The sequence below is a fragment of the Silene latifolia genome, chromosome 5 (assembly GCF_048544455.1).
Source record: "Silene latifolia isolate original U9 population chromosome 5, ASM4854445v1, whole genome shotgun sequence".
NCBI lineage: Eukaryota > Viridiplantae > Streptophyta > Magnoliopsida > Caryophyllales > Caryophyllaceae > Silene > Silene latifolia.
The window spans coordinates 17,805,434-17,945,327 of NC_133530.1; the positions used below are offsets into that span (position 1 = coordinate 17,805,434).

Below are 139,894 nucleotides of genomic sequence, written 5' to 3' on the forward strand. Positions count from 1 at the left end.
TGGTTTTTCAGGCAAATAGTAATCATACGATGTTTAATTTGGATTTGAGGGCGACGCCTTCAACTACCAGGTATATCTCTTCAAGGTTGCATTTAGGAGATAGACGCCTGGCTACTGACAACCCAGGACCAAATACAAGAGAAAGAGCGGTTGACTTTGATTTGGGGACGACGCCTGGTGGTAGAGTTTTTCCAGGTATGAGTTTTGCAGTCACGGCCCAGCCTTTTGCTGGTCCCGTGGTGTTTCAGGTGGGTGTTGGGGCTGTTCATATGGGGGAGGAGGGGGGAGTCCATAATCAGGGGGGTTCTGTTCCTCATGTGGGTCAATCAAATTCACAAGGGCAGACTCAAGATGTGGTCATGGGTGAAGGAGGTGCTGGGGGTGAGGGTGGTGTGAGGAATATGAATGAGGGGGTTGAGGAGACACCTAATGCTGGTTTGAATGGGACTAATAGAGATGAGAGAGCTGGGGGGCAGGGTCAACAGGGGAGGAGGTTAGGTGCTGGTGGTTGGCTTGTTGGGGAGGGGAGTAATCCAAACCAAGAAATGTATTTTAGTGCGGGAGAAGACTTTGAGGGACCTGGGGATCAGGCTGCTAATGTGCCTGCTTCTGGTGTGCCTGTTTTGTTGCATCAGGTGCAAGCCAGTGATCCCTATGTTATTTATGCTGGGAATAGTCAACATAGGAGGACATTGGATCGTGACTTAAGGCTACAGGAGGCTATCTTGAACCGTGTGGAGAGTGACTTTGAATGGACAAGGGTGCTTGATGATGATCGTGGATACAATCAGACCTTTGATCCACCACCTGAGGGAATACCCATAACATATCATTACCCGGAGGTTGTTTTGGGTGAAAATAATGTACATGTGGGGGGAAATCTGGATCCAATGAATCATGATGTGGCTGGTGCTAGCCCAAGTAATGCTATTGTCATAAGTTCTGACAGTGAAGAGGAGTTTTTGGGAGGGGAAGGAGAGTCAGACTCCTACCCTAGTAGCTGGATGATACAACCTGGTGATGGGAGATCTCCCTCTAATCAATCCTCGCCCTTTCATCATAGCTCAGCCATTAACCTTTTGACAAGCTCTGAATTTATGGAGGATGTCACTGGTGAAGAGGTAAATACTGAATTGTGTCTAAATGGTCTCCCTCAATCTGTGGAGGGGGGTGTGGAAGCTGTTGAGCAAGGTGAAGCAACAGTGGCGGATCTTTCAGTTACTCCAGCAGCAATCATCAAGAAGGATAAAGAATTGGAAGCCCAGCAAGCTGCTATTAAGCCATTGAAGGAGATTTGGAAGAATGTGCAAGGTGGTCATCTGTCTGTTTTGGATGCTGGTGAGGGTTCAGTTATGAAAAAACTAAAGTTGTTTGATTTTCCATCTTATGGAACGCCCTCTGCCAAGTTAATTGCTCAGATGGATGATGGCAAGAAGGCTGCTGGTATATCTGATAGCTTTATGGGTTTAGCTGACTGCTATGCTAAGACTGATGTGGATGGGGATCATAAGGAAGCAATTGTTGCTGCGAGGAAGAGAAAATGTTGTTCAGAGGTAAATGATGGACTGGTTCCTGAAGAGGCAGTTGAGACATTAGGTAGTGCTAAGAAATACCTATATCAGTTGGCAAAAAAGAGATGTTTGGGGGAAGCATTGCAGGCTATGGAGGACGTGGGTGTTGGGGGTTTCAGGCTGGCTATCACTGACATGGAAATTGAAGTTTCGACTGATTCATCGCATGCTAGTAACACTGGTGGTTTTGCGGAGGTTGGACCAAGTCAACCTCCTGATTCGATATGAATGGACTCATTTGGAATTGTCGGGGTCTAAATAATGCGCTCGCCCCGACAATTCCTAAATTAAGGGCGCTGATAACTAATAAGTATTATGATTTTATTTTTCTAGTTGAAACTAAATGTAATGTTGGTTGTATTTCACCTTTGTTTAGGCATTTTGGTTTCCATAATAATGTAGGCTTAGATGCCAATGGAAACTCGGGGGGGGCTGTGGGTAGGATGGAGAAAAGAGGCGAAGATGCGCCACATTTTGACTTGTAATAATTTTATCGTGCTCTTAGTTGAAAAATGTAATGGTCGATTATGGTACTTGGTGCTTTTCTATGGTGCTCCTTCCTTTCATTTGAGACGACCGGTCTTTGAGGAATTGGAGGAACACTTACATGCTCTTAGTCATCCGTTCCTTATTGTGGGAGATTTTAATCAAGTCGAGTTTGGAAGCGATAAACAAAGTTTAAACACAAGGCCGATTAGTGGGGCTGTGGAGTTCAATCATTGGAAAATTAATAATCAGTTGGTGGATATTCCCTTTAAAGGGCCTCGCTTCACTTGGTGCAACAATCGTAAAGGTTCGAAGCGAGTTTATGAAAGGCTTGATAGAGCACTTGGTTCTAAGGATTGGCTTATGTTGTTCCCGGACACGGGAATTAAACATTACCCTATACAAATATCAGATCACGCACCGATTGAAGTGGATTTGAACCTCACACGTAATACAAGTAATAAACCTTACAAAATGGATGCTTGGGTCTTAGAGTATGATGAATGTATTCGTATCATTCAAGATGTTTGGAAGCGCTATATACGGGGATCACCGGCTTTCAAAGTAGCAAGAAAATTAGCTATGGTACGAGAAGAAGTACGTCACTGGGCTCTTGACAAGCGGCTAGAGTGGCATCAAAAGTGGGACAATTTTGATATTGAGCTGGAAAAGGGTATGAATGACGCAATTAATAATGGTGATGATACATTGTATATAAAGACTAATGATAATGTTCGCGAATTCGCAAAGGCTGCCGCGGTTTTTTGGCGACAAAGGGCTAAATTAAAATGGATGATTGAAGGGGATACTTGTACGAAGTATTTCTTCAATTGGGTCAAAGGGCGAGCGGGTCGGAATTTTATTCTCGGGGTAAAGAATGATAATGGCAGCTGGATATATGAGTCGGCTAGTGTTGGGGATATGTTCCATGACTCGTTCTATAATTTATTTAATCCGGTAATTGAGGATGATGAGGCCTACAGGGGACGGTTGATGGAGGACGTTTTATCGGGGGTGGGTAAGAGAATATATAGTGATGATTGTGATGGGTTAAGCCGGCCTTTTACGGCTCAAGAAGTAAGAACTGCAGTGTTCCAAATGGGTGCGCTAAAATCACCAGGGCCAGATGGAATACCTGCAATCTTTTATCAAAAATGTTGGTTCAATATTAAACAGGATGTCACAATGGCGGTTCTGTCAGTTCTTAATTCGGGGATGGTTCTCAAGGAACTTAATAGGACTTTCATTACTTTAATTCCTAAAAGTGATAACCCGGAGAAGGTGGGTGATTATCGGCCAATAAGTTTGTGTAATGTGTTCATGCGGATTGTCTCTAAGTGTATTACAAACAGAATGGCAAAGGTGATGGGTTATTTAGTTGGGGAATTTCAGAATGCGTTTATTCCGGGAAGACAAATTTCGGATAACATTCTGTTGGCTAATGAAGCTCTTCATAAAATCAATTCACATAAGAAAGGAAAGTCAGGTAAGTTCGCTTTTAAGGCGGATATGAGTAAGGCCTATGATCGAGTAAGTTGGGATTTTTTGCGGGCTGTGCTTCATAAGTTTGGGGTGCCGGAAAGTTTGATTTTATTAATCATGAATTGTGTTACAACTGTTTCGTACCAAGTTCTTTTCAATGGAGCGCCTTTGAAGCTGTTTCGACCGAAATGTGGTTTAAGACAAGGAGATCCGCTTTCTCCTTACCTTTTCGTGCTGTGCATGGAGGTCCTATCATGTAATGTGCTCAAAGCACAAGAGAGTGGTCTACTAAAAGGAATTACTTTGTGCCGAGGGGAGGAAGCTTTGTCACATTTGTTTTTCGCCGATGATGCGGTTTTCTTTCTAAATGATAGAAATAATTCGACGAAAAATCTGCGGCTTATTCTGAAGAAATTTTGCAAGGTGTCTGGCCAAGTGATGAATGAAGATAAATCGGGAATCCTATTTAGTCCTAGTACTACACTGACTCAGGCACGTTGTGGGATGAGGAATCTCCGAGTGAAAGGAAATAAAAGTTTAGGAAAGTATCTTGGTTTACCAACGGACTTGCATGGATCGAAGAGGGAACTTTTCAAAGGACTCATTGACATGGTTATGAGGCGTATTTCCTCATGGAATGGGATTTTTTTGACTGCAGCAGGAAGGTTAACTTTAATTTCATCTGTCCTATCAAATCTCTCTATTTACTTTCTATCGGTATTTAAAATACCGGTATGTGTGACTAATAAGATCAATTCTTTATTATCACATTTTTGGTGGGCGGGTGGTAGATTGGGGAGAACAATCCATTGGTGTAGTCAGAAATTTCTTAGTTTACCGAAAAGGGAGGGTGGCCTTGGCATTCGAAATATTGAGTGTCTTAATCAAGCGATGTTAGGGAAGCATGCGTGGCGAATTGTCTCTGGTGATCAATCTTTTTTCGCACGCATTTTCCGGAAAAAACTGTTGGGGGATGGAATTTTAAAAGATAAATGGGTGGTTCAATATGGTGGAAACTTATCTTGGGGCGCACGAAGTATTCTTTATGGTCTTGATTTTGTGCGTGACCAAATTGGATGGAAACCAGGTTTGGATTCTGATCTGAATGTATGGACGAACAAATGGGTTAATGGAGATTATCCGGAACCTAAGGATGACTGCTTGGGAATTGATCATGTGGGCCTTCAAAGTTTGATGATAAGGGACTTACAGATTAATGGTTATGATGGTGCGGAGAAAAGATGGAATGAAGCTTTTCTTCGCACTTTTTTGGTGGATGAAAGTGTTCATGCTATTCTCGCAAAACCAATTTGTCGAACACAAAGGACGGATGAAATTTATTGGTTGCATAATAGTGATGGACAATATAGTGTAAAGAGTGGTTATGGGATCCTCTTTCAAGATTTTATGGTAAGGAGGGGATCGCTGAAGGATAAGGAGCGTTTAAGCCATGTTGGGTTGAGTTTTTGTAAAAGAAAATTATGGAAGCTGCCGGGTCCACCGACTTGGAAGATTCTCATTTGGAGGATGCTTACTAATACTCTTTCTGTGGGTATTAATTTTGTGAAACGGAATATTGGGATTGATACAAGTTGTAAGTTTTGTCAGGAGGGAGGGATGGCTTTGGAAACAATGGAGCACCTTTTTAGGGACTGTCCTGTGTCCCGAAGATTATGGGCTTGTTCTGAGCTTGGTATTCGGACGAATCAGGCGTCTTTTTTGCAAATTGACGCCTGGATTATTGATTGGTTGACATATTTGGAACGGACCGAGTGTCGCGAGGAACAACAGATCCGTTTTCTTGCCACACTTTGGTGCATTTGGAGTACTCGCAATCAAATTCTTTTTCAAGGGGCGGTTTTTCATCCACGGATGTTCTATAACCATTGGTCACAAATTGTAGGTACTGGGTTTCAAGCTCTTGCTGAGTTGAAAAAGGATGCTTGTGCCATTGATGAAACTCCACCACCATTTGCGAGGGATACTGCTAACTGGATTCATAATAGTAATCCTTTTTGTGTTGTGGGAAGGATTGGTGATTGTGGTTATGTGCGGGCGATGGTTGATGCGGGTTGGAAAGGTTTTGACAGGGCAGGTGTTGGGTGGATTGTTATGTCTGAAAACGGCCAAATCTTCCATCGCATGGAAAGGAAAATTAAGGCGGAATCTGCTTTGCAAGCCGAAGGTCTTGGTGTGCTCTTGCTGCTCCTATGGGCTCGTGAAAGGGGATTGCGTCACTTGGAGATTTCATCCGATTGTTTATCACTGATTTTGCAGGTTGCAGGAATGGAGCGACGCCATCATCTTCTAAAGGCTATCTTAGACGAGATTAGTGATTGTTTTTCTTCTTTCCATTGTTTAGCTTTAAGTTTTGTTCCTAGGCGTTTTAATCATGTTGCCCATAGTCTCGCATGTAAGGCTATGGATAGTTAGGTAAAACTCTTTTTACAGCTGCCAAAAAAAAAAAAAAAAAAAAATATCTTGGTGACTTGGTGCTCCTACGACTGAGGAACACTTCGTCCTTAATTTGTTGCTAACTTAGTACTTTATCGATTGTAATATTATCCTATGGAATAACTAGTGTTACGTCTTAAACTATACTCCGTACTGGTAATATTATATCGAATTATAGATCACACATAATGACATAAGTAGTATTAATTCACAAATTTGAACGTACTTGTTTCAGCACAAGACTGTATAAAGCGAAACGAGTTTTTATTGAGAAAGTATGTATAAAAATGAACAGTTTTTACTGAGTAAATATGTATAAAAATGAACTGTTTAGTGAATTGTTCGATGTGGACTATTTTTTGGTTTTCTACTTTCTAGGCACACATAGTTCGAGGAAATATTGCATTAAATGTTTCTTTTAATGAAAAATTACAAATAACCACCACGTATTTACGTTTTTTTACAAATTACCACCACGTATTTGCGTTTTTACAAATAACCCCCAAACTTCAATGTATATTCCCCAATTACCACCGTATTTTTCCACCGAGCATCGTTTTTCTTATTTCCCGACTTGTTAAGTGACGATTTACGCGAAATTACAAGACTACCCTCACTGACTTACCTTGACTGCTTCATTCATTAAATTACATCAACCTAACCCTAAATCCCAGATTTCCTATCTCTTTTCCCCAAATTCATTCAATCAATTATCTGTTGTATCACTCTCTAAATTGCTCAATCCGTCAATCTCTAACCTTAATACAGAAAAGTGTAATCAAGACGGAACAACATATATTTCATTTCGGGCCGTGGGTGTGTTTTCTAAACTCGGCTTGCTGTCTTGGGCAAACTCTTTGATCACTGCAAGCTTTATAAAATACAGGAGTTTTAAGATGATAACACCTGTGCATTTAATCGCTTTATAGCACATTCTCTTTTGGTGTAGTTAATGATAAAGAGGAACTTATTTCCTGAAACGATATTAAGCTGAAAATTAAAGCTTCTCCCTATTTGATTTATTGTTTGTCTAATATTCTCGATTGTTTGTCGGTGGTAGATTAATTCACTGAATTAAGGTTAGAGATTGATCTGACGGATAGAGTGATTTAGGGAGTGATACAATAGTTAATTGATTGAATGAATTGGTGAAGAGGGATAGGAAATTTGGGATTTAGGGTTAGGTGATGTAATCGAATGAATCGATTAGTTATTTGGATAATGAATCAGTCAAGGTAAGTCAATGGGGGTAGTTTTGTAATTTCGCGTAAATCGTCACTTAACCAGTCGGGAAATAAGAAGAACGATGCACGGTGGAAAAATACGGTGGTAATTGGGGAATATACATTAAAGTTTGGGGGTTATTTGTAAAAACTCAAATACGTGGTGGTAATTTGTAAAAAAACGCAAATACGTGGTGGTTATTTGTAATTTTTCCTTCTTTTAAATTTAGAACTTGTTTTAAGGTTCTGTTTGTCAAAACTACCTGAAAAGGTAGTTAAAACCTGAAAAGTTAACTGAAAAGGTAATTGATAAGGTAATTGATAAGGTAGCTGAAAATTAGGAGTTGATAAGGTAACTGATTACATAAAAATGTGTTTGGCAAACTAGCTGAAAAGGTAGCTGATTTTTGATAAAATGACGTAAAAGGATATGAAAATTATTTAATATTATAGAATAAAGGGGTACAAAATGGAAAATAAGTCATTTCAGATACCTGATTTCTCAAATGCTACCCGATGTAGCATTTCATTTCAGGTACCTTATTTGACCAAATAAGCTACTTGCCAAACACTTGCAAAAAAATCAGGTAGTTGAAATTTTGGTCAAATAAGCTACCTGAAGTGTCGTGCCAAACAGAGCCTAAATGATTTCTTCTTTGTAGAATAATTTCCGTTCTTTTGATAATTAGAACCACAATATTTCACTGTCTGGTCTTTCGCGAATTGAGGGGTCGGAATTATTTGAAAGATGATACCCTTACACCAAGCGTAGATATTTCTCATACACCACCAACTATGTCATGTGGATTTTAATTTTCGGAAAATTCACGTAGTATCTTTGAACTTTGTCATTTTACATGTGATACCTAACTTTTTAAGTTTGTGCGCGTGATATCCTTGAGATTTGATTTTCAAGCACAACGTGCCTTTTTTATCGTTCTTAAAATTTTCAATTGAGCATAAATCATAAACCAGAAATTGGAATTGACTATTTTTTTTTCCAATTTGATTACCTCTTCGAGATCTATAAACTGATAAAACGAAAATGTTCATTCAGAAATTTAAGATGGAAGATATGGTTGATTTGAAATTTTCGTTAAAAAAAACCCTTTAAAATGCCAGTCGACAATTTTTTTTCTTCTCAAATTGTAGTTATGACGAGATATTCATTTTAGGAAAAAAATTTGTTGATTCTGAATTCCGATCTAGGAGTTACGCGCTATTAAGTTTTTTTATAGCGACAAAAAGGGCATGTCGTGCATGAAAATAAAACATGAAGGGTATCATGTACACAAACTTAAAAAAATTGGGTACCACGTGCAAAATGACAAAGTTTGAGAGTACCGCGTGAATTTTCCGTTTAGTTTTTCCATTTAATTTGTTTGAGTAAAAGTAATTTAGTAATTAGATTAATGCTGATTGATAGATGAACCATTTCAACCTAAACATTAAGGTGATGGTTGAGGCCCAACCATTATATGAATAAAGGTCACGGGTTCAAATTCAGCGAGCCACCAATAACTCACGAAGTTGAATTTGAGCACATGTTTTGGGGGTGTCTGTGCACTAACCACTATTCAAACACAATGGGCATTTGAGTGAGGGGGCATATATGAATAAATATAATAGTTAGCGATCAACCATCACCTTAAAGTTTTGGTTGAGATGATTCATCTATCATGGTGTCAGAGTCAGCGTGACCAAAAGTCACGAGTTCGAATCCTGACAACTTAATAACTCACGAAGTGAATTTCAGCACATGGTACGGAAGAGCCTGTGCACTAACCACTCTTCAAACCCAATGAGCATTCGAGTGAGAGAGCGTAATATGATATAAATATAACAGTTGAGCCTCAATCGTCAACTTAAAGTTTTGATTGAGATGATTCATCTATCCGTGATTACTAATTTCCCCAATTCAAGTAGCTCTTTTTAAAGAATTTTTTTACTTGTTTAATTAATCACTTGCTCGTGATATTTTTATTTAGTTTTGTTTTTAGTTTTTATAATTCTTTTGTTAGTTTGTTTTTGACTCAAAATCTCCATCAAATTTTGACCAACTTCACAAACAAAATGGAGAGAAAAATGAGGAGTTTTTTTTTAAAAAATAAATTAAAAAATAAATTTAGTTGAAAATGTTGCATGTGTTTTGAACTTTTGATTAGTGGGAGGCTTGTTGATGCACTTGTCTATATGCATGTTTCACTAATACATGCATGGGGTTAAGTGTTCCATGGTAGCTCATGACCCACATGATGATTTTTGGGTCGGATTTTAACTCGGTTTGTATAAATGCGTTTGAAAATAACAGTTTTAAAATGGGTTAAATTCAATACATAAAATTATTTTAAATCGTTTAAAATTTTAAGAAGGTATAGAAAATAAATTTTTATTTTACAAATGTTTGGTGTTTGAAAATTTACTATTAACGGGCCCACTAAAATAAAATACTCTAAGCTCAGATTTCAAATAATCGAATTTCATTTACGTAATATTATCGCATTGTTAACGAAAATATTACTCTATATTAAAAATTGTGAGGTGTTACATAAATTTTACTATTTTATTATTTAATATATTATTAATTAGTGTTTACATAATAAGTTACTTATGGAACTCAATATTAATCAATTTAATATTATTATTAATTAATGTTTAAATAATAATTTTCTTATATTATTTATTTTATTATAAGGAAAAATAAGACTACTTTTAAGTAAACATTTCGCCAAAATGATTTTTCTTTATAAAAAGGGAAAATTTCACCAGTTTTTTTTTATATAGAATATAATCTTGTTTCGTAAACAACGAGTTAGTATTGACAGAAGAAGGTTGTGAAAGTAGATTATAATTGACAAATTTTATTAGCCTGTTTGACTAAAAAGTATTAAATATTTAGCAGAGTTTGTACAGTTAATGGCGTTGGGTAATTAGCAGATTGATTAGTTTTTTTTTTTGTAAAATGACTAATATGGACATAAAACGTTATTGATAAGATATGTTTTCAAGAGTAGAAATGCCAATTTTTATATTTTATATACCAATTGGATATGTCGGGGAGCAACATATTTTAAAATAGTAGATTGCACTCAATAATATACTCTTCTATGTAGCCTAATTTTCCCATTTCTCTAAAATATGTGAGAAGTATTATAATAAAAGGGGATCATTAGGCTGAATATAGATAATACCCTCTACCAAATGGCCCAAGCAACATATTAATGAATCAAACACGTTAACGTCCTTAATATGCCAAAAAAGTTATCAATCCGTCGTCTATCAAACCCCCCAATAAATTCATGCAATTAGTTAGCTTAAATGTAGGAAATATGAAAAGATTCCAATTGATATGTTTAACCAGATTCAGATTTCTATAATAAAAAAGGAACAAATCATTTCAAGACATTATTAAATACTATTTTTGTGATTGTTAGGTGACATGTTTATGATATTTTATGAAAATATTACACCCATATTACTTAATATAAAAAACAAATCATATTTGAGAATTTAAATATAGAAGTCAAATCACATTTGAGATCCTCCAATTTTTCATATAAATTGACACAAATGATACACATTTAGATTCACCTCATTTTTCAACACTAAAGATTACAAAATAATGGAGATAAATATAAGCAATGTTGTAACTTTTTTTATTACTATTGTGATAATGGGATGGTTATGGAGAATAATAAATTGGTTATGGTTAAGGCCAAAAAGACTAGAACATTATCTTAGGAAACAAGGATTTCAAGGCAATCCTTATAAGTTTTTTCATGGGAATACCAAAGATATATCTTCCATGATTAAGGAAAACAACTCTAAGTCTATAGAGTGTTTATCTAATGATTATATTCATCGGATAACTCCTTTTCAATGCAAAACCATTCAAAAATATGGTATGTTTATTCATTTATTTATTTTCTTATTTTGTTCAACTAGTGTAGAGCACGATATTTTTAAGATGAAATTTATAAAGAGGAACTTTTAATAAAATTATTTACATAAATTAAAGCTACTTTTAATTTAATGTTATAATATACTAAATATAATAATAGTAAGTAGATAGAAAAGAAAACTTACTATTAATAATAACACTATAATGTTAAATCGATAAGGGGAACTAATTTATGAAATTAAGTTAGATGTAAAATCTAGTTAAAAAACCTATTAGCCTTATTAAGAAAATTGGTAAAAATAATATACTACGCGTCTAAAAAGACAATTTACAAATTATTAAAACTAACATTTTCACTTTCTATTTCCTATAAGAAAATACATAAAAATTGTTATACATTATTTAAAAAATACTCCATACTCCATATACTCTATATTACTAAAATAAAGATTTCATAATTCGAGAGTGCAATTGATATGTTGTAAAATTGCATAATATATTAGGGGGTAATTGATTGTGATTGCATATTTTCGGGATAATATTGTAAAGATTGCATAATTTGAGAGGTTGTTTCCATGTATAGGATTGCATTTATTCGAAAAGTCAAAGCATACATTTGTTTCCATTTATAGGTTTTCAATTGATTCAAATCATACGTTAGACTTGACGCAAAAGCAAATTTGATTTATTAAAAGTCGACGGCCCAACTTAGATTGACCCATCAAAGAGTAGTGTAAGTTAGGCGGGAAAACTACTTGAGAATTTTATTCTCTTAACAGTAGGGGAGATGCTATTGGCTAGATGGAACAAAAATTTCACGCATTGAGTTCATTTGTGACTAAAATGTCTTCTTATTAGTAGGTATGTCTAGACCCGAAAAATTAACTAACCTGATGACCCAATCGAATCACTTGATCTATTCTCGACTCGATACTTGAACTCAAGATCGGTGCTTGTCCGAAATCCCAAATTTACTCGACGACCTAAATATTTTTTTGTTGCACATGAATTATACTCCATAAATAGGGGTGTAACCGAGCCGATTTGAGCTCGGGTCAGTTTGGAATCGGCTCAAAAACTTTGCTTGAGTTCGAAATCGGCTAGGAATTTTTCGTGGTCAAAAAATTAAAGCTCGGAATAGGCTCATATTAGGCTTGAGCTCAACTCGAGCTCGGTTAAATCATTCTTTTATTACTTTATTTAACTTTTAAACAAAAATTAAAAAATATATATTTAAAAAAATGTTAATATAAAATACTTATCAATAAATGCTAAAATAACATTTTATTAAGACAAAAAACAATAGTAAAATGCCAAAATTAAATAATAATAAAAATAAAATGAGCCTAAGCGAGTTTCCGATCCAAGCTCTACTAAGCTTGAAATCGGCTAAGATTTGGTATACCTCGCTTGAAATCAGGTTTGACCGATTTCGAGCAGAGCTTTGACAGAGCTGATTCCGAGGGCTCTGCGAGTCGACTTAGATCATTTACAGCGCTATCCATAAATAACTTGATAGCAACTGACCTGAAAATGACCCGAACTTCAGAATGTTTCGACCCGAATTAACCCGACCTAGTTGGTCGTTTACCAAGTCTAGGTATGTCCATACAATAACCCGTTTTGTCCGATCCCGACCTTCATTTCAAGATGATGACCCAAACGATAGATGGAAATATATTTTAATATTCTAAGGTTTGATTTGGATATGTTAAGCAAGACTAAGGTGGAACACAAAGACGGTCTCTCATTAACGTTAGTGTGAAAATGAATGCAGGTGAAAATCCATTTATGTGGGAAGGATCAAATCCAACAATAGTTGTAACGAAGGCGGAACTAATACGTAAAATATTCAATAGAGTGTTTGATTTTCAGAAAACTACACCAAATCATTATATTGAGGAGGTGACCAAAGGACTAGCAAGGCTCGAAGGTCACAAATGGGCTCAAGAACGCAAATTAATCAATCCCGTTTTCCATTTGGAAAAACTCAAGGTTTGATCCTCTTATCGTTCATAACTAAACAGGTCATATACAAATATACAATATGAGTGTACAACCCGTTCATAACTAATGTGTTGTTATTTGTCTTATGACCAACTCATATTCATTTTTTTATCGAATAGATCATTTCATTAATAAACAAATCATACGATATCTACAGAATATGTCAAACTTGACTCGATATAAATCTATGAAAATCAAATAAAATGATAACTTTTTAACGTAAGACGGTTACACACAATAATTTTTAAAGCAAGAATTAGTGTTTGTCGATGTAAAACATTGCACAACTGATTAATATTTGTGTTTTATTTGAACTACTAGCATCTGGTACCAGAATTTTATTCGTCTTTTAAAGATATGATTCAAGAATGGGAGAAAAAAACATCTATAACTGGATCACAAGAAATTGAAATGTGGTCGGATCTACAAAAAGTGACCGCCGACGCCATCTCACGGACGGCATTTGGAAGCACTTTTCAAGAAGGTCGGAGAGTATTTGAGCTGTTACAAGAATACATAGTGATCATTGCTCGCTCCCTACATTCGGTTTATATTCCAGGATCGAGGTATTATTTATTTAATCCGTTCCCACCCTATATATCCTACATTTTACAGGTTCCGGTAAAATACGATCGGTGTATTTTAAATCGGGTAAAACAAGGGTCAAGTCTATACTGGTTTTGGATCGAGGTAGGGTTGCGTCATTTTTAAAAAAACTCATATTTTGCTAACTAGGAATATTTAGGCGATTTTTTTTGTATAAAGATATGATTCCAATATTCGGGGACAAGGGGCGGAACGACCTCTCGGACCGGGCATTGCACTGGATCGACGACTTCTAACTTTAAATTTGTGTGCGTTGTGATTAGAGTCTAAGAAAATTAACAAGTACAACTTTCCTTTTATAAATTCCTGATAATGAAGAATTGATGTCAAAGTCAATGATCAAGTAATACAATGTAATTATGTTAATTTGCCAATTGTAAATTTTGGAGGCACAAAGGACAACTACAGTGAATTTTGTCGGTAACATAGACGATGTAAAAGTCAATTTACAAATAATGTGAAGAAACACATAAACTGATTGATCTAACACAAATCTCCTTTAGAGAATAAAAATTCTCAATAGTTTTTCCTCCAAAAGGAATCTCACTAAGGCTCTGTTTGGTAAATGGCATATTGGCCAAATTTCAGCATATTGGAAAGGTTTAGCATGTTTGACTTACGAATATGCTATTTAGAGCGTTTGGTTAATGGCATATTGAAATAGCATATTGGGGTCCAATATGCTATTTTGCAATATCTTTGCTCCTACTAAAGCATATTAGGTTAGCGGATTGGAATGAAAAAATATTGTCATATTTACCCCCTTAAAAAATATTACCTTTCCTTTTATATATTTAATAAATAATTTATTCATATCCCTATTTGTCATTTTACAAAGAATCTAAACAATCTGCTAATCTAAAACTGTCAATTGCCAAACACCTCTAAAACAATTCTGCTAAATAAATCTGCTAGTCAAATCTGCTAAATCATTATGCTAGTCAAATCTGCTTTCTAAATCTGCTTCTGCTAATATTAATCCGCTGTTTACCAAACAGGGCCTAAATAAGGAAACATGACTTTTTTTTTAATTAAATTATTACCTTTTAATTAAGATATAATCTTTAATCTTTATAATCTTTTTTTAACTAAATTAGAATCTTTTAATTGAAATAAAATTAAACTGGTATAAATCTAAAATTCGTATACGAAAAACTGATAAATTGATATTATTAGTTTCGAATAAAAAAAATTATCACGTACTTAATTCGTAAAAAAAATTATGAATTGATATTATTAATTCCGTGGCGAAATAATATTTAAAATTATTTGAGAAAATTTATAAATTAAAATCATTAGTTTTGTGGTAAATTTTTTTTATTAAAATACGCATTTTATTACTTTACTCAATTCTTTTAATTAGGTTTCCATTTTTATCCTCATATTAAAATATGGAAAAACTAATAGTATGTCAATTTTAAATCTATAAATAATACATCTCTTATTTACTAAATGAATAGGTGATCTCTATCATTTTCCCGCCAAAATGCATATTCTCAAAAAAGGAAACTAATGATAATTATATCATTCACTAAATAAGGAAACTAACAATTACAATTTAATTCATCTATATATTTTATTAAAATTAATCTTTTTATCAAATTATATTATTTTCACTAAACTCTAAGCTATAATATTTTAATTAAAATAAAATAAAATGGATATAAAACTATAAATTGTTAAACCTTTTACTGATGTTATTATTAGACGATGAATTAACTCATATTCCGTATAAAACCAAAATTAGAAATCGTTATTATTACTTTCGTGGCAAAAAAAATTGAAAAAAAAAATTGAAACTCATTAGCTTTATACTATAAAATTATTTTCATTAAAATATATTTTAACTCATTACTCAAATCTGTTAACTAATTTTCAGTTATAGCTTTTATTTATCAAAGAAAAATATAATGGTGGGAAATTTAAAAAATTATAAGGTACCAGTATTATATAAGTAATTTTATAAAAAAAAAATATTAAGCTTTAAGTACCGTGCATATAATGCACGGGGTCTAAACTAGTTATAAACTAAAAGATCTATAAATACCGCGCATGAGTGAGATCTATAATAGTAATAATATAATTCTCTTAATACAAGATTTATTAAATTTAAAATGACTTAATTATAGCAAGTTAATTACAAGTTTCTTTAACACAACTTTCTACAAATACCGTGCTATGGCACGGGAGTTATACTAGTGTTAAATTAATGTAATAAAATACAAATTATGCCAATAAAAATGAATGTTATTACATTTATGATTTATATAACATATTCAATATCACGTAGGCGGGAAAAATAAGAGTTTCGCCTATTCATTTAGTAAATAGAGAATGTGATGGTTCTATGTTTTTAACAAATCTAAACATATTTTATGTAATTTTTTTAAAAGTGCATACCCATTACATATTGTATATTTTGAGTGATAAAGATTGTCGCGACTCTTGACCCGGCGGGTTGACCCAGTGTTAGTAATACTCTACTGAATCGAAAACGTTATTTGGGTGGGTACTCCCTTGAAGAGGTTCACTGATAGACTTAAAATCTGACTAGTGCGTAAAAGATTGAAAACATTATTCATATCAACAAAGTGTACTTTCTTTTCGGGTTATCCGTGCAAAAGAACTCCACAATTGCTTGGCTGAGAGTAGTCTTAGGATGTGTGACCTCCTGAGAAGGTTCCCGGGATGCGTATGAGTGAGGACTAAATGCAAAGGAAATGAACCGTGTTGATTTGTGGGTTGTGTACACAACCTGACGAACTAGCGTGAGTGACCGCTCCCGACCCAGGGTTTGGGCTGGGGTGTTACACTGTTTACGAGTCATTTAAGGTTTGAGTCAAGTTTGGGTTCATGTTGAAAATTGGGGTTATTTCGGGTCAGTTACAGTCGGTTACAATATATTGGCTAAAATTGATCAATACAAATTTTTATATGAGACGGTTATATATCAGGACTCGTGATCAAGTATATGCATTGATTGTAGTTTTTTCATTTTCAGGTATTTACCTACTAAAACAAACAAGAGGGCCAAAAATATTATAAAGGAAATGGAAACCATACTAGAAGACTTGATTTTAAAAAGACAAAAGTCAATGAGTGCAGGAGAAAAAGTCAAAGATGACTTACTAGGTCATTTACTAACATCTAGTATCGAAGGAATACAAGGCAATGGTAAACAACTGAACATAAAGTTGAGTTTAAAACAGGTAATTGAAGAATGCAAAGTATTTTATATTGCTGGACAAGAAACCACCTCAGCTCTATTAGCATGGACTCTTATTTTATTGAGTAAACATAAAAACTGGCAAGAACAAGCACGAGAAGAGATTCTTAGCACATTTGGTAATAATACACCCGATTATGATGGGTTAAACCGTCTTAAAAAGGTACGTCAATACTTCATACTTCACTAATAACTCCTTTTTAGAATAGATCTTGTGCGGCACGATTTTTTATAATTACTCTAAACATGAAACCAAAGTAACTTTTATTCAATCATTCTGAAAGAGTAACTTTTACAATGGTTACTATTCTAACCTTTTAGTACGGTAACATTGTCTATTTGTCTACCATGATCGAGCAATACAAAGTCTTTTTTTACGCTAGTAATTATCTTTCAAACGAAAGGCAACCACCTATTATTTTGGAATTAAGACTTTAATGATGACACTAGAAAGCCATTTATTATGACTGTTAAAATATTTATTTAGTTTTTGTATATCAACAAATCGTTCTATTAAGTTAAAATCATTATCATCCTTAACTGCTTTTTGGTTATTTTTCAAACTATTTGTTGTTTTAGTGCCCATTTGAAACTATTTTCCGCAAATGAGTCTATGTCATCAATTTTCGTTTTCTTTTAAAAATTTGAGGAAAAACCGCTGCTTAAAATAGCGACTTAACAAACTTTTGTCCTAGGTAAAATCTTGAAAAAAGAAATTACACATCCGTGTCTTGCACATGATTGTAATGGCAAAGGGTTCGAACCCCTGACATCTCCAATGGATGTGCAACGACTTATCCACTTGACCAAATGCCTTCTTAAGGAATAAAGTCACACTAAATGGTATTTCTTCCGTTTCAATGAGTTCTTTACGTTTATTTTTTGCCCAAATTTTAAGAAAGTGCAAATAAGTAGGGTATCTAATCTTTTCACATGTTGGATCATCAAAATTCCCTCATGTATGACCCACAACTTTGTGTCACTAATTCGACCCGGGACTAAAGCCGTTACTTCACTAATTAGTAGTCCATGGTATTTTTGTCGTCACTATTTCAAGTAGCGCTTTTGGTACTTGTTAATTTCCCTTTTTTTTTATCAAATTTTACCTGGGTCTAAAATCGCTACTTCAAGTAGCGTTTTTCCTCAAATGTAATAAAAATAAAGAATTGATGACGTGAACCCATTTACGGAAAATAGTTTTAAATGGACACTAAACTACCAAAGTAAACAAATAGTTTGAAAAATAACCTAGCCGTTTGACGTTTAATTAATGATATTTTTCCTCTCCAGGTACATATGGTATTACAAGAAGTTTTACGGTTGTATCCCGCCGCACCTATACTTAATCGAAAAGTTAGCCATGATATCATAATTGATGGAAAAGTATTACCGGCTGGTGTACAACTTCAAGCACAAATCTTGCTTGTTCAGCAAGACGAGAGATTTTGGGGTTCCGATGCGAAAGAATTTAATCCCGGGAGGTTTTCTGAAGGGATTCTAAAAGCCGCCGGGGGAAATATTTGTTTTTTCTCATTTGGATGGGGCCCTCGTGTTTGTATCGGGTCGAATTTTGCCTTCGTGGAAGCTAAATTGGGATTGTCGATGATACTACAACGCTTTCGTTTGGATCTCTCACCATCGTATGCTCATGCTCCTACGACTAGTCATGGCACACTTCGTCCTGAGTTTGGAGTTAATTTAGTACTTCATCGTTTGTAAAATTATCCTATACAATAATTAGTGTTGCGTCTTAAAAATATTATCCGATAAGAGAAAATAACTACGAGTAAGTTTTTTACTAAATAAGCGAATGAACAGTTTAATGAATTGTTCGATATGGACCGATTCCAATAGTTCTACTGTTCTAGACACATGTTATACAGTTCAATTGAATTTTATGAAATGTTTCGGTTATGTTTAAAGCTTGTTCTAAAAGATTTTAAAATTTCCTGTTTAATAGAAAAAATCCGATTTTTTTTATAGTACAACATTACTCCAGTGTCTTTAGGACTTCAACGAATTGAGGGTCAGAATTATTTGTTTATCTATGATTAAAATACCCGTCACAAAGAATAAAAAATAAAAAATAATGTTTGGGACGGAGGGAGTATTCTCTACATGTTCTTGCATGCTTCAGCATCTTCAGGGCGGATTTTACTGTTGAGTTAGAAATTCCCTGCCTCCACCTTGTTAGTTGAATTTTCGTTTGCCTTGAAAAGCTCAAGTCATGTTCTTGGCATTCTTTCTTGATTAAATGACAATTACAATAGTAAATTAATTATTAATCCTCGTAAAACAGTAAGATTTAGGCATGAAAAGAATGAAGTCCAACAACCAACATTACTGATATAATACAGTACAAGTTTTGGTTGATTGCAGTTCACTTAGAATATTATTGATCATATAACTATTAGTGTTTTAGACTTAAATCAATTTGTTCATTAATTTATAATGGAGATTAGTCGAGATCAGAATGATATCGAGGATATATCGCCAGTAAAAATGGGCTCAATGCATATTGCAGGAAGTAATGGTTTTGGTCATAATATCGAGTTTATGTCTCAAGCCTACCTTAGGAATAGGAGTTCTGAAATCAATATTGTCGATGATACATCGCCTTCAATTGAACGCCCGCTTCCCATATTTCTTAAAGTATTAATCCCATTTATAAATTTATTTGTTTCTATTTAGTTTATAATAATTCATCATTAATGTATCTGTACATTTGTTTCTGTTTAGTTTGAAGATGTTCAGTATAAGGTGAGAAACAGTCAGGATTCGACAGTGAAGGCGGTAGTGTCAAAGGTGGCCTCTCAGCTCAACACCGAGAATAATGGTCATTATAAGCACATATTGAAGGGTATAACAGGAAGCGTTAGCCCTGGTGAAATCCTCGCGCTTATGGGTCCTTCTGGTAGCGGAAAAACAACCTTACTTAAGATCATTGGTGGAAGACTGCAGGATAATGTCACAGGAACTGTTACTTATAATAACATTCCTTACTGTGCTGCTCTTAAGAGAAGGTTCGATCACGACCCTACAAATTACGATCAGAAACATTAGTATTATTCCTTACAGAACAATTTTCTTTTAACAGGATTGGGTTTGTGACTCAAGATGATGTGCTATTTCCGCAACTGACAGTTGAAGAAACGCTGGTTTTCGCTGCATACTTAAGGCTTCCGAACAGTATAAGCATGAAACAGAAATACCAGCGGGTTGTAATGATTATTGAAGAGCTAGGACTCGAAAGGTTTTCCTGTTTTAAGTTTAATAACAAATCTGATATATATAAGTTCAATTCAGAAAATAAATAATGATTTTTTTACTGATATGTTCTGCGCAATTTATGACAGATGCCGTCACACAAGAGTTGGAGGAGGGCTGATACGAGGAATATCCGGTGGAGAAAGAAAAAGAACTAGCATTGGTAATGAGATCTTGGTTGAACCTTCTCTATTGTTACTCGACGAACCTACTTCCGGCTTAGATTCAACTTCCGCCAATCGCCTTGTTCAAATTCTTCAAGGTCTTGCTAAGGTTCTATTTCTTACCAACCAAATAATGCTACATTTTTTTTTCTGAAAATTAATCTGTCCAGTACTGATAATTATTAGGAATAAATATAATAGTTGGACCTCAACCATCACGGTAATGGTTGATGCCCAACTATTATTATATTTATTCCTATTAATTAAATAGGAATAAATATAATGGTGGAACCTCCCCCATTATATTTATTCCTATTAATAATTAAATTTTTACTAAATTTTACATGTCATTGATGAAATTATACAGGCAGGAAGAACGATAATCACGACAATTCACCAACCTTCAAGCAGAATGTTTCACATGTTCGACAAAATCCTGCTGATATCAGAAGGGATACCAGTATACTATGGCAAAGCTAGGGAGGCAATGACTTACTTCTCGTCATTAAGGTTTAATCCTGAGATACCAATGAATCCAGCCGAGTTCTTACTAGATTTGGCAACCGGACAGATCAATGACATTAGTATCCCTGACGACTGCAGTAGAAGCAACGGCTCCCCTGCTTCCGAAAAGGACATTCTTAAGGTATGAACCCGATACTCAAACTTTATGTCGAATATTGAAATCCATTTACATTCTAGTTCGTAAAATGATTCGCTCTTTTTGTGTCGTTGTTGGGATAGTACATACAATTGAAGTACAAAATTCAGCTGGAGCCTAAAGAAAAGGAGCTTCATCGATGCACGAACGTACCTGAGCGTTTACAGTTAGCCATTCAAGTTAAAAAGGATTGGTCTATGACTTGGGGCGATCAATTCTGTATCTTGTTCAAACGGACATTTAAAGAACGATGGAGGGATTATTTCGACAAGCTCCGGTTACTTCAGTCTCTAGGAGTCGCGTTGTTATTAGGCCTTCTTTGGTGGAAATCCAAGAATGGAACCGAGGCTCAGCTCCGAGATCAGGTATATATTGCATCTACAGTTTTTTTTCCTTTCATTCATTGCTATGCAGTATGCAAAGGGAGTTACTAGGGCGATTTTAACAATAGTAGTTAACTAGTTATCTTGACAACTCATTTTGGGTACTCAAACTGTACACATGCAGTCGAGACTGAGTAACATATCCAAAAACTATTTTTTTTTTTGCTTAAATGGGGTCAAAACCCAAACTAATTAACAAAATGGAGCTAATATCAAACTATTTACCAAAAATGGGTCAACGTTACAGACTCACAGCGAATTTCCAAAAATAGTAAGGAAGCCGTTGACTTGCTATAAATAGTAAAAAAAAGTTTGCTCAGAATAGGAATGTTTCACCTTAAAATGAACTGTTTACCAAAAATGGGTAAACGTCACACTCACAGCGAATTTCCAAAAATCGTAAGGAAGTCGTCGTACCAGACAGTGACTTACTATAAATAGTAAAAAAAAAGGTTTGCTAGAATACGAACATTTCACCTTAAAATGAACTGTTTCTGATTTGCAGATAGGATTGATGTTCTACATTTGCATATTTTGGACATCCTCGTCGATCTTTGGAGCAGTATATGTATTCCCATTCGAGAAGATATACTTGGTGAAGGAACGGAAAGCCGACATGTACAGACTAAGTGTTTACTATGTATGTAGCACATTATGTGACATGTTAGCTCATATTCTGTACCCTACTCTCTTCATGGCTATCATATATTTCATGGCCGACTTTAAAAGAACCGTCGAGTGCTTCTTCCTAACTCTTTTCGCCACCCTAATCATCGCCATTACAAGCCAAGTAAGCTCGCTCCTTAGCTTCACCCCTTATACGACAAAGAACTAATCCGATCTTTTTGTGTTTTGTAATTAATTAATTCATGTATTCTTCTTAATTAGGGAGCTGGAGAGTTATTTGGAGCTGCTGTTTTGAGTATTAAGAGGTCGGGAATGTTTGCCTCGCTAATACTCATGTTGTTTCTTCTAACCGGAGGATATTATGTTCAGGTAACGTAACTTACTAATAGGAATATTTATAATAGTTGGGCCTCAACCATCACCTTAAGGTTTTGGTTGAGTTGGTTCATCTATCATGGTATCAGAGCCAAACTCCTCAAAAACTCGAAGTGGTCTGTGACGGAACTAGGGGCTAACAAGGGCGGTTGCAACCTCGACATATCAATTGTCCCAATACATTCTACTTGACTAACTTCTAAAGTTAGAGTTAGTCTTTCTTAAGACGATTTTAACTTTAGACGAGAGAAAGTCATCATTTTATATTAAAAAGTGGCCATTTAATTACAAAAAAAAAAAAAAAAAAAAAAAAAAGTGGTCATTTAGTTACAAAAGTCATAACTAGAATTCTCACTTTCTAATAATAAACTGATGGTAATTTTTTATTAAAAAATGTTCACATTTTATCGTACTGGTCACATTTTATCCATCTTAATTTCAGATGGATTTAGCTATCTGAAATGAGAATTTGCGTTAAACTATATTTGTTTATTTTGTAAACAGCATATACCAAAGTTCATGAGATGGTTGAAGTACATATCCTTCATGTACTATGGATTCAGATTACTTCTAAAGGTGCAGTACTCGGGAGACCAATTATACGACTGCGAAAGCAAAGGAGGGTGTCGGCCTTTGCAGAGCTCACCCTCGTTCGACACTGTGAACTTGGACGGTGGCTTGCAAGAAGTTTGGATACTTCTAGCCATGGCTGTTGGCTACCGGTTGTGTGCCTATGCTTGCCTACGAAAAAGGATCAACAATTGCCATCTTTGATTATATTTGATCTTATTACTTATATTTTTTTTTTTGTTAGGTCTATAATTTGGGCACACTTCTTTTCTTTTGTGGTTACGAGTGGCATGTTGCGTGCTAGCGTGAATACTAAAAGGATAATATAATTGGGATGAAGAGAGTACGACTATATGAGTACTATATACTCGATTTATTCCCCATGAGTGAAACTTTTTAGGTCATGACAAATAGTAAAATCTAAGTGATCTTGTATTGGTATGTTGTCATTCTTAAACCAAAGGACAAAACATTCCTGCATGACAATTGCTGTTTTTCTATGAAAAGTTCTTTCTGGATGAAGCTCTCGGAATTATCTAATTCCGAGGACATATTCGTCTTAGGTGATTGGTCTCGACTTTTTTGGACTGAATAATGTTTTGGTATGTTCGTAAAAAATCATAAATGTTATTCCGTAAGTACTATTTTTGAAAAAGAAGTAAATGTTAAATACTGAGTAAGTACAGAGGAAAAACTTATTGAAAGACGGTTTCTTATAAAATTTGTATAAACACAAACTACCTGCTCTGACATAAGATTATCATATACTACATATAAATTCCAACAAAGGAAATGATGTAAATTTTACCAATCTAGTGACAGAAATTTGTCACATTCTAGTTGGAACATACTTTGTCTGATGTCGATATTTATTTTTTGTAAGCGGTATTTTAATCAAAGGTAAACAAATGAGTGGGACGCAGGAGTACAATATAACATGCTACAAATTTCAGCACACCTCACAGAAAAGCCTAAAAATGTGTTCAGTTAGTTGCTCTTTAAATGATGAGTGTAACACTAAGTCCCCAAGTAGTCTACCTTGGAAAGAGATGTTTCGGTCTGCGTCTTTTCGGATGCCTAAGTCTGATCCTTTCTCAGTGACAGAAGATTATAGTCTGGCTGAAGAGCCACAAGCAGCATGGCAGAGTACATCCTCTGAGGTACAGTCACTTATGGTTGTTACATTATTGATTGATTTTTTTTTTTTTTTTTTGACAGTTGGATAATTATTGATTGATTATGTAGAGTTTCTTTTCATTTGATTTTTTTTGTTTGAAAATGGAGTCGCGGAAGTTGTTTTACTATTTGTAGGTTTTGTTACTGAAGGGTTTTGAACTCAGGTCATGAGTCTCGTAAGAATTTAATTAATCATGACCTTGCTTTGAAGTTTAACAATGTTATATTTAGTCTCATGATAGAATTCTGTGTGCTGTGTAATAATCCAAAAATAATTTGGAGTCGACTAACAGTTACTTTCGATAACAATGCCTTGCAGACAAGAGGAGGATTCCGCTCTTTATCACCAGACCATGATCCTCACTTCAATATCAACCTTGGTTCAGCCACTTCCCCTACTCGTCTGTCGCAAAAAACGTTTCAAACTGCTTCTGACGATGCCAAAAACATAACAGAATGCTCGGAAATTGGAAAAATTGACTCTAACGAGAAACTTTCTCCTAGTCACAACACTTGGATGTTGATAGCAGCCTATGTTACCTTAGCTCAAGCATTGCTAGCAGTTGTCATAGTGTTACTCCATGGAGTTTGGCAATTACTTGACGAATATCTTCATGCGATTCTATGGGCAGTCTTATGTTCAATCCCTCTAAGAGGAATCCAAGACGCACTTGTCGAGTTCTGGTCTGAGCCACTTAGACAAGGACTGACTAGTACATTCTTGGCCGTTCCTGTGGCTATTTTAAGGGCATTTGCTGATACAATCATAGATGCCCGCGATGTTTTTTCTTGGGTTGTATATGGGGAGAAGTTGGAAGAAACTGTCGTAAGGCCTGAGAAAAACGGGTTCTTAAGATTGGTTCGAAGACTTGTTTCCTTTAGTCTCTTTGTGTTTGCTTATGAACAGATTGGAAGATTTGGAGCTGTAACTCTGTTAGGGTTTGGGTTCGGGTTCATGTTTATCTCAAACCTGTCCCCTTCAACTATATCAGCTGTTTCGACATTGAGAAGCGACAGTTTCCGGCTAAAGAGAAGGAACAATAGATTAACTCTTAATAAGATTGGTGAAATTATAAGTCAGTGGATACTATCCAGGCTTAAAACCATCCTGGCAATCGGGTTAATTGTCGGAATGATCATAGGAAGTCTTTCTGGTCTAGTTTTCTTCTCTTACCATATCGGTTCTGAGGGAAAAGACGCGATAGTATCCTTAAAATCTCGCATTCAGTACAATGATTTAACAGAAAAGGTCGGAATCAAAAGATGGATCAGTGAAGATGAAGCTATGGAACTGATGGATTGGTATACAACCGAATGCTACGAGACATTATTACAACAAATTGACATTTTCGCAGACAAGTACAACTTATCCGAACTCATTGAAATAGTCAAGCAATTTGTGATCACGAATACTTCAGAAACAAAATACACCTTTCGACTAAAAAATCTAATGGAAAAACCGGTTCTTGATAAAGCAAAATGCTTCGCGACTCAAGGAATGATCCTGTCATTCCGAGTATTGGCAAGTAGCAAGCTCATATTAGATATCATGGTCTCAGGAATTGCAGGAGTAATGCAATTTTTCCTGCAATTAACTGTTTTTTTCGGGGTTTTATACTACCTTCTTACATCAGACTTCCGTGAGGTGACCGAGAAAGTCATGAAGGCTCTCCCAGTCAAAAACCCGGTCAAGAAACGATGTGTCGAGGCTCTGAACAATGCAATTTCAGGGGTGCTTTTAACCACAGTGGAAATAGCATTCTTTCAGGGGTGTTTTACTTGGTTACACTGCAGGCTTTTTTCGGTGCACTTTGTTTATATGTCAACTATGCTGTCCTTCATCAGTCCTTTGTTTCCTATATTCCCGGCTTGGTTTCCGTCTTTGCCAGGAGCTGTGGAGTTAGTATTGAATGGGAAATATGTGTTGGGGATTTGCTTTTTTGTAACTCATGTTGTGGTAATGGATTATGGAGCTTCTGAAATTGCAGAGTTTGTTCCGGGATATAGTGCTTATCTTACTGGTGTTAGCATCATTGGAGGAATGACATTATTTCCTTCAGCACTGGAGGTAATTCTACGCGCTTCATGATTTATTTTAACGGAAATTCTTAAATAAGATCGTTTTATAGAAAATTTTGTTAAATGTTCGCGTTTAATACCTTAGGGAATAATGTAATTTCTTTTCTGTCGTCCAGGGAGCAATAATGGGGCCTCTGATTACTACAGTCGTGATCGCCCTAAAAGATTTGTATACCGAGTTTGTTTTAAATGAATCAAAGGAACATAACGCGTAAGAACTGCCTTGCTTTGGTCCTGATATCGGAATCACCATAAAAAATGCTTCTAGTTATCAATTTTCCGGTTAACAAGCAAGGACTTCAACCGCGGGTGCTAATGGTGAATCTTAATTGCAATTAGTCTTCTGTAAGGCGGTTTTATGCTAATATAATGCAAACCAGATCAGGTTACCTAGAAATCTAGAATATGACACATGGATGTTAAAAAGTACCCGTAGTTATCAAATGATCTGTTTCACAATATACTTGTATAAAACCGCTTTTATATATTTGTGTTTTAGTTTCACTTACTATAATGATTGATCCATTCAACCAAATCAAAACCCAAATACTAACTACTTTCTTAACCTCAATTTCTTCCATACTTACTATGCACTTAGTTATGTAGTTGTTGGAAGAACAAAACCAATAGCTTTCTAGTCTTAATCTCTTAAATTAATATTAATATTTGTCAGGCCAACAATTGTTTATTTTATTATTATGCATTATTTATTTATTTATTTATTTATTTATTTATGTCAATTTTCTGATGAAATCTTACCAATTCCTCTAATAAGTAGTGGTAGAACATAACTTCTAAACTTGTCTTCATGTCAAAGTAAAGAGGTGTTGGGTTGTTGGTCACCATCTAAAACCCAACTTCACCTTCCTATCTTATACCTCAAACATCGTTCCCCCTTCAACTTACGTTCAAAAACTCGATATATAAAATACAACATACAAATTGTCATCAACTCAATCCTTGAAAAGTCTCATTTTTTTTTTTTAATATAAATAATGACTTTGTGTTTGTCGAACGATGTATCATTCTCGACAATAAGGCAATTTCACAGTGATGTTCGACATGAAGATGAAGAAGAAAGACGGGCATTTACGAGTAATACGACAAGTGATCGACGACAAGCTGAGCAAGGGTCAATGTTGGTAAGAATGGCAATGAGGGTGTCAAGGGCAAAATGGTTTACATTCCTTAGAAGAATATTTCATTATCAAAACGGGTCGAATTCTCCTCTTGGACCAAACCCGTTTAACTCGAGTAGTTGGATGATTATGGAATTTTTAACACTTGTGTCACAAATTTGTGTAACGTTGATCGTTCTTTCCGTCTCTAAGGCGGAAAGACCCGTTTGGCCTATGAGGTTATGGGTTATCGGGTACGATTTAGGTTGTGTTATGAGCCTTCTTATGCTTTATTGGAGATATGTACATTACCATATTAGGCAAAGAGAAAATGGAATTAGCCTTAATAATTTGGAACAACAATGCACCACCGACGACTCGAGGTAATATTCATACTAATAATTATACTACATTTTCGTAAGTACTTAATTTTATCGACTCAAGAATATAAGTCGTTAATTCCTTATTATATATGTACGTATTTGCATGTAAACAATGTTACCACCAGGTGACAGTATCTTAATATTCATAATTATACTACATTTTCGTAAGTACTTAATTTGATTGACTCGAGAATATAAGTCGTTAAGTCCTATTACATGTACGTATTTACATATAAACAATATTACCACCAGGTGACAGTATCTCATAATCTCGGGTTTAATTTGGATGCATGTTTGTTTTGAGCAGGAATTTGGAGTTGGTGAGCAAATGCAAGGCATCATTAGACTTATTTTTCGCAATGTGGTTTGTGGTGGGCAATGTATGGGTATTCGACACTCGATTCGGATCCTTTAATGGAGCTCCAAAGTTGAACATCCTATGCATTTTAATCTTAGTTTGGAATGCCATAACTTATTCATTCCCTTTTTTGCTTTTTATACTACTTTGCATTTTTGTGCCATTAATTAGTGGATTAATTGGATATAATATGAGTTTGGGTTCAGCTGAAAAAGGAGCATCACATGATCAAATCTCTAAGTTAATTTGTTGGAGGTTTAAAGATGTTGATGGTGGTTTAGAGGGTGGTAATTCCTCCTTTGCTATTGACAATCCGGTATGTCATTTCTTTCCCGGCGGTTAGTCTCTTGTAAAACCGTTTACAAAAAAAAAAAAAAAAAAAAAAAAAAAAAAAAAGATCATATTAGTTTAGATGAGAAATCGAAACCTAAATGGCTAAGTAACAACTTCGCGGTATATTTTCCATTTTTAAATATCACAATGGTTTTTCTAAAATTTCTTTTATAAAAAACGTACTTGTTGATTTGACTTATTAAAAGAAAAAACCCGTCGTTGCATGCAAAATTACAGCAAGAGGATTATACATCTGATGTATTACCTCTAATTCTATAGTTTCTGAGCATTATAATAAAGTTTTTGAGTTTTGTTTTAAAGTTTCTGAGTTTCACTATGAAGTTTCTGAATTTTTCACTTAAACATTAAGCTCTAAAAAATTACAATAAAACTCAAAAATATTACACATAAGTTTAGTTAAATTTTAGTTTTGACGGAAAAATATTAAAATCTAGTAACTTATAAACTTTAATATGCTCAAAAAAATACACATATGCTCAAAAACAAATAAAATTTGAGATAATAAGCTCAAAAAAAATACATATATGCTCAAAAAACAAAAAAGTTGGAGGTAGTTTATCCGATGTATGTTCCTTTTTCTCGCAAAATTAGCTTATAAGATAAGTACATTTTAATCGGGAATTTAAAATAGGGTTATTTCATAACAATAATCCATCTTATTGGTGGTCTTCAATAATCACTCTATCCTATCAATAATGCCAATTAAATCCAACCTAAGCACCGTACATTCTAATAACGAACCAGCTGATATTTTTTGAAGTTTATGTTGGAATATTTGATAGTTTTTGGACAACCTAGCTGGTATATGTGAAGTTTATGTGTAATATTTTCAAATGATGAATCAAGAACTTGGTTTATTTGATACACATAAACATCACAAAATATCAGCTAGTTCGTTATTAGAAGGTATGGTATTTAGGTTGGATTTAATTGAGATTATTGATAAGATGGAGTGATTATTGCAGACCACCAATAGAATGGATTATTGTTATAAAATAACCCTATAATTTGAGTTGTATGATTTATTATATGGTTTCGAACAAATGTTATTGTATTACTATTAGTAATAGACATATTTGAAATAAACATAATTACAAACAAAGCTTGAACTTAATTTTGCAGGATTGTTGCATATGCCTAACCAAATACAAGGAAAAGGAAGAGATTAGACAATTACCATGTTCTCATATTTTTCACAAAAATTGTGTGGATCAATGGCTTGGGATGATATCATGTTGTCCTTTATGTAAGCAAGGGTTAGAAAGATGAAAGATTATTAATGTCTTTTTTTTTATACCTTTCAAGTTAATTCGGATCCGAGCTGAGTAGAATCTTTGGTTATCGATCTCCATTTTGACACCCTAATTTTTCTAAGGGTAACATATTTGCAAAATATATATGTATATGTACAGTCAAAGAATACCAATGTAGTTTATAGTAATATATGTTTCGTGCCCGGTTAAGTATTTTTATGTTCCTAATTGTGGAATTGTAATCCAAATATTCTGTATCGTTTATCAACGACAATAGAAGTTAAACTCTAAACTGTAAGAATTATGAGAAAGGTTTGAATATCATTAGAATTGCATGAGTTACATGGATGAATAATAATACATATATATAGTGATCTACAAACAATAGAAAACTAACCTAATACAACTTGATGGGGCATATTCTGCACCGCTGACCAAGTCAACACATTGAGCAAGGTCAAAGATATCCACAGCAAAGTCAACGACTTAGACAGTCTAGCCGATGCAACCCATCGGCCTGTCACCTGGGTCTCGGCTAGGCAATTAGCCAGCCGGGATACATATCCGCGAACTCATATCCAAGACCCCTCGGCGGTGAGTCAACAGGGCCCGCCGGCCTGCCATGGGTCCCTCGGCCAAGGGGTAGATCAGTCTTTCCACCTGCTAGCCACTTGGCCACTACGTGACAAAAGGTGAAAGTCTATAAATACTCCTCAACCTTCATTGAGGAAAGGATCCACAATTTAGCCTAAGAATCACTATTCATCTGGTAATATCTTTCTTATCTCTCTACAATACATCCTTAGCCAAGTAACAACAACTTACCTCTCTAAGTTTACTGACTTGAGCGTCGGAGTGAGTACGCTCGGCCAAAGCCGAGCCCTCAGTTTGTTCATCGTTTCAGGAGACCGCAAGGAGGATTCAAGCAAAGACGTCATTCTACAAGCCACGGGTGGTAACAATACTTGCTCTGGAATTACACCCGGAACACAACTAACTAGCCGTAATACAAAAGATATGGGTATACAAATATTTAGGAAAATATAATCAATGAGAATAACAAATGATCCTGAGTATATTAACAATATAAGGTGGAGATTACGTAAGATATGAGTCAATCCTTGAATATTCTTATCATGCCCCCGCAAGATGGACGTACTGAAGGTGAGGCCGATCTTGGACACGAGTGAGGAGAATTGAGCATGTGGAGGGTGATTATTTATGGGATATTGGGCAGGAGATGCGGGGATGCCACGGCGTGGGTTTGGTGGTGAAAGGAGATGCTTGGGTGTGTGACTGGGAACGACTACCAAGACTGGTAGATGAGGTACGAGTATGATGCGAACAAGGAAAGGCAAAGGAGAAGTGGCGGTGATCGTCTAAGGTATAGGGCTTCGCCGATGGTGTCGTAAAGTGGTGAAGCAATGGTGGTTCATTGGCGGTCAGACTACCAAAGTCATGTGCCAAAGTGGGTGAATGGGGCCATTGGCCATGTTTAAGTATGCCCTAACCCCTAAGGCGTAGGGTAGGATTGGTAGTGAATAATCTTTTTTTTTTTTTTGTTGTTGTAAACACTGCAAAGAGAAATAGTTTCATTGGAGTAAGGTTAATTTAAAAGTGGGGTTATGCATGCATAGAGAAGAGTTGTAGAGGGAAAACGGTGAAGATTGTTATTAGGAGTGTGATTTTTTTTTTTTTTTTTTTTTTTTTTTTTTTTTTTGGATAAAAATGAAAAAGCTTGAGAAATTTTCATAGAAATAGTGAAGTTTAGGAGTTTGTACCGGTTTTTACGGTGGTTAAAATATGAGATGTGGGGTTTAGTTGCCATGGTCAAAATATAATGGTAGGTGTATGTGATTTGAAGAAATCAGAAGGAATTGGTGATCCGCACAAAGGGTTGGTAATCATCGTTAATTGTTGGGACAAACAGAGATGACTAGATTTGAGCGTGTGGCTGAGAGAGTTGTGGCCAGGTTTAAAGGGGTGTTCGAGAGGACAATAAGGTTAAAGGTGGTCGTGTGAATGACTAAGTTTGTAAAAGGGCGGACTTGTGAGTAGTGGCCAAAATTATAAGGGGTGGCCAAATTGGCGACAAAGTTTTTGAGGGGTGGTCAAACAGTTGACCAAGTCGGTGATGCCAGGTAGCCGGAGGTGTCGTGTTGATCGTGTAGACAGTCGGAGGAGGAGGTGTCGAAATATGCTCAAGTTAAGACGGTTTTTCGAAAAATAAAGTGTGTTTTGCGACGGTCTTTGCTGAGGTCGTTGGAGGGTCAAACGGTAACGAAAATCCGAGGTTTTGGATGTTTTGGAATCGTGAGATTACAAATTTTGTGAATATGGGAAGAGTCGGGGTCTTTGATAGCCTTAAAAGGTGCGAAAAAGGGCGATAACAGGCCTAGTCAAAAACTCTGTTTTCGAAAACAGAGCAGTTTCTGTTCGTTTTGGCCAGGACTTTGGGTACGATTTTCGAGGGTTTTAAGCTCGGGTGATAATGGGAGGTGTCAATGTGGGTTGTAGCAAGGTGGTCGAATGATGGTACCACGGTGGTTGTGAATGGTGACGATTGATGACGGGTTGGAATTTTTTTTTTTTTAATGGAGGTGTGATGTATGGTTTGTTTCGATTCCGGTTATGCGTTTGATGCAGGTGGGACTCGTGGTTGCGTGACTAAGGAGTATGGTCTGTTTATGAGGTGGAGTGACGATGGTGGTGGTGAGACGGTCGATTTTGGTGATCACGGTGGTGAATTGTGGTGATGCGTAGAAGGTGTAGGTTTGATGCAATTCTTGGGGTAAGAGTGGTGGGTAGCGGAAGAGGATCAACTCTTAAGGCGTTAACCTTTATCAAGAGCACGAGGCTCTGATACCATGTGAGAATTATGAGAAAGGTTTGAATATCATTAGAATTGCATGAGTTACATGGATGAATAATAATACATATATATAGTGATCTACAAATAATAGAAAACTAACCTAATACAACTAACTAGCCGTAATACAAAAGATATGGGTATACAAATATTTAGGAAAATATAATCAATGAGAATAACAAATGATCCTGAGTATATTAACAATATAAGGTGGAGATTACGTAAGATATGAGTCAATCCTTGAATATTCTTATCATAAACTGCTAAAGGTTTATTAGAATTCTCATGTAAGAGTTATATAAAATATATCGGTTTCTAAACTTTGGAAATTTTGAAGATTTTTGTGTTAATAACGTGATGTAATAGAACTCGGAAATCATTTTTTCATAGATTGACGAATTGTTCACCTTGAATCAATTTTTTTCTCGATCATACATTAGAAAAAGTGAACCTATTCAAAGTTTCATACCAACTTAAATCATATTCTTTTGAACTTAAAATCACACATTTAAATTTAGTTCACCAAAATTATTTGTTGATGTTAGGGTGCAAACCCTTGTCCCACATCGGTAGAATAAAGATGGAAGATCATCTTTATAAGTGTCTACAAAATATAATAGTACGAGGCCTTTTGGGAAGGAGCCCAAGAGTAAATCCGTGAGGGCTTGGCCCAAAGCGGACAATATCGTACTATTATGGACAGTGGATACAGATGCAGCAGAGGCCCAACACGGGATATTCACGCTTCCGCACAACAAGTGGTATCAGAGCCCAAGGTTCGACTTGGGCTAGACACGAGGATTCATCAGCAGGCCCAAGACTTGAAGTTGTACACTGTAAGGCATGGAACTCCTAGCTCGAGGGTGAGTCCTTGAGCAGGCCCGATTCAGGGTTAAATGGATGAAAGGCGTTATAGGTCTTCCGGGACAAAGACCATTTGTGTACTAGAACTGTTGATCATGTGGACCCTTATCAGATTGGGTGCCACAGGTCTGGTGGGTCCTTTCCAGGTTGGATGCCAGAGACCGTTTGTGTTCTAGGACTTCTGAAGTGACGGACCCGGTCCAGGGTATATTGGATGCAGAGGATGTTCGATATGCATGTGTAGCAAATCCCCAAGAAGGGCACATGGACGGCTCGTGGTAGCATGGTGTGTCGGCTAAGGGGAGGTTATCAAGACTTGTGATGTTTCGGGTGTCTAGAAGTTGGGGCTGTAGAGTGGGAGAGTCTTCCATGGAGGTCAAGGTCCGAGTCAAGATGATGGTCCTTGGTTTGAGGAGAGGATTGTTAGGGTGCAAACCCTTGTCCCACATCGGTAGAATAAAGATGGAAGATCATCTTTATAAGTGTCTACAAAATATAATAGTACGAGGCCTTTTGGGAAGGAGCCCAAGAGTAAATCCGTGAGGGCTTGGCCCAAAGCGGACAATATCGTACTATTATGGACAGTGGATACAGATGCAGCAGAGGCCCAACACGAGATATTCACGCTTCCGCACAACAGTTGAAGCTTTGAAGGAGTTGGAGCTCATGGTACTAAAAGTAACAAAATCATCCTAAATGGATTACAATTATTCACAAATAGAAAGGATCAATATCAACGATAATATGGTTATGGTCGCTAAAAGACGAACTAAATAAAATATTTGATGTCAACGATACGGTTATCAAATATACATAAACAAACACGAGAAAATTGATCTTACATACAATGATTCGGTCTTATTTAATCACAATAAATCTTTGTTAAGATTGTTAAAATTAGAAGCTAGATGAAAAAAATACATCTTTAGAACTATTAATATTCTCGAAAGTAAATGAGTACAACCAAATACAATTCACACTTTTACAATAAGTCCATAATCTCAAACGACAATTTATGATTCATGGGCACTGCGGCCCAGCCCGTACTCGTGGTACTCGTGGGCCGTTATTTTCCAACCCGGCTAGCTCGTGTGTCAGCCCAACCCAGCCCGCCTCTTCACCCGGGCCGGGCTAGTGCCAGAGATTTTCGGCCCAGCTGCGGTTTGGCCCGGTAAAATATTGAAAAAACACAAAAAAAAAAAAACACTATATGGCCGGGCTCGAGTCAGAGAATATGGAACGCAGTCCGGCTCGGCACAACCCGGCCTCTATTTAGTGTCAGGCTTGGGCCATGAACCGCCAGCCCAGCCCACCCCCAGCCCGGCTCGGTTCACCGCACAACCCAACTCGTACCTACACCTGGCAAAATCGATCGACCTGACATCTGAACTGAAGATTCGAACTTAACCCGATCCTGAATTGACTCGTACTTATATGACCAGATGCAGTTGGTCTCCCTTCAAGTGGGCCATTTTGGTCTTTTCCATAAAAACAAAATTTTGATACCATTTTACCGCCAAATTTAATTACTTTTGAAAAACAAGTTATCATAGGCTGTAAAACTATATATGCTAACTAGCTTGATCATTGTGGTTACATTTGACCATAAAATGATCATAAAAATTTTTAATAGACGAAAATGGTCCGTCTAAAACAAGAATACGTGGATGGATGAGCCCACCTGAATATTTATTGTTGCATATTGATTGATAGACAGTGATAGGGCGTCACCGGGTGACGCCCAAATTGGGTATCACCCTCTCACATGCATTCTTAATTAAAGGGTTTCCACTCACCCCATGTAAGAGGGTGGCGCCCAAATTGAGTATCACCCGGTGACGCCTTTTCATTTTCCTTGATTATTATCCATAAATAGTTTGATAATAATTAACCTGAATCTAAGTAACCTTATGCAATCCGAATTCTTTCAAACCCGAGTGACCTGACCCGAACTGATTCGACCCCAACCCCAAATTGACCCGTTCGTTTGTCATGTCTACTCGTGTACCCCTCTACTTACTTAGCCTTGTGTCCTCTGATATTTTCTTCATTCTCCCTCTTTCCTGCATGAGATCGTGATCCTCTACTTTCTTTCAATGGCAAGTTTTCCCCTTTTTTCCTCTCTCTTCATTGTTCAATTATCCCTTTTCTACTATTATTAATTGTTAATTCTTGAATGTTTGATCAAAGTTCTTAGCTTTTTGTCAGATTAAACTGTTGTTGCTTCATTCTCTTAAATAATCTGATTAAATTAGAAATTAATTTCATGTTTTGACTTTGTGAAACCCATCAAAATTGAATCTTTGCCGTCAAAATTTGATCTTTGATGTTGTTTATGGATTTTTTGATTGTTATTTGATTGATGTATGAATGGTATTGTTGCTGTTTTCATGATTTAAGCATTGATTGAGCCACAGGAGGTAGAAATTTATTTTATGGATAAAAGGGTTGGTGGTTTTTATGAATTATGAGACCGTCTCATATAAGAATTAGTGAATGTCGAGAATGATAGGCATGAACTACCCTTTGAATTAGAATAGGAAGAATTTTGTTATGAGTGATGTTTGATTTTTATTTGTGAGATGAGAATCGAGTTTGCATAATGATTAAGGACGGTTTGATGGAGTGAGGGGTGAGTTTATATTAGGTTGGTAATTTGTAATTCATATAGTGGGTTTGATAGAGGTACATTGGTTGGTAATGCGTAATTTGTCAAACATGTTGGATATGAAGCATAAGTATGGGAAGGAATATGAATTATCATAGACATCGGAGAGGGGTTGAGGTTTGGGTTGGACCAATAGCAAAAAAAGAAGCTGCTAAGATTGTGGCGTACAAGATGTTCAAATATGTAGTTAAGGGTAAAATTAGATCGATTCCTCCTCTATGGCCAATACTTGTTATTACTGAAAAAACTAGCTGTTGTCATGTGTTGAGAATGAAGGAAAAATTCAGATAGTGTTTCGTGTGTTAATTGCATGAGAAATGATGTTTTCTTTGCTTGGTATCGACCTCAAGAGAGATGGAGAGAACCTTTGTTGATTTGTTGGTGTGACCTCTAAAGGGATGGAGAGATCCTTTGTTGATCTTTTTTTTTTTATTTTGTGTGTGTGTGTGTGTGTGCGTGTCCCTTTTCTATTTAGCTTGACTCTATTACAGTACTTTTATCAGTGGACTGAGAGGTTTAAATTATGTGGCTGTAGCCATTATGGATGAGGAAGGTTTTGTTTGGATACAATTACGGGAGAGGATGGGGGTGGAGGGGAAGTGAGGAGGGGTGGAGGGGGAAGGTAACAACTGAGCAAGTTATGTTCCTTCCACACATAAAATCAAGTTGGAACGTTTCTACGGAGTAATTCACTAATTTGCCTTTTAGTTGGGGAAATGAATCCCATTATTTCTGTCCCTTCCATTTCCCTCCAACCCAACTCACTTTCTAAATTAGGGATTTTGAAGCCCTCCCTTTTACCCCAATTCCCTTCATCTAAACAAAAGGTAGTTGTTGGAATGTGAGAAACCCGCGTGTGAATTGTGAAGTCCCGCATTAGTGATGGAGTAGAGAGTCGCTCACTTCATAAGGCCTAGGGTTCTCCTTCTATTGCCAATTAGTTTTAGGAAAGATAAAAAGTTTTCTTGGACTTGTGAAGTGGGCACTTTCTCTCCTTTTCCGGTACCCATTTCGAATTCTAGCAGTAAAGTTGGTGAAAACTATACTGCTTAACAAGAAGCTGAGATTATCTGCTGAAACTGTCATTGATGGTGACATTCACTCCTGACAAATGGGAACTATAGATATATAACTACTCGAAATGGAAGCGCCATAGGAGCAAAAGATTAATTGAAATATCTAGCAAGTTTTTGCCCATGTAGCTGTCATTAATTTATAATTAGAGTTATAACAAGATTCTAAAATTGTCGGTAAAAGTAATTTTTTAGCCAATCTGTTGACGATGGTGTACTTTATGTGGATGTTCTTCAAATGCCATTGAAGTTGTAAGATGAATTTCAAAGTTGCATTAAGCAGAACACATATTTTGTTGATCTTATCGGTGATAGTTTTACTTAATATGGTTCACGAGCGAGTAACACTATTTTGTTGATGCTTGAAACAGATGAGGTTGAATGCTTAACCGTGTAATCATATAAACAACCTAAAATCGTCGTTAAATCAGAAATGCTCAACAGGTTTGTCACACTATTCACCCTAACTTGATTCGCCTTTTCTGAAGAATGTGATATCGCTTGATACTGGTATTGAACTGGTTGCCTTTTCCCAGAATTTTATATAGGCATCGAGATTTCTGATCTGTGAGAAATATCATGGTGCAGTGCATAGACGCAATTCAGCATTTATTTCTTTCTGTTGCACAATGCTGTGACTCGGAAATTTCTAAACCATTACGAGGTCTTCAAGATCCTGCACGTCTTGCAAGGGAGACTGTCTGTAAGTAGATTTTCAATTTTTTTTCACTCATTGCAGTCTCTTGAAAGTTTACTAGCCTGTTTGATTATAAATTCCAATTTAGCTGCTACTGCATGTGTTAGTGTCCATTTATTTCGGTCATGCTTTCCTTCTCCTTAACAAGCCTTTTGGTGGAAACTTAATTTGTTTTTTAAAAAAATTGCATCTGCATGGTACTGATTTGATATTTTGGTTTTATTTCTGCTTTTGTCATGCAGTTAGTGTGAGTGAGATAGAGGCACTATATGAGCTATATAAGAAGATCAGCAAAGCGGTGATCGATGACGGTCTCATCCAGAAGGTGTATGAACGTTATATTTTGAACTTTGGATGTCTTGGTTAAATATTGCTTCCTGTTTTTTTGCTCAAAATGTTTTCAATCACCTTAGCTTAATATGGCAGTGATATGGTAACTCTATTTACAACATGGCAGTGTAACGATGATATCAACTTTATTTACATCTCAAATTTCTTGCCTCTGTCAGAACTGCCGTGTCCCAAAGTGTTAAGTCAGCAATTTGTTAGCAAGTTCACGCTGATCATGGGGTGCCTAGAATCAGAATCCATATAATATTACCTACTTTTTATGGAGTCACATTGAACGCTTTACATAGATGTAATGCAGCATTTATATCTTACACCGTTATTTTTCTCTTCTTCAGGAGGAGTTTCAGTTGGCCTTATTTAGGACGTACAGAAAGGAGAGTTTGTTTGCTGACAGGGTAAGTCCTTTTAGGATAGCTGATGTTATCTCTGCCACATTATTTTCAGTCTTCAGCTTTGTAGCTTATTGCAAAAATTTTTATCACCTTATGAGTTGATTTTCTGTGTTTAACTTCACTTCCCTTTTTTTTTTCTGAGTGCATGGCATATCTGACATTACAACATTATCTAGTGCATCAAGGCATTGGCGTTTCCAATGGGGGTTCATGGGGTTCAATTCATCCTGGATGTCATGGGTTCGATCCATTTTATAGATCCTGCTATACAAATTTGAGATGCCTTTTGATAATTCACCATATAAAATACTCAATTCATTTTAATTTTTATTATCTCCTCCCCCATCTATACTTATTTCAAAATTATCGTCTTCTTTCTAAATTTAGTTAACAAGGTGTGAACATCTAATATTATTCAGTGATAACTAACTACTACCCAGCTCTATTACAAAAAAAAATTGCTCACATTATTTTAGATGTAAGAAGTAAAATTGATATTTTATCCCTTTTAACTTTTTTTTTGGGTTTAATAAACATTTAAAATTGTTTTTGTTGAGTGTGAAATTTTAATGACGACACACTTTTACCATGGAAAAAATTATGTCAAAACTCGAACCCCATCACTAAAGTCCTAGAAACGCCCCTGCATCAAGGGTTCCCACAAATGGCGCTCTAAGGGGTTCAGATGGACACAGACCCAACACAAAAAGTCTGTTTCTTATGACCCACAATGAAAAATGAGTTGAGATTTGCATAGAATAAGTTCCCCTTCACTGTAAAAAGAAGCACATCTAGTTTAGGTAGCTATTTCACACTATTTAATCTCAATCCATAACCAAAGAATAGCAAACCTTTGGCTCCGTTGGAAAAGAAACCGACATTCCAATAGAATCTTTTTTAACATATTGTGCTGTATGTAAGGTAATCATTATATCTATCCTGATTACGGATCCATGAAATATCCCTAATCTTCAAATCCTTTCCAATACTGATATCTGTTTATTGTAGGTCTTCGACTTATTTGACACAAAGCATAATGGATATCTAGGTTTTGAAGAGTTCGCTCGTGGACTTTCTGTTTTCCATCCACAGGCTCCAGTTGAACAAAAAATTGATTGTATGTTGCACATCCTTTTGTTTGATTTATTTTCTTACTGTCTTTTGATTGCATACACCAGAGGAATTTAAAGGGAACCGTGAGCCTATGACTCAAATGCAATGTAGAATGTACATAAACAATAGTTACTTGAATGCAAAGCTCAGACCCCTAGCCAACCATCCACCGCCTCAATAGTACCAGAAAATTCAACGTTTTACTTAATCTAGCTATTTAGTATGTATGTACCTACTTGCCAAAAGAATGGTATGGCGGACTGCCCGTCAATCACCTTCAGTCACCACAATAGCTGTTGATTTATTCTACTTAAGGGCTTTGACATTCTGCTTGGTGCGTCAAGAGTGTTCGGATGTCGGACACGCTTTTTGGTGAAAATGTTAATTCTGGGGCTATTAATGAAGTGTGACGTCGTGTCGGAGTCTCAGATCATCGAGCATGCGACATGCAACCAAAGTAATGTGTTAAAGTAACATAGTTAAACTTTACGACAGTCCACAGTCAGACTCTGTGCAAACAACATATAAGAAATTAGTTGGGGCAATCTTGTTTGGGCTAGCCAAGTAGAGTAAGTACGGAAGGACAGAAGGAGCATGCTAATTCTTTCAGCTGCACACTTCTAGATACTTTTAATTATTGTGCGCGGTGCGCCTTTTTTAACTTATAATGAAGCTACATATTTTGCTTATGCAGTTTCTTTCAATCTGTATGATCTCAAGCAGCAAGGTTTTATCGAGAGGGAACAGGTTAGTTGTTTTTTATCGGGATATTCTGATATCCGTTCTCTTAGTTCACTTGTTGTTATTCAGCTTCTGTTAAAAGATGGCTGTGTGTTACTTAATGTTGGTGCCTAGTGGGCAATCTAGTCCTTCATGAAGAGTGAAACTGTTGCGTTCTTCGTAGGTAGGTAGGTAATAGAAACAAGATCTGTAAAGTTAAAAGGTAAAGCTTGATAGATTAGGAGGTTCTCTCAGTTTAGTAGTCCCCCTCCACCGTCCCCCCGCGTTGTTTATAATTTCCTCTTTGACCATTCCAATTGCTTGTTTATGTTTCTAATTTACGCAAGTTTTACCTATAGACAATGACCATTTTACCCTTCTCAAGTGTGGAAACCAGTCCATGTGGAGTGTGGACATTGAATCCATATGATTAGCTCACTATTTCTCACCACCTTCTGTGAATTAGCCAAAATTAACCCAACTAAACCCATTTAATCCCTCACTTATTAAAACCTGAACCCATTTAAAAGGTAACGGGAGGCCAGATTTACCTAGAAAGTATAAAGTAGTGGTGCATTGCATCTAATGTTTTCGTACAACCTTGATCTTTATTTTCTTTGAAACCAAATTCAATCATTTCTTCAAAGCAAACAGTTGCGGATTTATTTGAAAATTGAAATAATTAATTTAGCTTTATAGGTGTTGTATCGGTTTTTTTCTTTGTAGGAAGTAGGAACTATGAAAGATATGTAATTTGCTTTAGTGCTCGCCCTCAGGATTATATATGAATAATGTGGTGTCTACTTCTACTGTTTAAGGGGCCAAACACATTATTCCAGTATTCCGCATATGGTCATATGGTGACCATATTATAATCAAATGCACATGAATCTCCAGTGTAAGAAATTAAGCTGACGATATATATGTGTTCCGATTTCTTACCTGTCAGAAAGGTTTTGACTGATTTTTTTTTGCAGGTGAAACAAATGGTAGTGGCTACACTAACTGAAACTGGTATGAATCTCGCAGACCATGTCGTTGAAGAAATTATCACAAAGGTGGGTTAGCACAAACCTTCCTAGTATTTTTTTTCCTTCTACAAATTCGTTGCTTTTTAGTTTCGGGTTATGATGGAATAAAGCAAAATGATTCATAAAATTGTAAGCATTTTTTTATTGAGGTACCAGTCATTCAATGCAATTCTTGACGCAAGTGTTATTGTGGTTCATCCGAAATCAACTTCTCTATGCCATAATAAGATTAGAGTTGCGTACACCAGACCCCTTTTACCTCACAATGTATGGGAACCCTGTTATATTTTTTGAAAATCTGATGTATTGCTTTTTACAAATTTTCGAGATTAATCAAGTCCTTAGAGGTCCTTAGTTTGCTTTGTTGGAAAACTCCTTGCCGTTGTTGGCACCTAAGAAGGTGGCTGCTGATTCGTTGAAGTTTAAACTATTATGATACCTTTTGACGAAGTACTGAGTCATCTAACCGTCAGACTTCTTGTTCATCAGTCATCTTATCCTTATCATTTGCTGCAGACCTTTGCTGAAACAGATACTAAACAAGATGGTAAAATTGACAAGGAAGAATGGGGAACCCTTGTTCTCCGACATCGATCACTTTTAAAGAACATGACTCTTCAATACCTGCAGTAAGTGCTTTTGCCATAATCTTGAACAATCACTAAATCTTGTTTAAATTATGTTCAATTTCCTGATATTTGTTTGCATGTATTGTTAACAGGGAAATTACGATTACTTTTCCAAGCTTTGTATTCCATTCGACAGTTGATGATACCTGAGTTGCCGTTGAATTATATTCTTGAGTTCTTTATATTCATGTTCATATATATATATAACAATTTTGATTCTACGAGAAAATATTCATATGTTTATTCTACATATTTATTGAACTCTTGTACAGAGGTTGAAACAAGTCGGATATACTGCTTGTGATTGATAATGTGTAATTGCATTTTTCGAATTCTTCCGTTTATAAATCTTGTTTGTACTGGTTATTTGGGCCTGAACTCGAATTGGTTAAATGCTGAAATGACCTCGGACACGTGGTTGAAAAACCAGGAGAAAATCAAATGGGGTCCGGTACCACCTTCCGAACGACTCAAAATAAAGGGTATAAATACACGATTTTCGGTATTCCAGGGTTCTGAAACAAAATTCTCCGGAAATCACACAGAAAGTTCATGTTCCTTGGATCAGGTAAAGCGGCTACGCAAAATTTGAGGAACAACAGAGGACATTTGGGGGTGCCGGTATGAGATAAACCCGTACGAACATTGAATAATCATGAAAAATGGATTTACACGTTATTTGGTATTCGTCGAACCTTGAATAATCATGAAAAATGGATTTACTCGTTATTTTGGCCTAAAATCGAATTGTTTTAACTCCTGAAATGACCTTCGACACGTGGTTGAAATATCGGGAGAAAAAGAAACGTGGTTCGGTACGACCTCTTGAACGGCTCAAATTGTAGTGTAATACACGATTTACGGGATTCCAGTGTCCCGGAACAAAATTCTCCGAAAATCATATAGAAGGTTTCTCGGATTAGGTAAAACGGCCACAAAAAATTTGAGGAACAATGAAGGACATTTGCGGGTGCCTATATGCGATAAATCAGCATTCGTCGAACATCGAATAATCGTGAAAAATGGATTAATATTCGTTATTTGGGGCTCAAATCGAATAAGGTAACTCTGGAAATGACCTGAGACACGTGGTAGAAATACCGGAAGAAAATAAATCGTGGTCTGGTTTATCTCATACACGATACTAGGGTCCTGGAACAAAATTCTCCGAAAATCATATAGAAGGTTCCTCGGATCAGGTAAAGCGGCCAAACAAAATTTGAGGAGCAACGGAGGACATCTGGAGGTGTTGGCATGCGATAAACCAGCATTCGTCGAAACTCGGATAATCGGCTCATATAGAAGGTTCCTCGGATTAGGTAAAGCGGCCACAAAAAATTTCAGGAGCAATGGAGGACATTTTGGTGAAAAATGATTAATACTCGTCATTTGAGCCTGAAATCGAATTGTTTAACTCCTGAAATGACCTTAGATACGTGTTAGAAATACCGAGAAAAAATAAAACGACGTCTGGTACGACCTTCCGAACTCCTCAAATTGAAGTGTAATACACGATCTACGGGATTCCAGGGTCCCAGAACAAAATTTTCTGAAATTATATAGAAGGTTCATCGGTTCAAGTAACGCGGCCGCATAAAATTTGAGGAGCAACGGAGGACATTTGGGGGTACCGGTATGCGATAAACCAGCATTCGTCGCACTTGATAATCGTGAAAAATGGATTAATACTCGTTATTTGGGCCTGAAATCGAATTATTTAACTCCTAAAATGATGTTAGACACGTGATTGAAATACCGGGCGAAAAAAAACGTAGTCCGGTACGACCTCCTAAACGGCTCAAATTGAAGCGTATAATACACGATTTACGGGATTCTAGGGTTTCATAGCAAAATTCTCCGAAAATCATATAGAAGGTTCCTCAGATAAGGTAAAGCGGCCACACAAAATTTGAGGAGCAATGAAGGACTTTTGCGGTTGTCGATATACGATAAACCAGCATTCGTCGAACATCGAATAATCGTGAAAAATGGATTTATACTCGTTATTTGTATCGACAAACCAGCATTCGTCGAACATCGAATAATCGTGAAAAATGGATTTATACTCGTTATTTGGAGCTAAAATCGAATAAGGTAACTTCTGAAATGACCTCTTACACGTGGTAGAAATACCGGGAGAAAATAAAGCGTGGTCGGGTACAACCTCTCGAACGGTTCAAATTGAAGTGTATAAATACACGAATTACGAGATTCTAGTGTCTCAGAACAAAATTTTCCGAAGATCATATGGAAGATTTTTCGGATTAGGTAAAGCGGTCATACACAATTTGAGTAGGGACATTTGAGGGTGTCGGTATACGATAAACAAGCATTCGTCGGATAATCGTGAAAAATGGTTTAGTTTAATACTCTTTATTTGAGCCTGAAATCGAATTGTTTAACTTCTGAAATGACCTCAGACACGTGATTGAAATACCGGGAGAAAAATAAACGTGGTCCGGTATGACCTCCCGAACGGATAAAATTGAAGTGTATAATACGGGATTTCAGGGTCTCAGAACAAAATTATCCGGAAATCATATAGAAGGTTTCTCGGATATAATAAAGTGGTGACACAAAATTTGAGGAGCAACGCAAGACACAAAAGTGTATAATACATGGTTTTCGAAACTCGATAGCTCTTTTAGTTCTATTCGTGTGCCTCAATAATACAAATTGAAATAGAATATTTTGATAACTGTTGGTTAGAATCGACCAGCAATTAAAAAAACTTTCTAACACTCAGTACTGTCAAGGATTTTTCATCGATAATTCACCACTGTCGAGAAAAAGCATTGATAATAGTGTGGTTGCACACAAGTTATTAGAGGCAAACTCGCGGTAAATACACAGAATAACCTCATTTGGATAATTAACTCCACCAGCCATCACGCTCTTGAAGTTGATCTCGTCTTTTCTTTATTCAATTATTGTCGGAAAGGGATAATCAGTGCATATATAATATGCCGGTATTCATCATAGGAGGACCCTTTTTGGAGGACAGATGACCCATTTTCGGGGACATTGAAGATGTACAAGTCCCTGTGATATTTTATGAGGCCATTGTATGGGTACAAAACTAAAATTTACACAATTATAAAATACGTAATTTATTTTCGTAGTACACATTTTACTCATTTCAGTACATTTTACACCAGACTTTCCATTTCTCTACCCTTAACCAAAAAACATAGAAAATTCATTCTCTCTAGATCTCTCTATTGTTAACTTTCTGCCTCCTTCAAAAATATACAAATTCTTCTATTATAAATGATAATTTGAGTAAAAACGGGTTTTTAATTCATTATAATCTATTGTTACTAAACAAATTGATTTTTTCTTATGATTTTGTACTCTTATCTTTTTTAATTAGGGTTTAGGTTTAAATTTATTAAGGGTTAATTGGTGTGGGATGGGGGTATCATTCACTGGGATATCGCCGGTGAGATCAGAATGTGACGCCGGCGAGAAGGACGGAAGGTGGTCGCCGGTGACTATTCAACGGAGGCAATGCATACATGAAGGAGATCAGAGAGAGCGCGGGTTTGGGTAATATGTGGGAGGCAGGATTGGGAACTGGTGAGAGGCGGGTTGTGCGTGGGTCAGTGGCTGGCGCTGGAGGTCGTCGATAGTGTGGTGTTGGCGGAGTTCCTGGTGCCTGGTGGTGGTGGCAGTGGTAGCAAGAAGATGGGTATTGTGTAGTGTAGTACATAGAGTGCATTGTTTTGTTTTGGGTTGGATTTTTTATTTTTTTCAGATGTACTACGTAATAAATTTATTTTTTTATTATTGTAAAAAATAATTTAGCAACGCAATACATTACATGTTTGTAAAATAATTCATAAACGAAGTACATAATTTATTTAATTACTTCGTACATAATACATGGCTTATCAAATTTTTTTATCAATGTAGTACATGAAATTAGAAGAAAATGGGTGTGTGAAATTAGAGAGCATGAGTTAGAGAGAAATTAGAAAGAGAAAATGGGAGAGAGAAATGAGAGGGGTATAATTGTTAACTGCATACTGTGATGAGTAAAATGTGTACTGTGAAAATCAACACCCATAAAATATTATCTGATTGACAGACTGCGTCCTGCCTTCAAGCTGCTCAAAAGCAGGCTTGGGCCGGACACAGACTACACAGAGCGGGACAATGCTATGAGCATATGATCCACTTCTCAGTTCATGGGAGAGCATGTAAAGAGAAACTCCACAGTTTTTCAACCGAGTCACCACGGTCAACAGCAAGCATGGTGCGCATTTCATCAACTCTTACATTCTTACTATAAGAGCTGTAAAACAAACAATACAAATGGGGCACAACCGCGCAAATATATCCATCAACCCCCATTCTCCAACTTTGAACAATCATGTTCAATCAAATAGTGGGAAGAGGGAAAAAAGATCAACATTGCTATGTTGAAAACTACAACTATGCAAGCAAAAACCAGGATGCATTAAACAAGGATAGAGGACTGAGAAACGGAAATTTAATTAGACTAGTAATTGTCTTTAACATCTACTCCCAAACTTTTAAAAAAAAAGCCCCCAAAACATTAACAACCAGCAGCATCAAAACAAAACCAAGAGCTGCAAACAGCCCAGAAATTCATGTTCTTCACACATCAAGGAGGCAAAAAGAAAACAAATATTAAATGACAGCAAAAACTGCTAACCAGTAATCGCTGTAACTAGATAAGAGACGGGGAGAGCTTAGTCGACTTCCTCCATCTTGGATTCCTCGGTATCAGCTTCCTCAAGAGCAGGCATGTCCACATCCGCATCAGCTGCATCTTCATCAATGCTGAGACCAAGCTTGAGCATCCTGTGGATTCTGTTTCCGAAGGTGTTGGGCTCGTCCAGGCTGAAACCAGAGGTCAGAAGGGCAGTCTCGAACAGGAGGAGGACTAAGTCCTTAACAGACTTGTCGTTCTTGTCGGCATCAGCACGCTTCCTCAGCTCCTCCATGATAGAGTTCTCGGGGTTGATCTCCATGGTCTTCTTGGAGGACATGTAGCCAGCCATGCTCGAGTCCCTCAAAGCTTGGGCCTTCATGATCCTCTCCATGTTAGCAGTCCATCCATACTCACCAGTGACCAAACAGCAGGGAGAGTCAACCACACGGTCAGAGACAACGACCTTCTCGACTCTGTCACCCAAAACATCCTTGATTACCTTGCAGAGTCCCTCAAACTTCTCCTTGAGTTCCTCCTTTTTCTTCTTCTCGTCTTCGCTCTCGTCGAGCTTTAGACCCTCCTTGGTAGCAGAAACAAGCTTCTTACCCTCAAATTCCTTGAGTTGACCAATGGCATACTCATCAATAGCGTCAACCATGTACAGGACTTCGTAACCCTTCTTCTTAAGCTTCTCGAGGAAGGGAGAGTTCTCAACAGCCTTCTTGCTCTCACCAGTAATGTAGTAAATGTCGTTCTGGCCCTCCTTCATTCTGGTCACATAGTCCTTAAGACTGGTCATCTCGTCACCACTCTTGGTGGAGTGGTACCTAAGCAACTCAGCGAACTTGTTCCTGTTCTGAGAATCCTCATGGATACCCAACTTCAAATTCTTAGAGAATGCCTCGTAGAACTTGGTGTAGTCCTCCTTGTTCTCAGCAATCTCAAAGAAGAGCTCAACACACTTCTTTACCAGGTTCTTGCGGATAACCTTCAAGATCTTGTTTTGCTGCAACATCTCTCGGGAAATGTTCAGAGGCAAATCCTCAGAATCAACAATACCCTTCACAAAGCTCAAGTACTCAGGGATCAGATCCTCACAGTTGTCCATGATAAAGACACGTCGGACGTAAAGCTTAATGTTGTTTGGCTTCTTCTTGGTGTCAAAGAGATCGAAAGGTGCTCTCTTGGGCACAAAGAGGACAGCCTTAAACTCCAACTGACCCTCGACCGAGAAGTGCTTAACAGCCAAATGCTCTTCCCAGTCATTGGTCAAACTCTTGTAGAAAGCAGCGTACTCTTCCTTGGTAATCTCCTCAGGCTTCCTCATCCAGATAGGCTTTTGTTTGTTAACCAAGTTCCACTCATGAGACACTTCCTTGATCTTTTTCTTCTTTTTCTCTTCCTTCTCTTTCTCTTCGTCAACATCCTCAACCTTTCCCTCCTCGTCTTTCTTGTCCTCCTCATCTTCGTCATCAGAGATCTCTTTCTCAATGGTTTTCTCAACCCATAGAGAGATTGGGTAGCTGATGAACTCAGAGTGCTTCTTGACCAAGTCCTTTAGGCGACGCTCCTCAAGGTACTCAAGTTGGTCCTCCTTAAGGTAGAGGGTCATCTTGGTACCCCTGCCCAGAGGCTCACCAGTAGTGTCCCTGGTCACTGTGAAAGATCCACCAGCTTGGGATTCCCACACATACTGCTCATCATCGTTGTGCTTGGTGGTGACAATGACCTTGTCAGCAACAAGGTAGGCTGAGTAGAAACCAACACCAAACTGACCAATCATACTAACATCAGCACCAGCGGCCAAAGCTTCCATAAACTCCTTGGTTCCGGACCTGGCAATGGTACCCAGGTTGTTCACCAAATCTACAAACAAACACAATCATCAGAATCAGAGATATGCAGTGCAGAGTTTAAAGACGAAAGCCATCACAATTAAGAACGAAATTAACTAAATTATAGACCATCAAATAAATTAACGCACTAAATTAAAATGAAAATTGTTTAGGTCAAATGACATTATCATGATCACAAGGTTAGTAAACAGTTTCATGAGTAGTTGTAACTCTCTTAACAGCAAAAGAACAACCACTAAGTTACTTGAAATCAAACAAGCATAAGACTAATCTTATGTAGATCACTCATCAACACTAGTCATGCCATTTAAAATAGAACTACATAAAAACTGAAATGAAGGAGTGACTAATGATGAAGCAGAAGATGAATGATGCTATATTTTTACAAAAAAAAAATATTGAAGCGTATATCAATCATCGATAAAAATATGAATGGGTCAGTACTGTTATGCAAATTGGTAATTCTATAAACAGCTGCAAAATCAGTATATCACTAAAAATCAAGTAAACAGAAGAATAATTCCAGATCAAATTACTCACCAGCCTTGGTCATTCCAATACCACTGTCAACAATGGTCAAGGTGTTGTTAGCCTTGTCAGGAATAATGTGGATGAAAAGCTCAGGCTGTCCATCGAGCTTGGACTTGTCGGTCAAGCTCTCAAATCTGATTTTATCAAGAGCCTGCAGAAAACCACATTCCAATTAATACAACCACAAAAACAAACACCTAACATAAACAAAACACAATGTGTAACAAGTTCTGGAGTTTGGTCATTCATACATGACTCAATATGAATAAGCTATAATAACAATAGCTCAAAACCAAATTACACCTAAAGCCTTAACATTACCTAATTGCAACTCCGAAACATTCTAGCTAGTTGACTTGTCGATCAAAGAATATAGGACAGAAAGAGAATGAGGCAACTAGACTGAATCTAGTGAAGTTTGACAACTGTAAATCTGTAACGTCTAAATTTATTTGATGAATTGAATATTGACAATCATTTGTTTACCGTTTTAAAATACTCCTAGCAAATAAGCAAGGTATACACAGCAAGGTATACACATGATCGGGATGAAGAGAGTACGGAGTACAAGACAACACCAACCACATCAACCTTCATCATACAACAATATATCGTTAAAGAAAATATCATCGGCGATTAATCGCAGATCATCAACATTAATGCATAATTATTGAGACATAATCTACACTACCTAAAAAAATCGACAAAATCTAAAACGCCTAAATTAATCATAAACACAAATTATCATTTATGATTTACAAAAACGCATCTACTCCAAAATCATTGAGAATTCAAAGCGGAACAACAAATCAACAACAGCAACGAATTACATCTCATAAATTAACAGAAAACGCTAATAACTTGTCACAAATCATCAACAATCAACAGGAAATTGAATTGAAGCGAAAATACAGCGAATAATCATCGTCGATAATATAAATCTAAACTTTCGACAAACAAGTCAACATTAAAGTAAACCTAATCATTGCGAAAATCAAACGGAAACAACGACGAATAACAGATCTTAAAGAAAAACGAAGAATAAATCGATAGGAAACATACATCGGAAGAGTTACTGATAAGCTCACGAAGAAAGATCTCCTTGTTAGAGTAAAAAGTATTGATAATAAGACTGAGAAGTTGATTGATCTCAGCTTGGAAAGCAAACGTCTCTTGTTCCGCCATTGATGAATCTTCTCTTTTCTTAAACAACAAGAAAGGAAAAAGATGATGAAGATTTGAAGAAGAGAGGTATAACAGAATAGGGTTCAAGGAATTGGAGGCGGAATAATATGAGGAAAGGGTTTGGGTTATATAGTGGAGGGAATGGTGTGGGGAGGAAGGGAAATGAGAGGTGAGTGGTTTTGTTAGGGTTTCTAGATCCTTCTATTTGTATTTTTAGTTGATTTTTTCGGATGGAGGATGGAAGGGTCGTGTTGGGGGTTGCCTACACTTTAATTTCAAGTGGAAATTGAAATATTTGGAATTTTTTCATAGAAATTAGTCACATTCCAAAAGGAAAATATATTGGGATATAATTTAAAGTTATTTTACAAATAGTGTTTTCCAAAATTATTATTCGAAATTTTATAAAATTAGTTACATTCCATAAAATTATTAAGAGTATTTTTTAAGCAAAAAACTATAAAAAGTACTAAGAACATATTTTCGTTTTGAAATTTTCTTTTATTAGAGTTATCCCCGTGCTATATTGGTTACTCTTATGCTCTGTTCTTTTCGGCTGAAATGAGTTGAATTGAATTTAATGGTATATAACTGAATTGAACTAAATTGAATGGAACTGAGCTGGAGTAAATACAGCTAAAGAGATGAGAAACGAAATTAACTAAACCTAAACAACATTTAACGAAATGCAACTGAGTAAAACTTAAATGAGCTAGAAATAAGCCAGAAATAACAAGATCTGAATAGCAATTATAACAAATAATTATCCCATCCAGTATGAGCGTACCACTGTTTTTTTTTTTAGGAAAAGTGTACCACTGTTTTTCTATATGCACTACTATTATGCACTTATGCACATGCAAAAACTCTCGAATTGCTCATAAAAGTTTGTTGCAAGGCTCTATTAATTTACAACTAAAATATTAAGAAATATAAACGGATAAATAATCACATATCACATACTCCTATAAATTAGAACAATGCACCTAACTTAATTATTGTAGTGGTCTTACTTTTTTTTGGCTAAAATGAGTGAATAAACATTAAACAAAACACATCTCAACATGTAACTTAATAACTTTGTCAAATAGGTCATATAAGGTCGTCGTTAACGAGCTTTACATTTTTTACAACGAGAGAGATATCTATAATCTATAATGTCCATTAAAAGTCAAATCTCATAGGTCCTTTTTGAAGATGGGATAAATTTGAGAGTTTGCGATTACGTTACCAACAACCAGTGGTCCTTCAATATCTCTATCCACCTCCCTACACAAAATGTGGAGGGATTCGCGACACGCTTGTACCCATGTTAGGCAGTTGGATATTCCTTCATTTTATTCTTTTGCTTCTCGTGGCAAATTCAATATTTCTTCAGCCTATGATTATCTTTTTTAAACCCAAATTTCTGAACCCCCCTCCCCCCCACACCACCACCACCCACCACCCACCACCACCTATTTCGAACTTCAATTATTTGATTTGGAATAATGTCACTTATTCTAGGATTAGACCGCTCATTTAATTTGTTATATGTGAGATAGGCCTCTGGTTAAAAAGAGGTCGTTGCAAAGAGGGAGATTTGCCTCGGGGAATCGTGCCACTTCCGCTTCACACCACTAAATCGACATTTATTGTCCTGAGGGAAAATAGTTATATAATAACAATCTCATTGCACGTCGACGATTGATCTTTTTTTTTCTTGTCTCTGATCTGGTGTGTGGCATTTTGGAAAAGAAGGAATGCGTGAGTGTTTCAAAAACGAACTTATACATGTTTGTCTATATCGACTCAAGTTAAGTTACTTTGACATTTTATTTTTGCCGTGTGATGCAGGTTAACTGATACAAGTGTCGTGAAGAACATGGTTGCAGGGGACAAGGCTCGAACTCGGGACTAAGTAAAATAACTACCCGTCTTCGAAGCAGCATGTTAGTTAATTATTTAGTAGTTTAGTCAAATAAAACTAATCCTAAGATTAGATTAATTAGCTGTTAGATTAATCTTAGTTATTAAAGTTTATTATTTTAATTGTTGATTAGGTTGGTTAGGAGTCCTAAGTAGGACGTTTTTTTAGCAGTAGGAGTTTTATACGTCAATTAGGAGTCAGTTTTAATTAGCTATAAATATCATCTGCCTGTATCTCAATTAGGTATTCAAGTGATAAATAAAAAGGCAGTTTGCACGTTTACAATTGTAAGCACAGGTTCGACGTGTTTTCGTTCCACCATTGTTATAGTTTGACGCGTTTTCAAGCTTTAACACGAGTTATAGTCAATAGGTCTTGACTATAATTCACCATTGTTCGGATTATAGGTCTAATCTGAGCAAATACCCCCTTTTGTGTTCGTTATTTTCTGTTAGATTGTCACGCTTATCACGTGACAAGTTTCAAGTTTGTTAAAATTCGTTAAGCTTCCGCTACTCGTATCATTAGTGGTATCAGAGCTTCGGCTCTTGATCCTTAACGATATGGATTTTTCCAATCCTGAATTTATGAATAGCGTCTGTAGGGCGTTGGAGAGTATTCATGAGGCTAATCCACGGTGGCAGCCACGACGAGGTGAACCATCCGGTAGGTGGATGAGTTCAAGATTCTGAGAACTCCCGAGTTTGTTGGCGGAACCGATCAGGAAGACTACTTGGATTGGGAACGAAAGATAGACCAGATGTTCGATTTTAAAGACTTGGAGGACGAGAAGCGTTGCAAGTATGCTATACTCAAGCTGAGTCGAGGAGCATCTCTTTGGTTCGAGAATCTAAAATCCCAGAGGGCACGGTCAAGCAAGGCGAAAATCACTTCTTGGGACTCTTTGAAACGTAAATTAAGAAAGAGGTATGTACCCACTACTCATAGATTGGACTTATATCGAAAGATAGCGGATTTGACGCAAGGAAAGTTGAGCGTGGAGGAGTATATAAATGAGTTCGAGAAGTTGGCTATGATGGGAGAGTTGGAGGAAAACGAGGAGTCAAGATGGCACGATTTTTGCGGGTTTGAATCAAAACATTGCTCACATTGTGGAGTTACTGACCATATTGATTTTGATACTCTTTGCGGTTTGAGTTTAAAAGTTGAAGCACGGGCGGGGCGAGAATATGGAACAAGTGACTTGAACAAATCGTTATCTTGGTCAAAAACGACACATTGGAAGCAAGTGGTTCGAATTCAAGCACCAACAAGGTCTTGTCACCGGCAATCACTCCGAGAGCAGACTCTGCGCGTCAAAAGCGATTGCACCTCCAAGAGAACAAAGTCTAATGAAGGTTCGTTGTTTTAAATGTCAAGGTTTCGGGCATTACCAAAACGCTTGTCCTAATAAATGAAACATCACTTTGCGTGAAGCGATTTCTGTTCGGGATGAATTAATGGAAGAGGAGGCAGTAGGTGGAATTTTCACATTCAAGGAGGTTGAGGAGGAAGAGGAGGGCGTGGAGGTTTATGAGGCGCCTATTTACGACACGACCTTGGTTGTTCGTTCCTTACAAGCTGTACCAGCGCCTGTTATTAGCGCGGAACAACGAAATCAACTCTTCTATACAAAGTGTCAGGTAAATGATCGTTGGTGTAGCCTGATTATCGATGGCGGAAGTTGTACCAACGCAGCTTCAAGTGAGATGGTGTCTAAACTGTCTTTGCCAACCACGGCTCATCCTAAGCCTTATGCTTTACATTGGCTCGATGACGGAAGCAAGGTGAAGATATCAAGGCAAGTTCAAGTGGGTTTGACGATGGGATCATACCAGGATGAGGTTTTGTGCGATGTCATACCAATGGAAGCTTGTCACATTCTTTTAGGTCGTCCCTGGCAGTTCGATCGTGATGTAGTGCACCGAGGTAAGAGCAATGAGTATGAGCTACTAGATAAGGGAAAGAAGGTCATCTTGAAGCCTATGACACCCGGGGCAGGCCGTAATATGCATTCTGACCGTGGGAAAAAACCGAGTCTGACATTACTGACAATGGAGGATGAAATTGAACCATTCTTTGGATGAGGAGATAAAGTTTGAAAATGACAACAAAGATACTTGTTTTAAATAATATACCAGATAGCAGGAAGGGTGATAAAAACCCATTAGGTTCCTACTTGGTTCGAGCTTTCACATTGGAGAGTGATGCAATGGTTAAAAGACCGTCTTATCAATTCAGTTTTGTCTACACGGTTGCTGACAAAATTTCAAGACTTGTGCACGGAGGGTGGAGGGGTTGTAATACTTCGTATTTATAAGTCTTGGGGTACTCTATCGAGTAGCCCTTACTCTGTCGAGTAAGGGTAAGTGGCGAAATAAAATAGTTTTTGACCTGTTCGGTACTCGATCGAGTAGCTGGGGCACTCGATCGAGTAGGGGGGGTACTCGATCGAGTATCCTTGGGTACTCGATCGAGTAGCCGGTTTATCGGGGAATTTTCTCGGGTTTTGTTAATTATGCGATTAAGGTATTTAAGCTCCGTCGTCTTTATTCTAAATCACTTTTACAAAACCTAAATTCCTGTTTAAGAGAGAAAGCAAACTAGTTCATCTTCCTAATCGCATTCTTAGCAATTCCCGGAGTTCAAACGACCAGTTCTTGTCTTTATTCATACCGTTGAGTTCCTTGCGTCGAGGGTAAGATCTATGTACCCTTTTTATGGTATTTCTTTCTATTTGGTTAAACCCTAATTTAGAGATTGGGGGTTTTATGTGTAGTGTGTGATTGGTAGTCTCTATGTGTTGTATGATAGGAGGAGGGTTCATAGAAGAGGCTTTTTTGACTCAATTTTGTAGAGAATCGATTGTGTGCATACCAGGTAGGATTTCCTACTCAGTATTAATCCCATAATGGGATGATTGGTTGATGTATTGTGTTTGGTTGTTTGATATATAATTGTATTGTGTGTGCGTTGTGATCGTTGTTGATGGTTCGCGAGGCGTGGCCTCGACTGAGTGGGGTCACTTGCGGGAGTGGCTTCACGCCCTAGTTTCGCTATACATGGAACCCGCCCACGAAAGGATGTGCACATTAATGGACAGGGTTATCGCTCACTTTGTTATGTGGGAGCGGGGATTTGGTGGGTGGTGCGGTCCCCCAGCTGCGCGGTAGTCCAATGGGACGATCGATGATTGAGACGGTTGGTTTGGCATGATTGTGTGTGTGTGATTAAGCACGCCGCTTATCTTATTGCTTTTATATGTTGGATTGTGTGATTAATGCGGCCGGTGTTGTTTTGTAAACCTGCGGTGATACATTGGGGATGGTGAGCGGATATTGAGCGGTATTGAGATGAAATCTTGGGATAGTGGGATGCCACGACATGATGATAGTGAGTCTTCCATTGTAGCTTTTAGTTTATTTACATTTCAGTTAGAACAGTCATTTGAGAACATGTATCGTACTTTCAGTTTGGTTTTGAAGATTGTAACTATTCGTTAATCATTTATAATAAACGTTGTTTCTTTATTGTTGTTTGATTATCATACCTCGGGCAACCGAGATGGTAATGTCTTCATACCTGAGTGGTCCTGGTAAGGCACTTGAAGTTTGGGGGTGTTACAAATGGTATCAGAGCGACGATCCTGAAACCTGTAACTAATGAACCTAATGAACATAGGGAGTCAATTAAAATGAACCCGGGGTAAAAGTTGTAGGAGCTAATGCAAAGGCTTGGGAGACGTCCTAAAGTCGCGGGGGTCGCCCTACAACTTTGAACCGGTCACAAGGGAAAGTGTTTGTCGAGTCGTATGTGTGTTTGGTTAACTTGTGTAAGAATGTGATGAAGTGTGTGTGATTGTTGGAATTTCGAAGTTGAAAGTTGAGAATGTGAAAGAAAAGTGATGGTAGATAGAAACTTGTTAATGGGATGATAGCATGTTGGATGTTTTACAACGTGACATTTAATAACATGATGAATTGATCTCGTAGATAGTAGAAGAGATGCGTAGCATATTTATTATGATGTAATGTGGTTTATAAAGTTTAGCATGTTAGCATATCTCGTAGCATGCGGGTAGGTTTTGGACGATTTTGGGTTCAGAATCACGTTTTGGGGTACTCGATCGAGTAACTAGGGGTACTCGATCGAGTAGGGGGTCACTCGACCGAGTAGCCTAGCTACTCGGTCGAGTATGTTTGAGATCAGAAGGTCTGTTTGGGTCTGATGTTTGGGTACTCGATCGAGTATGTAGAGGCACTCGATCGAGTAGCCCGTTACTCGATCGAGTATGTTTGGGCACTCGATCGAGTAGGTTCTGGGTAGCGTGTTTTCGTGTTTTGAGGTTTAGTACGTGTGTTTATATCTATCCTTTCTTATATATATAGTTTCAAGATGCCGCCCAAGAAGACTGCTTTGTATGCGAGAGCTGAGCTTATGACCATGGATGACATTGTTAAGATGTTAGAGCACCAAGATGCTCTTACAGAGACCCTAAAGAAAGTAAATGAGGATAAGGACAAGGATAAGGAGAAGGAGGTTGATCATTCCAAAATCAGCCTCTACATAGCGAGGTTTAACCCAAAAGAATACAAGGGGGTTGGGGAGCCTAACCTTCTTGATAGTTGGCTGAGAGAGATGGAGAACATATTAGATTTGGTTCACTGTCCTGATGATATGAGAGTGGAACATGCTGCATTCTATCTGAGGGAGGCAGCTGGCAAGTGGTGGGATACAGTGAAAGTGAGTGCCAAGGAGATATATACAAACCAAGGTCTATCTGCTATACCTTGGGAGGAGTTTCGTAGGGCTGTGAGGAAGGAGTTAAACGGAGCATGTGAGGAGTAAGTTGAGGGAAGAGTTTGACAGTTTTAAGATGATCATTTGAGATGTCTGAGCGAGTACTACGGAGACGATTAGTTCAATGAGAAGTCCGGTATCTTTGAGGATATGGGTTTGAGTGAGGAGAACCTGGCATTGAGGTTTGAGAGAGGGTTGACTACCAAGATTATGGATAAGTTACCCGTGGAAATCCTTACCGATGTTAAGGAAGCTTATGAGAGGGCAGGGAGAGCTGAGAGGTTGGTGGAGATGGCTCAGGAGAGGTCTGGTGGTGAGAAGAGGAAGTCCGAGAGCGAGGGTGGTGGCCAATCTAATCACAAGAAAGGCAACCACAATCGGTCAAAGGGGTTTTCTCCGGGTCGGGGTTTAGTCTTTGGGGCTTCCTTCGGGCGTGGCCGTGGAAGTGTGAGTAATAGTTGGGGAGTGACTTGCTATGGTTGTGGTGGTGTAGGCCACAAGAGACATGAGTGCACAAGTGCACTTGGATCTTTCCGAGAGACTGCTTGAGCTTTGCGAGCAACAAACCGGCAGGATCATGGCCAAACCGGGAAGTCGAGTTACAGAGTGGAGGCTACCGCAACGGCGAAATTCTTATCGAAAAACACCGACGAACAACAACAACAATCAAGGGTCGAGTGCTAAGCCGACCGCATCGGCCAAGATCTTGTCTGGGGAGGTGGACGAGAAGACCGATGGAAAGTTATTCACGATAGAGAAGAAAGCGGTGAGGAAGATGCGCACGTTATCACCGGTACATTCCTTGTTAATGGTATTCCTACCTTTGTTTTGTTTGATTCGGGGGCTTCTCAGTCGTTTGTGTCTTCGAGTCATGTTAAACAGTTGGGTTTGAGAGTATATGAGTCTGTTAGTGAACAAGTTCTCATACCTTCGGGTGCGTCTGTATCTTGTGGGAGATTGTTTAGAGATGTATCCATGATAGTTGGGCAAGTTGATCTACCTGTAGACTTGCTAGAGTTTCCTTTTGACGGTTTTGAGGTGATAGTTGGGATGGATTGGTTAGGAAAGTATAAAGCTAAGATAGACTATCATCAAAAGAAAGTGTCTTTGAGAGGTCCTAAGGGTGTTAGTGTATCTTATCGTGGGTTCCTAGTCAAACCCAAAGTCAGGTTGATTGCAGCTGTCACCTTGAAGTCTTATCTGAGGAAGGGATGTCCTCTGATCTTGTGCCATGTGAGAGATGACCGGATAGAGAGTCCGACAGTGGATGAGATACCAGTGGTGGGAGAGTTTGCCGATGTTTTTCCGGAGGAGATTCCGGGGTTGGTTGCCGGGAAGAGAGATAGATTTCACCGTTGAGTTGAAACCGGGGACGGGGCCAATCTCTAAGGCACCGTATCGTATGGGTCCTAAGGAGATGGAGGAGCTTAGGAAACAGTTGGATGATTTGATAGAGAAGGGATACATTAGACCAAGTGTATCGTAGGGGAGCACCGATTCTTTTTGTGAAGAAGAAGGATGGAACTTTGAGGTTATGCATAGATTACGGGGGAGTGAACCGAGTGACGATAAAGAATAAGTATCCTTTGCCAAGGATAGATGACCTGTTTGATCAGTTGAGTGGTGCATCAGTCTTTTCTAAGATTGATTTGAGGTCGGGGTACCATCAGGTGAAGATTAGAGAGGTGGACATACCAAAGACAGCTTTCACGTCGAGGTATGGCCATTATGAGTATGTGGTGATGCCGTTTGGGTTGTCTAATGCACCGGCAGTGTTTATGGATTTGATGAATAGAATCTTTAGACAGTTCTTGGACCAGTTTGTGGTGGTGTTTATCGATGATATCTTAGTCTATTCTAAGACTAAAGAGGAGCATGAGGAGCATCTGAGGATAGTGTTGCAAACTTTGAGGGATCATGAGTTGTATGCTAAGTTGTCCAAGTGTGAGTTTTGGTTAGAGAAAGTTGCTTTTCTAGGGCATGTAATCTCTAAAGATGGAGTAGCTGTGGATCCGGCGAAGATTGAGGCAGTGACAAAGTGGGAAGCACCAAAGAATGTTGCTGAAGTTAGAAGTTTCTTAGGTTTAGCTGGATATTACAGACGGTTCGTGAAAGATTTCTCCAAGATAGCTAGACCTATGACAGCGTTGATGAGGAAAGAGAACAGGTTTCGTTGGGATGAGAGTTGTGAGACGGCGTTCCAAACCTTAAAGGAGCGTTTGACCACGGCTCTGTCTTAGCATTACTGAAGGGAGCGAGAACTTTGAGGTTTATACAGATGCCTCGAAGAATGGGCTGGGATGTGTGTTGATGCAGAATGGTAAAGTGATTGCCTATGCTTCTAGGCAATTGAAGCCTTATGAGGAGAATTACCCTACCCATGATCTGGAGTTGGGTGCGGTGGTGTTTGCTCTCAAGATTTGGAGACATTACCTTTATGGAGCAATCTTTAAGGTATTTTCTGATCACAAGAGTCTCAAGTACATCTTCACGCAGAAGGAGTTGAACATGAGACAGAGGAGGTGGATGGAGTTGATTGGCGATTATGACATGGAAATCATCTACCATGAAGGGAAGGCCAATGTTGTTGCTGATGCTTTGAGTAGGAAGAGTGTACATTCCCTGTGTACAGCTCTATCTTTGATGAGGCTGAGAGATGAGGTAGCGAGTTTTGGGATACATATGATGCAGAAAGGAGATGCCATGGGTGATATGATAGTACATCTTGAGTTTTATGATGATATTCGAGGTAAACAGGCGTTGGACCCTAAGATAGTGGAGTGGAGAGTCTGGAGTAGAGAAAGGGACGGTGTCGGTTTTTATTCATACGAGATGGTAGTTTGAGGTTTGATGGTAGGTGGTGTGTTCCTAATGATGAGGAGTTGAAAAAGACTATCATGACAGAGGCGCGTTGCACACCATATTGATTCATCCGGTGGAGACAAGCTATACAAGGATTTGAAAAAACGTTTTGGTGGCCTGGGATGAAGAAAGAGACAAGTGAGTTTGTGTCCGTTGTTTGACATGCCGAGAGTGAAAGGGGCGGCGACGACCACAAGGTAAGATTCGGTCTTTAGAGGTACTGAGTGGAAGTGGGAATCCATTTCCATGGATTTCATTGTGGGTTTGCCAAAGAGTCAACAAGGTAACAACATGATTTGGGTAATAGTGGATCGCTTGACCAAGTCAGCTCACTTTGTTCCAATGAAAGATACATGGACTAAGGCACAATTGGCTATGACCTATCGAAAGAACGTGCTTAAGTTACATGGAGTCCCTAATTAAGGACATAGTGTCTGACAGAGATGCGAAGTTTATATCGAGGTTTTGGAAAGAGTTGCAGGAATCGTTGGGAACAACTTTGAAGATGAGTACAGCATTCCATCCCGCGACAGGACAGGCGGATCGAGAGAACAATCAAGGCTCTTGAGGATATGTTGCGAGCTTGTGTGATGGATTTTGGTGGTAGCTGGGAACAGAGGTTGGACTTGATAGAGTTTTCTTACAACAACAGCTATCACACCAGTATTGGTATGGCACCGTTTGAGGCTTTGTATGGGAGGAGATGTAGGAGTCCAATCTGTTGGGACGATAGTCTTGCCGAGGCAAATGGTTTTAGGACCAGAGATGGTGCATGAGATGGTAGAAGCATTAAGATGATCGGGGAACGGATGAGAGCGACTCGGGGAAGCAAAAAGAGTTATGCGAGATCTACATCGCAAGGATATAGAGTTTCGAGTTGGGGATAAGGTTCTTCCGAAAGTGTCTCCTATGCGTGGGGTTATGAGATTTGGGAAAAAGGGCAAGCTGAGTCAGAAGTTCATCGGTCCTTATGAGATCTTAGAGCGAGTTGGAGAGGTTGCTTATCGTCTGGCTTTACCTGCTGCTTTGGAGAGAGTGCATAATGTGTTTCATGTATCGCAGCTGCGGAAGTATGTGAGTGACCCGTCACATGTGTTAGAGGCAGAGAGCTTAGAGCTAGATGAGTCCTTATCATATCTTGAGGTTCCTAAACAGATCCTAGACCGAAAGGTTAGAAAGACTAGGAGTGGGGAGACAGTCCTACTCAAGATACTTTGGTCTAACCACGAGACTGAGGAAGCCACATGGGAGGCAGAGGATATCATGAAAGAGTGTTACCCTTTCCTTTTTTATCAGGTATGTCTGGTTACGGGGACGTAACCTTGTTTCTTTTAGGGGGGTAGGAGACGATCGCGAGCAGTTTTTAAGAGTTTTATACCCCGTTTATATGTTGTGTCGGTATGTTTGTCGGGATGAGTTGGGGTAGTATCATGTTTATGTTGAATTTTGTTTGATTGTTGAGTCGGGAATGTTGTGGGAGTACCTTTGTTTAGTAGTGGTTTGAACTTCGGGGACGAAGTTCCTTTTAAGGAGGGAAGACTGTAATACTCCGTATTTATAAGTCTTGGGGTACTCTATCGAGTAAGGGTAAGTGGCGAAATAAAATAGTTTCTGACCTGTTCGGTACTCGATCGAGTAGCTGGGGCACTCGATCGAGTAGGGGGGGACTCGATCGAGTATCCTTGGGTACTCGATCGAGTAGCCGGTTTATCGGGGAATTTTCTCGGGTTTTGTTAATTATGCGATTAAGGTATTTAAGCTCCGTCGTCTTTATTCTAAATCACTTTTACAAAACCTAAATTCCTGTTTAAGAGAGAAAGCAAACTAGTTCATCTTCCTAATCGCATTCTTAGCAATTCCCGGAGTTCAAACGGCCAGTTCTTGTCTGTATTCATACCGTTGAGTTCCTTGCGTCGAGGGTAAGATCTATGTACCCTTTTTATGGTATTTCTTTCTATTTGGTTAAACCCTAATTTAGAGATTGGGGGTTTTATGTGTAGTGTGTGATTGGTAGTCTCTATGTGTTGTATGATAGGAGGAGGGTTCATAGAAGAGGCTTTTTGACTCAGCTGTAGAGACCGTCTGATTGTGTGCATACCAGGTAGGATTTCCTACTCAGTATTAATCCCATAATGGGATGATTGGTTGATGTATTGTGTTTGGTTGTTTGATATATAATTGTATTGTGTTTGCGTTGTGATCGTTGTTGATGGTTCGCGAGGCGTGGCCTCGGCTGAGTGGGGTCACTTGCGGGAGTGGCTTCACGCCCTAGTTTCGCCTTCTGTGGAACCCGCCACAGAAAGGATGTGCACATTAATGGACAGGGTTATCGCTCACTGTTATGTGGAGCGGGGATTTGGTGGGTGCGGGTTGCGGTCCCCAGCGGCTGGGTCGGGTCCAGTGGACGATCGGTGATTGAGACGGTTGGTTTGGCATGATTGTGTGTGTGTGATTAAGCATCGTATCGCTTATCTTATTGCTTTTATATGTTGGATTGTGTGATTAATGCGGCCGGTGTTGTTTTGTAAACTGCGGTGATACATTCGGGGATGGTGAGCGAGATATTGAGCGGTATTGAGATGAAAAATCGGGATAGGCGGGATGCCACGACATGATGATAGGAGTCTTCCGCTGTAGCTTTTAGTTTATTTACATTTCAGTTAGAACAGTCATTTGAGAACATGTATCGTACTTTCAGTTTGGTTTTGAGGATTGTAACTATTCGTTAATCATTTATACTTCCTCCATTTTTCTATGTTTGCCCCATTTCATTAAAATATACCTCACATTTCATTATTTTATGGGGCAAACATAGGAAATTGGAGGGAGTAATAAACGTTGTTTCTTTATTATTGTTTGATTATCATACCTCGGGCAACCGAGATGGTAATGTCTTCATACCTGAGTGGTCCTGGTAAGGCACTTGGAGTATGGGGGTGTTACAGGGGTGGCTGGCACAAGGGGAGTTTGAAAATAAAAGGGGCGAACAAGCTGCAAATTAGCATCAAGAATGGTTCAACAACGTGTTCAAAATTGTTGCTAATTTTCGTCATCAGTTACGCGCCGATATCTGTCAGATTAGTCTTTGATCCCGGTGGGTTGGGTCTTCAAGAATTGAGGACAATTCCTTCTCAAGAGGGAGGGGATGATACAAGTGTCGTGAAGAACATGGTTGCAGGGGGCAAGGCTCGAACTCGGGACTAAGTAAAATAACTACCCGTCTTCGAAGCAGCATGTTAGTTAATTATTTAGTAGTTTAGTCAAATAAAACTAATCCTAAGATTAGATTAATTAGCTGTTAGATTAATCTTAGTTATTAAAGTTTATTATTTTAATTGTTGATTAGGTTGGTTAGGAGTCCTAAGTAGGACGTTTTTTTAGCAGTAGGAGTTTTATACGTCAATTAGGAGTCAGTTTTAATTAGCTATAAATATCATCTGCCTGTATCTCAATTAGGTATTCAAGTGATAAATAAAAAGGCAGTTTGCACGTTTACAATTGTAAGCACAGGTTTGACGTGTTTTCGTTCCGCCATTGTTATAGTTTGACGCGTTTTCAAGCTTTAACACGGGTTATAGTCAATAGGTCTTGACTATAATTCACCATTGTTCGGATTATAGGTCTAATCTGAGCAAATACCCCCTTTTGTGTTCGTTATTTTCTGTTAGATTGTCACGCTTATCACGTGACAAGTTTCAAGTTTGTTAAAATTCGTTAAGCTTCCGCTACTCGTATCATTAACACTTGAAGTCTACGACGTTACCAAATACTTTGATTCTTCATTTTAAACTAAAAATTTAAAACTTTGTAGAAACTAATCGCATCCAAATACTATAACCACCTACAAGATTGGGCTAAACATAATTTGAATCAAACTCATATTGATTTCTTAGCCCATTGACAAGGATAAATTGATTTCTCAAAATGACCCCGCTTATTTTGCAAACCAAGCCGGAGTCGGTTTCAATAAATGGGGCTGCTCTCTCTCGTAAACCGCTCTACAGTCTACCCTGGTCCCCGACTCTCGAGTCTCTTATCCATTTGCCAATCCTGTAAGCCATACTAGCTAACAATGGCAGCTACTGCAATGGCCTCCTACCTCCAACTTCCAATTACTCGTACTAAAGCACGCCATTCTTTTCAACCAAGGTATTATCATCTATGTCCACCTCTTTCATTCCGTAGTGTTTCGCAGAATTTGCATGTTAGTTGTTGTCTAATCTGTCTTGATTTTTCTATTTTTGCTTAATTGGGATCTTCCTCTTTGTTTTCATTTCTGAGTTTTCATTGATGGCATCTTTAGTTAGTCGACACGAGTGCGCGTTCCAGTGTCGGACAAAAAACCCTTGTCCAAGGGTGGAGGGTCGGACACGCGTATGCGAGGGAATTTGAAGAGTCGGCGTAACATAGGTTAGAGAGATGTTATTAACAATTGATGGTTTTTGGTAGCAGGGGTTGATTTGAATGGAATTATGTGAGGTTTATGATGTACACCCTCCGTCTCATTCATTTGTTTACCTTTGATTAAAATACATCACACTACGAATAAAAAAGGTAAACAAATGATTGGGACGGAGAGAGTATCTTCTTACCATGTTCAAAGATCTTAAAACTCTTCTGATAATAGAGACACTATATGATGTCAGTTGCTGTTGTGATAAGACCATCTCAATCAAAAGTTTAAATCAATGGCCGAGGCATAAATGATGATTTAAGGGTTAATATATACATCAACGAATATACATTAATGTATGTGTACTAAAAGGCTTGTGTGAGATACGGAGTATAAGATTAGTTGGATCTTTTGGAATATTTGAGATATTTGTACCAGTTCTTACTCATGGAGTCATGGGTAATATTTCGGGCTAAGCTATTTGCTAGTCTGTTTTGCAACTTGTTATAAAGGAAGAGATGGATCACAAATTACAAGCTGATTTCATCACTTTGAAAACTAGTGTGTAACATTTCAAAGTGAGGGTGTAATGTTTGGGGGTGATTTTAGTAAAAAATCACCATGTCCCGTTGAGCCTATGTTAGGATGGATTACCATGCAGTTACTTGTAGAGAGGAGGAGAAATATGTGAGGGAAAGAGAGCACTAAGTAGTAGGGACGGAGTTTGAAAAGGTCACTCTATAAGTAATTGTATTTCAATTTCAGCCTTGGTAGAAGTTCCATTGCTCAAGTACACACATTCGATTTGACACCATTACATTCCATACCATGTGCCTAACACTGTAGCAATTACTCCATTACATTACCTGATAATCTACCTAATATCTCCTTTCAATTTCACTCGCTCCGATAGCGGTCTCTTTTCTTCGAATCATTTTTGCCTCTTGTTGAAATTGTTTGAAGTCGCTCACATAAAACAATGTAGTTGAGTTCTAAGGAAATAACTCGAGATGAAATAAGTTGAGGAAAAGCCAAAAATAAGCTCAAGTTTCTAAATGGAGATTGACACATGAAGTATGGTCGTTGAGGCGAAACAACTTCTGTCAACTATGTCTTGCATTTAAAATTTAGCGGTTTCTATTATTGATTCTTATGGTTGCTCTCCCCTAGTTTTAGAAGTTGACGCACTTGATGCAAAGAATTCTTCACATGGATCAATTTGAGTTGAGAGCCTTTGTTAGGTGTCATTTGTCTTTTTTCTTGGTTTAATGGAATGATTATTGTATGATCCTTGAAATGCTGGATTCATGGCAAAATGTGTTACTTTGGTACTTTTTGCAAGCCTTACCGTTTTCTCTTCAATGTTAGATGCAACAGTGGTACAAGAAAGATCAGCATTGCTGGGATTTACTCTGCTTCCAGCTTTGATTCTTGTACTTTTGGAATCCATTCAAGGCGACTCTTACTTTTCATTGGATCGATACCCTTTTGGTCCAACACGAATCCTGCTTTTGGGGCGCTAATGCCTCAGATAGAGGAGCCTGAAATTATTCGGTAAAATGATTTTTGTTTATTTTGACTATAAATAAAAGGACTGTCGAAGCACATGCTGAGGATATATAGTTTTTGCGTAAAGCTTCCAGCATGAAAACTGAACCCAAATTCTGAAGTCCTCAGCTTGTCGTACTATAAGACACAAAGACTGTTATCCATTGACTCGCTGCTGTTTTTCTCTGTCATTTTGGCACTCTATAACCTGTCTGTTGTTTATGGACATTTGAATTTTGAAGCACTCAGAACCAGGAAGCTTGACGGTGGAGTAAGAGTTCAAGGTATATTTATTAGAGGGTCACCTGCATGATACAATTATTAAAACTTGATCATTATGTTATGGCTGTCATGTAACAGATTTCTTGGTTGCCATTGGCCTATTACATTATTTCTCGATAGGTAGCTCCCTGTGAAAAAACACCAATGTTATATTGTTTTGGCTAAGTGTAAGAACCAAAAAGTTGCTATCATTTTGTAAACACATTCGCTTCGGTCGTGATTCTTTACATTACATTTGATACTGGAATTTTGGAATCATTAATGCAAGTGCGATCTATACTGCATTTTAGGCAAGGATGTGCATTACCTCTTTCTGACTGGGTGATTTACATTAAATATACGAGGCTTAGGAGAAGGAAAGAAATTTAGTTAAGCCACCGATGTTATTTCACCACTTCACGAGGTGCGGGACGAAGAAAGATGACTTAGTGTAGGAACACATACTTGGCTCCTAGGACTTGCTTATGATATGCCATACGCACCATAACTTCCGAAGCCTGACCATAACTTCCAACTTGCACGTCTAACATCAAATGATCTAAATACTTAAGTTTAACTCTTGGATACTTGGATCGTATTATTGCACTTTCTGTAGCCTTTCAAGCATGAGTAGGACTTCTGTTGTTGGGAAGTCATCCTTGGCTCTAAAACCATAATAACTAACGTTATGAGTTTCTATTGGCTCAATCACGTATTAAAATAAAGACATTATGAGTGCAAGGGTTCTATTTCAGATATTGTCGACGGAGATGGTTCAGCCGCTAATGATGGAGATGTAGTGGAGTTCAATTATGTATGTCGGCGTGCAAATGGGTATTTTGTGTACAGGTATGGACTACAAAGTCTGCTATTTGTTGCCCTCTCACCTTATGATTTTTCTAATGTAGTATTGTGATGTTCTTTCTTAGTGTTTTGAAAAATTTGAAAGAGGAAAAATGGGTTGTTATATGTACGAACTCATAACCTCGCACAGAAAACTTATTAAAGCTTGAGAGACTGTTTTCTACCAATAACATATGTCAACCAACATATCCTTGTGATATAGCGTTTGCAAGTGCTATATGTTTGTGTGTTTTGTTCCAATTCCCTTTAGTTTATGGTCTATTGGGCCGAGGGGAAGTTTAACTTCTTATGTTGTCTTTAAGATCTCTTTTGTTATATTGCCTACTGCCTTCTTTCTGCAGACTGATCTCGTATTTCCTTATGATTCAGCACAGTGGATCAATTTTCTGGAGAAGCCATGCCCATAATACTTCCATTAGATGAAAACCAGGTAAATACCTGATTGTGTTTTAGAAAGCTCTTGTATTTCGGCTTAATTTTGATGGTCTAACGCCACGAACTTTAAAAAGCTACTCGTATAGCTCTCCGATTGAGTGAAAATTTTCATTTTTTGGATGATGATCTAGCATATACCATTTTGAATTGATTCTCTAAAGGCCTAGTATAATTTGTCTCAGAAAGTTTCTTCCTTCTTGCTTCCTCGATGTAACAGCAGTTGCCCATTTTGATAAATGAGTTTCACTGAGCAATATTTCTTAATATCTGAAGTACTATCATCATACAGACGTTATACACTTTGTTACAATTAGTCTCATTAGTTTATACCAAGCACAGAATGGTATGCACTTGCTACTGTACTTGATAGTGGTGTTCCGGTATGTTTAATTTTTTGTTTGGAACTTGGTGACTCCCTTAAGTGTTGTACATCAGGTGATTTATGGAGGTGCATATTTTAAAGTGTAAAGGTACACAATTGTACCGTAAAGGTTAATAAAAAATCACTGAGGGTACTACTAATCAGACACCGTAAGATACATTCAAGTGTATGGACTTCCTGATGTAGCTCGTAACCTTTCCCTAATGAGCGGTGCCTAAATGAAATTATTAAATCTTCCGGCATGATGTGATAACTGCTGACATTCAAGAAGATAGAATAGTACAATTTGTGATTTTTTACTCCCTTTCTCTTGCTGGATGGCAATTACAACAGCTGAAATGTATATATGACCAAAATGACATGTCATTCGACAGATGATCAAGGGTCTGAAGGAAGTGTTAATTGGCATGAAAATCGGAGGTAAATTCAAAGTTTTGCTTTTATTGGGCCAAATATCTTATCTTATGTGTTTGTTTCTGTGAAGCTATGATCTCCATTGACATGAGGTAGAAAACAGATTAGTTTGTTATAGAGTGAAAAAGTTAGTTGTAGTGAGAGAAACAAGAGTAAATAAAATGAGGATCTTATTATTACCAAATGTACAATGAGTGTATTTATAGTACACCTTTTATTGACCTCAATATGATAATTTAACTAAGTTCTACATTCCCCCCTCAAGCTGGACTTCCTTTATAGGAGTGAAGTCCAAGCTTGTGTACAAAAAAGGAGTGCTGTTGAATGCCTAGCCCCTTGGTCATGATGTCTGCAATCTGCAAACCTGTACGCACCAAGAAGCCTTCTTGCAGCTTGTCTCGAACATAATGACAATCCACATTCAAGTGTTTTGTTCTTTCATGAAAGACAGGGTTCTGAGCTATGTGTGATGCGGCTTGATTATCACAATAGAGGGGAATAGGTAAGGGTACCTGAACATGTAGATCTTTGAGCAGGGCTTCCAACCAAACCATCTCACTGGCAGTATATGACATACTCCTGTACTCGGCCTCTGCAGTACTTTTGCTCACTGTTTTTTGTTTTTTCGTTTTCCAAGAAATTAAAGATGAACCAAGGTAGATGCAATATCCACTTAGGGATTTGCTGGTGAAGGCACATTTGCCCCAATCTGCATCACTATAAGCCTTCAGTTGTAATTCAGATGAAGAGGGGTAATGTAAGCCCACATTGATTGTCCCTTTAAGATATCTGACTATGTGAACTGCTGCCTGCATATGAGGAACTCTAGGCTGAACCAAGAATTGGCTTAGATGCTGTACTGAATAGGATATGTCTGGTCTAGTGAGGTTTAAGTACAGCAACTTCCCAATCAGTCTTCTATACCTCTCTGGTTCCTGTATCAGTTCACCTTGTTCCACGGATAATGTTGTACCTTTGGCCATGGGAACTGCAGCTTCAGTACAATTTTCCATGTTCAAATCCTTAAGAATGTCAACAATGTATTTCCTTTGATTCAAAAGGATGCCTGAATCATTTCTGGCCACTTCGAGGCCAAGAAAGTATCTCATGTGGCCAAGATCTTTAATGGTAAAGGTAGCATCCAAGCCCTTTTTGACTGACTGGATGCCCAACTCATCATCACCAGTGAGCAATACATCATCCACGTACACCAAAGCAATGATGAGTGAGTTATTAGGTGATGTTTTAATGAACAAAGAATAATCTTGCCTGGATTGGGTAAACCCAATACCCAACAAATGCTTTGTAAGCTCCTTGTTCCACTGTCTAGAGGCTTGCTTGAGCCCATATAAAGACCTCTTGAGTTTACACACTTCTTTATCTTTGGCTTTGCTATAACCCAAAGGTGGTGTCATGTAAACTTCTTCTTCCAAAAATCCATGCAAGAATGCATTATTGATGTCAAGTTGATGTAAAATCCACCCCTTTGCTGCTGCCAAGGCCATCAAAGTCCTGACTGTAGCAAACTTAGCTACTGGGGAAAAAGTGTGTTTGTAGTCTTTGTCTTTAACCTGGTTGTAGCCTTTAGCCACTAACCTGGCCTTGAATCTTTCAATTGTGCCATCTGGGTTGTGTTTTATTTTGTACACCCATTTGGACCCTATGGCCTTCTTACCAGCTGGTAAAGGCATCAAATCCCATGTATCATTGGATTCCAATGCTTGTAACTCTTTATCCATTGCTGCAACCCACCTGTCATCTTTGACTGCCTGGTCAAAAGAGACAGGTTCATGAACATTAAGAACATTAGCCAGAGTGGCTGTATAGGCAGGATCAAACTCAACCAGATGTTGGATAACAGCTGTATTGACAAATGTGGAAGTGGATGCAGCAATGTTGGATGCTACTGCAGTTTGAAAGGGGAGCTTCATTGCACATTGAAACCCCTGCAGATTCTTGGAAATTTGCTTTGGCCTGGTGGACCTCCTTGGTCCAGGCACAACAGTCTCTGCTTGACCTGAAATGTCAGGTACCTTGTCCTGAGTACCAGATTCTGGATTTGAAGATGTAAGGGATGGTGTAGGGATAGTATGGGAAGAAGTATTAGTTGTATTTATGTGAATATTAGTTGTAGAAGCTGGTATATTCGAAGTGTTAGTGGGATGCAAAGGTGTGATTGCATCAGGTAAGATGGAATCAACAATTGCTATGTCTTGTAGATGCAGGTGAAAGTCAACAGTAGTATGAGAAGGTGACTGAAGTTTATAAGGAAAAATATCCTCTTTGAAAACCACATCCCTATTGACAGAAATAGTATGAGTGGAGAGGTCATAGACCTTGTAGCCCTTCTGACCATATGAATAACCCAAAAAAATGCATTTCCTGCCTCTGTTTGCAAATTTATCAGTGTTTGGCTTGGATGGTGTAGCATAGCAGAGACAGCCAAACACCTTGATCTTGGTAGGGGACCTTTTCTTTGAATAAAATCTCATATGGACTCTTCCATGTCAAGGTCTTGACTGGCATTCTGTTAATCAAATGGGTGGCAGCAAGAATACACTCTCCCCAAAACTTCAATGGTAAACCAGCATGTAGTTTTAATGCCCTAGCAGTGTCAAGGAGGTGCCTATGCTTCCTCTCAACTCTGCCATTTTGTTGAGGTCTCCCTACTAGACTCCTCTGATGAACTATACCCTTATCTTTGAATAGTTTATGACAAACTTTTTGAAGGAATTCAGTTCCATTGTCACTCCTAACAACCTTAACTGCCATACCAAATTGGGTGTCTACATAAGCTAAGAAATCCTTGACCAAACCATGAACTTGGGTCTTGTCATGGAATAAAAATGTCCAAGTACTCCTTGAATGGTCATCAACAATGGTTAAGAAATATTTTGCACCATTTAAGGCACATACCCTGTATGGGCCCCAAATATCCATATGTACCAACTCAAAACAAATAGGAGCATGAGAAATACTCCTAGTAAAAGGAAACTTGTGATGTTTGGATAAAATGCAAGTTTCACAAAAGAATCCATTAACATCTGAATGAGGAAGATTCAGTACATGTTTCATTTTCTCAATAGAAGTATGGCCTAGCCTAGCATGTAAAACATGTAAATCTTTCATCTTATGCCTAGGATCTCTAGAACAATTAGCCATATTGCTAGATACATCATGAAAAGGAAAATGAGCATCTAGACTAGAACTAGCTTTATTAACAGCTTTATAAGACTTCAACCAGTAGAGATCTCCACACTTTTTAGCCACTCCAAGGATTACCTTACTTGTAAGGTCCTGGAAAACACACTCAGTAGTGTTAAAACTGACCACAAGATTACTTTTGCCAATTAATTTGCCAACAGACAAAAGATTTTGTTTAAAATCTGGGACAATGAGCACATTATCCAAAATAATATTTGGTGCTACACAAGCTTTACCTATTCTGTGCACCACTTTAATAGAACCATCAGGCAGACTGACAATAATAGGTTTTAGCAGGATTTTAATATCATGAAGCACATCAGTTTTAGATGTCATATGATCAGAGGCGCCAGTGTCTACAATCCAGTCAGCAGATGGCAAGCATTTAGAAACTGAACATACATGAGAATGTGGAATTATACCTGCAAAATTGATATGAGAAACAGCTGATGGTGATTGTGTTTCAGAAAAAGCTTGAACAACCTGCTTGACCACAGTCTGAACAAGACCATTCATCATGTGACTGTCAAATGCCAAAGGTGCAGATTGCTGAGCAGCATATTTATCCATAACAGGAGGAAATTCAGGCTTGTAATCAGCAGTCTCATCTTCATCATCACTGTCAAGTGTCTGAGCATTGTTAGCATTTCTTCTGTAAACATTCTCCCCATTCTGAAAAGTGACCTTGCCCTTGCCTTTCCAGTTCTTTCCTTTTCCCTTATTCTTGTAGATATAGCAATGTTCCAACTTGTGACCTTTTTTACGACAGCATTCACAAGGTTTCAGTTTTGGACAACTGCTAATGAGATGAGAAGGATCCTTGCAATAGTTGCAAGACTGAGGAGCAGAGGCAGACTCTGGTGGATTTAGTTTTGCTTTCTTCTACTCAGGCTGCTGTGTAGATGTAGAATAAGCAGTGGCTTCAGCCAAAACTTCAACTGCATCAGTAATTTGTTTCTGCCGTTCTATCTTTTGGAGCAAAGATAAGGCTTTGTTTATGGAAGGCAGCGGTTCCATAGACAAGATGTTAGTGTTGACCATCTCATAGCTGTTATTAAGTCCCATAATGAACTGAATGAGCTTGGCATTAGACTCCCTGTCTAACATTCTCTTAAGAAGATGACAGGTACACTGATCTAGTGCACCACAGCTACACAAAGGTACAGGATCCAAAGAAGCCAGGCTATCCCAAATAGTCTTCAGTTTGCTATAATACTCAATCAAGGAAGAATTATCCTGAGAAATGTTTCCTAAATCCTTCTTGAGCTGGTAAACTTCTAAACCATTTGCCTGACCATACCTTTCATTGATTTCTAACCATAACTCTCTAGCATTGTGAATATAATCCAGAGATTCACGAATTTCAGGTTCAATGGAGTAAAGAATCCACTTAGCAACAAACAAATCACAACGAACATACTGATTATATGATCGATCAGTTTTAGCCGGAGTTTTCAAGACTCCGTCCACAAATCCATCCTTATTCTTAGTTATGAGTGCAAGATAAACGTCACGCTTCCATTTAGTGAAGTTCTTGCCATTAAACAAGTAAGGAAGAAGCTTGAGAGTAGGTTGATCAGTTGGAGAAAGGTAAAGCGGATCATCATAAATCGCATAACTAGGAGGTGATGTAACACTAGAATCAGCAGTAATTTCAGGCATGATTAATTGAAGAAGAATCAAACGAAGAATTCACAAGAATTGATGAAAGAATTCAACGAAACTGATCAAAGAATTTCACCGAAAAAATTCCAGGTCAAACAATTTGGGGAAAAACAAGTCGAAGAACGAAATTCGATGAAGAAAGATAAGCTCACGCAATGAAGATCCACGATGCGGAAGAAAAATGATGAAGAAAGGATCACCAGATGATCATAACCCGTCGTCTGATACCATGATCTCCATTGACATGAGGTAGAAAACAGAGTAGTTTGTTATAGAGTGAGAAAGTTAGTTGTAGTGAGAGAAACAAGAGTAAATAAAATGAGGATCTTATTATTACCAAATGTACAATGAGTGTATTTATAGTACACCTTTTATTGACCTCAATATGATAATTTAACTAAGTTCTACAGTTTCCTTGCCAAGCTCAAACACGGACTCTGAGTGGTTCTTAATCTTAAACCGACAACTCCATATGAGGGTCTTTTATTCATTATTCTGGTTTTTAATTTGTATGGACTTAATTGTAGAGTAAGCTGCTTGCTGTTTCGTCCTCTTAAACTGTGAATTATTCAATGACCAGAAGCGTTCTGTCGGGTATTTTACTACCATAAGCTTCACACTCCTTCGACTTTTTTTTGTTGAATCTAATTTAGCCACCTTGGAGCGCTTCATCTTTTTTCATTGCTCATCTCTCTGTCTTTCTTTTGGCATTTCTTGTTCTCTACTCATTTGAAGGTAATGAATGAGTTATTTCCAGGAAAAAGGAGAGCCTTGATTCCACCAGCTATGGGATACGTAAATGAAAATTTGAAACCGATCCCTGAAGAGGTTTGTTCTTCCTTTTGAATGTTGCGTTCGCATTTCGCATCAGTTTTAATATTGTGATAAGAGAATGATGTTGTTCTTCCCAAAGCCCTCACTTTGTTCTGAACTCTTCTCACCTCCTGGGCGAGACAAGCTACCTTTACCTAGGAGCCTCTTTTCTTTCTGTCTAGCTCCCTGAAAACAACGTTCGAATTGCATAGTTGCATGTGTTAAGCATATAGCTAACGTTCCTTCTAAGCGAGGATCAAACTCTTCTTTTGACTATGATTGGGCCCTGCAGTTGTAGAACCTCGTCAACCGAGCGTACTACTTTCCAACCTTCTGTGGACCTTTCTACTCTTATGATTTATGCTTTTAGTTTAGTGATTGATATCAAAGAGAGTCTCAGTCTAGTCACTCAACTAATATATTCGTAGAGTGCTAGGGCCTAGGAGTATAGTAGTAGCGTGTGGTAGTTAAGACTTCGCTCCTTCGCCCTTAAAACTATGGAATCCCACTTGGAATGCAATGCATTCTTTTATAACTTGTACTAAGCAAATCTTTTTTATGGATGCCACTTCCCCACGGGGCGGTAGTTTCTACTTGCTTACTTTGAACACATAAGGGCATAATCGTAATCAAGATAAGATGCCATCCTTCCCAATATGAGCGTCAGACTTGCTTCCTTATCTACGATCACCCTTCTGTGGTAAAGCTATTTCTCGATAATTCTGATGTAAAATGTTTTTCATTCACCTAGTCATGAAATTGTCAACTAATTATCGATTACTCCATATGATTTTGTTTGCAGTTTGGCCCTCGACGTAGCCTTTTGTCTCATGCGAACGAGCCTTTGGTCTTTGAAGTGCAGCTGTTGAAAATACTGTGAATCTATTTTTTTTTTTTGGCAACCACTATGAATGATGCCATAAGCAGGGAATCTTTGTTTTAATTGAGTAAACGTTGTTTATGATGCCTTTTTCTGCTTTGAATTTGGTTTGTATAGCCTGTCAACTTGATTTCTTGATGCCAAGATTATATTCAGAAAGTTCGGTTTTGGTGTTTCTATCAGATGATTTTCTAATTCTATGAAACTAGTGTCAGTGATGGGGCGAGGCCGTGAGGGGGCTAATGGGGGGTTGCCGTGTACCTGAACTCCGGAGAAAAAAATGTTGGTCTCGAGTTCGATAAAACTTGTCCTGTTGGGGCCTATCTAACTCAAACGTTTACTTATTTTTCCCCGGAGGCCCATACCTTGTCAATTTGTCATACCACAACTCCATGTATGATACCATGATGAATAGGGCCTGTAAATATAATTGAGTTGGCCAATTCTCTAGTCACAGGTTTTATTTCGCCTAATACCACTTCGAAATTACTAAAGGCGGTAAATAGTAACATGCTCTATCTTGTATTATTGTAGCATTAACAAAAAATGTAGTGGCATTATCATTTCCCTAATAGTTAGGGAAATGATAATTCTCTAGTCACAGGTTTTATGAAGTCTTCTTAAGTGGAGAAATTTTAAGTAGCTAATATCTTAGCTTATGTAAAATCACAAAAATATGCATTTTCGTTAAAAATGATGAAAACGTAATCACGGATTAATGATGGGTTAGACTCTTAGAGTAAACTTCACCATCCATTTGACCATTTATCATCGATTTCACTCATCGCATGCTTTCCATCCGCTTAGTTCACATTATCACCCCTCCACAGTAATCATAGGATTGACCATTTAGCGCGTGCTGATGAAGCTATCATTCTTAAATCATGCGTTTTTTTGATATAACTTCAGCTTACTGTAGCTTAATTTAATTTTATTCATTTATTTAATTTAGTTTAATTATGATTCAGTCAATTCTGATTCAATCAATCCAGCTCACACAATTTAGTACAATTCAAACTGTTCAAAAGAAACGGGTTAAGGGCTAAGGGCATGTCTTAGAAATCCAGCCAATCTTTATTCAATATAGATGAATTGAAATTATTCCGGTACAGAGCGACCCAAAGTAGACCTAGAAAATAAGGTAACAATTTTATAACTTTTGTTAATTCAAATCCCCAGTTTAGTTTTGGTTAAATTAAAATGAACACAAAATCTCATTGAAGACATGACATATCCGTCACAAGCTTGTGACGGATACCATTTTACCTCACAATGTACCCACTTTTTCTCTCTCTGCAACACTATTCATGTGGTCCCCTTTCTCCACTAACCCATTTTGTTACCATTTTATCTCACAAAATATCCGCCACAAATGGTAACCCGTCACAAGGGAGACCAATTGTAAAATGAATTCACACCCAAATAATCCGATCCAAAACCAATCACACCTAATCTGAAAACCCAAATTTGACCCGACCCGAATATTTATTGTTGCATACGGACCTTTATCTCCGAATAACTGAGAACCAAGAGTTAGCTTTGGTGGTAAGAGCTCTCTTACCCCAGCCATAAAATCGGGGGGTTTGATTCTTACCCAAGACATAATGCGCTTATTCAAAAAGAAAAAAAACCCGAAATAACTTGATTTCACCGGAATTCCTGCAAACACTAAAATCATCCAATAAAAACGGACCCTAACCAATTACCCGATTAGTCGATTACCATATGTACAGTCCTACTTTAAACCATCCGTAAGACCGTAATAAATAGAAAAAACCTTAAAACCAAACCCAAAACGGAAAAGAATAAAGAATGCCACCATGGAGACCCTTGATTGGTCTAAACAACGTGTAACATAAAACACAAAACTTCCAAACTCCAAACTCTCTGTCTCCTCCTCATCAAAACAGATTCACAACTCTTCTCCGACCAAAAAACAATCAACTCAATTCAATTCACTCCAGTTTAATTTTTTCCCAGATTTGTACATTATTGTAATATTATTACCTCCAATAAAAAAAAAATCAATACTTGGTTTTATTCAATTCAATTCACCATCTTTAGGGTTTGATCTACCCTAATTTATTCAAATAAGGTAACAATTTCCAACTTTTTTTAATCAATTATTGATTTGGGTATTGCTGAATTTGCTATTTTTGATTTGGGTATTTTTTATTTTGATTAAATATTGGTTTTTTTCACTTAATGATCACGATTTTTAGTGAAATTTGTAGTAGATTGATAGCAATTAGGTTTACATCATGATAGTTTGAGCTTTAGTCCCTTATAAATTTGGGGAATTTAGTGTTTAATTAATTTTGGAAAGTTACTATTGTATTTGAAGCAGGATTAATAGGGTTTTGTTTGATATAAATTGATCATATAATTCTGCTTGTAATTGATTATAGATGTTTAGCTAATTGATGGTATTGATTTCATGTTGCAATGAAGAGTTCTATGCACTATTATATTGTTTTTTGATGGTTTTGTCTCTAATTACTGTATATATTTGATTCAATCTTAAAATCGGAGTGTCGTCGACTAAGGAAAGATTGAGTCTTTGAGATCCTTTCTTAATTCACTGGAGGAAGGCACATAGATAGAATTAGTTCGATTTCGGAATGTTGAACTTTATGGTATTAGTCAGTGATGATTTACATTTCTGTGTTATTCGCCTGTTCAGCTGTTCTGATCGTTTGTGTACCTTTGACTAAAATACCCCTCACAACGAATAGAAAAGTTAACAATTTACTAGAACGGTATTACATAATTTCACACGAAAGAACCGTTCTGTTTGGAGTATGCTATTTTAGTTTGTGATATGTGGAGGTCCAAAACAATTGGAGTGAATTTAAGTAGATCCCGGGTGTACGTAGTTACTAGTATACGGAGTTAGTGTTTGTTAAGTTCATAATGGTTTTCGTACGTTCTCATAGGGTATTTTTTTTTCCTGTGGCGCAGATGAAGTTGTCATTGTTGACTTCAGTAGCTATCCTGCTACTGACTTTGTCCGACCTGCAGCAAACATTTGCGCTTAGGTTTGTTATTGATAGAGCGGAATGTTATTCCCATAATGTTCAGTATGAATGGGACACGGTGCACGTTTCGTTTGTAGTGATTAAGTCGGATGCTCATTGGCGTACAGAAGATGGTGTTGATTTAGTGGTGAGCAGTTTTTACTTCCTTCACAATATCCTTCACAATACTGCATGTGAATATGATGTTAATTTTTCTTTTTTCATACTAGGAAGCTCTTACTTACTGTCTTCCCCTTAGTTTAAAAAAGCGAGCCTGAGGTGCGCCTAGGTGCAGTAAGGCGCCAACCAGATCGCCGCATCAGACACTTTGAGGCGCATGGAGTGCAAAAGGCGCATAACCACCTTGTTCTGTTATTCAAGTGTCTGACACGACACAATATCAGAGTGTCTGATGCGGTTATTTTTAGTGAAGTTTTCAATTTTTTCATCTAAAATGAATTGTCGTGCCGGACACTTTAAGTGCCAGACAGCGACACGTGACCAAAGTGAAGTGTCGAGGAAACATAGATAATCACACGTTCACACAGTATAGTCCAGAGTCAATCACATGCAAGATGTTATATCTTTTCACCTTTCATCAGTAAATAAATCTCATCCGTCTTTTTTTTTTTGCTAAAAAGTAATTGTCTTTCTCCCTAATTAACAGATAAAAGGGCCTGACGGCGAACAAATCCATGATGTTCATGACAAGATCACGGAGAAGTTTGAGTTTGTTGCCCACAAGAAAGGACCTTACAGTTTCTGCTTTAATAATAAGTCTCCTTATCATGAAACAATAGATTTTGATGTACAAGTCGGACATTTTACATACTACGATCAGCATGCGACCGATGGTAAGATTGATATATTGAATAGTTTCCTTAAGGTTCATTCGTATGAATTCTTCTGCATTATTATAATTCGTGAGACGTTGATGGTTAGCTTAGCCTTACCTGCTTGGTTGCAGAACATGTCAAACCCCTGCTTCAACAGATTGAAAAGCTAGCTGAAGCTCTTTACAATATTCAGTTTGAACAGCACTGGCTGGAGGCGCAGACCGATCGACAAGCTATAGGTACTGATTGCTTTTTCTCGAATAGATATCTTCGTACAACTAGACATCATCTTGAACTTCTAACTTTCTAAGTCATAGACAATTGCGGATCTTAGTAGACGGGCAGGGGCCTTGCCCTGGGTAGGCTATCTAAATTCTAAAGAACGTTTTAGTACGTAAGTTATCAGTTGCCCCCTACTGCCCCAGTGGTTAAGTAGTGATAGTTTCAACAGTAGGTCAAGGGTTCAAATCTTATGATATTTGTTCTAAGATCCACCACCAGGGATAAACATAGGTTAAGTTCAGAATGGATTTGATTATTCTATCCGGCTCATCCGGGAAGTGATAGTACCTTATGCCACATTTTGTCCTTGAAGTTATGAGCATGTGATGGCCTTTTTTCTTTCCCTGGCTGGAGATGGCCTTTTTTTTTAACTTCCCTAAAGTAATGTGAATCAGTTGAAAACGGAATTTTTGGTAGGAAGAGAACATACTTAAATTCTCTAGTAGGAGTAACTTGGTCACTTTCTTGGCTCAGGTCATCCATGAAAAGTAACATAACCAGAATATTTTTGTCAAGAATGATTTGTGAAGACCCTTCTCACGCCTATTAGTCTAGAAAATTGGCGTGAGACGGTGATTGTAAATTGATGACTAATTAGATGCTAGATTTGTAGGTGTTTTAGAGTCTGAAGTCCTTGAGTGATCGCCCTCTTGACTTTCGTTGAAATTGTCATTACTCCCTTGTAGAAAAATGAATTTCTAAGTCTTGAACATCTAAGTCATAGACAATTGTGGATCTTAGTAGTCGGGCAGGGGCCTTGCCCTGGGTAGGCTATCTAAAGAACGTTTTAGTACGTAAGTTATCAATTGCCCCTACTGCCCCAATGGTTAAGTAGTGACTAGTGATAGTTTAATAGTAGGTCAAGGGTTCAAATCTTATGATATTTGTTCTAAGATCCACCACCAGGGATAAACATAGGTTAAGTTTAGAATGGATTTGATTATTCTATCCGGCTCACCGAGAATTGATGTTACCTTATGCCACATTCTGTCCTTGAAGTTATGAGCATGTGATGGCCTTTTTTTTCTTTCCTTTTTTTTTTGCTTGGAGATGGCCTTTTTTTAGATGCTTAGACTCTAAACATAGATGATTATAAATCGATTACGAAGGCGTTGGTGGAGAGATCGTCTTTTGGGCCGTTAGTACAACATTGGCTATTTGTCTTGATATTCTAAGGACATTAAGGCAAACCTCATTCTTGTAAGAGCGACCGGTTCTAGGATACTACCTCAACTTTTCATGTCATTTGGAGAGATCGGGGTGACAATGAAGGATTATATCATGATATCGGATCTGCCTTGCGGTGATGAAGAAATGAATTGGCCATGATAGATCAAAAATACCGCCCCCATTACCTTGTTGAACTATGGTTGCTATTCCCAACACAACAACCTCTCGACAAATTTTGTCAACCTCATCATCATGATAATCTTTGCGAGATTGGCAACATCGGGTCACAGCCACGCAACCTGTTCAAAAGTAAGTTTGTTGCCTTCCAACTCAAGGCCAATTAGTTCTTTGCAGGTTGCGTTATCTATTTTTTCACCCGATATGACCTCCACGGGCCTACCGTCGATTGGTAAGCTAGTCATATAAAAAACATCTTCTAGACCAAAGTTGTTGGTTTCTAGATCATAGCAGTCATATAAACAACAACTTTTTGCACAACTACTTTTTGCGTGTGTGTAACTGAAAGCCAATGTCAAAAATTTGGTCGAAGCCGGAGCCTTCAAGTTTTTATTTTACTGTTTCGAGTAATTTTATCTTATACGATTTTAGCTTTTTCCTAACATTCACAACATTTGGAATGAGGCCACCGCGAGTTTGGAAGCAAACTTTTATTCAAAGTAAGAATGAAAAGTTAACGGGCTACAAGTCTGATTTGTAGCAAGTTAACTCTTAATTCTTATTTTGAATAAAAGTTTGCTTCTAAACTTGCATTGATGGCTCCAACTCCAAATGTTGTGAATGTTAGAGAAAAGATCTAAGTCGTATAAGATAAAGTTAGTCAAGCGGTAAAAGAAAAACTTGGAGGCTTCGGCTTCGACCAATTTTGTGACACTGGCTTTCAGTTACACACACGCAAAAAGTTGCTGTTTATATGAGTGATATGATGTAAACCAACAAACTTGTGCTCGGGAACGTAGACCTATACTTTGGTCTCGAAAATGTTTTTTATATGACTTGCTTGCCAATCGACGGTAGGCCCGCGGAAGGTTATATGTGGTGTAAAAAAAGATAACGCAACCTGCAAAGAACTAATTGGCCTTGAGTTGTAAGGCAACAAACTTACCTTTGAACGGTTGGATGACTATGTGTTCCGATGTTGTTAATCTTGCAAAGATTATCACGAGGTTGACAAAATTTGCCGAGCAGTAGTTGGAAATAGCAACCATAGTTCAGCAAGATAATGGGGGCGGTATTGTTGATCTATCATGGCCAATTCATCTCCGTAAGGTAGACCCGATAGATCATCCATGAAAAGTCGAGGTGGTTATCCCATAATTGGTCTAGCATAGCTCTCACAAGGGTGAGATTTGCCCGAATATCAAGCCAAATATTCAATGTTATACCAACTAACGGCCTGAAAGACGATCTCTCCACCAACACCTTCTCACCCGCCCACAACTTGCTATGGTTGTCAGTGTCGCCGTATGGCCAGAAAACGATCTCATGTTCCCCGCTATAAATTTTCCAGAATACTAATATCATCTTTATGACCTCAAATTGTAGTCTCATAATTTCCCCATATTTTAATATTTATTAGCTCAAGTTTAAAGGTTTTAAGTGATAACTAGTTTTTATACCCGTGCAATGCACGGGCATTCTTTATTAAGGGTACATTTGAGAATCCACTTATTATAAAAGAGAATTTATATTTATGATTTTACGTTCATGTCTTCTAACTTGTGGAGAAGTGTTTTGATATATTTATTTTTGTTATAATATTCATTTAATTAAATTATGCCACATAATGTAATTGCTGCCAAGATGACAACTGATAGTTGCAAAATCGATTACGAAATGACATAAAATAGATGATTATAAATTAAAAGTGCATAGAATTAGATAACCATTTGTAGGTGTTTAGAGTCTGAAGAGTGATTGTGCTCTTGACTTTCGTTGAAATTGTCATTACACCCTTGGAGAAAAATGAATTTGATGACCATATCTCGATTTAAATCTTGCGCAAATGTTAGTCGTAAAATCTTTTGAGTGGTGGTACTTGGGACATTGGGTTCGAAACCTATCACCATCAAAACCGCCATTAACATAACGTTAGAGGCTTACAATTTTACTCTTAAGAAGTATCTTTATGTTGTACAGTATATGTTGGAATTTTGGCCGCGGAATGTAGTGAGCCCGATATTCTCAGCATGGATAATTTCTATTTATATGTTGAATATTTGATTTTATATTTAGCTCCTTAATTGGAGCTTTGTACTACATAGTAAATACAATGCCTATTTATAGGATGCTTAGGTGGTTCTATGATGTTCAAGGAGGCTTCTAGATTACATTAGTTTCTTGTTTATTCTTGACAATTCTAGTTATGCATACACCTAGACATATATATATATATATATGGCTAGGCATTCTCCTTACATGTTCTTTCTTTCACCACTTTTCATGTCATGCACAACGTTCCTCCGGACACAGTCCAATGTCCACGACAATATGTTTACGAGTGTTATGTCTTTCAATGCCTTTATCTTACTTGATGTGTGTGATAATGCAGTGAATGAGGCAATGGCCAAGCGTGCAATACATAAAGCGATTCTAGAATCGCTAGCACTTGTTGGAGCAAGCGTCCTACAAATCTATCTTCTGCAACGGCTCTTTGAGCGCAAGCGTGGGACATCAAGAGTCTAAATGCCGCCTCTTGATTTTGTTAAGTTATTTTATGCCTATGGGAATCTGAATTTTCTTGTAGGCCTTTTATAGCCCTTTTATACGTACGTTTTGTGGAGAAGGTGCCATTACTGTAGAGTACGACTGCGCAAGGAAAGATACTAATGATTATGAATTCCACAGCTGAAGTTGGATATATTTTGTCATCTCCCTTATCAGTTATCACCCATTTTGGAAACTAACAAATGAATCTCTCTCGAATTACAATTTTATCTCTCAAAGCTCCCTATCTAAGATGGTGTAGGGATGGGTTGGTATATACTCCGTATCATATATGTAACCTTGTTTAGTTTGCGTGACGAAAAAATGAGAACATCAAAAAGGGAAAATCAACTAACCGCAAAAGAGTATAAGCACGATATACTACCGGATTACCAGGTATCATTTACGAGGAACATTCTCTTTTATGGTACAACTGGTACTTATGTTGAGAAAAGAGTAGCATACACAATAAACAGAGAACTTGTGACAATTTGCGACCTAAAAACTGGGAAAACTTGGATAAAAAAAACGTCTATTTCGAATTAAAAGAGTGTCACAAAATCCTTCATCTGTCTCTCCTCAACATCAAGAATTCCACACACCCACAATCATTACAACTGATGTTATTACACAGGTCCGAGTCATGAACTGATATACAGATATGGAAATGCCGCCTAGAAATTTCATTGATAGTAGCAACATAAATATAGGAGGAAACTCTCTTCAACTAGGCCGTCTAATTTTCCTACATGAATCTCCATTTTTGCCGCGTATAATCAAAATGTGTATGAAAGCTGATATGCCATGTCACTTTTCTATGTGGTGGGATCGTTATCAGCTTCATCATCTTTCATGTACTTCTCTTGCACTGCTGCAACTGTGGAATGTTTTGTCAAGGAAAGCACACTATAATAGCCCCATTACGGAAGCAGATATCGGTTAGATTAGCCAGCAAATGGTACTTAAGACATGGGTTCAAAACTAGCCATCAAAACTGCAGTAGTGGTTGCCTTGGCACAGAGAATCGTAAAACTGCTGGTCATCAATGTTGCAAGATTGATAGACTCTCAGATTATAGACAGGCGACGGTGAAACTCTGAAATGGGCACGACATTTCGACACTTATTTGCAAGCCAAAAACATTAGAATCTTTAATAAAATCCATATCTAATAAGTGCCAACGTCAACGGCTTCAGAACTAAACAAGGCAACGTTACAATTTCAGGACGAGAGCCAGCTAGAGCAAAAATGCACCAGCAAAATGGAGGGAGTAGTCATAGCCTAATGAATTTTTTTGCCAATTTAATGAGACTACTTTGGGATGGGGAAATTGTTACCGGAGTAATGGGGAAACTATTACTCCCATACGGGGATATTGCATTACCCTAGGAGGAGGTAGGTAGCTATCACCCTTTCCCCTGTATGGGACAACTATTACCTTCCCTCATTTCTGCCCAGCACTACCAGCACATTCCTCCATATTCATCTTATTTTGAGCTCTATTACTCCCAAAATTATTACCCTATTTCGATGTAAGCCCCGACTCTTTTGAACTAATAAAATGAGCATGTACACAAACACACAATTACTCCCTCCGTCCCGTTCAATTGTTGTCCTTTCGTTTTGGCAAAAAGACCAAGGAAAGAGGACAAAGGCCAATAACAAAATGACAAGTGGAATAAATTGAATGAGAATGATCAAATTACTCATCAAGTTCATTCTTAAAATAGAAAGGACAACAAATGACTGAGACACCCTAAAATAGAAAAGGACAACAAATGACCGGGACAGAGGGAGTATATAACATAAAGGCTTCTAAAAAAGGATATCTGTAATAGTCCCAGTCAACTTGACGAACTGCAATTTTGCTAAACTCCACTGCACTAGTCTCTATGCCAGCAAAGATATATCCATTGGTTTTATCGATCACCTTCACAAGGTTTCCAACACTTTCCTTGTCCTGAAGTAGCAAGCTAAGGTAAGAACTCGACTCCAAAAATTATGCAAAATACAGAGCTAAAACCATAAGCATACACGAACAACAACATACCTGTATGTCCAGCGTTGTAAAATTAACAAGACTAAAATCATCTACGACTTCACACAGCTCCTTGGTAAGTTTTCTGCATTAAGTTGGAATAGATGAACTCCATAAACTTTTGTCCACAAAGCAGATAGCATGACATGAACACCACAGAAGATATTAACATAATGGCAGCTACTGACATTTGTCAGAAACAAAACTAGTCTGCAAATTTTCAATGCTTTAATTCGGATAGCAATTTGAAGTCGATTCCATGACTAAGATAGGCAAAAATAGAAAACAGAATGATCTGGTTTACAAATATGTAAGGTCATGTCATTTCTGGAGGATGCATGACTATCTCGTCCTTCCTCCACTATCTTTCATACGTTTCCTTCACTCTAAAGTATCACCAGGTGATAACACATAAACAAGTTGATTACTAGTGAAGGAAATTTTTTAACCAAAAACCACTCCATGCAGAAAGAAAAGAGGCAAGATAAGAGCAAACTGATAAGTTATAATCCTTTCCATGTTCAAATCCTGCTATATCAAACTGCATTTTTTCCGTGGCATTGTGACAATAGAATCGTCTTCACGGATTTGTCAATTATGATTTATGCCACCAAGACTTTCAGAGGGGTAATTTAAGCTTACCCAGATGTGGTTGAACAGAATTTTGTTTTGACAGCATCTCATCGTCTCAAGTTGTTACTAGAATGCGCGATGTATCAAGGTTCAATTCACAAAGTCTACTAGCCTACCCGAAACTCCTCAACAAATTCGTCTATAGTTTAATTGGAAAGAATTGGATAGCCAAAACTTTATGTTGGATTACAATTTGAGAAAACAGTTACAGTTTCAAGTAAACTAATGACTCGAGGGGACAAGGATGGATTTCAAGAAATAATTAAGTGTCTTCTACTTCCTACACGTATGTGGATACACGTTTTTCAAAAAAATTCCAAGAAAGATTCTGGAAATTCTAGACTATGCATTAAAGTTTTCCAGTAAACAAATTGTCTAGCTATTGGAAGAGGGAAATGTATTGCTAACAACTCCACTCACGTATTGTTGACAAGGTGAACTACTACTGAAGTACACAAGAACCTTAGTCCATTATATTTTGGTTACTGCAATTAAAATGGAAATTAGGGTACCTGTATTTGGCAGCGCGAGGATCTTGATCAAGGCAGTGTTGCAAATATGATAAATCTTGCGCATCAGTGTAGAAATCCAGGTTAAAAGCTGCAGCAAAGACAGATAAAAGGAACTCACGTTATGATTGTATTTGTATGTATATATGAGGTGCTAATACATATAATCATGGTAACTGATAGAGAGAGGAACCACTGATTACCAAGTTTTCCATAACTTTCAATCAGGTCAATCTTAGAGAAAACGTTTATATGAGGAAGCTCCAAATGAAGCATGGTGGACAATGATAGTATCAATGCACTAACATAATTCCCTGGGTCACTGCAAAGATGGGCATCAACTAAATGCACAGCAGTCAACTGCATAAGAGGTAAAGAGTAAAAAAATTTGGAAACCAACCAAGATAACGAGGAAAAAAATTTCCACGGAAAAAATAACAGGACAAGTATATTACCCTGAGATTCAATTTCTTTATCAGTTTCATTATAACGTTTTTGGCATTTGAATGCAGGAAAAATAGCTCAACTTGACCAGGAAAATCAAAAAGTAGATAGTGATCTGCACAGTAAAAAATTTGCATTGTGAGCTCCACTTTGAGTACCAATATTATTACCAACAAAGACTAAGCAGCAAAACTCGAAAAAAATGATTGAGACCAATTATGAAAGCAAAGTTACAAAACCTTTAATAAGTGGCTTCAACTTGGACTCCAGCCAATCGATGTTCTTCTCCAAATAATCCATACAATACACAAGACCTACAAAAAATTTTAACGTTCCCTATTAACTCGATGTGTTACACAAATATGACTAGACCTCACTTTATTAAAGTGTTTCCCCTTTCATTTTTTTCCCATTTTTCATAGGTTTGCATCAAATTGAAGGTTTCTAACATTTGATCAAATACGACAAAACTAACCTCCATTAGGCCCAAGTGAATGCTCATTCATCACATCACTAAGCTTGACCAATTCCTCAATGTTAATAGCGCAGTCATATCTTCACCTCATCTTAAGGACAACCATACAAATGTGAGTATGTGACCACCAACTATTTTATCAGCAACCGATAAAAACATTACCATACGCAGGCTGACAGTAGTCACAGTACAATTTAAAGGATACGGCAATGCATCATTTGCAGGGTCCAAATTGATCACAGCAACCTTTCTGCATTTGAACAATAAATTATTTTTATCTTTTCGAACTCCGTCAGGAAATCGGACAAATAGTCAAAGTAATTTACAGGCATTATAAGGATCGAATGCTTCCAAGGCCAAAGTAAAATAACTTGAAAAAGAGAAAGATGAATCCCAAGACATGTTGAATTTACACCCAACTTCTTCATTACCCCTATTACTCTATAACATTACTATATCAATTGACAATTAGCCATTGGTAACTCTTTCAGGAGGAGAAACACTTAATATATGAGAGAATCTAAATGGTACTCCTTTGAACATCAAAAGCGGCCTCAAATATCTCTGTTGTAGACTTATTTTTCAGACTGACGGTTACCATCAGTCTCACGGTAGTATTTTTAGATAACCAGAATAATATAGCACAAAAGATAATCATACACACTTCTAGACCTTGTGGACTTTTTACATAGATTTCAGTGGAAATTTTTAGAGCAATTGATCTGCTGAATAAACTAAAGATTCACGACGAATACACAAGGACATATTCGTTCCCAGCAGCAACATTCCGAAATCCAGCAACGAAAATCAAGAAGAGATTTGACCAAAGCTCCTAACTTTCATAAACTTGACAAACAGAACTTTTAGAAGAGACGGAGAATAACATGAGAAAACCGGGACCTTGGTTCAAAACACCAATTACCATCCTAACCAATCAGCTACACAACTTAAATAGTTTAATCATAATAACAACTTGAGCAAACCCACGAGTGCCCGCATACAAACTAGCTACTAACTACCCAAGAGGCCAAAAAGTTGAATAGTCGACAATTCGAAATCTCCAGCAACAGATTACCACTTTCCCCCTTCAAATGTTCACTTGAACATACCATCAAACCAAAATTCTACATGTAAACCAAGCCACCCACATAAACACACCACCAAAAACAATTCGAATTCGACAAACTAAAACAAATGAGCAAATCCAATATTGGGATACAATCAAAAACACCAATTAGGGCTAGAAATAAAATGATTAAACCCATTTCATAAAATTAAAACATGTAAACTAAGCAAACTACAACTGGGTTTCTATCCAATACAACAACAACATTACCCAAGTGCCCCAATGGTTCCCGCAAATTGCAGGGTCTGGGCTTGTGTTAGCAACACAAAGAGACGGTTTCCAAATACAATTTATAAGAAAAGATGACAACTTAAGAAGTATACCTTCCAATTAGGGTTAGAAATTGGGACATTCCATTGCAATAAGTGGTTTTACCAGAACCAGGAGGTCCAATAACTACTTGCCCAAACACCATTTCTTTGTGTGTATTTTGTCAACTCTAAATTGTTCAATCTGCTTCAAAGTTTGCTGTAAAAGTAAGAATTAGACATTTATGATGCAAAATTAAAAGAGGGGTTTCGAATTTTCTGGAAAAATCACATATTCTAACCCAACTTACCACTTGTCAATAGTAATTCTCTGTGATTCTCAGTCTTTGCTCTTGTATTTTCTAAGCAGCAAGAGTTAGGGGGCGCATAACTTGATTATATACTGGATTACTGGTCATCCGAAATGTTCCAAACTCGACAAATCTATATAACATTATTAAAAATTTAGCGCAAAAAGCACGACAGATAACGCCATGGGATGAAAAAAAAAGCGCGTCTGCAAATAATGATGACTTGGCAAACTAATATGACATGGCTTATCAATTTATTATTATATTGCATTAATTTAGTTCACTTATTTCCTTTAAAAATCCACCCATATTCCATTAGCTTCAAACTTTATTAACTAAAAAAAAACTACAATAAAAAAAATACGCATTAACTATAAGTTAATAATTTTAAGATATTTCATATGGAGTGGTATTATATGTATTCGAAATAAAAAAAAAACGAATACATGAAATTAAAAACGAAGAAGAATAAATGAAGTTGAAAACAAAAACAAATTATATATACAATATAATTAAAACGCTACTTAAAACATTTAATTTTAATCCACATGTCAATTTTTTATTGGTAAATACTAATCCATCTATATTGATTACTTGATTATTTATTTATACAATATTATAAAAGTCCAGATTATGTATTAAAAAGTTATCTTTAAAGCTGTCACATGCTTATAAGTACAAAAAAATTTTAAAAATATTAATTGCAAACACAAAAAAATAAATTAATACAAACTCTTTATTTTCCTCTCATAAATTTGGTTATTAATCTACTTATTCATTTAACCTTTAATTTTTTTTATTTAATAGGATGGTTTTTGGTTTCTCTCACCATCATTATAATTTGTAGTTATCATAATTTTCTTTTTATCTCACTTCTAATTCACAAAATCGTTCCTCTTCCATCGAATAAATTGTTGAAATTAATCAATAATTAATAACAAAAAGTTTCCTATGTAACTATTATAATAACAAGCCTAATTTTCATTTTTATTCAAAAAGTTGGTAGGTAAAGTATACATACATAGATAATTAAATGAATTCTTTCGCTTTTTATCCTTATTATGTTTTAAATTTTCTTGATAGTAAGAATATTATTTAGTTATTGTTTTTGTGTTTGTATTAAAATTGAAGAAAGATGACATACTTAATTATCAATAACATTACATGAAATCTATATTATCTAATTAAAAGGGCAGCTTAGAACATTCAATTTCATTTCACATGACATTTTCACACCCCATTAATTCTTATTCATTTTTATTGATTATTTAATTATATTGACAATATGACATGCATGGAATAATAATTGAATTTATAAAACTATAATCTATAATTAAAATGTAAGTCAAACTATCTACCATTATCTGAATGTCATATTTTAAATTTCATAAGATAATTTCTAAACCATTCTTATGCAAAGTGGATTTTGTAAAAAATAAAAATAAGAATATAATAAACCAAATCTTTTACATTCCATTTCTCCTTTGCTCCATATTTAGGTCTATATTAAATTTCATAATAATGAGAAAAATCTATAACTCAATAATCTAAATATAAAATATATAAATCTAATTAAAAGGCAAGAAAAACTAACTATCATCATTTACATGTCATATTTTAATTACATAATAAGACAACATCTTAAATCAATCTCATGTAAAGTGGATCTTGTAAAAAATAAATTATAATAATAATAATAATAATAATAATAATAATAACAATAATAATAATAATAATAATAATAATAATAATAATAATAGTAATAGTAATAGTAATAATAGTAATAGTAATAGTAGTAATAGTAATAGTAGTAATAGTAATAGTAATAATAATAATAATAATAATAATAATAATAATAATAATAATAATTTTAACTCCTGCTTATCTGAGTGTGGTCTGGATGATATGCATGGATCAGGTATTGATTTTACCTGGTTTAATAAACAAGAGGTCAACACCAGGGTTTACTCTAAAATAGACAGTGGTCCGATTAATCTTGATTGGCTTATCTCTTTTACTCAAACTATCGCTCGGTTTCTTCCTCCGGCATTTCGATCGATCACGCCTCGCCCTTCTTTCCTTCTCTAATGATCCTCTCCCTAAGAAACAGTTTAAGTTCCTTAACTGTTGGATTGATCATCCTGAGTTCTTATCCAAGGTTCCGAGGCTTGGCAAATTTCACCGAGTGGGTAATTCTATGCATAGGCTTATGGCAAAGCTTAAGAACACAAAGAAGTCCTATGTCGCTCTGCATCTAGCTCATTTTTCTAACATCGGTGCAGTCAAACCGAAACAGTGAGCTTAACCAATGTTTCCTTGACTTGCAAAGCAATCTCCTCTTTCAAGACCTTATTCTTAAGGAGAAGATTTCCTCTCAGGAATTTTGGGCTCTCAAGGAGGCTGGAACAAAAATTCTTATTCAAAAAGCTAAAGTTCATGATATTGAGCATAATGATTCTTGCTCTAAGTTTTTCTTTGCAAAAATTAAGGAGAGCAAAGAGCCAATATATTGGGGAAATTCAGACGATCATGGCTCCTTACACGATGGCTTACATGATGTTGGGAAGCTTTTGTTGATTATTATCAACGACTTTTGGGTTCTTCTTCTGCTGTTCACCCTATTGATCCTTGTTTTATACCTAATGGTCGGTGCTTATCGACTGGATCAGCCGCTCTCATTGCTCCCATCTCTAGGATCGAGATACGATCTGCTCTTTTTTCTATTCACTCTTCCAAGAGTCCTGGTATTGATGGCTTCTCTTGAGGTTTTTTTCAAAGTCACTGGGATATCATTCGATGATTTTTGTTTGGTCATTTCGGATTATTTCAAGACCAGCTTCATGCCTAAACAAGCTAATATCTCTCTCATAACCCTTATTCCTAAAAAGAGGATTGTTTCTAGTGTCAAGGACTTTCGACCCATCTCCTGTTGCTCCATCATTTATAAAACCATCAGTAAAGTCTTGACTGTGAGGCTTCAAGGAGTCATGGACAAGCTTGTAGGTAAAGAACAGGCTGCCTTCATCTCTGGTAGAAGCCTTCATGGTAATGTCATGCTCACTCAGAGTCTCATTAAAGGGTATTCCAGAAAATTCCTTACTCCAAGATGTTTACTTAAGGTGGATATTAGTAAAGCTTTTGACTCCATTCAGTGGCCCTTTATTCAGGATATGCTTGGTGCTCTTAACTTCCCCCCTCCTTTCATTAAATGGATTATGGGATGTGTTACTGGCCCCTGGTATACTCTTAAAGTAAATGGTTCTCACCATGGTTTTTTCAAAGGGAAAAGTGGGGTTAGACAGGGTGACCCTCTTTCCCCTTTACTCTTTGTGCTATGCATGGAAATCCTCTCACGTGTTCTCAGGGTCATGTGTAGGGACCCTAATGTCTCTTTCCACCCTAAATGTGCTAAGTTGGGTCTCACACACTTGATCTTTGCTGATGACCTCATGATTTTCACTAGGGGTGATGTCCCTTCGTCCCGAGAAAAGCTGCCGAGGTACTTCAACTCTTCTCTGGTCCGGCCTTAGAATTAATTTTGATAAATCTGAAACATACTTTGGGGGTGTGGATCCTGATATCAAGCAGCAAATCCTGGATGCCATTGGTCTTACTGAGGGTGCCTTCCCTTTTAGATACCTTGGTCTCCATATTCACCCTTCCAGGCTCACTACTCCTATGTTTGCCCCTCTGATTCAAAAAATTCAGAATCTTCATAGATGTACCACCAACTTACTCTCTTATGCTGGTAAGCTACAGGTCCTGAATTCCATTGTTTTTGGTATTGGCAACTTCTAGTGTGGTAGCCTTCTTTTGCCCAAGTCCATTTGCAACCTCATATCCTCCCTTTGTAAGCAATTCTTCTGGGGATATAAGGGTGGTAGAAAAATGGTGTTCAAGAGCTGGAAAAGTATTTGTGCTCCTTGGCTTGAAGGTGGGTTTCAGTCATGACCTCTCTACTTGGAATCGGGCATGTATGCTCAAATGGTTATGGCTTTTGGATCTTAGACATGGCTCTATCTGGGTGGAATGGGTCACTAATTACTACCTAGATGATATCTCCATCTGGGATCTCTCCATCCATGACTATTTCTCTGACAGCCTAAGGGGTGTCATTCTTACCAAAGATGCTTTTGTCACTCTTTCTGGTACCCTGCAACAAGCTAAATCCTCTCTGCACAGTTGTGTTGTCAAGGGTAAATTCTCTCTACTCAAGGCTTACAATCTTATCAGACAGCATTACCAGACTCAAAATTACTTCAAACCTTTGCTGGACAATTCCCTCTTGCCCAGACACAGAATTATCCTTATGCTTGCAGTTCAGAGAAAGCTTGCTACTTTGGATCTTATCAGTGCTCGGGGTATTTGTCTGCCTAATAGATGCTTCTTATGTAAGCTCAGTGAAAGTTCTCGTCATATCTTTTTCCCTTTGTTGCTACTCTAAACAGGTTCTGCGTGGTCTGTTTACTGGGATGGGTCTTCATGTTCAGAACCTGCAACTACGCAGTCTGCTCTTGTGGTCTCTTAACCGTTCTCCTCGTAAGCATTGGAGGAATAAGAAGATCATTTGTTGCTTAGCCTCAGCTGTTTACAGTCTATGGCATGAAAGAAATAGAAGAATTTTTGAAGGTTATGAACGTCCTGCCCCACTTCTCATCAAGGAGATTCAACATTGTGTTGATCTTATCCTCCTTACCAAATCACACCAAATCCTACATGAAGACATCATAGAGGCTCTATAATTCTAATACATTTTTTTGGTAATTGTATAGTTTAGGGGATATACTCTTGTAAGAAATCTTATGTACTCCCTTGTTTGGAATATATGAGAAAATACCTTTCTTGCAAAAAAAAAAAAAAAAAAAAAAAAAAAAAAAAAAAAAAAAAATAATAATAATAATAATAATAAAGCAAAACTTATACATTCCATTTCTCTTTATTCCTTATTAATGTTTATATTAAATTTCATAATAATGAAAAAATGATGCTCAAAAGTCATGAATCTTGATTCATATTTATACCTATATTAATTTTGATAATAATGAAAAAAGGATGCTCAAAAGTCATAAAATGCATCCTCAATTCTTTATATATTTTTTATGGAAGATAAAAATAATAAGCCAAAATTTTTCTTCTCTCTATCGTCAGTAGAAATAAATGTATCACTAAACTTTCCTATCATTCTATTAATATCAAGACAAGTGTATTCAGGTTTTAAAATTATTAACTAATTTATTTACTTTTTATGTAAGTTCCATTGGGTTATGAAATGTTTATCACATTCTCAATTTCATCGTTTGTGTTTGTTTTGTTCTCATTTAGGGGCTATCAAGATTTTTGGTGTTGAGATATTCAAAGGTAATATACTTACATCTCTACAACTTTATTCTCATTCCCTTTTTCTTTCACTATTTAAGAGGAAACTTAAGTTAACAACGATAATATTGCATAAAACAAATTTCACTATTTTGTTGGCTAATTCAGACTAATTACTGAGTTACTTTTTTTAATTATAGGGTCGATTCGTGGGAAAAAGAAGACTATATGAAGAAGTAAAATACTAGAATAGCTTAAATAACTATATATTGGAGACTAACTACAAGATTGACGACTTCAACGTGAATGACTGATAGTTTTTTTTTTTCAAATGTATATTTTATTTTTGTATTTGTTTGTTTTTTTTCATCATTTTACCTTCGAAAAAATAGCAAATTCACCTGCTTTTGCTTATTTAATTTATTGACTTTGATCTTTATTTTAACATGTAAACGCCCATAATCTTAGTGCGCAATCAGTGATGACTTATTCATAAGGTGAGCTTCTATATGTTTTGATATTTTATAAAATTTCAATTACTAAAAACACTACAAACATCACACTCAAAACAAAACATCCCGTGAATTTCACGGGTCACAAAACTAGTTTTTCCTTTAAAATTGTAGGTGTCGAAATGAGCGATTTGAAAAAAAAAATAAAAAAATACGTAATTTCTGAGCTCGTAAGTACGATTTATGACCTTTTAAAGTTTTTCAATAAAAAAATTAGATATTTTGTGAAAAATGTCAAACCTCAAGAGTACTGCGTGAATTTTCCGAAATAAATTACTCGTATCTAATTTTTTTTTTTTTTTGTCAGATAGAAAAAGATTCCTTAGGCTATAGATTTAGCTATAGCATGGGCAATCCTATTAAGGTTTCGCGGACAGTGACTAAGAGAAAAACAATGACAAGACGATATTAAGGAAATAACAGATCGTAAGATAGGTGCCGCATCATGGTTGAGATCTCCACAACCATTAATCTGGAAGACCAGGTTTAAGCAGTCCGAGGTTGCATCAATATGTCGAAAACCATGATTAATAGCATCAAGACAGGCGAATTTAAGAATCATCGCCTCAGCATGAAAAGCAGACTTTGCCCAAAAAGTAGCACGACCAGTATGAAACATGAAGCCAGAGTTATCTTGAAAAAGCCATCCAGCAGAAGCCTCCAAATTCGATTTCCACGCTGCATCACACTTGATACGAACATGATCAGAGCAAATTTTTGGTCTAACCAGGCAAAGAGGAAAATGATTTCGGATAAAGAATGCATCTTCTCCATCCTCTATATCCAGAAGACCTATGGTAGACTTTGCATTGTACTTCTCACTTTGTGCAGCAGTATTACGATGAGCATCCATCGATATTAGTCGAAAAAGGGAATAATAATCCAGTGGACTCCCCTGAAAAATGAAGTTATTCCGCAAACCCCAAATATGCCAGAGGGTACTGATAAAGGCAGAGATAGATGGAACTGGATTATGAGTTTTTCAAAGCAAATTAAGACAATTAATAATCCACTGTTGAATCGAAACAGTATGTCCAATATGAGCTCGAATCCCCATAGTAGATGCACTCCAAATACGCGAAACATAAGGACAATCACGAAAAAGGTGTGCCAATGTTTCTATGGGTCCAGGCTGAGACGAACACAATACACAAGAATAGTCCCACGGAAGATCTCTTTTCCTTGCCTCATCTCCACATGGAAGGGAATTGGACATAATCTTCCATAAAAACAGTTTCCATTTATTATGGACAGGAAGATGCCATAAAACTCTGCCACAGAAAGCCATAGACGATGAATCCATACGAGATTTATCCTTTATGGTGGCCTTATCAGTCCATAGTTTTGAAAAAGCCAATGCATACCCACTCTTACTAGTGTGCCACATTTTGTGAAATTCCAAAAAACAGAGTCTGATTCATCAACCAACAGTATAGGTGTTGAGAAAACAAAGGGCATAACCTCCAAACCACAAATATTATGAACTGCCATCTGATTCCAATCCCCAGAAGAAGTCTGTAAAAGAGCAACCGATAGATGCGGTTTATGCTGAAGGTTCAAGTCAGATAAAGAGAGCATTTGTGCTAAGGACGCACCATGTATCCATTTATCCCTCCATATATCCAACGAAGACGGAAACCCAACTTGCCATAATAAGTTATCCTTAAGTAATTCAAGACCCCACTTAACACCCCACCACCCCATGAAAGAGACCCCGGCATAGAGAAAGCAGAACCCATGAAAGCTTCTATTGATATGTTATACTTATTACCCACAACACGGCTAAGTAAACTTTCAGGATCAGTGAGAATTTTCCACCCAAGTTTAGCTAATAAACTTTGATTGAAACAGCCTATATGACGGATGCCTAGCCCACCATCCACTTTGGAAGAATGAAGAAATAACCTGCTACTCCAATGAATTCCCCTTGTTGTTTTGCAGCCACCCCACCAGAATTGCGAAATCAAAGAGTCAATCTTCGAGGTCACACTTACCGGCATTCGAAATGCAGATAGAGAGTAAATGGATAATGAAGATAAAACCGAACAAATCAAGGTCAATCTACCAGCAGTGGATAAGAAAACATTATTCCAACTATGAATACGTCTAGACACTTTGTCAAGAATTAGGGCAAAAACTTCTTTCTTACTAGTACCAAATTCAGTGGGCAAACCCAGATAAAGTCCCATCGCAGCAGCAGTTGTAATATTAAGGATTTTAAGACACTCAGTGGTTGTACGTAGTGTACAATTAGGACTAAAGGTCACAGCAAATTTAGAATAGTTGATCCGTTGACCAGAAAAAGAGCAATATAATTCCAACATAGAACTCAATTTCTGACAGTTTTCTTTTGTAGCATGGAGAAAGAAAATAGCAAAAAGGATACGAGTACGAGTACTATTAGCTTATGCAATGTACTCGTATCTAAAATTAAGATACAATAATTGTATACTTTTGTTATAAAAAAGTCTTTTACAAAAATTAGGAATATTTTGAAGTAGATTTGAATCCAGGTCATAAGTTCTATTTTTCATGACTTATCAGCTAATATTTGCAAAGATTGTGTAAAAGCAATTTTTTTTGTTTTGTGTGTGCGTATGAGTGTATCCGATATAGTCTTCAAGCAGGGTAGGATCATTGGACCGTTATGCTCTCCTTCGTGAGTTTTAAGTTTTAACAACGTTGTATTCCCTTTATTTCTCTCTGCTCGAGGGCAAGGGCGATTTTGAAGGGGGTGCACTGTGCATGGGATTCATCTGCAACCCGTTTGTTCTAAAATATTTACAAGTTAATTTCAATTAGAATCATCAAATATTTAGCGGTGTAGCAGTCGGATACAGTATCGGTTATGTTCTGAGTTTGATCCCTGTGATTGTTATTTTTTGCACTTTTATCTCATTTAGTTTTAATCCTTCATTTCCAGAATTCGTTCTATTGTTTTTATTGTCTTTTTGTTAGTTTCATTAATTTTATTTAAATTAAATTTAGTATTTTATTTTAGCCTCGTGACCCTTTTGTGTTTAAATTTTAGTATCCATCGCGAAATTATCGTAGAACTTTTACACCCCTATGATCAAATCCTAGAATTGCCTCTGCTCGAGGGTCGTTCGACAGCATTATAAATGATTCACAATTGGGTATGTAACAGGGTGGAGAGGGTCGTTCATTCCACAAATATTATCCTACAACCAGTTGTATAGTGGCATTGTACAACCGCCCCGTAAGTTGTTGAGCTCTTACACCTAGTTGTTGAGCTTAATAATTATTCTGTTAAGCTCAATAACTTTGTATCATAGCTCGATAATTTTGTTAGAGCTCGATAACTTTATAACAAAGCTCAACTACTAAGTTGTACTAGTATATACAACCAGTTGTATAATACATTAACTGCGTTCATTCCCACAGGAAAATGAAATTTCAAAATTCGTAGTTAAAATTTTCTTGAGTTTTGTATATGACATTACTAGTTCGTCGTTATTAAATTTGTTGGACATAATTTCCTCGCTGCGAGTGCTCTCACAAAAGAAGTAAACAACTGACCAAACCGATTGCTCTATTACAATGGACAGAATCGAACCCCTCATTTTACGGCTATAGGATTAGGTGAGCAATAATTTTGTCTCAAGTACTTTTAAGTTTTAACATTAGCAATCCATCACTTCAAAATAATACGGAGTATTTTTTAGAGATCTGCGAAACTTTCGTTTCTGTTCAATATCAAGTTACGTCAACCTTTTCTCGAGTTACACAAACTACCCAAACTTCCTTTTCCATTCACATCAACTTTTACGCCATCGTTTTCGTTTCTTTTGCAAGTCACCAACCCTGAACATTGAGGAGACCATTCATCACACAACGATCGTGATAGTTTGCAAGTCGATGATAGGTTGATAAGTTGATCTCATCGTAAATGGTCCATCTTCTATGAATGAAAAAACACGCAAGACGTACCAAAACAAGACAGACGGACAATTCATTACAAACGCCAAAAGTATATATCACAAAACGAGAAGCTTTACAACTCGAAAGCACAAGAAATGGAAGAAGAAGAAGAAATAGACTTGTTTTTAATAATGACCCACACAATTCATTACATATAAATACAATATAACTTGTTCATTTCATATTTCTTTGCCCACACCTACTCATTCCAACACGACAGAAACCAAAAAAAAAAAATAATGTTGTTCCAGGAACACGATTATCACAACTTCTCACATCTTTTTTTCAGGAGTGGAATGTGTCGGGGTGGGGGCTCCCTACGATCCGTTCTTACAAGAAACGTCTCATCAAGATTGAACATCTGGGGCTTGTACACAACATAACCATTTTTTCTGCAAGATCATCACGCCTTACCATCAGTATCTTCAAAAATACGACTAGTAACAAAATACCAAGATCGTTAAGATAGCCTCTGTGGAATGCTATTGACTGACAAAACTTCTAAAAATGCAGAAGGCAGAAAACAAAGCGTAATTTAAAGTGAAACGAACAAAGTTCATTAGCGCGTGATAACATTTAACCAAAACGTAATTAAAGGGTTATTGGGTTAGAGATGAAAACGACTTACAGGCTGAGACTTGGTGGGATCCATTCCAGGCTTAGTAGAAGGCTGGCTATTTCCAGGGGAATCGGGTTTTCCTCCTGTTTTCTTTTCATCCCTGGCTTTATTAAAAATCACGGTGAATCCCTCTGCTGAAGAAGGATCATTGACATCCCACTCACCAAACTTGGGCAATGGCCTTCCCTTGTCCTGTAACAAGAGCATCAAGAGGTATCACTGTATCAGGGTCCGACTCGACTGAGCAACATAACATAATTTACTAGAGCATGACGTACATAGCGATTGAAATCAAACTACAAGTTTACTAAGCAACCATAAGATAATTTTGTAGAGCATGACGTAATTAGTTATGACCAGATACCTTTCACCACATTATGTATAAAAGATAAACAATTTTAACCATGCACATACACCTCTTCCTCCCACTCGATATTTAGAGCCATTGTAAAATGATGTTGCACTTGCACATATAATTATATCTAAAAATAAGCTAGTTTTTTTTCCACCATGGTGACCTACTGACCTATGTTAACGTGACTCGTTTAGAAGTATCCGATACAAGTATGTGCCTAAGTGTCAGACTCGGTTATTTCTATGAAAAATACGCATATTTTGACTTAAACGAGATGTCCAAATGTCATATCTATGTCTAGTGTCGACTCTCAGATACGAGGATATTAGAAAATTCGGAGTAACATAGATGGCGATACAACTCATACAAGTAAAAAATCAATGAGAAAGGTTCTCCGCCCACAGCGGCGTTGCTAAGTATCAAAATTTGGAGAGCTAAAACATAGATAGGAAATCTAGTAACTAGATATTCATATTTACATTAGACAGCTTCTTTTGATAGTTTTCACGGACACAGACTAATAAAGAGTTCACATGGACATAAACGGAAACATAGCTTAACAAACACACATTTGAACACAGCTTAAATAGCACAATCACAATCACAACAAATACTTCTACAGACACAAAATTACGTCCTCGTTAATCTAAAAATGGAATTGCAAAAAGAGTGACATACAAACATCATAAGAAAAAGGGAAAAAAAATCTTCCAAATGACTTTCAATCAGAGCAAAAAGATACCAAGGCTGTATCTACAAAAAGAACTTCAATATTTCAATAGACACAACTGTCAATAAGGTGAGGCAGCAAGAATAAATATTAGTATCTAATAGCCTGTTACAAGTAGATTATAAGATTTAGACGTGTATGAATGTATGATACAGTAAGGGGCTGTTTGTGCAGGAGTAATCTGTAAAAAAGGGGATTCATGGCAGCTGATTCCCTTCCTATATGTGGCTCAAATTATTTTCATTCCCATTCCCCGAAACCCCTCACGTTCATCAGTCAAGAAGAGGGAAAAAGGACCCCTGCCTCATACGTTAAAACATGTCACCCATTCCACTCACCCACGGTTCTGCTGCCCCTAACACTTTGTCACTTTCCAACTTAACCATCGATAACCACTAGGCCACCAACTACTATTGTCTGTGTATAAATACCCAACCCCACTTAACAAGGTTCCACAGTTCAACATCCGTCACCTCAGAAAAACACCACGCTACATCCACCTTTGCCATGACTGCTTCCTCAATATCCATCAGGCATGAATAGATTCACCATTTTCATATGGCGACTCTTCACAAACAAACAAAAATCCCTAAACTCTTGCAACACAATTTCCTAACCAAGACCGAGCATAAACATACACAAAAGGTCACAAATTCTAGTCAATATTGGATCAACCCAGTATTCGTCTTCAACAATCATGTCTACAAACAAAAAAGCTATAAACTTTGACTTGGTAAGCGTGGTTTGCAAACCATCACGTATCCTCGATGATTACCTACTGAAAACCTAGCAGTTGCTTTTCCCTCGTCATCCAAAACAGAAGCTAAAAACTTCTAAAAGAGAACTAAATTCGACATAATTATAGATACGCCTACCAATTTAAAATACCACAATTACACCAAACCACAAAACTACCATAAATGACCAATCCAAATCCCTCACAATAGCTACAAATAAAATCAACCAACCAAATATTCCCTCCGTCTCAATCATTTGTTTACCTTACCCCTCATAGACGATAAAAAAGGTAAACAAATGATTGAGACGAGAATAACTCAGAATCTACCATGAATCAATGACTAGATAATTGTTCAAACACACAACACCAAGATATTATACAACAAATACATGAATACATCCATCAAACATTCAAACCATGATAAAATCCATCAAAATTCACCAAGAAATTAAAATGGGAATAATTCAAATCAATCCTAAAACACAAAAAACCAATAATTGCAAGATTAAAACACAATAATTACCAATAAAAACCAATTAAACAATCAAATCAAACCCAATTAAACAAAACTAAGATGAAATCTAAAGAAATAACAAAAGGGTAACAATAAAATCAACCAAATAAATCAATAATCCAACTAAAATTACACAAAAAATAAGAAATAAAAAAAGAATCAAAATTCTGGGAAATGAACAAACCGTCATGAATGTAGGATGGGGTAAGAAAAGATATTCTTTTTTTTGGTGTTTGTTTTATGAAAAAATGAGAAAATGAAAGGAATTTTAGAAGGAAATGAAAAAAAGGGATGAGAGAGAAAAGGGTAGTCAGAGTAATTTGGATTATTAATTTAATGAATGAATTGAAGGAATGAATGAATGAATGATGACTTTTTTTTTATTATGTTTTTTTTTTCGTAACTAATAGTAAATCTTTTTAAGACCGTTATAAAAACGTGAAATATATCTAAAAATTTACTTATAATGCTAGTTAGGTATATTCGTTGATTTAGATTTGTTGTATTTACATTTTACCGCGATATCAAATAAATTATATAAGAATATGATTTTGGTGAAGTGTTGAGTTGGGAGGGGACTCGGGGGAGGCTAGATTTTTTTTTTGTTCGTAAACGACGAAAGCGGTAAGTCTATTTTGCCTAAAACATATTTAAAAATATATTTATATACATTGATACTAATTAGGTATATTTGTTGATTTAGATTATTTTTTATTGTATTAAATAAGAATTTTTATTTGGTGAAATGTGATATCAAATAAGAATTCGTATTTGGTGAAATGTAGAGCTGGGGAAGGGGTGGCTGGAATTTTTTTTTATTTTTTTCTTTACGATGAGAGGACACAGAATTACGATATTTATAGGATTTTCACGAGGTGTATAGCTTCGTAGGTGACATACTTTGACTTAGGAAAAAAAGTCTCAGGTTGATCAACCACGAGGATTTGAACCAGTAAGTGGATTATACATCCGATATTTATACATCAGATGATATAGTTTTTGAGCATCAAGAAAAAGTTTTTGAGCATTAAGAAAAAAAATTTAAGTTTTAATTTAAACTTTTTGAGTTCATTTACTCAAACATTAATCTCAAAAAGTGAGTATATTATAACTCAAAAAAATTACATATAAGCTCAGAAAAAATTGATTTTTGACGTCATAAAACTAAAATGTAATTTATAAACTCTATAGAACTCAAAAAAAAAAAAAAAAACTCATTAAAGATGAGATAATACATCTGATGTACAATTCTTTTTCTCAACTTGAACCTACATACATGTATTATTCGGGATATTTTAACTGTTAATAAACGACTTCAGAAGTAGAAACACATCCTCATGATAGTGACTTTTACTCCCTCCTCCATCAATTATTTACCTCTTATTTCTTTGTGAGAGAGAATTATAATGCAAGGTACACAAACCACTGTGATGGAGGAAGTGGTTATTTTACAATACTACAAGGTACAGTTACTACAGTAGCCATTCTAACATTACTGTGTTGTCGGCCTCAATATCCCGGAATTCTTCAAGCATCTGTTCTAATGACGCGCTGTCAGTACGATTTCTGGCTCAAGTAGACTTTTGAATATACTGATGTACACACCAGGCCAGTATTACAGTTTCGAATTCCCAACAGCAGGAACCAACCTGAATTAGAGCAGAGAAGTAACATTTCAGGTGACTAAGAATAACCCAGTAAGATATTTCGACATTTTGTCACATGCCTTAAGACTGAAATTTACGAGCACTATCTTACTATGTTACTCTGACTCGATTAGAAAAAAAAAAAATTCAAAGGGTCAAAGGGTCAAACTCTGCTATTTAAAAAAAATTCAAATGTTTCTAGAAGTCAATACCCATGTCAGATAATCTAGTCTTAGATACGGGGTACATGAGGTAATATGAGAAGTCGGAATAACTTGGCAGTCTTTATGTCAGACTTACATGTATTCGAGGACAAGAGCAGATGCGCCTCCACCGCCATTACAAATACCAGCAACACCAAATCTTCCTTTCTTTTCCCTTAGAACCTGTAAGTTTGAACCTGTTAAACGATCCGCTCTTTCAGTCTTTCACTTTTCCGTCTAGAGAAAAAGAACTTAACCCCGGCACCATCTTCTTTTTGAAAGATCCACTATTAGAATAATGGATAACTTAAAGGTGGGATACGACAGTCATTTAAACACGGAGAAAACTAAAAACATTATCATATCAAAACAGTGAAAAAATTGACGTACACCAAGCAATGTGACTAAAATTCGAGCTCCACTGCAACCCAAAGGGTGTCCCAGAGACACAGCTCCACCATGCACATTAACTTTTTCCTACTCAAAAAAAAAGTTTCAACATTAGAGGAGCACAGTCAGAAGTTTAAATGTCAAATGATTGACAGTAATTTTGAAACCTCAGGAAAGACTTGAAGATGAAAATGGTGAAACTCACTGGATCAAGCCCAAGCAATTTCTGGTTTGCAAGAGCCACTACCTGCAAACCATAAAGCAAAGGGTATAATAAAAACTGAAATGCTAGACATGAAAAAAAAAAAGTGAGATGAGGAGGAAAAATTATTACTGAGAAAGCCTCATTGATTTCATAAAAGTTTATTTGAGATGCCTCCAAACCAGCAGTAGAAATCGCTTTTGGAATCGCCAAGGCTGGAGCTGTGGTGAACCACTCAGGAGCCTGGTCAGAAAATGTCAATAGAAGAATTAAAATTGAACAATCATAAGTCGAGCTGATTTTTTTCTTTTTTCTTTTTCTTTTTTTAAAAAAGACACTAAGGTAGAACTTTATGCCATACAACAGAACATAGATTAACACCTGAGCTGCATCAGCAAACCCTCTGATCCTAGCAATAACTTGAAGTCCAAGTTTTTTGGCCTTTTCTCCACTCACCAATACTAATGCAGCAGCGCCATCACTATTTGCAGAAAGTCGAGGGAGACCATTAGTATTTTAAGAGTAGGGATCTACCGATAAACCAACAGCAGCAGCGGTATTAATTTGTTAACAGAACAAGGAGGTTGTTTCCAAAGGACTCATAATAAAAGTAGCGTTGAGATTACATTAAACGACTGCTCGTACTTCAAATTAAAAAGGACAACCATTAAGAGACAGCCCAAAGTGAGAAATTTTTAAAAATCCAAAAAAAAAGAACTAAACAATGAAGCTTTGTGGTCACTACATTAATATGAATTCTTCTATAACAGTGAAAAATATAGCCAAACAACGGAAGCATGGTGGTCTTCACATTGATATGACTTTGAAGGTCAACCGATACCAACTTTGACCCATAATTTCTCCATATACAAGTCGAGCAATAGGTAAAATTGGTCATGATTGATTTATCAAAATAATTATATATTGTGAGAAAATATCCGTCAATGCTAACATTGTTTGGCCATAAAAGAAACGGGGACAATACATGTGTGATGAAGGGAGACATGGAGAACAATTTTAGGTTAATATGTATATTCCATTTTTTGAGAACATAAAGTTGAAACAATTCTTTAAACAATTATATTGATGATTAGCACTTAGCTGGAACAAAGAATATACACCTAGTATACATGAATATACATACTTTTTATTTTGAAAATGAGGGGGAATGGGAGAGACAAGGGAACATTAAGCTCTTATTGTCACCTAATCAGTGATGCATTCCCGGCGGTCACAGAACCTTCACTCTTCTTGAAGCTAGGAGAAAGCTTCCTCAATTTGGCAGGATCAAACTGTCAACAAGCAATTACGACAACGCTAAGTGGGGAGGGAAAGGCAACAAAGACGTAACATTGTAACAACGAATTCATTTGCTGAAATAAATAAGACCGTGATTTACCTTGTTAAGACTCTCATCTCTATCAATAGTTGTAGATGGTTTTCCTCTAGCTCCCAATATCTTCACCTATAGTAGAAATACATTCAATGTTGTTAATTTCTTGTCCTTCATTAAGAAACAAACATGAAGATTCATTGGTTTAACCATGTGTTGCTAAAACAGGAAGTCAAATATTACCGGTGCTATTTCCCATGCAAATGCACCATTCTTTTGGGCAGCAATACCACGCTCATAGCTTCTTATAGCATAATTATCCTGTGCAGAAAACAATGTCGTAGCAAGATCACAGAGAATTCAGATAAAGTAAAAAAAGAAATGTTTTCATTTAATCTTTTGTTCTTTTCTTCGGCCAGTAATATAGTCCACTTTGGAAAGAACAAGAATGGGCATTTGCCCTTGCTCAAAATGAGGACTTTACGCACACAACTACTGAGCGATACTAGTGGGTCTAGTAAAAGAATTTTAGATGAGAAATTAATAACTCCCTCCACTCCATAATGTTCTTCCCATTTATTAAAATAAGGGGGTTTTTGAAAACTGTGGTGAACATTATGGAGTATGTTTAAAAAATTGGAAAGTACACGGAAAGACAAATGGATAGGAATTCATCTTGCCGACGCAAAGCAAAAAAAAAAAATTTAAAAAAAAAACTCAATTCCTAACTAGGAACCCTTTTACATAACCATGATCAATTGATCATGTTTGTAGTTTTCAGGTTGTCAAGATCCCTATTATCCTTTTTCCTCCAGCAAACTTGGAATTCAATTTCCGGTGTTTTTTTCCTGGCAGCGATTTAAACTACAACCCATGCCTGAGAGGATCTCTAACCCTCATTCCCGCCTCCTAGCTCCCAAGCATGGTTTTAAATCAAGGTTACGACACAACCGTTTTGTGAAGGTTTGAAGATCACCGCAAACTAAATTTTACCACTAGGACAACATCGGTCACGTTAAGCAAAAATAAGCCGCTACGACCAATACCACAATCATGGCTGAACTAGGAACCTCCGTAAGTTCCAAAGATTCTCCTCTATATCATGAAACAGAATTCGGATGACTAATTTCTTCCACTCAGCCTCATAAACAATGGCTACACTTCCTCTGCCATATCAACTTCTTGTCCTATATATTCCTTGTTGAACAAGTCTATACCCTCCAAGAGATATTTTCACGTATACATACATATAGAGAAACCAAAAGGAAAGTTGCAAATACAAAATCAGCACCCATGCGTCAGAACCTTAAAGATCAAAAACTACAAATCTATGAACCCTGCAACATTTGATAAAGCAAGTCCTTGTCCATTGTCACTACATCGAGAGTGTACATTAATGACCATACAATGAGCGCAAATTATGAATTACCAAGACACTGACTCTATCAGAAAAAAGATATGTAAAATCACTGCAACGTGTTTACCATTCATATACCTGTTGTTCTCTTGACAATTTAAACTTGTCTGCACAGATTTCTGCGCATATTCCCATACCAAAATCATTGTACACATCCCAAAGACCATCTTTGAGCATTCCATCAATGATAATGTCATGTCCAAGCCTAGATCCTGTTCTGCAGTCAAACAGAGAGAAATGAATAAGATGAATTAAGCAAAAAAGCATAAGGCTTCCACCAAAATAGAGAATAACAGAGTAATATAGTAGGCATAGGAGATTTTGACACTATTAAACCATTTGAAAGGGATTAAGTTTTCCTGTCCAGAAATTTCAGCCGCACTCATTGCTCAAAAATATTTAGATAGATAAAACTTAAAAGGACTGAAGATCCCATCAGTCATAGTCGACACTGATCAGATATAAACTTGGGCAGTAATAATGTCGTTTTATACTGGAAAAAAAACATTCCTTGAATTATAGAATCAGTAGCAGGACAAACGTTGGTCAAGTGATGGTGAATGGTGGGGGGTCATGTCGGTCGAGACGTTATTTTATATCGTCTCAATTCTCAATTCTCAAAATTTTGTTTCTCGGAACTAAGATTCAGAGTTTGATGCAATATAGCCAGCAATTTTAAAAGTAGTGTACCAAAGAGATTCAGTTTGGAGTGTGGGCAATTAGAGAGGACGGCAGTGGGCACACAAGACTTAGTCCAAGACCAAGTTATGATAGTCATAGTTAAATGCAGCAAGCCCAAAGATGACAATAATGATTGTCTATGAAGTTTACCAGTTTCAATCACTTCATACAATGTTAACAATTTAGTTTCAGAGCGTTAAGAGCTGAAGACACAAAAAAAATTAACCGACTACGCAGATACTAAGAAGACGAACACATTAGTTCTTCAACTCTTAAAAGGGAAACATAAACATAGGCTTTGGCCTAGGCTTCAAACAGTTGTCTTAGCTTGACAGAGAAGAAGAATGACAAACCTTGCTTGGGATATGTATTTGGGTGCATTAGACATGCTTTCCATCCCTCCAGCCACAACGATGTCATTAGCCCCCAATTGGATACTTTGTGCAGCAAGCATTGTTGCTATTAACATGTTAAACATGCAACCAATCATAATCCACGCAGTTAAAGCGGAAATCACATTTAAGGTCTCGCTTGAAATGGAGACAATTATCATGGAAAAATAGGAGGGATGGTGGTGAAGGGGAAAGAAGTAAGGTGGGGGAGCTAGTGCTACTACCTCTATTTGGGGAATAGGGTAACTAGGGAGGAGGTGGGTAGCTATCTCCTCCTTAATAGGGCAATATTGTGTTCTCGTCCTCCCCTTCCGCTTTTCACTACCACCCCTAACCCCCCACCCTAGACTTCTATAAGCAATTACCCTACATTTTAAGCAAGCCCTGATAAAAATAAAATCCGCACCTTTCATTCCTGACGAACACACTTTGTTGATGGTGGTGCAAATAACCGAGTCTGGAATACCTGCACCCAAAGCCGCCTGTCTTGCGGGAGCCTGTCCCAAATTGGCACTAAGGACATTTCCAAAAAACACCTCCTGTACAAGTGATGGATCTACTCCAGCTCTTCTAAGTGCACCTACACAGTTTACAACCATCACCGAGTTGGCTGACAAAATATGCAATAATATACTGTAAAATACCCATACTGATAGTGAAGGAAAAGGTCTTACATTCTATAGCTACTGACCCAAGCTTGGTCGCAGATAGAGATGACAACGAACCAAGAAGGCCCCCCATTGGCGTGCGTGCAACACCAACAATACACACATCTGTGCCAACGTTACATAAACAGTTTAGCAAAACAGTACGAGTCATAACAGGAAAGTGTCCACACCATCAAATTATAGAGGGAAATAAAGTAAATGTAAACTACTGACTGGGACGGAGGGAGTAACACCCTTCTACACTACCCCTACAATATACTCCAATTTTCCAACCAGACAATCACTATAACGAAAAGACTCCATTGATCGAAAACCACTCCGAAATTCAGCCGTGCACACAATAACTGCATATCCAACCACATCATCTACCCCCAAAAGGAGAAATTTTTCACATATCAATGAACAGTAATTTTAATACAGTCCTAAGGATTATGTTATTTCCTACATAGCAATACATATTCCCTCCGTCTCGAGCATTTGTTTACCTTCAATTAAAATACCCTCGCAAAATATAAAAAAGGTAAACAATTGACCGTGATGGGTTCCCACAATTACACACAAAAATTCAACATTATGAAGTTGGCAAAAACATCAAGTTATCAAAAACCCAACAATTAAATGATCATTCATGTATTGTTACTAATTATATCCAGAAAATAAAACAACCCAAAATTCAAGAGATCCAAACTCAATAAATTGCTCAAGTTAATCAAAAAATAAAGAAATAAATTAAATAAATGAAAACACACCTCGAGGTTTTATTGATTGATCCATTTCTGGCAAAAACTAAGAAGACAATTACTTGGATAATAATTGGTAGAAATGATAATGATTTAACAATTAAATTTGGCAGAAATTAAAAAGAAGGGAGGAAGGAAGGATGAAATTATGAATAGTTGTTGTATAAGTAGGAAGAAAGTTGAAATTTGAAGGTATGGGATCATATCAGTGACTCATTTGTTTTACTGTTGATGGCGATTGGGAATTAATATCAGTGACTCATTTGTTTTACCAATTTTCATGGGATCAATGGATCATATCAGACTCACCCCGTCACCCGTCACCACCAATTCTTTTTTTTTTTTTTAAGGTAAAAGCTAAATTTTATTAAATCAAATCAAGCTCCGCCAAACTAAGGACGGAATGAGGGAAATCAACTACAAAGACTTGTTCCTCCTCCGCACTCGAACAAATTCTAGCACAAAAATGAGCAACCGTATTACCTCCCCGCTTGACATGGAACACCCCCCGAAAATCAAAAACTTTAGCTAACTCACATACATCCTGGACACATAGACCGTAAGGGCTTCTCAACGTAAAATTTCCTCAAACTGCTCGCACAAGATTAAGAGCGTCGGTCTCCACGCATATCCTTGACAACTCCTGCCGTCTCGCCACCTCCAACCCAAACAGCATAGCTTTTGCCTCCGCCAATTCCGCACTCCACCTTACCCGTGTTCTTAAGCAGGCCACCAGATTCACGGCTCCATTTTCGTCTCTTCCCACTACTCCCAGTCCCACCGTCCCATCATCAAAGATTGCAGCATATGTGTTGATTTTAATGGTCCCTGCTGCTGGTGGTTCCCAACCGTCACTGCCTACCCCTGTCACCGTCTCACTTCTCACATGAACCACACTTGCAACTTCTTTATAATCTGCTACCATCCTTGCAAACCCCATGATCGTTACCTGCGGGTTACATGGTTCTTCCTCAAACAAGTGCGAGTTTCGAATGGTCCATAAGGCCCATAGTAGCGCAAGAAAACGACCCCTCTCTTCTTTGTCAACCTGCTGTATTCCCCATAAAAGCCACTCTCCAAAAGAGGTTTGAGGAGCCTCGTTCATTATCTCCCCGAAACCACTCCCCTCCCAATGGCATCTCGTCCAATGGCATTGAAACAGGGCATGTATTTCCGTCTCCCTCTCCTCTTCACAAAACGCACACCACTCGTTTGGACAGCAGTGACGACGGAACAGGTTGGCTTTCACCGCCATCATCCCCGCGCATCCCCTCCAGAGAAAATGGGCAAGCTTAGGGGGCACCTTTAAACCCCACAGCAGCTTCCACAGACTATTTCCTCCCGCCATAATGTGATCCCCTGCCTCGAAGTTTGGACCCATCCTCAGCCAATAACCCGACTTGACTGTATAAACCCCATTCTTACTAGGCCACCAATAGAGTTGGTCTTCCGGCAAGTTCCTGCTCAATGGAATTTCATAAATCATTCGGACCTCCTTCTCCGTAAACAGATCACGTAAACTCGCTTCTCGCCACGAACCCGTGTCCGCATCAATAAGCTCTGCCAGGAGCATAGACGGGCATGCCTCAATGTTTGGAAGAGGTACTCTTCCCCCTCGCTCCCCCGGAATCCAGGCGTCTTCCCACCCTCTAATAGACCGCCTATTACCCACTCTCCATTGCAACCCCTCCAAAAGTAAAGCTTTTGATCCCCATAGACTCCGCCACGCAAAGCTCGGATCATGTCCTTGCCGTGCCTCAAGGATAGACGAATGTTTAAAGTACCTCGCCTTCATGACCCTTCCCACCAACGATCCTGGGTTCATTAGGATTCGCCAAACCTGTTTTGCAAGTAAAGCTTGGTTAAAAACCCGCATATCCCTAAACCCCATTCCACCCATGGCTTTCGGCCTACACAACCGTTCCCATCTCCACCAATGGATCTTTCTTTGGGACTCTGAGGAACCCCACCAAAATATGGCCATGGTCGAGTGTATTTCATCGATTAAGCCCTCGGGAATCGCGAAGAGACTCATCATATAAGTTGGGATTGCTTGAGCTACCGCCTTAATGAGGATTTCCTTCCCGGGTTTTGACAACATTTTTTCCTTCCACCCTTGCATTTTCTTCCATACACGCTCCTTCAGGCATGCAAAAATAGCTTTTTTCGATCTCCCGATAATGGTAGGCAGCCCCAAATATTTCTCATGTCTTTCCACCTCCCGAACCCCCAAAGCCGTGCATAACTCTACCCTCTTAGTTGGTAGTACCTTTTTGCTGAAGACAACTTCCGACTTGGAATAGTTAATTTTCTGACCGGATGCTCTTTCATATTTGCTGATGATCTCAGTTATTTTTGAGCACTCTCTCATAGTTGCCCTTGCAAATAGGATACTATCATCCGCAAAGAAGAGATGAGAAATCCTCGGAGCTCCCCTACAAACTCTCGCCCCATGTATCTGCCCCTTGCCCACCGCATCTCTAATCAAGTAGGAAAACGCATCCGCACAAAGAAGGAAAAGATATGGCGATATCGGGCCCCCTTGACGTAGTCCTCTGCTTGGCCGGACCAGTCCCGTGACCTTCCCATTGATGAGAAAAGAATGAGTGACCGTCGAAACACAGTTCATTACTTTATTTCGCCAGTTAGCCGAAAAACCCATCCGCCGCATTACTTCATCAATAAACACCCACTCCACCCTGTCATACGCCTTACTCATGTCAAGCTTCAAAGCAATCGTTCCATTCCTCCCCTCCCCGTTCCGCTTCATAGCATGAAACGTTTCAAAGGCAATTAGCGCATTATCAGTGATGAGTCTTCCGGGTGTAAAGGCACTCTGGTTCTCTGAGATAAATCCGTTTAAAAACGGTTTCAGTCGGTTTGCCAATGTCTTCGATATGATTTTGTATACCACATTGCATAAACTGATGGGCCGATACTCCGATATCTTTCGTGGTGAATCACACTTGGGAATTAAAACAACATTGGTCATATTCACTTTGTCGATGCCCCCTCTTCCTTCCCACCAATCACGAACAAACCTGCTTAGGTCAAACCCGACAACATCCCAATATCGCTGATAGAAAAGGGCGTGCATGCCATCCGGCCCAGGCGCTTTATGTGGGTGCATACTGAACAAGGCCGCTTTAATCTCCTCATCTCGAAGTGGGCTATCAAAAACCCGATTCATATCTTCCGAAACAACCGTGGGAATGCATTGTAAGACCTCGTCAAAACCCGAGGGGTTACTAGTACAAAAAAGATCACTGAAATAGTCCTCAATAACCCTTGAAATCTCGTGTTCTTCCATGCACCAGCTGCCCCCTTCATTTTCAATCCCTTTTATTGTATTCCTCCTTTTCCTTTGTTTGGCTTTGTGATGGAAGTAACTCGTATTCTTGTCCCCATCCCGTAGTTCACACTTACGAGCTCTCGTATACCAGTATGTTTCGACCTGCCTCTGCAATTCATCAAGCTCCTTGACCGTATCTCTACATCGAGCCAACATGTCCGCGGAAGGTGGTTATTTTTGCCAAAAAGCCAAGTCAGCTTCCTTTTCTCGTAGTCTTTTCTTCACATCCCCGAACCGCCTCTTTGCCTACTCTGCCAATCTCACCCCACACAGCTGCACTTTACTGGTAATATCCTCCCCAATCCCCTCTTCCCACGCCTCTTTCACAACCCCCCACACTGATCGTCCTCCACCCAATAAGGTTCGAACTTGAAATCCCGTCTTCCCCCTCCCCCTATCTGTCTCTCCTCTTCTTTTATCATGATGGCCGAATGATCAGATGAGTAGATAGGAAAGTGTTGCACAAAAGCTCTAAGGAACAAATATCTCCACTCCATAGTAGCCAAAGCCCTATCAAGCCGTTCTCGGATCATAGTTTCCGTGGTAAGACCCATATGCCATGTAAACGTGTTGCCCTTATACCCCATATCCTGAAGGGCACAGTCATCAAGGACCTCCCGAAACGCGTCCATTTGTCTCTCCCCCCTTACCACCCCTCCTTCCTTCTCCTGCCCGCTGAGAATTTCATTAAAGTCACCAAACAACACAATAGGTACCCGGCTGCCACTACATAAGGTCCTAATCATAGTCCACGTCTTATGCTTATTGCTCGCTTCCGGCCACCCATAAACCCCAACTGCTCTCCACACGGGAACCCCCGAAGCATCTAACACCTCTACCATCACATGATTATTATCATAAGAGATCAGTTGAGCATTTACATCCCTCCACCAAAGACCTAACCCACCCGACCTCCCCCTACTACTAATACACATACCCGACGAAAAACCACAACTATTACGAATCTTCTCCAGCTCCCTCGCACTCATCATTGTCTCCATAACGAAGACAATGTTTGGGCACTCCCTCCAACACCAATCCCGGAGGGTACCAACCGTCAAGGTATTGCCCAACCCTTGACAGTTCCAGCTGAATATTTTCATTGTTGTTCGCGGTGCTGGTCATCGCCAGTCACCGCTACTTGTAAGTTTGTTTCGTTAATGCCTTCACTTCTACACCATCTCTTGCACTGAACACCTCCTTCGCCACTATCGCCTCCCTCCATCTCTCCCTCCCTGCCCCAACCTCCTTTCCAACCATCTGCCTATCCCTTCTTCTTCTCCTCCCCCAGTCCCTCCTCACCCTAATAAATTTCCTAGCCAAAGTCCGACTGTCCGTGCCTCCACTGACCCTAGAAACACTCCCCTGATCCGCACCAATGAGGTCACTCTCCTTTCTGCAGGCTAGTCTCTCCCCTTCGTTCCTCTTCCCCACTGTCTTCTCCATTCCCTCACTTCCCCGTTCCAACTCCGCATCCCCTTGAATTCCTATCCCCCTCAGCATTTCTACCATTTTGTCCAACTCCTCCTCCTCCTTTAATCGATCTTCGTTTTCGGGAAACAACTTTTTTGCACAAGTTCCACTCCCCCCTTCTCCACCCTCAGACCGTTTCGCCACACGCCAGGGCGAAGCTTTCAGCCAATCACCATACCTCCTCCCCTCTCCTATCATTCCTTTTCTTTCCCCACAGTCCTTCTCCCCATGTCCCATACGTCCGCACACATAACAGAATAAGGGTAACCCCTCGTAGCTGAGCCGAACAGTCCACACCTTTCCCCCCTTCCCACGGAGTTTTATGCTATCTAAGAGCGGTTTGCGCACATCCACAACAACCTTAATGCGCATAGAACGATTAATCTCCGGGTTGACAGAATTATCAACATTCACATACGTTCCCACTGTGTTCCCAATATTAATAGCATTTTCAGAGTTTAGTCGGCCGACAATAGGTAGATTAGAAACTCGCACCCAAAGGGGAGAGAAAAATAATGGTACCTCTGTTGGGATGGCTTCCTCACGTAACTCTGCCAAAAGAAGCACGTGCCGCTCAAAATGCCATGGTTGCTCTTCCAACACCCGTTTCTTGTCCTCCACGCTATTGAATTTGAATGTAATCAGTTTCGACTGCTTATCAACCACTTCCCCTATAACCTTCTCCTTTGTTTTCCATGCCCTAATCATAGTGTCAATTAGGGCTTTTTGATTTACGTTCCGTTCCGTCCACAATCGCCCCACAATGCACAATCCAGCCTTCTCCTCCTCCTCCGTCGACTCTCCAACCCAATCTAGCACTTTTTCCTCTTCTTCTGTGTCCTCCTCAAAAGACTCATTAGAAAGGCAATTGAGGTCTAACGTATTCTGTGAAATTTGCTTTGCCATGATGTCTAGAAAAAGAGAGATTGAAATTTTTGATTAAAGAAAACGAAAGATTTCGAGCCTGACAATCAGGGGCGAAAATCTAGGCAGAAACCCTAGGGGCCACACCCTCCCAAGGAAACCCTAGAGGGAACTCCCCGTCACCACCAATTCTCATTTGTAACGATACGGTCTAAGTTACGACCAGATATATATAACCAATTTTATTATAAAAAGTAAATGTGACTACGGTTACTTTCTAATAATAAACGGGTGATCACTTAATTATAAAGTAATATAGAGTATTTTTTATTATAAAATAACCAATTTACTTTCGTCCTAACTTACGATCGTCGTAAACAAGACCAATATGATCACATGGTAAGAGCTCTCTTATCCCAACCATGGAGTTAGGGTTCGATTCTTACCCTATGTTTTACTACGATCGTATGATTTACAATTTAAACCGGCTATCCGTCTTAAGTTTATAGAGGTCAAATACTACCTTATATAGGTGGATGGAACATGAGTTTGCCATTTCCTAAGCATTTTGTTTCTTGTCTTATCCACATATTTGATACGTTTTATTGTTTAAGACGAATACATACGTCTTAGATCAGAATTTGTGCAAAGTTCAATAATAAGCCCAACATGATCCGGAGGAGTCTGGGCTGCCAACAAAAGGTAAAAGGCAAGCAATGAACTTCAAATTCGAAGGAGCCCCATGTTAAAACTAGGCTGTTATAACTGTCTTCATGGATACTTTTCGGAAAATGCCCTCAAATCCAATAGTCGCGTTTAACAGCACAGCGCACGCGCTCACACGTCTAAAAATTGCAAACAAGGGTAGCATATCTTCATAGTAACAGCCAACAAGATGGACAAAAAGCAAGCATTAGCAGTTTAGCACTTCGCACTTGGCATTTCAGAACAGGTCACCGTAACAGAAGTGGTAAGTGACGGTCTGCCAGAGTTCATAACCCATAGTTAATGACTCGTACAGCTACAGTCGTACCTTACTACGATAAAACAGCTGAACCCGTTCTAGATGATACGCATACAATAAGATTTGATGTTAACAGAAACTCATTCCCTACTTATTTATAGATTGCATCAAACAAGTTTTTTCAGAAGCCCAGTTCCATGCTGTTCGATACTTAGATGCTTAACATTGATTCCGTTCAGCTCCTCCCTGGCCGCTACCACGCTTCCAGATGTCACAGTGAAGACCTGCATTGAAAGAATACCACTGTCATTATTCAACTGCAATTTGATAGACATGATCAGACAATACAAGAATAATAAAGGAGGTATATATATACATGTATCTTGCGAATGCCGTCCTCAGAGTTGAGAGCATTGAGAAAATCCATGACTGCCTCACGGTTGCACAGATCATCTCCGGGGACATCGCCATCAACAGCAAAGAACAAGAAAATCTGTACATACAAGGTCGCAAGGTCGCAGACAAGGAATATTAGCCATAACATACATTCATATACCGATCCAACATAACACCAAGCATGGCTATTTATATCGGAAATTTTACTACAGAATCAAAAAAAACAAAACTTGGTATAAATCGTAGAGGAAAAGCAAAAACTTCAACATTACATCAGCGCAGCGAATTCCAACTGAAGGGTCTACAGGAAATATTGATTGGTGATCCAGAGGATCATATGGTGAAAATTTGAGCGCAGCAGCATCAATCGAGCCATTGTATCCCTTCCGCACCTTTCAAATAAAAAAAAAAAAAAGTTGTCACGCCTGACGTCTCTATTTGATTCACAATGAAACGAACGGTCATGGACAAAAAAAATTACACTGCGTACATTTTTTCACAAGTCACCTTCACTCAGTCGATAGATCAATAAGACTCTCATACAGTAAGTGTTTCCATACTCCAACACAAATCAGACTAACTAAAGGAAACTAGACAGTGCAACATAGAAAATGCTACTCAAAACAAACATGACCTTATAAATTGCAATTTTTTCGCTAATCTAAAAGACGAGTTATTGTTCTAGAATATAGCCAAACAGCAAAAATGCAATAGAAACTTAGTAATCTAAGTGCTAACATTGCATACTCAAAAGAGTAAGCCTAACCTGTGAGCGAGAGAAGAACCAGAGATCAAAGTCCATGAAGAATGGAGCAGCATCTACAATCAACAGATTTGTAATTTGTAAATGTAACTATAATCACAGGATCAATTATCGACAACAGAGACATAGAAAGTAAAGTGTAGTGCAGTGCGAACCTTTGAACAGCTTCCTTAAACGTTCAACGACATCTGAGTCGTCAGAAGTAGTAGCCAGTTTTAAACCAAGTGTAAACAGCTTCAGATACGCCGTCTTCTGCTCGTCATCAACCCGTAGAAGCTGTAAATTGCAGAAAATGGAAGTCACATAAGTAAGAAACATGTCGAAATAGGTTATACAAAAACAACAATGAACAAACTTCTAAGAATTCCAATTAGAGAGCAAGATATAACTGATATTCCCATAATCATTCACATTTTCGAAACCTTAATCTTGTAGAAAACCCACAAATCAAAATCCAGATCTACTATTACAAAACCCATGGTTTCGAAATTCAAGATGATAAACCCATGATTTTTAATAAAGACTCTGCCTTTACTAGAACACAAACTCATACTAAACTCAAGCTTCAGAAAAACCATGTTTATAAACCCAATCATTGACAAATAACCAAAACCCGAAAAAGGTTAACTCTAATCACCATAAAAAATAAGAAAACCCAACCTTTTTTGTGGCACAAAACTTTATCTTTGGTTCTTTTAGCAACTACAAGTATTTTTTTACCCACGAAATGGTTATGTTTGAATCCGTTTTACATTATCTTTGTGTAAACCGCCTTACACAAGACTAATTGTGTATGTAGTAGAACAATTACGGTTAAAACCCAGTAAATTACACACCCCATGTATAAAAAGATCACAACTTTTCACAAATGACAAACCCTAACAAAACCCTGTAATTTCAGGTTTCACAAAAGCTCAAAACTTTTTCACAAAAAAACCAATAAACTAAACTCACAAGTCACAATATTCCAAAAATGACAAACCCTAACAATTTCAAGTTTCAGAAAAACTCAAAATTTTAGCGGGTTATTTGGGTAAAATATCACTTAGTTTTACCGTCTCTCAGGAGACCTACTAAAAAAATCAAGCTAACATGTAAAATCAAATTACAGTGTAAGACGGTCTTTTTATTAGTTAAACACGTTAATATATACACAGACCGTCTCACATTGTAAAACGGTTTAGACAGAAAGCAATTAAACCTGAAGCCAAAGTAAATTTTTGCCCTGCACAGAAGGAAGAGCAGTAAAACGACGAGTCCAGAGAGGAACAGTGCCATAATTCATGACATTTCTGAAGTATCCATCCTGGACATTTTTATGAAAGGATCCTTCTTTCTCCCACTCCTGGTAATGCCAAACATCTGGAAGTTCTTGAGTACATCTTTCTTCTGAATTATTTGATGAAAAATTTAATTTTGAAATGTTTCTATTTCTGACCAAAGAGAGAACTTTTGGAGAAAGTAGTTGTCTCCTGGCAAACATTGTGGCTTGCTCCTTAATTTCGGACACCAACAAGAGCAATACGAAGTATATACACCTTTTGTCCTAGAAGTAGCAATCGGGTCACCCAAGTCGGTTATGGTTCGAGTTAAAGCAAACCGGGTCACATCTGTATCGGGTAAACAAGTAGGTTAAAGCGGGTTGGGTTAAAATGGGTTGGGGTTCGTGTTGGGTCATTGTTTGATCGGGTCATATTCGAGTGACAAGTTGGGTCGGATTTAGTTATGGTCACTATCTGGTCAATTATTTACCTATTCCATTTTATGGTATCACATTCATTCAAACACCAATTCTCATCGAAAACGGACACTTTTCGTCTCAAGTTGGAGATGAGCTAAATGTGACCCATTGGAGACGAAAATGTAACCATTTTTTTTTTGTTTGAAGTCCCACAAAGTGGGAGAAAATCATATTAAACAAGAATTCAACTCAAAGTTTACATCAAGATTCGGAAGGTCACCTTCCCATAATCTCCTACCCGACCAGAGTCCCGGAAAATGCGCTAATGCATGAGCTACCTTAGTACAATTCCGATTAACAAAACGCCAAATAATATTGTCAAGGTTTCGGCACAAACTTCTAATCTCGTCTACGATCAGATATAAGCTGCTTCGACCCGTCTTCCCCTCGCGTAGAATATCAATCACATTCTTGCAATCGCTTTCCATGATTAGCCGTCTGCATCCCCTCCGCACTGCCTCCTTCAAGCCCTCAAGAAGAGCCTCTGCCTCCTCCACCTCGTTGACCTCGTGCAGGTACGACCATGGCCCACACTACCTCCTCCTCTCGACCTCTGCACACCACGCCCAAGCCAATTCCCCTCCCTTCTTTAACCCCCGCATCACAGCATATCACCTCCCACTCATCAGCTATCCGGTCCCTGCAATCCTCCTCCCTCGCCTGTCTCTTCCTTATAATGCCACCAGTGTCGCCATTTCGTCTCTCCTCTCCACCATCCATTTCTGCCCGAATCTCCTCCACCCTTCTAATAACATCCCTCACCTCAACCCTCCTCCCGTCAAAAATCCATTTGTTCCTCGCCTCCCAAATCGCCCAACACCCCAACATGATACTCCGCCTCTCCTCCATCCCGCACTCCCTCCACATATCCTCCACCCACTCCCTCACCCTCTCATGCCCAGCTTCCTTCTTAGTCTCCACCCCCAACCCATCCCAAATTCCCCCCACCCAACCACACCCTTTAACAAGATGAAGACAAGTCTCCATCTCGCTATGACAAATCGGACATCCGACATCCAGGCTACGGGTTCGGCGAGCTATATTTTCTTTCGTTGGGATGGCCTCAGAGCACAATTGCCAGAAAAAATTCTTGGCCCGCGGTAAAACATTTGAGCCCCACACCCCCTTCCACAGCCACTTGGTATTCGCCCAGTCAGACGGTCCATGTTCATTCACCTCCCCATTCATAAGAGCACGATAGGCCGATCGAACCGTATATCTACCATCCTTTTCAAGCGCCCAGCTCCAAATGTCATCCTCAGCTAACCCACTAATCCGCATATTAAGCACAACTTCTTGTTCGAAAGGTAGTAGAGTAGCTCGCACCTTGCTCGAATCCCAGCTCCTCCCATCTGCTTGTATCAAGTCCGCAACTCTCATATCCTCGCTACCAGCTACTCTAGGTGATATAACCATCCTCGAATTTGACCCCTTAAGCCAAGGATCACCCCAAATCTTCGTGCCTTGTCCATTCCCAATTCTCCTAATACCACCCTTCCTCACCACCGCCCTAGCTTCCCATATACCCTTCCACGTAAAGCTCGGGTTTCTCCCAAGTTCAGCATTCATAAAAGCTTTCCCTCTATAATACTTCGCTCTTAGAACCCTCGCAAGCAAGCTATCCGTTTCCGTAGTCAGTCTCCATACCTGCTTTCCCAACAACGCCATATTGAACTTTTGAAAATCTCTAAACCCGAGACCACCCAAGCTCTTCGGTTTGCATAATTTGCGCCATGCCACCCAAGAAATCTTCCTCCTATCCCCATTCGAACCCCACCAAAATTTTGAGACCATCGATCGAAGCTCTTCACAAAAGTTGCTAGGTAATTTGAAGACACTCATTGCATAAGTAGAGAGTGATTGAGCAACAGCCTTTATCAGAATTTCTCTACTCGCCTTCGACAACAACAACCCCCGCCACCCTTGCAATCTCTTGCTTAGCTTATCCCTCAACAGACTCGTTATCGCGCTCTTGGAATGTCCAACGACCGTGGGCAATCCTAGATATTTGCCCGGATTGTCCACAGCCCGCACCCCCAACTCCCCCACCAGCACGCCCTTTCTCTCTTCAGCTACACAACGACTAAAAGAAGCCGTTGTTTTGTCGAAGTTAACCATCTGCCCCGAAGCTCTTTCGTAATCCGTGAGAATCCCCTTAACCACCCGGACCTCATCAACATTTGCTCTCATAAAGAATAGGCTATCATCCGCGAACAAAAGGTGCGAAATCACAGGTGCCTCCACAGCAATTCTGATCCCGTGTAGCACATTATTTTCGGTAGCCCTCCTCATCAGACTCGATAGCACCTCGGCACATAGTAAATAAATACGGCGAAAGGGGGTCACCTTGTCTGAGGCCCCTTTCTGGCACAAATTCCCGAGAAGGCTTCCCATTTATAAGGACCGCAAAGGAGACCGTCGTAACACACATCATGACCCTATTAATCCAATCTGGATCAAATCCCATCCGGTGTAAGACCCTTTCCAAAAAGACCCATTCAACCCTATCATAAGCCTTCGCCATATCAAGCTTAAGGGCCATATGTCCCTCTCCAGTTCGAGTATTCTTCATGTGATGGAACATCTCAAAGGCAATTAAAATGTTATCAGTGATTAATCTTCCCGGCGTAAAAGCACTTTGGTTTTCCGACACCACATCCCCTAGAAATTGTTTAAGCCTATTAGCAAGAACCTTCGAAACCAGTTTGTAAACTACATTGCACAGGCTAATAGGCCTAAATTCCCCCATTTTACTCGGACTTTTCACTTTCGGGATCAATACAATAAAAGTCTTATTGCTTCCTGGTGGTAAAGGCTCGCCCCGTAAAACTCGTAACACAGAATTTATCACAACAGGCCCTACAATATGCCAATACGTTTGATAAAAGAGCACGTTCATACCGTCCGGGCCCGGAGCTTTTAACGGGTGCATTTGCTCCAACGCTGCTATCACTTCTTCTTCCATGTAATCTGCTCTTAATATCGCATTCATATTCTCAGAAACTCGGCCAGCCACGCCATCTAGGACCTCGTCAAAATGAGCCGGAGCACCTGTTCGAAACAAATTGGTAAAATAATCGCACGCCACTTGCTCTATTTGCACAGGTCCTTCCCGACACCTTCCATCATCATCAACAAGTTTCACGATAGTATTTTTCTCCCTCCTTTTCGTAGCCTGCTTATGAAAGAATTTCGTGTTTCTATCCCCTTCCTGGAGCCATATAGCGCGAGATCTCTGTCTCCAAAACAATTCTTCCTGGTTAAGCAAATTAGCGATATCTTTGACAAGTTGCTTCCTCTCCCTCACACTCGCTTCATTACGCACTCCTTCATTCAACACAGCTAGCCTTTTCCTCTTCTTCTCGACATCCTTCATTACCTTGCCAATACTAACTCCCTTCCATGCCATCAACTCCTCCCCACACCTCCGAAGCCTATCCAGAATCTCCTCCTCACCATCCCTACCCCAAGCCCTCATGATAGCTTCTTCACACCCATCCTCTCCCACCCAAGCCTGCTCAAAGCGAAAAAGCTTACTGCCCCTACGGTTTCGTTCCTCCCGTGTGAGTTTCAAAAGAATCGGTGCATGGTCCGACCATTCCCGAAGTAGATGGTGGAGTCTCGCATAAGGGAATTAGTCAAACCATGCTTCATTGGCCATCGCTCTATCCAACCGAAATTGTCTATTTGCCAAACCAGCCTGCCCATTATCATAGGTGTAAGCCAACCCTTCAAAGGAAACATCTCTCAAACCACAATCATCAACGACATCCCTGAAGTTGTTCATTTGCCATTGCGCTCTCTCACCCCCAAGCATCTCCGTGGCATAGAGTATTTCATTAAAATCTCCCATACACACCCAAGGCCCATCATAATTCTTACCTAGAATGCGCAAGAGTTCCCACGAGAGGTGCCTATCACTCAAAGCCGGCCAACCATAGAACCCCGTCACCCTCCAAGTTTTATTATCTAAAGTAACATCAAAATCGATATGGTGCACAGACGAAGAACGGAAATTACAAATAACATTATTTTTCCACATAAAAGCAAGACCCCCCGACTGTCCCACACTATCCACTTCCACCCCATCATAATCATTAAAGCATGCCCTAACTCTCCTAAATTCCATACTGCTAAGCTTCGTCTCGCATAAAAAAGCAATAGCAGGGGCATCCCTCCTAAGAAGGTTTCGAAGACCGCCTACTGCATCGGGGTTGCCCAAGCCCCTGCAGTTAAGGCTCAACAGACTCATGATGCCCGGCGGGGCTGAGTCATCTCAACCTCCGCCTCAGGTGAACATACACCCATGATTGTTTTAGACTTCTTCATGACACCACCCTGTCCTGCTTCTCCCGCCTCCCTCCCCCTCTTTTCATGTACAACCGGGTTACTGCTAGACACAGCACCACCTGTGTTCTCCCTGTTGATTCTTGTCCATTTGCCGCCCTCCTTACTAGCCTGCTTGATCCCTTTACCCACCCCTTTCAGAGTTTCATCCGCACCCCCATTCACCCTTCCCTCCCCCTGGTTCACCCCCATAGGACGTTCAACAGCCTCCTCCTCAGCTCCTCTGGGTTCCATCTGTCCCGACCCTCCTCCCCCAACTGGTCCATCGTCTTCCATCCTCACCAGGCCACTAGAAGCAACCTGCTCATGAACAGTACCCCCACTCCTTTCCTCCACCTGTTTGTTCTTTGTTTTATATGTTACTGCTATGCTTTGAAGTCGGTGGATCATTCGTTCCATATATTCCTCAGCTCGTTATTTCTCCTCCCTATCAAACACAGCATCTAAGGAACGTGCCACATTCGATCCCGTATTCACTGCCGTCTTCAAAACCTTCCATGGTGAAGCCCTAAGACTTTCATCGTACCTTAGCTCCCCCTCCTCATAAGGTCCCTCCTCGCAATCCTTCTCGCCATGTCCGAGTATACCACAACCATAACAATACGTGGGCAATTTCTCGTATTTAACCTTGAAAGATACAACCTTCAAATTCGGCATTCTGATCTCGACACAGTTCTTCAATGGCCGCCTTACATCATGAAGCACCCTAACCCTAATGGCCCTCTCCATCTCAGGGAACGGAGCTTCATCCACACTTACAAATACACCCAATTGCTTCCCCAAATTCTCTATATTTTTCACATTCGAACGCCCTTTCGCCGGAAGATCATAAATCCTCGCCCAAATGGGTAAAATAAATAAAGGTGTATCAGTCATTCTCCCTTCCTCACACGACGCGTCAAAACACCACACGTATTTATCGAAGTGCCATGGCTGACCTTCGGTAACCCTAGCTTTATCCCGCACATCAGAAAACCTAAATGCGAATATCTTCTCTTTCGCATCCAGAATATTGCCTACTATCTTCCCCTTAGGGTTCCACAGTTTGATCATAGAATCAATGGCAGCCCTAACATTAATCGATTTGGAACTCCATATTTTTCCTACCAGCACCGAACTCGCATTCTCTTTATTCGAATCCTGCCCTAAATCCCAGACAAAAATCTCGCCTTCCCCCTCCATAGAACCCCCTACTACCATCTTATCCTTTCTCCTTGAGTTTTCTCCCATAGCTCAAGAACATAGAACAGAAACCCTAATAGCAACAAACCTTCTCCACTAGAATCGTCTAACAAAAAGAAAGAGGAAAAAGGAACTTACGTACCCAAGCACGCAAGAGCAGCCTTGATCGAAAGGAAGCACGCGAAGATTAACTCAGACAGAGCCTTCCATAGGAAACCCTAGGAAGAGTTGTTCTTGAAATAGTTACTTCATTTTAATTGAAAAAATGTAACCATTTTAATTACAAACTATTATAGTTAGAAAATTGTTCTGATAACTTTTAATCTAAAAATGATAACATTTCGTCTTAAATGGGTCACATTTTACTTAGTTTTTAGCTTGTGACGAAATGTGCCCCGTTCATTTATTTACTTTTTATTTTAGAAATAATTTTCATGCGTAATTTGGTCACCCACAAGCTTATTTGTCCACTTGTCATTTAATATCAATATATGCAAACCATAATTCTCATTTGTGACAAACACTTTTCATCACAAGTCTGTGATCTCTCACAAATTGCAAGTGAGAGAGGGGTTATAACTTTTGAGAGGTCACAAGCTTGTGACGGTCACATGCGAGACCTTTTGTAGTTTTGTTAGATGTTTTCCATCACTTGCTTGGTTTTGTGTCAAAATCAAAGATAAATAAATAGTCGAGACAAAAGAAGTATATTTTATTTTAAGTTTAATTGACATTTTCACGCTAAAACAATTTAGAATGTATTTATTTTATTTTTAAACGATTTAGAGTCTCTCCTAGTAAACGACACATTTGTTTTCCGAGTGACGTGGTTAATTCTTTACGTAGTTATTATAAACTCATGTGTAATTACTCTTAAAATAATAATAAATACTTCGTGGTAAATTAGAGCTATAAAGAGTAACATTATGTTTAAAGGAAACGTAAAGAATTGAGTTGGTTTGAAAGAGTATTCTCTCAATAGTCCAATTCATTCGAGATTACTTCACCGGATTCCGGCTGCCAACAAGGTAAATGGCAAGCAATGAACTTTTATCCGAAGGCGCCCTGTGTTAACACACTAATGTTTTCATGGTTACTCTCCGGAAAATGCCCTCAAATCCAATAGTCATGTCTAACACCGCGGCAGACCACCACGCAAACCCGTCTAAAATTTGCAAACAAGGTAAGAGTAACATAGTTTCAAGGTTCATAGTAACAAGATGGACAAAAAACAGGCATCAACAGTTTAGCACTTCACAACAGGTCACCGTGACCAAAGTGGTAAGCGAGATGGAGTTCATAACCCAAGTAAACGACTCATACCTCACCATGACAAAAACAGCTAACCCACTTCTAGACAATACGATTCACGAGAATACGATCAATTCACAGAGTCAGAAACTCATCATTCACTACTTATTTACACATTGCATTCAACAAGTTTTTCCAGAAGTTAAGACAGATCTTCACTCGTCAAGTTTCAAGCAGTCAGATGTTTCCCCCTGAATTCCTGCAGCTTCTCCCTTGTCACTACCACGCTTCCAGCAGTCACGGTGAATGCCTGCATTAGACGAACACCACTGTCATTATTCGACTGCATTTTGGCAGAGATGATTAAACTATACAAGAAAAAGAAAGGAGGTATACATGTATCTTGCGAGTGCCGTCCTCAGACTTGAGCGCATTGAGAAAGTCCATGACTGCCTCACGGCTGCACAAATCATCTCCTGGGACATCGCCATCAATAGCAAAGAACAGGAAAATCTGTAGGAAAGACACGGAAGATTAGCCAGTTTTCAACTAAACACCCGATGTCAACAGAGGAGTAAGTTGCCGGTGGAAATAGAACAACTTAATTCCTTTAGCTACATCAGGTATAGATGAACTACAGTTTGCATAGTTTGCATATACAGTCTGCAAAAAACCTTCGAGACAGCATTTTAGATCCTAAACAACAAGAAATTGAATATTTAAAAAGATGTCACAGAAAAAGACATGAACACAGTCACACAGTGACACAGCTAACGCAGGACATAACTCGCACAAGTGTTCCGACTTCCAAACATCTACGCAATCTGGTAACAGCTAACAACATCATTTTACTTATTCTCTCCTTAGATGAATAGAGGATTTGTGGATGTGTGGAAGCACAACAAATATACATAAATTCGGGAACATACCAAAAAAAATACAATCATGGATTGACCAAACATAACACCAATCGTAGAAGAATAAAACTTTGAAATTACCTCAGCACAGCGAATACCAGCTGAAGGGTCCAGAGGTAACTCTGAAAGTAATTCCAGAGGATCGTATGGTGCAAATTTGAGAGCAGCATCATCAATCGAGCCAGTGTACCCCTTCCGCACCTTTCAGAAAAGGAAAAATAACAGTCATAGTCAGTCTATAGATAAGATCAGTTTGTTGATCATTAACGCTCTCATATAGTTAGAAGAGTGAAATATACACCAAGTGTTTCGCAACACCAGCACAAATCAGACTAATTAAAGAAACTGGATAGTGCAACTTAGATAATGCAACATATAACAAAGAAGACCTTGTAAGATTGTCCTCTTTTTCAACACGCGTCTAAATTGTGAGCTAAAATAGCTAAAGATCTTAGTATTGTTAAGATGTTTTTTATCGGGTAATTTAAAAGAACGTGAGGGTGCGAGTTACTATTTTAAAGAATAAACAAACAGCAAAACTGCATGAGGAACGTAGTAATATAAGTGAAATGATAGCATCGCATACTCAAAAGACTAACCAGTGAGCGAGAGAAAATCCAGAGACCAAAGTCCTTCATGAAGAATGGAGCAGCATCTACAATCAACAGATTCGTAAATGTAACTATAACCACGTGGTTGATTAGTATGATTACCGACAACAGAGACATAGAAAGTAAAGTGCAGTGGGAACCTTTGAACAGCTTCCTTGTGCGTTCAACAACATTTGAGTCGTCATCAGCAAGAGCCACTCGTGAACCAAGAGCATACAACTTCAGTTGCGCCGTCTTTTGCTCATCAACCTGTAGAAGCTATAAATTGCACAAAATGTAATTATGTAAGACACAAATAAATAATAAACATGTTGAAACAGGTTATATACAAAAAGAGAAACCTTCTACGAATTTCAGAAGATCAGTCACGTTTTACGGTATCGCTCATAGGGATAAACTCATCAAATTAACTTCAAAAACTTCAATAACAAAAAAGAACTTTCTGAGGATGAGTAGCTATAAATTGTGTATGAGCTTTTTTCCGATTCTCCGAACATAAACATAAACAAAAGTTCAAATGAAATAGAACAAATGTTGAAACTTGCAAAAGCTCTTACTGTAACCAAAACTATGATGTAAAATGCTAACTCATTTTTGAACCATTACCTTTCCAAGATCTAAGTTGGTTCAAGTCATTTCCATACGTTTGTTTAAATTACGCGAGAGACATTTTGAACAAACATATATAACTTGGAAACGTTTTCGCAAACCAATTTTTTTTTATTTTTTTTGGAAAGCTTAATCTTGCACAAAACCCACAATTTAGAACCAGTCATTTAACAAAACCTACATTTCAAAATCTAGATCTACATTTACAAAACCCATGTATCAAAAATCAACATATAACCCCATGATCTTGATAAATACTCTACCTTTCCTAGACACTCATTTTAAAACTTCAATTGGTCTTACTTAAACCGTCTTAACTTTAAATCTCTCACAAACCCCTTTTATTCTCCACCTCTATTTCAATCGGGTGTGGGAGCGGTCTTAAGTTAGACGGTCTTAAACAAAAATTGGTGTTTAAACTCAAGCTTCACAAAAATTTATGCTTGCAAATCTACTAGGTACAAAAAGATCACAACTTTCTTGAGAAAAACTAAAACTTTTTGCAAACCCCCATGAAAGAAACTCCAAAAAATACAGTAAATTAAACCCATGACTAAAATTCAGATAATTTGAAACCCTAATTCCTTTACCTACATTATAAACGAATATAATACAGAGTACAATTAGAAACATAATTAATACGAGTAGTAATTAACTAGTAAAAAATTATCCCTAGCATTAAATAACCTATTAAATGTGTTAAAGATTGCAACTTTATGCAAAAAAACCCAACAAAAGTGTTCAAACTCTTCAAAGATTGCAACTTTATGCAAAGTCCATGACTAAAATTCAGATAATTACAGAAAATCTACTGATTTCATGAATGTCATAAACAAGCTCAAATTATAATGTCAGACGGTCCTTTGATGAGTTAAATGCGTTAATATATAAAAGGACCGTCTCACACTGTAAAACGACTTACACAACAAAAATAAACTCAAAGAAGCAATTCAAGTACCTGAAGCCAAACTAAATTGTGGCCATGCAAAGAAGGAAGAGCAGCAAAACGACGAGTCCAGGAAGGAACAGTTCCATAATGAATGGCATTTCTGAGAATTCCATCAGTGATTCTTGCAAAATTAGGGATTTCATTCATGGTGTCATCCATTTTCTTGTAAAATTCATCAGCTGGAAGAGATACGACATTTTTTGAACTGTTTGAAAAATGCAATTTTGTGGTGTTTCTGTTTCCAACATTAGGGAGTAATTTTGGGACAAGTTTGTGTGTTTTGGTCAACAATCTAAACATGATGGCTGATAAATTTCGGGCACTATGCTAGTATGCTACTAGTCCCTAATATATACTCTACTACACACAAGTGATATGTTCCGACCCGTTTTAGGCTTAAACGATAATGTCGTCTTAAGGGAAAATCACTGATTTTAGATAGACGGTCTTTTAATAGGTTTATTGAAAGACAATTTTACAATTCTAAGAAAAAGTGGTACTAAAGGTAATAAAATAGGTACAAATCATGATTAAAGATAAAATAGGTACATTTATTATGTAAATAGATACGAAATTACTATGTACCGATCAACAAGAAAAGGGTCACGAAATACAAATAAAAGGATACAGAAGATTGGTCTTTCAATAACTTATTGAAAAACCGTCTCTCCCAAATTTTAGTGCTGATTTTATTACTCTCGAGTCTGTAGTCGTCCTCCTTTTATTTCAGTTCATATGTTATACATTAGATGTTGTACATCTGATTTTGTAATGAGAAACACAAATTCTTATTTAAAACATCATTGTCTGTGTGTTAAGTATAAGACAGGTCAAGTATTAATATTTTTCTTATTGAAATATAATTTCAATTATGATATTAAAAAGTAACTTTTGCGCAAGTATTATTTTATATTATTTTAGTAATAAATAATACGTAATTATGTTAAAATGTTAAGTAATCATTTTTACCTTTTATAATACGTTATTAATATGTCTTTGATTAACCTAATTTCAAGGTATATTACGTTGTTGTTGTTGTTGTTGTTGTTATTATTATTATAAAGGTAAACTATTTGAAATTTTCAGAGACTTATTTAATTTTATGTTATACCATAATTTTTAATCGTTTAATATTTATTACGTTAGTAATGCAGTAATATTGTGTAGTGAAACCCGTTAATTTGAAACCTGAAACCCAAATTTAGAGTATTTTGTTAAGTGAGAATTTATGTAATTCGTTAATCCTTTATTAATAATAATTAAATTCACTATTTATTAGGGTTTATGTCTAAATCAACTCCTTTTATTTCAAGTGTAAAACAAAAAAGTGTTGTGTCGTAACGTGTCAAGTTGAGTTTAAGTCATTCCTAATACCAAAACGGCAAAAACATAATTTCTAATTACGAACAGAAATTCATGAAGCGAACTAGTAATTACTCCTATACAATAGTGTAAACTAGGAAAATCATCGAAATTCCTATACTAAAAATTCATATATTTCGTTTGATAATTATGATGCTATAAGCTAAAGGTATCCATTTTTACTTGTATGTGTTTTACAATGTGATCTGATGACAATACCGTGTACAACTTGAACATCCCTTGTTGATATCTAGTCCAATAGAAGTGCTAGTTATACTAAGGCTGGATTTTGGAGAAAGTTATCGTTTTCATGGCTTAATCCTGTTGTTGGAACGTTCATGGCGGTCGATATTTACGAGCATGTTAGGCTTAATATTGAAGAAGAGTTTTAGACCTCTGTTTTCATTTTGTTTTTTTTTTTCTGACTGTTGATGAGTTGATGTTACATAAATCTTACAAATATGGTAAATCATACTCCTTTCATGTTTCCGTCTCAATCATTTGTTTACCTTTGATTAAAATTACCTATCACAAATAATATCAAAGTGTTGACACTTACTGGAAAATGCTCTCAGATCCGATATAGTCACGTATAACAGCATGGCGTGGCACGCGCACACGTCTAAAAATTGCAAACAGGTCAAGAGTAACGTAACATAGCTTCATATTAGCAAGATGGACTGAAAACAGCCATTATCAGTTTAGCACGCACTTCGCACTTCACACAAGGTCGTCGTGACCAACCCACGTCCATGACTCATACCTCATCATGACAAAAGCAGCTGAACCCAGTTCTAGACGATACGATTCATACGAATACGATACGATGTGATGTTAAGAGAAACTCATTCACTACTTATTTACAGATTGCATCAGACAAGTTTTTCCAGAAGTTAAGATGTGATGTTTAGATGGTTTCCCCTGAATTCCCACAGCTTCTCCCTGGTCACTACCACGCTTCCAGCCGTCACAGTGAATGTCTGCATTAAACAAACACCACCGTCATTATTGGACTGCGTTTTGGTAGAGATGATTAAACAATACAAGAAAAGGAAGTAGTATACATGTATCTTGCGAGTGCCGTCCTTAGAGTTGAGCGCATTGAGAAAGTTCACGACTGCTTCACGAGTCCACAGATGATCTCCTAGGACATTGCCATCAATAGCAAAGAACAGGAAAATCTGTAGATACAAGGTCGTATATCAACATTTGTAGCACGAGTAAATTCCTATCTATACTCCGTAAGAGCTAACATTTCTATCTATAGAAGAGCAAAACTTCAAAATTACCTCAACACAGCGAATTCCAGCTGATGGGTCCAGAGGTAACTCTGAAAGTAATTCCAGAGGATCGTATGGTGCAAATTTGAGAGCAGCATCATCAATCGAGCCATTGCACCCCTTCTGCACCTTTCAAAAGCGGAAAAATAAGTTGTCATGTTGCTGTTTCATACATTCAGAATGAAACTAACAGTCATGGTCAGTCTACAGATAAGATCAGTTCAGTGATCATTAACACTTTACGGCAAGTGTCAACACCGGCAAAAATCAGACTGACTAAAAGAATCTGGATAGGGCAATTTAGAAAATGCAACACATAACAAAGAAGACCTCGAAAGATTTGAAGCGTCCAAATTGTGAGCTAAAATAGCTAAAAATCTCAGTACTGTAAAGATGCTTTTTATCGGCTAATCTAAAAGAATAAAAGGGTGCGAGTTATCATTGAAAGAATAAACAAACAGCAAAACTGAAAGAGAAAGTCAGTAATGTCAGTGCTAGCATTGCATACTCAAAAGACTAACCAGTGAGCGAGAGAAGATCCAGAGACCAAAGTCCTTCATGAAAAATGGAGCAGCATCTACAATAAATAGATTCATAAACGTAACTATATATAATCACGCGGTTAATCATCAACAACAAAAATATAGAAAGTAAAGTGTACTGTGAACCTTTGAACATCTTCCTTGAGCGTTCAACAACATCTGAGTCGTCATCAGTAAGAGCCACTCGTGAGCCAAGTGAATACAGCTTCAGTTGCGCTGTCTTTTGCTCATCAACCTGTAAAATCTATAAATTGCACAAGATGTAACAATGTAAGACACATAAATAAGAAAAGTGTTGAAATAGGTTATACAGAGAGAACAACCTTCTAGGAATATCTATTAGAGATCCAGATATAACTGAAATTCACAAAATCATTCACGCTTAACGGTATCGCCTATAAGGATAGACTCATCAAATGAACTTCAGAAACTTCAATTACAAACAAGAACTTTCTGAACCTAAACATAAACAAAAGGTCAAATGAAACAGAACACATGTTGATACTTGCAAAAGCTATAACTTTTAACCAAAACTATGATGTAAAATGCCACTCATATCTGAACCACAGCTTTTCCAAGATCTAAGTTGGTTCAAGTCATTTTCATAGGTTTGTTTAAATTATGAGGTGGGAATTTTGAACAAACGTATAAAAATGACTTAGAGACGTTTTCACAACTCAAAAAATGTTTTGGAAAGCTTAATCTTGCACAAAACCCACCAAACCAGTCATTTTTAAAACCTACATTTCAAAATTTCAAAATTTAGATCATTGTTAAAAATCAACATATAACCCCATGATCTTGATAAATACTCTACCTTTTCTAGAAACTAATTTTAAGCTCGGTTGGTCTTCCTTAAGACCGTCTTATGTAACATTAAGACCTCTCACAAGTCAAATCTCCTTTAATTTCCACCCCTATTTTTAATTAATCGGGTGACGATCTTAAGCAGGAATTGGTTTTTAAACTCAAGAAACTCAAAAAAATACAGTAAATTAAACCCATGACTAAAATTCAGATAATTTGAAACCCTAATTTTTTTACCTACATGGCTACATATAAACAAATATAATACAGAACAATTAGAAACATAATTAACAACTAGAAAACCCAACAAATGTGCTAAAAGATTGCAACTTTATGCAAAAACCCAATAAATGTGCCAAGAGATTGCAACTTTATGCAAAATCCATGACTAAATCTCAATTAATTTACAGCAAATAATCCCAATTTCATAAATGTCATAAAAAAACTCAAATTATAATGTCAGACAGTCTTTTGATGAGTTAAATACGTTAATATATAAATGAACCGTCTCACAGTGTAAAACCCGACTTACACAACAAAAATAAATGAAGAGTTAAGAACGATTTAACACCTAAGAGGGGGAGGGGGTGAATTAGGTGTACCTTTTTAAAAAAATTTATTCTTAACTTGGTTAATTAGTTAACTTAAGTAAAGAATATTATAGTACAAGACTTGAGAAACTTAATTGAATGTAAGTTCACAAGAGTCTGACAGATTCTATGTCACGGTATAGGTGATCGTGACACGTAACTTGATTAGGTACAAGCGAGAAATAACAAAGTGGAAGAACGTAAAAGTAAATGAACAAACAAACGACATTTTAAAAATTGGTTCAGCCTCTACTCCGAGGCCTACGTCCAACCGTTATTTTATTGCTTGTTTAGAAATTTACTCAAACTTACTAAACCCCTTACAATGAAAATAACTCGCCAACCTACTCCGGTTGCACTCAAACTTAAAGCTACTCCGCTTCAAGAGTTTATGGGTTCTATCTCAAGGTGTTACAGAATCTTGAATCTCAAGAGTTCACTTAAATGAACATGGAGATTACAATGAAGATCTAACACGAGAATCATGGAACAAACTCATCATGTCACAAGATCTGAATGATACTTGGAGGTTTTCTGACTTTTTCGAAAACAATTTTGAAGACTTAAAATCGGAAAAACGTTTTGCAAATACTTGAAGAACAAAGCTTTCAATGCACAAATGATTTGCAAGGTTTTTACAATAAATGCTTTGGAAGTCTTGAGAAATAAATGTGACTAAGACACTCTATTTATAGTGGATTTAGTCTTAGGTAAGTACACTTTGAAAAATTAAATCCAATATAAAAATGATAGCTTTGAGTGATGGTAAGTGTTAGACTTGTAGGCTTGGGGCTTAAGAAATCAGAAAACTTAAGCTTCTACACTCAACATGTGACAATTTACCGAAATGGCAAAAAGCCTTTCTTACTTTAGAAGTTTGACAAGTCTTCTTTGCCATTTTGGTAAAAGGTGTTTGCACAAATCTAGAGGTTTAGTCAAGTGGGCTTGTGACCCCAAAATTTCAGATTGTTTTCAAGTTTCTGAAAATTCAAATGTTTAAGGTTTAAAATTTGCAAAGTTTTGACACTTAAAAACATTTGGACGAAAACTCCTCCGTATGATAGTACCGAAACCACGACATCAATCATACCGTTGCATGGTTTTGCCATTACTTGACTTAAATAAGAATGTTACACTTACTCTTACATATATCGACTAAGGCTTTGGAAAGTATCATTGTCTTGACTTCTTTGATTGGCTTGATCATCTTGAATCATTGTTGAAAGTCCATTTGATTGCTTCATTCACTAATTATTTCAACTAAGAGCAAACAATCAAATAACAAGGGGACTTGGCATCATCAATCTAATGTGTTCTAACAATAAACTCAAACAAGCTGGCAATTGAACTACCTGAAGCCAAACTAAAGTTTTGCCATGCAAAGAAGGGAGAGCAGCAAAACGACGAGACCAGGAAGGAACAGTTCCCTAATGAATGGCATTTATGATAATTGCATCAGTAAATTTTGCAATATTAGGGATTTCATTCACGGTGTCATCCAACTTCTGGTAAAATTCATCTGGTGGTAGATATGTTTCATTTGTTGAGCAGTTTGAAAACTGTGTTTTTGTGATGTAAACACTGGCAACGAAAGGGAGAAGTTTTGGGACAAGTAAGGGTGTCCCTACCTTGTCCCCCCTATCCGTTTTGTGAGTAGTATTACCCGTCACTTGCTCCGACCCATCTTCAGCAAGACTAACTGTTTTGGTAAACATGATGGTTGCTGCTTATTTTTGGACAACATGCTACCACTTAGAAACATATACTCCTCCTAAACCGGGTAAACGGGTCAATCGGGTCGGGTTAGTATATTTTGAGTTGGGTCATTTCGGATTTGAGTTATTTTCGGGTAAACTAGTATAAAGTTATTTGTGGATGATAATCAGTTTGCAACAAATAAAAGTTCGGGTCCGATTATACTGGGTTGGGTCAATTTGGAATCGTGTCACCTTTGGATCAGGTGTCGGGTCGGGTTATTCAGGTCGGGTCCATTTTGCCAGGTCTACATTCCTCCAAATTCTTGGCTAAGACAGATGTAAAAATAGATCGTCTCAAGAATAAAACGGATTAAATAACACCCACGTGTAGAGTTGTTCATCAGTGCGGGCCAGCTCGGCCCAGTCCGCATCAGGGGGCCAGTTTTTTCTAGCCCAACCAGCCCACGTGCCAGCCCAGCATAGCCACCCCTCTACCCGGGCCGGGCCAATGCCCCAAATTTCCAGCCCAACTCGCTAAAAATTCAGGAAAACACTAAAAAAAGAGGCAATTTTTTACATACGTTTTTTTGGTAAGAAAAGTCGTTTTAGAGTATGTGAAAGAGTAAAAACCGTACATATGAAAAAATAGAACTCTAATTTTTTGTGAGAGGAAATGGATGAAATGGAATGAATAGGATGTTAACCGGATTCGTTAATATCGACGACGTTTTAGTAAACGTCGACGACGTTTTTCAAAAAAAAGACGACCTTGCCCCTGCTATCTCACTTCACCATTTCTCTCTATTCTCTCTAACTCAAAACTCAACTTCACCAACATTCAACTTCCACCAACATTCAATCCATTCGCCCACCACCACTACCACACCCCCGCCGCTTCTACCACCATTGCCCTGCCGCCGACACCCTGACCTGCCGCCGACACCACTCACCTGCCGCCGGTGACAAAGGTATGTGTTTTTTTTTTTTTTTTTTTTTTGTTAAATTAGTTTAGAAATTGAAATTAAATAGTTTCTTTCCTTTATTGTTATTGTAAATCGATTAAATTGATTGGATTTTGTTTTAGAATTGAATTAGTTAGTAAATTAGGTTATGTGTTAGCTTTTTATTAAAATTAATTGAATTAGTTTAGAATTTGTTAGTTTTTCTATTAAAATTCATGTTAATTAGTTGTTATTATGTAAATTTTGGTATTGTTATATGTTGTTTGCGAAATATAGTTGATTGTGATTGATTTTTGAGTCGAAATTTGTTGTTGTTAATCGGATTGGGAGTTAATTTGAACGGTTTTAAGGGCGAAACCACGGCCAAACGTTGGAAATGGTTGTTGGCCGTGGGTTTAACGTTGGAAAGCAACGTTCCTCTGTGGGCTGAACGTGGGAATTGCATGTTTGGCTGCGGTCAAACGTTTAATTCTCACGTTTGACCGTGGTCAAACGTTGGAAATAATTGTTTGGCCGTGGTCAAACATCCAATTTCATTGTTTGGCCGCGGTAAAAAAAAAAAAATGTTTGCCCGCGGTAAAACAAAAAAAAAATGTTTGCCCGCTGTAAAAAAAAAAAAATGTTTAGCCACCGTTAACTAAGGGATTTTTTTGTTCAACCGCGGTCAAAGAAGGGGTTTGTTTTGTTAGTCCGCGGTAAATTAATTTTTTTTTAAAAAACCGTGTTTTATGCTATTATTTGCCGATTTTTGTTACTTTATATGATATTTAGTCGATTAACGTGTTTTCTAACAACTTCCAATTTCCTAATGCAGATGGCAGATCGAAATGAGAGAGGAAAGACAATCATGAATGCTCCGCCTCCGCCTAACATACACGACCGTACCGCTGGGCGTTATGTTACGGGCTCTAAGCGTCGTTTGCGAGTTAAGCAGGCCCACAAGCAGCCACCCCCACTTCGAGAGACGTCTGGAATGGTTATGATGCCTACTCCCGGTCACGTCGTTAGCGAGTCGGAGGAGGCGAGGTCTCGGGAGGTTCTTTGGTAGTTACCAAAGCATGATAGAGAGGGAGTTTGTCGGATGACGGTTGGGAGGAGGAGGAGGACGCTGGAGAGTATGTGGTCCAACCGAACCCGGCACCGCCGAGAGTGTTGAGTCTGAAGTTGGGCCGGGATAGTAGAGGACGTTATTCGAGTGTTAGAGAGTCCTCTAGCACCGATAGGTCGAGGAGGCAGGTTGTTTACCTAGGGAACGAGCATGACTCGTTACGGGCTTACCTCTTGATGTTACTGGGTCATACTCTTTTCATGGATAAGAGTGGTGATAGGGTGTCCGCTCAGTTGTTGCCCTTGTTTGATAGTCTTGAGCGGGTTGGTTCATATGCTTGGGGTGCGGCTTGTTTGGCTTGCTTGTTTTGCATTGACTGCTTTGTTCACATGCCATCTACACAACAAATGCTCAGCCCGGGGAAATACTTGCTCAAGAGCGCTGATCAAACCCAATTCCCGGTCGGTGACAAATACAGCAGGGGACGCAACTCCGGTGGCATGTAAAATCGCAGCTAACTTTCTCAACAGCCACTTGTAATTCACGTCGACTCGGAAGGAATCATCGCACATGCAATTAAGAAGGACGATCCCGTGGGTGTCACACCAACCATCTCAATGAGTGGATTCTGGTAAATGTTGGTTTTATAAGTCGAATCCATGAGGACCACATAAGGATAAGCTCGAAACAACTTAATCGCTTCAGGATGAGCCATGAAAATGTGAGTCAACTCTTTTGACTCCTCGGAATCAATCTCGTAGAAGTGGACGTATTTCGCTGCCACCGCTAGAGCCAACATTTGCTGAGCGGTGTTTCTTTCACCCATTTCTTCTTTCTTAATTTTCCTTGTTTCATTATACAGTTGGGTGCTGACGGTTGAGGTTTATCGGGAGATCTCAAATGAAGACCATTTTTAATATCCCACGGTTGAACCCCGGCCAATGTTTGTTGCCTAACATATGCCTTCTCTTCCGCGTCCAATCCCGCAAAGTGCCGATCCCCGTCCTTATAAACGGCTACGTTGTGGTTGTGTAGTCCACCACCCTCAGAGGTTAGAATGTTCCACACCACCGTCTCTTTATCATTTTTAGACACGAAATTTTGAACGACACGAATACGAAACTTGCATGAACACTTCTGCGACCTCCTTGGCTTTTCAAGATCGTCCGTTTCTTTTGGTTTACCATGTCTTTTACATCGAAAATAACTTGCCAACAACCCGTTCTTTTTCCTATTTTTATCTCCGTTATTTGCTTTAACCAAAGCAAACCCATTCTCGAATGCGATTTTCTGAGCCCAATTGAAAGCTTCGTCACGCGTTTCGAAATCTATAGTAGTCTCGAACAACGGGTTGTAATCAATTGGATTATCGCCAAAATCCTCCCACGATTCCTGTTACAAGCAATAACGACTATAGTAAGACAATAAAAAGGAATCATATACTACATAAATTGCGTAAAACGAAAGAAAAACATGTAAAAACGACTTATTCATGCCTAAAACACGAGACCCAACAAACGACCGCGGTCAAACATTACTTTCTATCGATCAACCGCGGACGAACAACGAAAACCAACTTTAATCCACGGCCAAACAATGAAAATCAACATTTGACCACGGCCAAACAATGAAAATCAACATTTGACCATGGCCAAACAATGAAATCCAACGTTTGACCACGGCCAAACATTGAATTCCAACGTTTGACCACGGCCAAACATTGGAATCCAACGTTTGACCACGGCCAAACATTGGAATCCAACGTTGGACCATGGCCAAACGTGGAATTCCATTGTTTGGTCCGTGGCAAACGTTGGTTTCCAACGTTTGGGCCGTGGTCTGAACGTTGGTTTCCAACTTTGGCCATGGTTCATCTTTCGGGGGACATTTTTCAGATTACGCAACAAATTCAAACATTCCCTACTACTAAGTTAATACGTCAATTAATTCAACTATCGAATAGAATGAACGATGCGCAAAAAAAAATTGAAAAATTAAGCAAATGATTAAGTTGTTTACGTACCGTTGAATCGAGATTAGACATATTGTTAATTGTTGTTGTTGTTGTTGTTTGTTTTGAATTTAGTTGAGTTTGAGAGAATTTTTTTTAGAGAGATAAAGTCATAAGGGCAGTCATCGTCTTTTTTATGAAAAACGTCGTCGATATTTACTAAAACGTCGTCGATATAAATCAGCCCCCTTTCTTAATTATAGCAAACACTCTTTTACATTTAAGAAAAAAAGTCAGAAAACGAGAGTTAACCGAAGCATGTGGTTAAGTAAGAGTAGCACATGGATTTTATCATCATCACTAGTGATATGACATCGTAAAGACTCAAGAGTACAGTTCATCACTCTCTCTTCCAGTGTCTTGATTGTCTCCTTACCCTATTCCTCATCATCCTCATATATCAGCCTAAATTAGTACAATTTCTCTTTTGTGACGGAAAGTACCCGTCACAGGGGAAACTTAATGTTAAATTAGACACATACCAAACTGTTTTCCCCTTTAAATTCAGTTAACATTTGCCACAAATTTTATGGATATTAAAAGAATCTTGACATAAAAGAGAGTTTGGAAAATGCATATTACAATCACAACTAAGACTACTAATGGCGTGTTAAAGCGTCACAAGCCATACAACGATCATCATGTAATTGTAGCTGCTGCTTCTGTGTTGTATAAAGAATGCCTGAAGAACCACGCAGCCAGCATGGGCAGACATTTGGTAGATGGTTGCGGCGAGTTTATGCCATCACTGACGGCGACAGTGACAGACCCAACCTCGATCAGGTGCGAGGCTTGCGGGTGTCACCGCAATTTCCACAGATGTGAGTACAGTCCACAGCACCGTCATTACCCGGTGGAAGCACGCCGTAAGCGGTTCAGAACAAAATTCAGCAAAGAACAGAAGGAGAAGATGATGGAATTTGCGGTGAAAGTTGGGTGGAAAGTACAAAAGTGCAAGCAAGAATTAGTAAGTGTATTTTGTAAGGAAATAGGAGTTGAAACAGGAGTTTTCAAGGTATGGATGCACAATAACAAGCACACTTTTATTGTCAAGAGATCTGGAAATACTAATTATGAAAATAGCAGCAGCAACAACAACAACAACAACAGCCACACCAATGCTTCTTCATCTTCCTCTTAATTCTTAATG

At 37.9% G+C, this 139,894-nt stretch overlaps 19 protein-coding genes and 1 long non-coding RNA gene across 22 annotated transcripts in view; 8 read left to right on the plus strand and 12 right to left on the minus strand.

Annotated features, from left to right (window-relative positions):
- The first annotated feature begins 10,838 nt into the window (after positions 1–10,838).
- LOC141655951 (cytochrome P450 CYP72A219-like) lies at positions 10,839–18,817 on the plus strand. The gene is made up of 5 exons (XM_074462933.1): positions 10,839–11,118; positions 12,895–13,112; positions 13,446–13,690; positions 16,732–17,119; positions 18,247–18,817. Exons 1-5 carry the CDS (start codon positions 10,839–10,841, stop codon positions 18,673–18,675), a joined length of 1,560 nt encoding a protein of 519 aa, XP_074319034.1. The 3' UTR covers positions 18,676–18,817.
- A 374-nt stretch (positions 18,818–19,191) lies between these two features.
- Positions 19,192–23,515, plus strand: LOC141656929 (ABC transporter G family member 26). Its single transcript, XM_074464018.1, has 9 exons — positions 19,192–19,608; positions 19,696–19,979; positions 20,054–20,209; positions 20,313–20,496; positions 20,755–21,033; positions 21,132–21,413; positions 21,937–22,221; positions 22,320–22,427; positions 22,938–23,515. Exons 1-9 carry the CDS (start codon positions 19,408–19,410, stop codon positions 23,205–23,207), a joined length of 2,049 nt encoding a protein of 682 aa, XP_074320119.1. The 5' UTR covers positions 19,192–19,407; the 3' UTR covers positions 23,208–23,515.
- Positions 23,516–24,371: 856 nt separating this feature from the next.
- On the plus strand, positions 24,372–26,790 carry LOC141655952 (uncharacterized). Its single transcript, XM_074462934.1, has 2 exons — positions 24,372–26,247; positions 26,375–26,790. Exons 1-2 carry the CDS (start codon positions 24,415–24,417, stop codon positions 26,471–26,473), a joined length of 1,932 nt encoding a protein of 643 aa, XP_074319035.1. The 5' UTR covers positions 24,372–24,414; the 3' UTR covers positions 26,474–26,790.
- A 225-nt stretch (positions 26,791–27,015) lies between these two features.
- On the plus strand, positions 27,016–29,925 carry LOC141656925 (E3 ubiquitin-protein ligase At1g63170-like). Its single transcript, XM_074464015.1, has 3 exons — positions 27,016–27,759; positions 28,067–28,433; positions 29,594–29,925. Exons 1-3 carry the CDS (start codon positions 27,254–27,256, stop codon positions 29,738–29,740), a joined length of 1,020 nt encoding a protein of 339 aa, XP_074320116.1. The 5' UTR covers positions 27,016–27,253; the 3' UTR covers positions 29,741–29,925.
- LOC141656926 (uncharacterized) lies at positions 27,326–28,510 on the minus strand. The gene is made up of 2 exons (XR_012548619.1): positions 27,915–28,510; positions 27,326–27,783 (listed from the first exon to the last, which is right to left on the minus strand). It is a non-coding gene; the product is annotated as an uncharacterized LOC141656926 (long non-coding RNA).
- A 5,541-nt stretch (positions 29,926–35,466) lies between the features above and the next one.
- On the plus strand, positions 35,467–42,479 carry LOC141656927 (calcineurin B-like protein 2). The gene is made up of 10 exons (XM_074464016.1): positions 35,467–35,556; positions 37,570–37,642; positions 37,735–37,901; positions 38,138–38,220; positions 38,582–38,641; positions 39,647–39,755; positions 40,446–40,498; positions 41,449–41,529; positions 42,019–42,131; positions 42,224–42,479. Exons 3-10 carry the CDS (start codon positions 37,778–37,780, stop codon positions 42,279–42,281), a joined length of 681 nt encoding a protein of 226 aa, XP_074320117.1. The 5' UTR covers positions 35,467–35,556; positions 37,570–37,642; positions 37,735–37,777; the 3' UTR covers positions 42,282–42,479.
- Positions 42,480–46,604: 4,125 nt separating this feature from the next.
- Positions 46,605–50,661, minus strand: LOC141656930 (heat shock cognate protein 80). The gene is made up of 3 exons (XM_074464019.1): positions 50,262–50,661; positions 49,209–49,350; positions 46,605–48,678 (listed from the first exon to the last, which is right to left on the minus strand). The coding sequence occupies exons 1-3, from the start codon at positions 50,382–50,384 to the stop codon at positions 46,850–46,852; spliced, it is 2,094 nt and encodes a 697-aa protein (XP_074320120.1). The 5' UTR covers positions 50,385–50,661; the 3' UTR covers positions 46,605–46,849.
- Positions 50,662–63,958: 13,297 nt separating this feature from the next.
- On the plus strand, positions 63,959–74,991 carry LOC141655953 (peptidyl-prolyl cis-trans isomerase FKBP16-1, chloroplastic). The gene is made up of 8 exons (XM_074462935.1): positions 63,959–64,104; positions 65,717–65,902; positions 66,146–66,180; positions 66,913–67,006; positions 67,391–67,451; positions 68,213–68,258; positions 73,879–73,949; positions 74,737–74,991. The coding sequence occupies exons 1-8, from the start codon at positions 64,028–64,030 to the stop codon at positions 74,812–74,814; spliced, it is 648 nt and encodes a 215-aa protein (XP_074319036.1). The 5' UTR covers positions 63,959–64,027; the 3' UTR covers positions 74,815–74,991.
- Positions 74,992–76,655: 1,664 nt separating this feature from the next.
- Positions 76,656–82,992, plus strand: LOC141656931 (transmembrane emp24 domain-containing protein p24beta2-like). Its single transcript, XM_074464020.1, has 5 exons — positions 76,656–76,909; positions 77,776–77,979; positions 78,499–78,685; positions 78,799–78,906; positions 82,689–82,992. Exons 2-5 carry the CDS (start codon positions 77,776–77,778, stop codon positions 82,820–82,822), a joined length of 633 nt encoding a protein of 210 aa, XP_074320121.1. The 5' UTR covers positions 76,656–76,909; the 3' UTR covers positions 82,823–82,992.
- A 459-nt stretch (positions 82,993–83,451) lies between these two features.
- Positions 83,452–88,717, minus strand: LOC141656932 (GPN-loop GTPase QQT1). 2 transcript variants are annotated; one of them, XM_074464022.1, is made up of 11 exons: positions 88,628–88,717; positions 88,392–88,536; positions 87,148–87,192; positions 86,943–87,022; positions 86,707–86,781; positions 86,479–86,582; positions 86,227–86,383; positions 86,027–86,114; positions 84,894–84,966; positions 84,672–84,803; positions 83,452–83,721 (listed from the first exon to the last, which is right to left on the minus strand). In XM_074464022.1, the coding sequence occupies exons 2-11, from the start codon at positions 88,481–88,483 to the stop codon at positions 83,659–83,661; spliced, it is 909 nt and encodes a 302-aa protein (XP_074320123.1). In that variant the 5' UTR covers positions 88,484–88,536; positions 88,628–88,717; the 3' UTR covers positions 83,452–83,658. The 2 variants fall into 2 exon arrangements, with proteins under 2 accessions (XP_074320123.1, XP_074320122.1); XM_074464021.1 differs by lacking the exon at positions 83,452–83,721 and having other exon boundaries at positions 84,585–84,803.
- A 6,857-nt stretch (positions 88,718–95,574) lies between these two features.
- Positions 95,575–96,644, minus strand: LOC141654940 (uncharacterized). The gene is made up of 3 exons (XM_074462048.1): positions 96,051–96,644; positions 95,820–95,946; positions 95,575–95,726 (listed from the first exon to the last, which is right to left on the minus strand). Exons 1-3 carry the CDS (start codon positions 96,642–96,644, stop codon positions 95,575–95,577), a joined length of 873 nt encoding a protein of 290 aa, XP_074318149.1.
- Positions 96,645–98,403: 1,759 nt separating this feature from the next.
- Positions 98,404–101,709, minus strand: LOC141656933 (protein NOI4). Its single transcript, XM_074464023.1, has 3 exons — positions 101,539–101,709; positions 99,026–99,208; positions 98,404–98,789 (listed from the first exon to the last, which is right to left on the minus strand). The coding sequence occupies exons 1-3, from the start codon at positions 101,542–101,544 to the stop codon at positions 98,745–98,747; spliced, it is 234 nt and encodes a 77-aa protein (XP_074320124.1). The 5' UTR covers positions 101,545–101,709; the 3' UTR covers positions 98,404–98,744.
- Positions 101,710–102,553: 844 nt separating this feature from the next.
- Positions 102,554–109,256, minus strand: LOC141656938 (acetyl-CoA acetyltransferase 1-like). 2 transcript variants are annotated; one of them, XM_074464028.1, is made up of 14 exons: positions 109,036–109,256; positions 108,293–108,391; positions 108,025–108,198; positions 107,580–107,685; positions 106,624–106,762; positions 105,372–105,449; positions 105,195–105,260; positions 105,002–105,087; positions 104,177–104,276; positions 103,928–104,038; positions 103,799–103,840; positions 103,594–103,680; positions 103,301–103,386; positions 102,554–103,003 (listed from the first exon to the last, which is right to left on the minus strand). In XM_074464028.1, exons 1-14 carry the CDS (start codon positions 109,058–109,060, stop codon positions 102,970–102,972), a joined length of 1,233 nt encoding a protein of 410 aa, XP_074320129.1. In that variant the 5' UTR covers positions 109,061–109,256; the 3' UTR covers positions 102,554–102,969. The 2 variants fall into 2 exon arrangements, with proteins under 2 accessions (XP_074320129.1, XP_074320130.1); XM_074464029.1 differs by lacking the exon at positions 102,554–103,003 and having other exon boundaries at positions 103,297–103,386; positions 109,036–109,236.
- Positions 109,257–112,701: 3,445 nt separating this feature from the next.
- On the minus strand, positions 112,702–113,367 carry LOC141654941 (uncharacterized). The gene has a single exon (XM_074462049.1). It carries the CDS (start codon positions 113,365–113,367, stop codon positions 112,702–112,704), a length of 666 nt encoding a protein of 221 aa, XP_074318150.1.
- Positions 113,368–115,567: 2,200 nt separating this feature from the next.
- On the minus strand, positions 115,568–118,351 carry LOC141656943 (uncharacterized). Its single transcript, XM_074464036.1, has 6 exons — positions 118,040–118,351; positions 116,994–117,114; positions 116,842–116,894; positions 116,348–116,467; positions 116,056–116,172; positions 115,568–115,963 (listed from the first exon to the last, which is right to left on the minus strand). Exons 1-6 carry the CDS (start codon positions 118,319–118,321, stop codon positions 115,847–115,849), a joined length of 810 nt encoding a protein of 269 aa, XP_074320137.1. The 5' UTR covers positions 118,322–118,351; the 3' UTR covers positions 115,568–115,846.
- A 3,862-nt stretch (positions 118,352–122,213) lies between these two features.
- LOC141654942 (uncharacterized) lies at positions 122,214–122,831 on the minus strand. The gene has a single exon (XM_074462050.1). It carries the CDS (start codon positions 122,829–122,831, stop codon positions 122,214–122,216), a length of 618 nt encoding a protein of 205 aa, XP_074318151.1.
- Positions 122,832–123,340: 509 nt separating this feature from the next.
- Positions 123,341–124,126, minus strand: LOC141654943 (uncharacterized). Its single transcript, XM_074462051.1, has one exon. It carries the CDS (start codon positions 124,124–124,126, stop codon positions 123,341–123,343), a length of 786 nt encoding a protein of 261 aa, XP_074318152.1.
- A 1,159-nt stretch (positions 124,127–125,285) lies between these two features.
- LOC141656944 (uncharacterized) lies at positions 125,286–128,781 on the minus strand. Its single transcript, XM_074464037.1, has 6 exons — positions 128,455–128,781; positions 127,028–127,145; positions 126,876–126,931; positions 126,358–126,477; positions 125,756–125,872; positions 125,286–125,669 (listed from the first exon to the last, which is right to left on the minus strand). Exons 1-6 carry the CDS (start codon positions 128,743–128,745, stop codon positions 125,589–125,591), a joined length of 783 nt encoding a protein of 260 aa, XP_074320138.1. The 5' UTR covers positions 128,746–128,781; the 3' UTR covers positions 125,286–125,588.
- A 1,677-nt stretch (positions 128,782–130,458) lies between these two features.
- LOC141656950 (uncharacterized) lies at positions 130,459–132,108 on the minus strand. The gene is made up of 6 exons (XM_074464044.1): positions 131,953–132,108; positions 131,756–131,873; positions 131,609–131,664; positions 131,097–131,216; positions 130,872–130,988; positions 130,459–130,787 (listed from the first exon to the last, which is right to left on the minus strand). The coding sequence occupies exons 2-6, from the start codon at positions 131,763–131,765 to the stop codon at positions 130,701–130,703; spliced, it is 390 nt and encodes a 129-aa protein (XP_074320145.1). The 5' UTR covers positions 131,766–131,873; positions 131,953–132,108; the 3' UTR covers positions 130,459–130,700.
- A 6,831-nt stretch (positions 132,109–138,939) lies between these two features.
- The window catches only part of LOC141656934 (zinc-finger homeodomain protein 11-like), a 1,143-nt gene continuing 188 nt past the window's right edge, over positions 138,940–139,894 (plus strand). The window contains exon 1 of the mRNA XM_074464024.1: positions 138,940–139,894. This exon is cut by the window's right edge and continues 188 nt beyond it. Within this exon, the coding sequence (XP_074320125.1) occupies positions 139,316–139,885 (570 nt within the window). The 5' untranslated portion in view covers positions 138,940–139,315 and the 3' untranslated portion in view covers positions 139,886–139,894.

Bases quoted from the DNA above. Each gene is read 5' to 3' on its own strand.
- LOC141655951 (XM_074462933.1), top strand. From the start codon at position 10,839: ATGGAGATAAATATAAGCAATGTTGTAACTTTTTTTATTACTATTGTG. The intron at 11,119-12,894 runs GTATGTTTATTC...AAATGAATGCAG, and splicing joins CAAAACCATTCAAAAATATG to GTGAAAATCCATTTATGTGG. The intron at 13,113-13,445 runs GTTTGATCCTCT...TTGAACTACTAG, and splicing joins TCCATTTGGAAAAACTCAAG to CATCTGGTACCAGAATTTTA.
- LOC141656929 (XM_074464018.1), top strand. From the start codon at position 19,408: ATGGAGATTAGTCGAGATCAGAATGATATCGAGGATATATCGCCAGTA. The intron at 20,210-20,312 runs GTTTTCCTGTTT...AATTTATGACAG, and splicing joins GAAGAGCTAGGACTCGAAAG to ATGCCGTCACACAAGAGTTG. The intron at 22,428-22,937 runs GTAACGTAACTT...TTTTGTAAACAG, and splicing joins CCGGAGGATATTATGTTCAG to CATATACCAAAGTTCATGAG.
- LOC141655952 (XM_074462934.1), top strand. From the start codon at position 24,415: ATGATAGAATTCTGTGTGCTGTGTAATAATCCAAAAATAATTTGGAGT. The intron at 26,248-26,374 runs GTAATTCTACGC...TCTGTCGTCCAG, and splicing joins TATTTCCTTCAGCACTGGAG to GGAGCAATAATGGGGCCTCT.
- LOC141656925 (XM_074464015.1), top strand. From the start codon at position 27,254: ATGACTTTGTGTTTGTCGAACGATGTATCATTCTCGACAATAAGGCAA. The intron at 27,760-28,066 runs GTAATATTCATA...TGTTTTGAGCAG, and splicing joins TGCACCACCGACGACTCGAG to GAATTTGGAGTTGGTGAGCA. The intron at 28,434-29,593 runs GTATGTCATTTC...TTAATTTTGCAG, and splicing joins CCTTTGCTATTGACAATCCG to GATTGTTGCATATGCCTAAC.
- LOC141656927 (XM_074464016.1), top strand. From the start codon at position 37,778: ATGGTGCAGTGCATAGACGCAATTCAGCATTTATTTCTTTCTGTTGCA. The intron at 38,642-39,646 runs GTAAGTCCTTTT...TGTTTATTGTAG, and splicing joins AGAGTTTGTTTGCTGACAGG to GTCTTCGACTTATTTGACAC. The intron at 39,756-40,445 runs GTATGTTGCACA...TTGCTTATGCAG, and splicing joins AGTTGAACAAAAAATTGATT to TTTCTTTCAATCTGTATGAT.
- LOC141656930 (XM_074464019.1), bottom strand. From the start codon at position 50,384: ATGGCGGAACAAGAGACGTTTGCTTTCCAAGCTGAGATCAATCAACTT. The intron at 49,351-50,261 runs GTATGTTTCCTA...GGTTTTCTGCAG, and splicing joins TTATCAGTAACTCTTCCGAT to GCTCTTGATAAAATCAGATT. The intron at 48,679-49,208 runs GTGAGTAATTTG...GTTTGTTTGTAG, and splicing joins TATTGGAATGACCAAGGCTG to ATTTGGTGAACAACCTGGGT.
- LOC141655953 (XM_074462935.1), top strand. From the start codon at position 64,028: ATGGCAGCTACTGCAATGGCCTCCTACCTCCAACTTCCAATTACTCGT. The intron at 66,181-66,912 runs GTATATTTATTA...GTTCTATTTCAG, and splicing joins CGGTGGAGTAAGAGTTCAAG to ATATTGTCGACGGAGATGGT. The intron at 68,259-73,878 runs GTAAATTCAAAG...AGTTATTTCCAG, and splicing joins AATTGGCATGAAAATCGGAG to GAAAAAGGAGAGCCTTGATT.
- LOC141656931 (XM_074464020.1), top strand. From the start codon at position 77,776: ATGAAGTTGTCATTGTTGACTTCAGTAGCTATCCTGCTACTGACTTTG. The intron at 78,686-78,798 runs GTAAGATTGATA...GCTTGGTTGCAG, and splicing joins CGATCAGCATGCGACCGATG to AACATGTCAAACCCCTGCTT. The intron at 78,907-82,688 runs GTACTGATTGCT...GTGATAATGCAG, and splicing joins GACCGATCGACAAGCTATAG to TGAATGAGGCAATGGCCAAG.
- LOC141656932 (XM_074464021.1), bottom strand. From the start codon at position 88,483: ATGGTGTTTGGGCAAGTAGTTATTGGACCTCCTGGTTCTGGTAAAACC. The intron at 86,583-86,706 runs GTTTTGTAACTT...TTTACTGTGCAG, and splicing joins GTTGAAGCCACTTATTAAAG to ATCACTATCTACTTTTTGAT. The intron at 86,115-86,226 runs GTAATCAGTGGT...TCTTTGCTGCAG, and splicing joins TGAAAGTTATGGAAAACTTG to CTTTTAACCTGGATTTCTAC.
- LOC141654940 (XM_074462048.1), bottom strand. From the start codon at position 96,644: ATGGGACTTTATCTGGGTTTGCCCACTGAATTTGGTACTAGTAAGAAA. The intron at 95,947-96,050 runs GTGCGTCCTTAG...GATTGGAATCAG, and splicing joins GAGGGATAAATGGATACATG to ATGGCAGTTCATAATATTTG. The intron at 95,727-95,819 runs GTATGCATTGGC...TTTCTGTGGCAG, and splicing joins TGGCACACTAGTAAGAGTGG to AGTTTTATGGCATCTTCCTG.
- LOC141656933 (XM_074464023.1), bottom strand. The intron at 98,790-99,025 runs GTAAGTCGTTTT...ATGATCTTGCAG, and splicing joins ATCCCACCAAGTCTCAGCCT to AAAAAATGGTTATGTTGTGT.
- LOC141656938 (XM_074464028.1), bottom strand. From the start codon at position 109,060: ATGGATCAATCAATAAAACCTCGAG. The intron at 108,199-108,292 runs GTAAGACCTTTT...TAAACTGTGTAG, and splicing joins TGGGTCAGTAGCTATAGAAT to GTGCACTTAGAAGAGCTGGA. The intron at 103,841-103,927 runs GTAATAATTTTT...TATGGTTTGCAG, and splicing joins AAATCAATGAGGCTTTCTCA to GTAGTGGCTCTTGCAAACCA.
- LOC141654941 (XM_074462049.1), bottom strand. From the start codon at position 113,367: ATGAGTGCGAGGGAGCTGGAGAAGATTCGTAATAGTTGTGGTTTTTCG.
- LOC141656943 (XM_074464036.1), bottom strand. From the start codon at position 118,321: ATGTTTGCCAGGAGACAACTACTTTCTCCAAAAGTTCTCTCTTTGGTC. The intron at 117,115-118,039 runs GTTTAATTGCTT...TGCAATTTACAG, and splicing joins AAAATTTACTTTGGCTTCAG to CTTCTACGGGTTGATGACGA. The intron at 116,468-116,841 runs GTTAGGCTTACT...TTTATTTGAAAG, and splicing joins GGTTCTTCTCTCGCTCACAG to GTGCGGAAGGGATACAATGG.
- LOC141654942 (XM_074462050.1), bottom strand. From the start codon at position 122,831: ATGAGTCTGTTGAGCCTTAACTGCAGGGGCTTGGGCAACCCCGATGCA.
- LOC141654943 (XM_074462051.1), bottom strand. From the start codon at position 124,126: ATGGTAGTAGGGGGTTCTATGGAGGGGGAAGGCGAGATTTTTGTCTGG.
- LOC141656944 (XM_074464037.1), bottom strand. From the start codon at position 128,745: ATGTTTAGATTGTTGACCAAAACACACAAACTTGTCCCAAAATTACTC. The intron at 126,478-126,875 runs GTTAGTCTTTTG...CTTTTCTGAAAG, and splicing joins GGATTTTCTCTCGCTCACTG to GTGCGGAAGGGGTACACTGG. The intron at 125,670-125,755 runs GTATACCTCCTT...CGTCTAATGCAG, and splicing joins ACGGCACTCGCAAGATACAT to GCATTCACCGTGACTGCTGG.
- LOC141656950 (XM_074464044.1), bottom strand. The intron at 131,217-131,608 runs GTTAGTCTTTTG...CGCTTTTGAAAG, and splicing joins GGATCTTCTCTCGCTCACTG to GTGCAGAAGGGGTGCAATGG. The intron at 130,788-130,871 runs GTATACTACTTC...TGTTTAATGCAG, and splicing joins ACGGCACTCGCAAGATACAT to ACATTCACTGTGACGGCTGG.